Below are 136,473 nucleotides of genomic sequence, written 5' to 3'. Positions count from 1 at the left end.
AGCCCGAGCGGCTGGACCAATGGGAGCGCGGTGTTCCTGGGCCCCCCGCCTCCAGGGTGGAGCGAGGCCGCGCAGGCGCGCGGCGTGGCCGGGCGGGCCGGCTGGCTGGGAAGATGGCGGCGGGAGCCCTGGCTGCCGCCGCGGAGCGGGCCCGGGGCGTTGGGAGTGCGCCGATCGGGGCCGGGGCCGGGCCATGAGCGCGCCGCCCTCGCGTCCCCGAGCCGCGGAGCCCGCCCGCGCCCCTCGCCATGGCGCGGCTCGCGGACTACTTCGTGCTGGTGGCGTTCGGGCCGCACCCGCGCGGTGAGTGCCGGGGACCGGCGAGGGTCGGTCGGGGCGAGCGGGCCGAAGCCGCCGGGCCAGCGTCACGGTCGTCTGGGGCTCCTGCCGCGCCACGTCCCGCTCCGGGGTCCGAGGCGGGCTGGGCTGTGAGACAGGGCAGGCCGCGCCTGCTCGCCGCACTCAGGGCAGAACCGCGTCAGGCGCACCCCAGGGTCGCTGGGGAGGTGGGAGGGCCGGGGCGGTCGGCCTCCTGGCTCTCCGTTGGGTGGGACGGGCTCACCGCTTTGGCCGACTGCCGGGTGGTTCTGCCTCCAGGGACGCGAAGCTCGCCTCTGACCCCGGTGCCTCCGGTCTCACGCGCAGGCCCGACGGCGGTGGGCCAGGTCCAGTAGGTTCCGTGGGTGCAGAAGAGGGCGCGGGGTTCAGAGCTCCTTCACGGAGAGGTGGCGTTTGAGCTGGGGCTGGAGGCTTTCAGGAGGAAATGTGGGGGGAGAGAGAAGGGTATTCCTGGCAGAGGGCCTACCGTCCAACGCTGGGGGCGGAGGGATCAGTGTGGCCACCCGGAGGACCGTGTCTGGGGTCAGCGCCCGTGTCCAAGGGCCCTTCTGGCCAGGGGGTGGGAGAAAACAGCCTGACAATGACATCAGCAACCGCCCTGGAGACAGCGGCCTGGTGAGCGAGCTGGGTGCCAGGCCCCGCACAGCCCTTTGTGCGCCGGAGCGCACTCCTCCTCCCAGCAGCCCACCGAGGCTCCCTCTGCGTCGCGGTCCACAGCGCAGGCTCAGAGCAGAGAGACCGAGTACCTGGTCTGAGCCCCACGAGAGGGGACGGCGCACCGAGGCTGACCCTGACCCCGGCCCTGCTGTGGGCCCTGTGTGCCTGTGCCGCCAGGGGTAGGGGGATGGCTGTGTGGTCAGGCTGGGTGACCCCTGAGCCTGAAGTCTGCCCTGCTTCCTGTCAGCCCAGCTGTCACTGTCACCACCCAGGACCCAGACTCTCTCCCCTCTGCCTGCTGGGCCCTGCACACTGCAGACCCTCCTCAGGGCCCTCTGCTGGGGACTTGCCCCTCCTCTGACCCCCACCCGGGCACACTCATGAGCGTGCCTGTCCCTCCAGAGGCGGAGTTCTTGTGGCAAGGACCAGTCTGCTCGCTACTGTCAGTGTCGCTCAGGCCCACAGGAGGGAACAAGGCCGGCTGCCAGGCTGCCCCCGTGTGAGGGCCCTGGGCTGGGTGCGCAGAGCAGGCTTGGAGGCTGATGATGCTGAGGGTGGTGTGGGGAGGGCCTGCGGAGGCAGAGGCTGGTGGGAGGCATGTTGACATGGGGCAGCAGGGGTGGGGGGTGGAGGGCAAGTGGGAGGGAGGCGAGAGGAGGCGTGGGTGGGCTCCATGGCAGGCTGGCTGTGACTGTGTGTGTTCATGCGGTGCACCCCAGGTGTGGGTGCCCTTTGGGCAGAACAGTGTCCACTGACCAGGAGTGGCGGGAAGGAGCACTGCTTTCCGCAGCTGGCCAGCCCCCAGCCTGAGGGCCTCTCTTGGCGGCCTCGTCCATCCCAGTGAGGAACAAGCCCACAGGCTGGGGCCCTGGCTGTAGGGCCAAGGGCAGAGCCAGCCGGTGGGGGAAGCCCGAAGCAGAGGAGTACTGCGTTAGTGGTCTCTGCTTTGCCACCTGATAGCCTGTGGCCCCGGGACAGTCCTTCGGCTCCCTGCTCCTCGGTGCCCTCATCTGGAGGTGGGACAAGTCACACAGACTCCCCCCCCCCGCCCCCCCAGCTGCCACAAGCGCCAGGTGGACACATGCGAAGCTATTTGCGCAGGAGGCTCTGGGCAGTGGAGGCGTCTCATCAATGGCCAACAGTGGGTGTGCAGACACCCCTAGGCTCAGACAGAAGGGCTGCCTCTGCAGGAGGCGGAGACCCGGGCAGGCCTAGCGTCTCAGGCAGCAGTGTGGTGTCTTTGGGGTTGGTGGAGGGGGTCTGGGGAGTGGTGGGTGACTTGTCCTTGGCCTGGACCTGGACATCCTGTCAGAGCAGCTGGATGCAGGGCCTGGGTGCTGAGTCCCGGAGCCTTGCCAGAGGAAGCATCCTGGTTCCTGGGTCACCCCCTGGCAGACCTCTCCAGGCAGAAGGGGAGGAGGGAGGGAGGGAGGGTGTTGGGTGGGGTCCCTTCTTTCATCCAAGAGGGTGCAGCCCTCTCCCCTGTGAGTGGGGGCACCTCCTTCACAAGAACACGGGCACCCTGGACCTGGCCTGGAAACATCTCAGGGGCCAGACAGACCACCTCCGTCCAGCTCCTGGCCTGGGAAGGCCTGACAGGGGTCAGCTGATTTAACACCGTGTGGCCAGTGCTGGGGTGTCTTTGGGAGTTGGAGATGTACTTGACCTGACCAGGTGATGAGTGAGTGTCTGCTAGGGAGCAGGAGCCGGACCCCTCCTGGTGCTGGGGGCACTCCCCTCACCCCAGCACATGAGAGGAAGACCCACCTCCCACCCCACATCCTGGCCTCTCTCAGTCCTGACTGCGCTGAGCTGGCCGCGTTCCTCTGCCCCATCACTCTCCCCACCCATGTTCCTGCCCTCCCTCTGGAGCAGGTTGGGGCTGTTTGGGGTGGCCTCAGTTGGTTCCCAGCCCCCACCTTGGGAGCAGCAGGGTCCAAGGGCTTGGGTCAGAGCTGGTCTGGTCTGACTGGGGGAGGCTGGGGAGCACCCCTGGCGAGGCTGCAGCCCCTGTGCGTGTGGCTGCGGTGGGGGAGGGAGCGGCAGTAGGCTCTAGCCTACCTTCTCTCTCTCTGCCCTGGCGAGCGCACCCTCCTCTGCCTCTGCCCACAGTGCTGCTGGCCCAGGCGGCCCCCAAGGCACTGGAGCCTGGCACCGGTGACGGGCGCTGCCAGCAGATGACAGAACGCACGCTCTGTGTTCCCCTGCCCCTCACGGGGCCTGCAGCCCACAGGGGACTGGCTGTGGGGATGTGGCTGCAACAGGAAGCTCTGGTCCCTGTCTGTGCCTCAGGGGACCTTAGTGCTCTTCCTCCTGGGCCCCCCAAAGAGGCCTGCTCTGTGGCCCAAGGCTGTGCTGGTCCTTGTGGGACAGCAGCGGCAGCAGCACAGGTCCCTCCACAGCCACAAGGGCTCCAGGGGGAGGGGGCCCTGGAGACGTGGCAGAACCCACCCCTGCCCCAGGATGCAGGCCCACAGCCAGGCCGCAGCCTGCTCCCCACGCGCAGAGCCGAGGTGTGGGCTGGGCTCTCAGAGAAGGGGCGGGAGTGGGCTCCTTCCAGTTCCAGAGAGGGCCTGCCGAGCCGGGGCGCCCCCAGGGCTCTGGAAGCTGCCCTGCAAGGCTGCCTGGGGAACCTGTTTGCTCATGGAGAGTGAGTGGGAGGACGGCTGCGTGGTCAGCTGTGCGGGTCCAGCAGGCTCTGAGGAGGCCGTGGCCTGTGCTGGGCACAGGCAGAGCCCCCACCTGGCCCAGGCGGCCAGCAGGTGCCCCAGGAATCACAGAGGGGTGCGCTGCAGGGAGGGGCCCGGGGCTCCCTGCAGGCCCCAGGCCTGCGCTGCACAGACAGCTGCCTAGAGGAGGGATGCTCTTTGGGCTGGACCTGAAGGTCAAGTCTGAGGTCCTCATGGCCCAGAGAGAAGCCTGGTAGGGGGATGCCCACTCGCCCTGCCCAGCCACTGACCCCCACAGGAAGCTGGGACACCTCAGGGAAAGTCTCCAGTTTTTTCTTTGGAGAGTGCAGCCTGCAAAGTGGGAGCTGATATTTCACATGATGAGTGGGGCGAGGTGTGGGGAGGGAAGCTGTGGACAGTGGCCATCTATTCTGTCCGCTTCCCTGGGGGGGGGGGGGCCGCGGAGAGCAGCCTTGTGAAGGCCACGGCCCACGGGCCTGGGGAGGAGGCCGCGAGGCAGACGCGGCTGTCCCCGTCTGCACGCACCGCTCTTCCTTCCTCTGCCTGCTGCCTCGTGGCAAGAGCTGGGTGAGCCCTGGGTGCCAGCCAGACCTGGGCCCAGCCGGTGGTTTGGGGCCCCACACAAGTCAGTCCCTGGGGGGGGGGGGGGGGGGCGGAGCCATGTCTCCTAGTGAGCCAGCCTGGGCCTGGCAAACATGGCCCTTGGGGGTGGGCTTGGAGGGACCCCAAGGGGCTTCGTCTTGGTGGGCTATGGACAGGTGTGTAGGTAGGTGTGGCACCGGCAGACACCTGTCCTTCTCCCCCACTTCTTGTCTGCCACCTCATCTCAGGGTGTCGGTGGGGGGAGGGGCAGGGAGCAGGAAGCTGAGGTTTTGTGAGTCACAGTCACGGCCTCTCACCCTTCTCCTGTCACCTCCAGCCAGGCAGGGACCTGCCTGCTGCTGACCTTGGTGGTGGTGCCTTCCGAGGGCGTTCTTTCTGCCACTCGGTGCCCTTCTCTCACCGGTCCACCCCTGCTCTCAGCTCAGCTCTCTGCTGCCTGGGCAGGGCCCTGTTGAAGCCAAGCAGAGGCAGGGTACCTGCAGGTCCTTCCGGTCGGGTGTGGGAGGTGAAGGTGGAGTTCACTGTGCCGCTCTGCTGGGGGGGAGTGGGGGTGGGGACAGGAGGGGAAGCACAGACTGGGGTCCGTTCTCCAAGAGCCCCAAGAAGCGAGCAGTTCCCCAATGTACCCGGTCCAGCCTCCTGGTTTGGCCTTTGGGAGTGAGCTAAGGCACGCCCAGGTGGTTCAGCCTTTCCTGGGAGTGGAGCCCTGGGCATGGGGTGGAGGGCGCAGATGAGATGGGGCTTAGTGGGCCCCAGGGGGACTCCCCAGTCACATGGGGAGCTAGCCGGCTGGGGAGGCTGTGTGCCCAGGGGCATGAGCAGGGACAGGGGCCTCCTGCCCAACTCCTCCCTGGCCCTGGTCTGTGGCCACAGCAGCCTGCACACCCCCTGCCCCTCAGCGCTTCTCGGAGCTGCTAGACCCCAGTGCTCCACAGGCACGCCTTCAGTGGGGGTCCTGTCTCTGAGGCAGTGGGGACATGCAGCATTTGGGGCTGTGGGCAGGGGATGTGTGTGAGACCCCGTACCTCTTGGGTGAGGCTGTGCTAGGGAGGGGGGCTGGGCACCTGTCAGGCCGGGGCATTGTGCGGCCTAGTACCTGAGCCGGGGGTTGGCTGTGGAACAGTCTGGAAGTACTGTTCTGTCGGAGGGGTGTGTGCTCTGCTGTCAGTCTGGTAGGTTCTAGCTGAGGGTGTCGATGTGGGGGGGCCAGGCCTAGGAGCAGGGAAGGACCCCAGTCCCACAGCCTGGCTTCTCTATGTGCCCTCTGGTGGCCTTGGGGTCTGTGGCTGCCTAGTGGCCTCTCACGGGACTGTTTTTCGGGAAATCACAGGTCTGGGAGCTGAGGCTGATCTGGTGCCAGTTAGGAGGGGCGTGGGGGACATTCCCCCTGGGGCTTCGAGGTCGTCCTCTGAGACCCTCGAGGCTCCTGTCTAAGTGGGCTGTGGGGAGCGGCAGGGCCTCTGACCACCTGCCCCTGTCCTCAGGGAGTGGGGAAGGCCAGGGCCAGATCCTGCAGCGCTTTCCGGAGAAGGACTGGGAGGACAACCCCTTCCCCCAGGGCATCGAGCTGGTGAGTGGGGTGCTGAGCCTGGGCTGCGGGGGGGCCAGGCCAGAGTCCTGCCTCCGCCCTGCAGGACTTCAAGGAACCCCCTGGGGCCAGGGAGCAGGGGCGCTGGCCTAGCTGACAGGGGACTGGGTGCCCCTATCACATCACCCCCCCTCACGGCAGGGACCGCGTCCTGTGCCACAGGGTCCTCACCCCACACAGGTGTTGCTCCCTGCTGTGGCGGGGGGTGGGGGGGTGGGCCAAGGGCAGGAGGCAAGGTGTGCCCAGGGTGGTCGCGGGGGAGGGCTGCCTGCTGTGCTGGCACCCGGTGCCCAGGCCATGGCTGGTGCGCACGCTGCATGGCAGGGCACAGAGGGGGCTGACCCCTGACCCTGGCCCCCCCCAGTTCTGTCAGCCCAGCGGGTGGCAGCTGTGTCCTGAGAGGAACCCACCGACCTTCTTTGTTGCTGTCCTCACTGACATCAACTCCGAGCGGCACTACTGTGCCTGTCTGACCTTCTGGGAGCCGGCGGAGCCCACGCAGGTCAGCACAGGGCCCGCGGTGTGGCTGAGCCCCTGGGTGTGTCTCCTTGTCTGCGGCTGGTCCTGGTGCCCGGCCCCGTGGAGCCCAGAGTTCCCGCAGGCGACACGTGTGTCCTCCCCCTGGGGTGTGCCTGAGAGCCGAGCGAACAGGCTTCTGTCCACAGGGGGCCGTGGGCACCGAGGGCTCTGCCCTGCGGGAAGAGGAGGCAGATGAGGGAGGCTCTGGGCACCTCTCGCCTACAGCGTCCGGCCCACCCGGCCCGCTGTTCGCTCCCAAGACTCTGGTGCTGGTGTCTCGGCTGGACCACGCGGACGTGTTCAGGGTGAGGCAGGAGGCCAGGGCGTGGGGCAGGACGGGGGTCCCCCGCCAGCTGCTGCCATTCCTGTCTGCGGTCCTTGCAGAACAGCCTGGGTCTCATCTACGCCATCCATGTGGAGGGCCTGAATGTGGGCCTGGAGAGCGTGGTCGGGAACCTGCTCACCTGCGTCATCCCCCTGGCGGGGGGCTCACAGGTGGGTCTTGGGGGCAGCTGCTGGCTGTGGGGGTGGGTCTGGTAGGCACCCTGAGTCCGGCCTGGGCTGAGCACGGCCCCATGCTTTGGACACGTGTGTCTCGGTGCTGCCATCAGCTGTCACCTCCTGGGCCCGGCCCGCTCGCCTTTGTGTGCTGCGTCTCGCCTGGCTCTGCCTGGCCCCTTTGGTGTCTCTGTCCTCTCGCCCGTCTCTGGTCATCGGTGTCGGCCTCTTTGTCTGTGCCCCTCTGTGCGGTGTGTCTAACTGTGTCTCTCTGCCCGTCTGTCCTGTGCAGCTGGACTCTGTTGAGGACGGAGTGGTACGGATTCTTTGTTCCTTCTGCCCACCCAGGCCCGTCCCCGCCCCAGGTCAGAGGCCCTGTGCTCTCTCTGCAGCACGGCTCAGGCCAGCAGAGGCCGGCGTGGCCTTGCCCTCCTGCCGTGCCTCTGTCCTGGCCAGTCCCACCTCGGGCCCTGTCGGTCCACCGGGCCTGAGGCTGCGGGGCTCTGGGCTGACGGGGGGTCTGGTCAGAGCCACTGAGCAGCGTTCTCTCTCTCCCACAGAGAACCATCTCTCTGGGGGCAGGTGACCGGCAGGTCATCCAGACCCCGCTCACGGAGTCCCTGCCCGTCAGCCGCTGCAGCGTGGCCCTGCTCTTCCGCCAGCTAGGTGAGCTCGGCCGTCCTGCCCTGCTGGGCCTCCCGTTCCTCCCCTGGCCTGGCAGTCAGAGGCTGAGGGGCCCCCATGGTGCGTGGGGTGGGGTGGGCCTGCAAGCCTGTCCTCTCCCTCCAGGCATCACCAATGTGCTGTCTTTGTTCTGTGCTGCCCTCACCGAGCACAAGGTGCTCTTCCTGTCCCGGAGCTACCAGCGCCTCTCAGACGCCTGCCGGGGACTCCTGGCGCTGCTGTTTCCTCTCCGATACAGGTGCCCACCCCCTGCCCTCTGCCCTGGTCCCTTTGCCCGGCCCCCTCTCTGTGGGGCCCACCACGCTGAGCCCTGGCCTGTTGCAGCTTCACCTACGTGCCCATCCTGCCGGCCCAGCTGCTGGAGGTCCTCAGCACACCCACGCCATTCATCATTGGTGTCAACGCGGCCTTCCAGGCAGAGACCCAAGAGCTGGTGAGGGTCTGTTTGTGTCTGCCTGACGCCCGGGACCTGCCAACCAGCCTGCGGGTCCCTGACCACGTGCTGCCTTTGGCCCACAGCTGGATGTGATTGTGGCTGATCTGGACGGAGGGACAGTGACCGTCCCTGAGTGTGTGCACGTCCCCCCGCTGCCGGAGCCGCTACAGAGTCAGACACACAGCGTCCTAAGCATGGTGAGGCGGGGCTGAGCCTTGGGGGACTGCGGCAGGGCCACGCAGAGCCCCGCACTGCCCTGCAGCTGACCACGCCCCTCCCTGCCGTTGCAGGTCCTGGACCCAGAGCTGGAGCTGGCGGACCTCGCCTTTCCGCCCCCCACAGCATCCACCTCCTCCCTGAAGATGCAGGTGGGGGTCACTGCAGCTCCCATCAGGGGCCTGGCCCTCCCTGTGCCCGCTCCTTAGGTCTGCTGCTGCTGATGGCCGGCGGTCCCAGGGCCGTGGGGCGTTGAGCTCCAAGGGTCCTGTGCAGGCGTGGCGTTCGCACTGTCTCAGGAGCATCCCTGGGCTCTGTGTGGAGGAAGGCTGGAGGGAAAGGAGGGTCTGAGGCGCCTGGGGAGGCCTGGGTGGGGCCAGCATGGGGTGTGGGTTCAGGGGGCGGAGCCCGGGGTGTGTGGAGGGTGAGGGCATTCACCGGCATTCATCACCGGCATCCCCTGGGCCCCAGGACAAGGAGTTGCGGGCCGTCTTTCTGCGGCTCTTCGCTCAGCTCCTGCAGGGCTACCGCTGGTGTCTGCACATGGTCCGCATCCACCCAGAGCCAGTCATCCGCTTTCACAAGGTGGGCGCTGGGGTGGGGCACAGCAGGGACGGGTGGGAGCCAGTGCCTGGGGGCTGACCTCCCCGTGCACCCCAGGCAGCCTTCCTGGGCCAGCGCGGGCTGGTGGAGGACGACTTCCTGATGAAGGTGCTGGAGGGCATGGCCTTCGCTGGCTTCGTGTCTGAGCGCGGGGTCCCCTACCGCCCTACGGACCTGTTCGATGAGGTGCGTCCTGGCCCCAGCTGGGAGGAGCCCCGCCCCCTGTTCCTGGCCAGTGGCTGACCCTGCCTCCTCCCCCAGCTGGTGGCCCACGAGGTGACACGGATGCGGGCGGATGAGAGCCACCCCCAGCGAGTCCTGCGTCATGTCAAGGAACTGGCGGAGCAGCTCTATAAGAACGTAGGGTGGTGGCCCGGGGTTGGGCTGGCCCAGGGAGGTCACGGTGCTGCCCTGGCCCTGGGCTGCTCACCCGCGCCTGCTGGTGTCCCCCCAGGAGAACCCATACCCCGCGGTGGCCATGCACAAAGTACAGAGGCCAGGAGAAGCCAGCCACCTGCGGCGGGCACCCCGGCCATTTCCCCGGCTGGACGAGGGCATGGTGCAATGGATTGTGGACCAGGCCACCGCCAAGATGCAGGGCGCACCCCCTGCTGTGAAGGCCGAGAGGAGGACCACCGTGCCCTCGGGACCCCCCATGAGTATGTGACGGGGCGGGGGTCCTGAGTGCAGCCCAGGGTGGGGGTGAGGTCGGAGGTGAGTGCATTCTCTCCCCCAGCCGCCATCCTGGAACGGAGCAGCGGGCTGTACTGCAACAGCGCCCGCCGGCTGGAGGTGGTTCGGAACTGCATCTCCTACGTGTTCGAGGGGAAGATGCTGGAGGCCAAGAAGGTGAGAGCTCCTGGGCCCCTCGTTCACCTGCCAGGGGCGGCCTTCAGGGTCATCGGTGTTTAGATGTGAGGCCCTTTGGGGTGTCCTTCCTGGTGAAGTTCGTTGGGGTGGCGTCGGTTAACGGCCGTGTCAGGCTCCAGCATGCGTGTCTCTGACACGCCCTGCGTGGGGGTTGCCCTGTGTGCCCAATGCCCCCGTCAGGCCCCTCCCATCAGCTCACATTCGGCTCCTGGCCCCCCCCCCCACACACACACACCCCATAAAGTTGTCTGTTGTTTGGCTTCTTCACCTCTTGTGAAGAGTGTTGGCCACACATGTTGTTTTTTAAAGAACTGAAGGGAAAGGGAAGCACCTACTGCCCTGCCCTCTGCAGCGCCCACGAACCGACAGCCGGTCGGAGCCCCCCCGAGCCCCACAGCTGTTCTCCAGCCCCTTCCGAGGGGCTGCGGGTCCCCACGTGTTGGGCCACAAACAGTAGGTTTCTGCTTGGACACTGAGGCCCCAGCTGGACTTGGGAGCGCTGGTGCTTGGGCCGCAGGCCTCCCTGCAGAGCTGTCCGTGCACTGGCTGTGCACACATTGGGGTGTCCTCCACACTCCCCCCAATACCGGGCCCCGCCTGGAGCGCTTCTGTGAGGGGCCCTCAGGCGTCTGGGCATACCCGGCCTGGACGCCTCCAGGTGTCCTGTGCTCAGAACCTGGGCTCTAGCCCCAGGTGGGCCCTGCTCCCTCCTCCGTGACTCTGCCAGGGCCCCCCCATGCATCCCTTGTGCCCCCGGGCACTGGTGATGGTCCTGTGTAGGCTCATGCCCTCAGCCCTGTGCCCCCCATTCCAGCTGCTCCCAGCTGTGCTGAGGGCCCTGAAGGGGCGTGCCGCCCGCCGCTGCCTGGTCCAGGAGCTACACCTGCATGTGCAGCAGAACCGGGCCGTCCTGGACCACCAGCAGTTCGACTTTGTCGTCCGCATGATGAACTGCTGCCTGCAGGTGAGGTGGAGGGCAGGGGCCCGCAGTGTGTCCAGCAGCACCAGTGGGTGGAGGCGGCCCTGTCTGTGGGTGGGGGTCCACTGGGCAGAACCCTTGTTGGGGGCGGGGGTGGGGTGTCCTGCCCGGCTCCTCTGAAGAGCCCTGGGCAACCTTGGGGAAGGTTCTGGAACTGTGGGGGGAGGGTTCTGACAGCGCCCGGCGCCCGCAGGACTGCACCTCCCTGGATGAGCACGGCATCGCGGCTGCGCTGCTACCCTTGGTCACAGCCTTCTGCCGGGTGAGTGCTGGGTGGCCCTGTGGGTCCCGGTCCCCGTCCCCTCCCCGTCCCCCGGCCCGGCCCCCACTGACAGCCACCTGCCTCTGCAGAAGCTGAGCCCGGGGGTGACGCAGTTCGCATACAGCTGTGTGCAGGAGCATGTGGTGTGGAGCACGCCCCAGTTCTGGGAGTCCATGTTCTACGGGGACGTGCAGGCCCACATCCGGGCCCTCTACCTGGAGCCGGCCGAGGACTGGGGCCCCTCCCAGGTGTGTGGGGACCCCCAGGCCCCAGGGGTGGGGGCAGGTCTCTTGCTGGCTCACCCTCAGCACTTTGGCAGGTCGGGGAGGCGCCAGCTCAGGACGAGCGCTCTGCCCTGGATGTGGCGTCTGAGCAGCGGCGTCTGTGGCCGACGCTGAGCCGGGAGAAGCAGCAGGAGCTGGTGCAGAAGGAGGAGAGCACGGTGTTCAGCCAGGCCATCCACTATGCCAACCGCATGAGCTACCTGCTGCTACCCCTGGACTCCAGCAAGAGCCGCCTGCTGCGCGAGCGCGCGGGGCTGGGCGACCCCGAGAGCGCCAGCAACAGCCTGGTCACCAGCAGGTGGGCGGGACTCCCAGGGCTGGGAGGGCCGGGGCTCGGGTGGGTGGGGCCTGTGCCCACTGCCCACGGTGCCCCTCCTGGCCCAGCATGGCAGGCAGCGTGGCGGAGAGCTACGACACAGAAAGCGGCTTCGAGGATGCGGAGACCTGTGACGTGGCCGGGGCTGTGGTCCGCTTCATCAACCGCTTCGTGGACAAGGTCTGCACAGAGAGTGGGGTCACCAGCGAGCACCTCAAGGGGCTGCATGTCATGGTGCCAGGTACACGGGTTCTGGGTGTGGAGATGCTCCCTGTGGTGGTGGGGGCGGGGCCCAGGGGTGAGGACTGCTGTCTGCCAGACATCGTCCAGATGCACATCGAGACCCTGGAGGCCGTGCACCGGGAGAGCAAGAGGCTGCCCCCCATCCAGAAGGTGCGTGGGGGCCCGGCAGGGCGGTGGTGCCAGGGTCTGGGCTGCGTCCTGAGGGGCTGCTCCCGTGTCTCCTGACCAGCCGAAACTTCTGCGGCCACGCCTGCTGCCCGGTGAGGAGTGTGTGCTGGACGGCCTGCGTGTCTACCTGCTCCCCGATGGGCGTGAGGAGGGCTCAGGGGGCAGCGGGGGTGGCCCTGCGCTGCTGCCGGCAGAGGGTGCCGTCTTCCTCACCACCTACCGGGTCATCTTCACGGGGATGCCCACCGACCCCCTGGGTAAGCAAGCCTTTGGACACTGTTCTGCCCCGGCCCCACACCAGGTGTCTGGGGGGAGTAGGAGTTTCCTTGCCTCTCCTTCCCCCTCGGGCTGCAGGGTCTCTGTGGGGCATAGGTCACTGATTCTCCTCCACCTGCCGGGGCCCCTTAGCTCTGGGACCCTGAGACTGGGACTGTCCCCTCTTGTTCCCCTGACTCTGTGCCGGACCCATTCTCAGTGGGGGAGCAGGTGGTGGTCCGCTCCTTCCCGGTGGCGGCACTGACCAAGGAGAAGCGCATCAGCGTGCAGACCCCCGTGGACCAGCTCCTGCAGGATGGGTTGCAGCTGCGCTCCTGCACATTCCAGGTGGGCCGGCGGGTGGGCGGGGCCAGATGGGGCGGGGAGAGCCCGCCTCAGGCGCTCCTAGACCCCCTGTGGGACTCTGCCCAGAGCGGGGACTCACACAGAAGAGGGACCAGGACAAAAGCGCGTGTTGCTCGGCTGCAGGCCACGCTGGTGGGCGCAGCCCTCGGCCCGGCGTGTCCGCAGTGGGAGGAGAGGCAGGGCTGCCCTTCTCAGCCACAGTGGGCCTGCCCCTGCCCCAGGGCCTGTTGGCCGCAGGTCCTTACGAGGAAAGCTTGCCACCCTGTGGTCCCGGCCAGGCCGGCCACTCAGCCCTCTGAGGCCGCTGGTCTGACGCAGCTGCTGCGAATGGCCTTTGACGAGGAGGTGGGGTCCGACGGCGCTGAGCTCTTCCGCAAGCAGCTGCACCGGCTGAGGTTCCCGCCGGACATCAGGGGCACCTTTGCCTTCACCCTGGGCTCTGCGCACACGCCCGGCCGGCCGCCCCGGGCTGCCAAGGACAAGGCCCCCTCCCTCAGGTGTGGTGCGGGCCCCAGGGCCAGGGAGCCCACCCCTCCTAGAAGCGCCGCGTGCTTGTCCCTAAGCCCGTTCTCACTCTGATCCTGTGCACCCAGGACCCTCTCCCGGAACCTCGTGAAGAACGCCAAGAAGACCATTGGGCGGCAGTACGTCACTCGGAAGAAGTACAGCCCCCCCAGCTGGGAGCACCGGGGCCAGCCACCCCCTGAGGACCAGGAGGACGAGATCTCAGGTGGGGGAACGGGCAGCCTGGGTGGTCTCAGCAAAGACCCCATGTGCAGGGCGTAGCCCTGGCACTCTGTGGGTGACGCCTCGTGTGCCTGGCCTGCCCAGTGTCGGAGGAGCTGGAGCCCAGCACGCTGACCCCGACCTCAGCCCTGAAGCCCTCTGACCGCATGACCATGAGCAGCCTGGTGGAGCGGGCGTGCTGCAGGGACTACCAGCGCCTCGGCCTGGGCACGCTGAGCAGCAGCCTGAGCCGCGCCAAGTCGGAGCCCTTCCGCATCTCTCCTGTCAACCGGATGTACGCCATCTGCCGTAGGTGAGTGCTGGCGCGGGGCCCCCCGCTGCCATTCCTGTGGCCTCTGGTCACAGCGCTGGGAGCGCCCTTGGCCTGTGGGTGCAGGAGGGTGCCTCTGGCCCATCCCCTGCGAGCTGCCTCACGCCCCGCCCCCCCCCCACCCCCCGCAGCTACCCGGGACTGCTGATCGTGCCGCAGAGCGTCCAGGACAACGCCCTACAGCGTGTCTCCCGCTGCTACCGCCAGAGCCGCTTCCCCGTGGTCTGCTGGCGCAGCGGGCGCTCCAAGGCCGTGCTGCTGCGCTCGGGGGGCCTGCACGGCAAGGGCGTCGTCGGCCTCTTCAAGGCCCAGAACACGCCTTCTCCAGGTACCTTCCCTCGTCCTCTCGCGTGCCTGGCACCCATGCCCCCGCCCGCACCTGCCGCAGCTCTGCCTCCCCCCCAGGCCAGTCCCAGGCTGACTCCAGCAGCCTGGAGCAGGAAAAGTACCTGCAGGCCGTGGTCAGCTCCATGCCCCGCTACGCCGACATGTCCGGACGCAACACCCTCAGCGGCTTCTCCTCGGCCCACCTGGGCAGCCATGGTGAGGGGTGCTCCAGGGCAGGAGGACTTTGCGGGGTTGTGGTGACATTTATGGAGGGCAGGCCGGTGGGGTTGGGGCACAGTGTCTGGGGTGTGAGACGAGGGGAGGGCCCAGCATGGGACCAGGTGAGCGCCCCGAGCCCCTGCCCTGACCACCCCTCTCCCACCCACCGAGCTCCTCACCCTCCCTGTCGTCCCGGGATGCAGCCCACAGACCCGTCTGGTCTCTGTCCCTCCTTCATCCTCCCTCTCAGGCCCCCGCCCATCTGGCCCATCTGACCTCATCTGACCTGGCCCCTTAGGCCATGTCTGCACTGGTCTCCTCTCCCTGTCCCCACCATGGGCCCCTTAATGCCCAATGCACCCACTGTCCCCAGGTGGGGCTGTACTGTAGCCCTCTCCTTGCCTCTGTCCACACCTGGCCCTGCCTGTGAGCCTGTACCTCTCCCGATGGCTCCCGGTCCTGCACGGGGGGTCCCATCGTCCTGGTGTACAGAGAGGGCTCCAGGCCCGAGGTCCGGGTGAGGGCCCAGGGGCCGTCAGCTCACCCGCCCCGTGCCACAGGGATGCTGGGTGCTGGGCGATCCCAGAGCACATGCTGCTCTCCACGGTGGGGGCGAGGGGGGGTGCTGTAGAGGGTGGTCTGGCCTCCTGGGCCACAGGTGGAAACCTGCTGGGGAAGTGAGCCAGGTGGTTGCTGGGTGTGGGGAGGGTCTCAGACAGGAGAACGGTGCACAGGGCCTCACTCTGTGATGAGGGACAAGGGGCCTCCTCCGGGGTCTCACTCCAAGGCAGTTCTTCCCACCTGATCCCATCTGACCCCCACCTCCCAGTCCCTGCTCCCAGATCCTCATGGATGCCTGGGCTCTGTGCAGCTCACCCTGTTGGCCTGTCACATGCTGGGGCTCCTGGAGGGTTGTCCTCACACTGGTGACCCCAGCCATCATCCAGCCCCCACTGGTCCCCGGGGCCTGGCGGGCTCCAGCAGTGCTGAGAGCCTTGTCTCCACCCTGCAGGTGTCAGGTCAGGGGAGCCGCCCTCGCTGGCCCGGCTGCCACCCCCACTGGCCTGGCTGCCACCCCAACCCAGCCCCAGTGCACCCCTGCACCCCTCAGCCTGTTGCTCCGCCGACAGGGTGACAGTGTCCACCCGGGGCTTTGGTGGGGGTGACTGTTGGCTCTACACCTTCAGCTGGCCTGGCCATTGTGGCTCACGCAGGTGCCACACCCAGGCCCCGCCCCCTGAGGCAGATGCCATGCACAGGTCACTTCTCGGTTAGGCCTTCCTACCTAGTCCCCTGGGTCCTGCCCTCATGCTTACCCACAATTGTCTCTGCAGTTGACTTGCTGGGGTGACAGGGCCCTGGGGGCTGCTGGCTTCACCTGCAGGCCAAGCCCTCTAGAAGCCCAATGATGCCGAGTCTTCCCACTGCCCACCCTGGGCCCCGCATCTGCGGGCCTCCCTGCTGCCAGCACCCTCAGCCTGGCCCAGGCCCCATACACCTTCCTATGGCGGAGGGGCTCCAGAGCTCATGGGGGCCTCGCTGTCCTGGTGAGCCTGGAGGGCCCCACACGCCCCACGCCTGCCCCATGCACGGCGCTCACTCTGCTGTCGCAACCACTTCTCGGGGCCCCATGCTGCCGTCTGTCTCACCCTGGGCCATGGTCCCTCGTGGGTTCAGCCTCCTGGGACAGCCAGGCTGACGGCTGCCCTGCTAGGGGCCCAGACCTCGCTCCCCCGCTCCTCCGCCAGGAGTGTCACTCTCCAATTCAGTGGCTTCAGTTTTCTAGATGTCGGAGTCCCCTTGCAGTGTGATCTGTGGTTCCGCTGTCTCGCTCCATCCACCCCACTAGAGGTTCTGAGTGGTGCCCACCCTGAAGGGCCTTCTGTCCCCTGTACCCGTCCCTCTTGTCACCTGGACGTCTCTTGACTGTCCACAGAGCTCAGTGGTGCCACCTCCCGCCATCCCCCAAGCTCAGCGGCACACAGGTCCCAGCCCAGGCTCTGCCTGCGTCACAGGGACACGCTGGCTGTGTCCTTGTTGGGGGTGGCCTTGCCTCCTGCCCCCAGGGTGGAGGGGCTGGTGCGGTGCTTGTCCGTGGAGACTGCTTTGGCGGGCAGGGGAGAGGCGTCCCTGCTGCCTCTCCACAGAGACAGGCCACTTCTCGCAACCACTTGTGAGAAGTCCTTGACCGCACCTCTCTCTCCGGTTGTGGGCTGGGAGCTCCCAGGACCTGGGCCTCCCCTGCCACTCTGCCTGGGTTGAAGCCACATGGGGCCATAGAGTCTGCGGGCCCAGGCCCGGGTCACAGAGGAGGTGTTTGCAGGAAAGCCCAGGGCTCCTGCTTCCTTTGAACCCTTCTACCCACCTCCAGCCCTCCACTTTATGGCCAGACCCCCAGGGGCCAAGATGGCATTAGTGCTGACCCCTGGGGGCCCCCGGGGCTTGGGGGGAACCCAGCCCTGCACCTGGCCCTTTGGGCCACAGGACCCCCATTCTGGGCACAAACGCGGGCCTGGGCTAGGCCTGAGCCTCCTCTCTGCTGTGCCTCCAGTGCCCAGCCCCCGAGCCAGGGTCACCACGCTGTCCAACCCCATGGCGGCCTCGGCCTCCAGACGGACTGCGCCCCGAGGTACCGTACTGGCCACGTGGGCTGGCTCCCCCACACCTGGCACAGATGCCCCCGTGTGACTGAGTCGTCGTGGGCACTAACGTCCCCCCACACCTGCACTAACGGTCCCCCACCACCCTGGGCACTAACTCCCTGACACCAAGTCCTGCCCCCCCCAACATGAATGCAGGCATAGCCTGGCCCCCAGGTAAGTGGTGCCTGGGCCTAGCTCGTGTGCTCACCTGTGGTCTCTGTGCAGGTAAATGGGGCAGTGTCCGGGCCGGCGGGCGCAGCGGTGGGCTCGGCGGTGACGTGGGCTCTCGGCTAGCAGGCAGGGACACGCTGGCACCCCCCCAGGCCAACGGGGCTCCCCCCGACCCGGGCTTTCTGCGGCCCCAGCGTGCAGCCCTCTACATCATTGGGGACAAGGCCCAGCTCAAGGTGACTGGGGGAGGGGCTCAGGGCCGGGCGGGCACCTGGGCCAGCACACAGCTCACCATCAGGCCTCCTCCAGGGTGTGCGGCCGGACCCCCTGCAGCAGTGGGAGCTGGTGCCCATCGAGGTGTTTGAAGCACGGCAGGTGAAGACCAGCTTCAAGAAGCTGCTAAAGGCGTGTGTCCCAGGCTGTCCCGCCACTGAGCCCAGCCCAGCCTCCTTCCTGCGCTCGCTGGAGGACTCAGAGTGGCTGACCCAGGTCTCTGCCTTTCCTCTCCCCGCCCCCACTGCAGCCGAGGGCCACGTGGGGTGGGTGTGATGCTTCCTCTCGCCTGTTGCTGTGGGGGCAGATGGGGTCTGGGCTCACTTACCACAGGATACTGTGGGCCCTGGGAGGGGTTGGTGGCCACTCCCCACCTGGCTCGGGGCCACTGCTGTCCTCTGGGGGTGGCTGAGCATCCCCAGGACAGGTGGCCCTGCAGTCCTGGGGGGCTTCGGAGGGCGGGAGGCAGCAGTGGTCAGTTTCCATCAGCACGGCACCCCCTCTCCAGCTGCCCCTGGGTCCAGTGCCCACGTGGCCATCACTCCTGTGGGACTGGTCAGGGCTGGGGCCTGAGGGCTGCTGGTTGGTCCTGCAGATACATAAGCTGCTGCAGGTGTCAGTGCTGGTGGTGGAGCTCCTGGACTCGGGCTCCTCCGTCCTGGTGAGCCTAGAGGACGGCTGGGACATCACCACCCAGGTGCGTAGCAGACCCTGGGCTGGGTGGGCCAGGGTGCCCTGGGAGCCCTCCTGAGAGCTGGTGGTGCTGGCAGGTGGTGTCCCTGGTGCAGCTGCTCTCGGACCCCTTCTACCGCACGCTGGACGGCTTCCGCCTGCTGGTCGAGAAGGAGTGGCTGTCCTTCGGCCACCGCTTCAGCCACCGTGGGGCCCACACGTTGGCCGGGCAGAGCAGCGGCTTCACGCCCGTGTTCCTGCAGTTCCTGGACTGCGTGCACCAGGTGAGCAGGTGGCGTGGCAGGAGGGCTGAGCCCGGGGGCCTGGTCAGACAGGCAGGCTTCTGACTCCTGACCCCGCACAGGTCCATCTACAGTTCCCCATGGAGTTTGAGTTCAGCCCTTTCTACCTCAAGTTTCTCGGCTACCACCACGTGTCCCGCCGCTTCCGGACTTTCCTGCTGGACTCGGATTACGAGCGCATTGAGCTGGGTAGGGTGCAGGTGGCAGTGGGGGACCGGTGCTCGCAGGCTGGTGGGCAGGGCTCACCGCTGACCCCTGCAGGACTGCTGTACGAGGAGAAGGGGGAGCGCAGGGGCCCGCAGCCCTGCAGGTCAGTGTGGGAGTACGTGGACAGGCTGAGCAAGCGGACGCCGGCGTTCTACAACTACATGTACGCGCCTGAGGACGCGGAGGTGAGCGGGGCGGGGCCAGGGTGGGCCAGCGGGCCCTCCCCAGCCCAGCCGCTCACGCCACTCCCGCCCCCAGGTCCTGCGGCCCTACAGCAACGTGTCCAACCTGAGGATATGGGACTTCTACACTGAGGAAGCGTTGTCGGAGGGCCCCCCCTACGACTGGGAACTGGCTCAGGGGCCGCCAGAGCCCCTGGAGGAGGAGCGGCCAGACGGGGGCGCCCCCCAGAGCAGGCGCCGCGTGGTGTGGCCCTGCTACGACAACCGCCCCCGGGTCCAGCCCGACGCCATCTCACGTCTGCTGGAGGTGCGTGTGGCCCGCGGACGCTGCATGCGCCCGTGTTTGCGTGTGCGCCTGGCAGACCAGTGGCCCTGCCCTTTGCCCACCTGCGAACTGACCGCCAGCCTGTGGCGGCCACGGCTCCCTGGGGCTGCTGTCAGGACCCGCAGGGTGCTCTGGGCAGGTGCACACCCCCACCACCTGTGAGATCAGCCCTGCGAGGGACACGGTTTTCTCAGGTCTGTGGTGGCTCCAGCCCCCGCTTCCTCACCCCAGGGACATGAGCAGTGGCACTTCCTGTCCACCTGCCTTGTGTCCCCTTCAGAGAGAAACGTGCCTGTGGGCCTAGAGGCTTGGGGTGGACTTTGGGCCTCTCCTCTTCGGAGGTCCTACCTCCTCTGCCTCAGGAGCCAGGATGCATTGGGGCGGACGCCCTGGGAAGTCGCCCTGTGAGCTGGGGAAGAGGCTGTGGTGAGACAGGGCAGCCGTCCGGCAGCCAGAACTCCCTGCCGTGGCTGAGCGGTCAGGCGGCCACAGGAGGGTTGGCACTGCCCCTGTGGACTGTGTGGCTGTGGGGGAGCACCTAAGCCTCTTGGAGCTTCTGTTTTCTTGTGGGGAAGAGTAGAGATGCTAATTCCTGCGTCCTGGCCTGAAGGCACTGTCAGTAGGAGCTTGGGGAAGCACAGGGTCGCAGTGCTGTGATGAGGCCACCCCCAAGTTCACAGAAGAGACTCAGGCAGCACTCAACGGCACGGGGTCTGGCGTGAACCGTGCCACCAACTTTTTTGTGACCAACACCGTGGGGCACGTTGCCCGGGCTCTGGTCTGTCTCTGCCCTGAAGATGAGTTTCTTGTGCTCCGAATGTGGTTGGGTCTCCTCATCTGTTCTGACGGTTTCCGTCTCTCAGTGGGATTTTTAGTCCCTTTACACTTAATGATTAACGTGGTCTGGTTAGAATCTAGCTTGTTTGTATTCTGTTTACTTACTTTTTGCTCCTTTCTTTTTCCCTAGCAGTTGAGAATTTTTTAGTGTTCCCTGTTCCCTGCTCCGTTAGGCTTTTGGGCTGTGCCTCTTCGCGTTGTTCCGCGTGGCTCTGAGAGACCACAGCCGTCTTCCCTTATCCGTCCACGGTCTCAGTTACCTGTGATCGACCACGGTCCAAAAATGTTAAATGAAAGATTCCGCGATGCCTCTTAAGTTTAAGTTGCACATTTTTCCGAGTCGTGCGATGAAATCTCGCACCACCGTGCTCCACCCAGCCTAGGCTGTGAACCCTCTCTGAGTCCAGCGTCTGCGCTGTAGGCGCCCCCACCTGTGAGCCAGCTCGCCGTCCTCTTGGCCATCAGACCGCCTGTCGAGGTGTCGCGGAGCTTGTGCAGTGCTCTGTGTCACCAAGTCACAGCCCGGAGCCGGTCACGGACCTTTCACCGCAGCGCAGTGTGCTTTGTTACAGGCCGTCCCTGGCAGCCCGTTCCTGTGCCCCGTTTATAAATTAAACCCCATCGCGGGCGTGAGTGAACAGGACACATAGCACAGCACGCGTGTTCAGTGCTGTTCACAGTTTCAGGCGTCTGCAGGGGGCTTGGGACGTGTCTCTGGAAAAGGGGGCGGCTGAACAGTCTCCGTCTGTCTTGAGTTTCGTGTGCCGCCTTCCAGACGGTGTCCCCCCACCGTCCTTGTCTCTGTCACAGTTCACGTCCACCGCTGATATAAACACGCACGTGTTGTGCTCACGTAGGGAACCTGGTTTTAACCAGATGAGGGAGCCCAGGGAGCAGCCTTCTGCCTTCACCGTTTCCAGTGGCCTTTCCGCTCTCAGCGTGGCTCGGACCTAGGACCTTTGCCCTCCGTGTGTCTCGTAGTGCAGGCCTGCCGGAGACCTGTCCTCGCTGCTGTTTACCTGAAGATGTCTGCAGTGCACCTTCGTTTAATAGAGGTGTTTTCTGGAGGTGCAGAAGTGCAGGTTGACAGCTCTTGACACTTGGTGTGGCTGTGACGGTTTCTCACTCGAAGTCGGTGCTCGTTCGCATGCTTGTCCACGGCGCAGAACGGCGCCCTTTTCCTCTTGCTGTGGCCGAGGTCTTCTCTGCGCCACGCCGTGGTTTCGGCGGTCTGACCCTCACCCGGCTTTTCTCTGTGTTCCTTCTCTGCGAGCTCTTTCAGTGTCTTCAATCTACGGCCATAGTTTTCCACTTGAGGCTACTCTCTCTTTTAGAAGTTTTTTCTGCACAATCCCCTGGGCCTTCATTGTCCCATAGGTCCCCCAGGCCATTTGCTCCCTCCTCTCTGCAGTTTGTTTTGGATGATTTCTATGAGCTTGTCATCAGCTTCCCTTCTCCCGCTTATGGTCATGTGCTCCTAAGCCTATCTAATGGGTTTTTCATTTTAGATGTTTTTCAGCTCCAGGATTTCCATTGGATTCTTTTTATAATAGTTACAGACTGTGGAGAGCCCCCCCCCCCCCGTGTTCAACCATTGTGTCCATCTTTTCCTTGAAGTCTTAAACTTACACATTGTAACTTCTCTACTTCCTGTATGGTAATTACAATACCGACTCATTTCTGGGTCTGTTTAACTTTTCCCCTAAGTGCGGAGCTCGTTTCCCTTTTTGCTGGTCTAGTAATTTTTTACAAGCCAGACGCTGTGGGCTCTACTTGCTGAGCATCAGGACTGAGCCGACTCCCTTTGGGGAGTCGGGAGTCAGGAGTTTCGAGTCACACACAGTCTTGCGGGCCGATAACGAACTCGTGTGTCAGCTGGGTCTTTTCTGGGGCATGTCTCGGCTTTGTTTGCGCAGCTGTAGAGATGGCACTCCTCTCAGCTCCTGGGGCCCCGCCCCACTCCAAAGGCACGGCCTGGCCAGAGTTTCCCCGGTGGGTTCGGTGTGTTTGGCCAGGAACCGCACTCTGCTGTCTGGTATCCCCTTGCTTCCCTGCAGTGAGGACCCTCCAGAATGTGGATTTGGCTTACAGCTTCTCAGTAGCTGCTCAGGCTGTGTCACATCTTGCCTGGCACGTGGCACTTTGATTTGGCCAAACGCTCAGGCGGCCTCAGTGCAGACCTTTCGAGCTGTGCCGGTCCCTCCACTCGGACGTTGCCCTGCAGGTCTGTGCGTGTGGCCACCCTGCAGTGCTCTGCTCGGGCTCTGCCTCCCCACGCTGTGGCCGTGGCCCTGAGGTCACCCTGCCTCAGGGTCTTGGTCACGGCTGTTCATGGTGAGCTAGTCAGGACTGCCCACAGTCATGGCCAAGGTGGAAGTCCAGCCGTTTTTGTGTCCACGTTGGCCAGCATTTCCATTGTCCCATTTTTGAAGACAGCGTGTCTTTTTTCTGGTAGGTTTGGGGATTTTTCTTTGGTATTTCAGCCATTTTTCTCTGATAACGCTGTTCGGGGTTTGTAGTCCTTTCAATTATGTTGTGTGATGCCTCCTGTTAGTCTGGTGAAACTTGCAACTGTTGTCCCCAAATGCTGGGTTTGTGCCCCCCCCCCATCCTGCCTCCTCCTGCCCTCGGGTACGCACGTAGACGGTTCCTCGCAGTCTGGGTGTCCGTGGTTTCCTTCCTTTTGTCTTTCCGTGTTCTGGGCTGCATGTCTTCTTCCAAGCGGTGTTCACTGCTTCTCCCCCAGGAGCTGCAGCGGCTGGAGGCAGAGCTGGGCCGGCCCCCTGAGCGCTGGAAGGACACCTGGGATCGGGTGAAGGCCGCGCAGCGCCTCGAAGGCCGGCTAGATGGACGTGTGAGTGGGAGTGTGTGTGGGAAGGGTGCTGGGAGGGCTTGCGGCCAGATCGAAGTGGAGCTGCCTGGCCAACACAGGCCCCATCTCCGGCCCCCAGGGCGCCCCCAGCTCCCTGCTGGTGTCCAGTGTGCCGCACCACCGCCGCTCGCTGGGTGTGTACCTGCAGGAGGGACCTGTGGGCTCCACCCTGAGCCTCAGCCTGGACAGCGACCAGAGCAGTGGCTCGACCACATCTGGCTCCCGCCAGGCCGCCCGCCGCAGCACCAGCACGCTGTACAGCCAGTTCCAGACCGCTGAGAGTGAAAACAGGTGCGAGGGCTGTCCGTGCGCTGCAGGCGCTGCTGCGTGGGCGGCTCTAGGATGGGAGGCCGGGGCCTCTGGGAGCTTCTGGTCGTTCTCAGGTGGCCTGAGCGTAAGCTCACAGTTGCTGGGGAGCAGTGGGTGGGCTTGGAAGGGCTTGGGGTGTAGAACCAGTGACCACAGCCAGGCTGTGGTGGCAGCAGACCAGGGGGACGGGCTGCGGGTACTGTGAGGGCAGGTAAGGTACCAGGTGAGGTTGAAGTAGGATCTCAGTGAGGCCAGGGCCTGGCAGGCTGCACCCCACCCCCAGGGCCTGCTGTGTGCTCCTCCTCGTCTACAGCATCTGACCTGCAGGTGGGGGCTGCCTCTCTGACACCCCGAGGCTCTGATGTGGGATCCCGTGTCTGTTGCGTGAAGGCTGTGGGGGGCCTTCTCCACTCCTTCTGGTTACATCCCTAGGGCTTCTTCAGGGCCCCCGCCCAGTGCCCCAGTCTTGGGTCAGTTTGGGGCCAGGGCCCGTGGTCTTGCTGCCCTGCTGGGCCTGTGTGGGGCAAAGGCAGGGGCTGGGGTTTGGGCTTGCTGGGCCCCGATGGCCAGCCCTGCCCTGCCTCTGCCGCAAACGCAGATCCTACGAGGGTACCCTCTACAAGAAAGGGGCCTTCATGAAACCCTGGAAGGCTCGCTGGTTCGTGCTGGACAAGACCAAGCACCAGGTAAGTGGTCAGTGGGCACAGGGTGGGCAGGGCTGGGGGACCCTGCCCTGACACCCCGTCCCCTCAGCTGCGCTACTACGACCACCGCGTGGACACGGAGTGCAAGGGCATCATCGACCTGGCAGAGGTGGAGGCTGTGGCGCCTGGCACACCCACCATGGGTGCCCCCAAGACCGTGGATGAGAAGGCCTTCTTTGATGTGAGCTGTGGCCGGGGGTGGGGGGGGGGGCGGTGGGGGGGGGCTCCACAGATGGAGCCATGGAGTCAGCCACCCGCCCTCCGCAGGTGAAGACGACACGTCGTGTTTACAACTTCTGTGCCCAGGACGTGCCGTCGGCCCAGCAGTGGGTGGACCAGATCCAGAGCTGCCTGTCAGATGCCTGAGCCTGGCCCTGCACAGCTGCTCTGCGTCCTTACAGACCACTAGGGTGGGCAGGGCCCCCCCGGCCATGTTTACAGCCCCCGCCCTCGACAGTATTGCGGCCCCGCTCCCAAACTCACGTGTACAGCCCCTGCCCACCCCGCCCGCCGGCCAGCTCTAACTTATTTCAGAGTCCTGGCTGAGCGCCGGCCGGGCGGCACCATGGTACAGCCCTCTCAGTGGGCCTGTAAATAGCCCAGCCCCGGCTGCGTGGTGGCCCCGGCCGGCCCGCAGGCAACCTGTTCCTACAACCAGAGTCTATAAAGAGAACTAACTATGTGCCACACGCCTGCGTCTCCTCGGCCCACCCGCCACCCATTGTCCGGGACCCAGGTCCACCGAGTGCCGAGTGCTGGTGGCTGGTCATCCACGGACGGCCCTGGGGGGTCCCTGCTGGGGTGGTCTTGGGGCCAGCGTAGCCTGAGACAAAGACTTCCCTTCCTGCCAGAGCAGTGCCCGGTGTGGTGAGGAGGGATAGTTTCCCGAAGGGGAGGTGGTGCTGGTGCCTCAGGTAGTTCCGGAGTCTGTGCAGAGGCCCGGCTGGGTGGGGGTGGCTGGAGGATGGGGTCGTGGAGACACGCTGGTCTCTGGTCAGATGGGATAGAGACACCGAGGAGGGTGGGCTGGGAATCAAGGTGCTTGAGGGGGTGGGGAAAGAAGGTTTGCATGTGGAGGGCGGGCACAGTCCTGTGCGGCAGGCGTGGCAGGCTGTTACCTGAGGCCTCTGTCCTAAGTAGTCTGTTCCACGTGCCCTCCCCCTCCCAGCATGTCTTGGGGATAATGGGCTCCTGCCCCACCACACCCAGGGCCTCGTGTAGGGTGGGCGGCACAGAGACAGCACCTGTCAAGTGGAAGGTAAGCAGCAGGTGTGGACACAGGTGCAGGTGGGGCCTCTGCCAGAGTGGGGGGTCCTCAGCTGGCCATGAGAAGGGCACCCAGGTTCCCTGTAGGTCCCGTGGACAGCAGTGGGACTGAGGTCCCCAAACCTGGGAAACCCACAAGTCTGGATCTGGGGATCATGGGGTTGTTGGGGGGGGGCGGCTAGGTAATGAGGCCAGAAGTCACCAAAGCAGGGGGTGCCTGGGGCAAGGTCCCCGAAGCACTAGGGCTTCCTGGGAGGCCCTCCCCTGGGGCCCTGAGTAGCCACACTCCCCCCTCCAGGCAGAGCACAGGAAGAGAAAGCTCATCATGTGCTCAGGGCAGCAGATGCCCCCGCCCCTGCTGGCCAGGTGCTTGCCGCTTAGCAATACACAGGTTTGTCGGTAAGAGTAACACAGCTTTATTGGGAGCTGGGGTTTCAGGTGCCCTGTCAGATCAGAATGTTAAAAATGAACATCACACAACCCTGCAGGCCTGCCAGGGTGATGGCCCTGCCCAGGACAGGTGCAGCCCCCGCCCGCTCCTGCACGCCCGCGGCCAGCTCCTACCAGGTGCCCAATCGCCCCAGAGCGCCTGGGCCGGCACACCCCTGCCAGGCCGAGAGGATTTTTTAAGGCAGTCAAATTTTGCATCCTGGCTCCAAGACCAGCTCCCATGGCCACTGGGCAGCTAACACCCTATGTGGCCAGCCCAGCTCTGGACAAACATTCGTCCCAAGACAGGGGGCCCCTTCACCGCAGCTGGATACAAAGTGCAAACACGGCTCTTTCTGCGTTGGTTAAAAAGTCAGTAAAAACCAGCTGGCAGCCTGTGGTGTCCGCCCGGCACGCCCTCAGTCCTCATGGCACCTCAGGGCCACGGCCCTGGCTCTGGCGGGCGGAGCGCACGCCTGAAGCCTTATTGCTGTGCGTGGGGTCTGGCAGGCAGGAGTGACGCAAGCTGGGCCGTCCAACTGGGTCCCACTGCCAGCTTTACCAATGCAGCATTTATTTTAAAATTAAATTAAATTAAAAAAGACAAATTGCATCACCAGGTAGGTTTTGATTAAGGGCGCCGTGGCTGGGTGGCAGCATCACACGGGGCCGTTGGAGGTGGCTCCTGTGGGTGGTGGTGCATCTACCTTCCTGCAGGAAGAGGGGCAGGGTTGGGGTACAAGGGTCCCTGTCCAGACCCCTTTCCCTGGCCCGACCTGCTCACCTGTCCTTTGTCACTGTCCCCAGAACGGCCACTGTAGAGATGGCTGGGCTGGCTGTGGCTGCAGTGATGACAGCCACCATGGGCCCTGGGGGGACTGTTGCGGTGGCTACCTCCGGAGGCACAGCCCCAGCCAGGGTAGAGGTGGCTTCAACAGGTGCAGGGGAGGTGGGACCTGGCAGCGTGCTGGTTGCCCTGTGTGGTAGGCATGGGCTCAGCTGCCTGGACTGTCCCGAGGTCCCCACGGCTGCAGGCATGCTCCCCATTGCTGTGAATGGCGTGGGCCCTGCCACCCTGACAGCCCTCACACGTGTCTGCCCAGATGCTCCCTCCCAGCCCAGGGCTCCGCAGCCTGGCTCACACCTGGCCAGTACTTGCTTCCCCTGAGTGTGCCAACTCCAGCTGCACAAGGACCCCTGGGAGCCTGTGAGGGCAGGGTCAAGGGAGGGTCCTCAGGGGCCTTGTGGTGGGGGCCGCGCCAGGCGCAGCCGGGCAACATAAGAAACAGACACACTGAAGCTTGCAGACCACTGGGCTCAGGAAGGCCAAGCCCACAGCGGCCAGAGTGGGCAGGATGAGACCCGTGGGGACCACCCCGTGGAATCAGGCTGTCTGCTTTCAGAATGACATAATGCACTTTTCAGAGAACAGTTGGTTTTTAAGAGATGAGAGATTAGGAAGAAGTTTAAGAATTGTATGATTCTTTAAGGAAACCCAGGGCGGGGTCTGAAGGGGACAGGCCGTGTCATCTGGGGTCCCAGGACCAAGCATGCTGTGAGCCAGAGCAGGACCCCACCAATGGGGTACACAGCTCCACAGTCACGTGGGGACCAGGGGTGGGGGACCCTGCCAGGGGCCAGCCTGCCCCACCTGTGGGGAAAACAGAGGGCCCGTCTCCCTCAGAGAACACCCCCTCCTGTGTCACCTATCTGCTCCCTGACCCCTCTTGGCGGGGTCAGGTCAGCAGGCCACCTGCCTCTCCTTCCCTAGTTTCCGGAACAGCCCCCTAAACTGTCCCCTCCCCGACCCAGCCCAGCCAGGGGACTCAATAAGTCCCAAAGGCTAGACTTGTTGAGTGTGGGAATGGAATATGTGGGGGCTGAGCTTGCAGAGAGGACACACCCCCATCAGGGTTCAGTGGCAAAGTCCTGACACCCCATCCTACTGTCCGAGTGTGATGGGCATTTCCCAGGTGCGGGTTTAGGTGTGCACGTGCCTGAGACTCAACACACACCAGACAGGACAGAAGCCAAGTCCCCTCCCCACCCCCTGCGGCCACCCCAAAGTCTGGAGTGGTGGCTGGGCTGGGCCAGGACTCCACAGGCCTGGCCATTCTCTCCAAGGTAGGCCTATGGGTGGGGCGGCCCCATTCCCAGGACCCTGGGGTGGGACATTCAGGCCCTCTGTGCTATCTCAACACCCATCGACTGGGGGCATCCCTCCCCACAGAGCTCCCTCCATGGGGTCAAAGGGCCATGAGGCAGCAGGTTCTGCCCGCTCCTGTGGAGACCAGGACCACATGCGCCTGCACCCACCCCGCCCTGCACACCTGGGGGCTGATGTGGGCACTGGGGGGGCCTCCCAGCCAGGACCCATGCTGACAGCCTGTGAGGCAACAGGCACCTTCTGCTTGTCCTCGTTGCAGCTGGAGGCCACCAGGGGGGCGTCCCTGGAGAGACACACACTCCAGGCACATGGGGCAGCAGGGCCAGCTGCAAGACAGGGCCAGACACACCGGTGAGGGTGGAGGGGCCCCAAGCGTGTGCGGCCATGCGAGAGCTTCAGCCTGAAAACCTGGCACTGCCCTCCCCTGTGGCTTCCCACTCCCACCCCTCTCTGCGTGGCCCCGACACACTGGGGTCTCTATGTCTGTCTGTTTGGGGCACAGGGCCAGGGGCTCTGGACAAGCCCCACAGATGACACCAAGGCGGCACAGCAGGCGTGCAATGGCACAAGGCAGGCGGCCAGCGGTCACATCAGCACAGATGAATGCAGGGCCCGACCTGCACTCCAGGGTGGCCCTAAGGCCTTGCCACCCCCATCCTGGGCAGGTGCCACCTCCTCCCACTGCCCCGCCCTCACAGCTGCTCTGACTCACGGGCTCTCTCTGGACCCTGGCTCAGGTCACCCTGGGCGTCGCCATGTCCTGTGCCCACCGGGGAGCTGCACCCGGGCCCCGACTCGGAGCTGTGGACGAAGCCGAGGCTAAGGCCGTGCCGGGGAGACACTGTCCCAGAGGCGGATGAGGCTGCTCCGGCCTGCCCTGCCTTCCTTACCAGCAGAAAGGCTGGAAGTCAGTGAACTTGGCCCAGCCTTTCTCCTCCAGGGCTGAGGTGCTGGGGGCGCTGGCTGCCCACACACTGGAACCCACATCCATCGCTACTCCTGGGGCTGGAGCAGTTGGACTCACCGGCTCGTCAAACGCTGTCCATGTGGAGCCTGCCAGGGCAAGATGCAACGGTCCAGGCCCTTGACCAGAAGGTCAGCCCCTCTTGCCCTCAGAACCCCCAGCCCGGAGGCAGCAAGGGAGGCCCCACGAGAAATGCCGTGTTCCCAATGGGCCCGGTGGCTGATGTGGCTGAGAGGGGCTGCTGAGGACCGAGCCACAGCATTTGCCACCAGCCCCGTGTCCCTGTGGTCAGTGGCATGGGGAAGCCACTGCCTGCAGGATCATGACCTCCCCTGACAGCTCAGTGGGTGTCAGGCCCTGGGGAGCACCCACCAGCCACAGGCAGGGCACTCTACCCTCTGTCACCCAGGCCCCCACCCAGCCTGAACTCGGCGCCCCAAGCGCACACCTTCTGAGCCACCTTCTGTGCCGGGACCATCATGGGCAGCGGCTGGAGGAGCCCTTGCCCGAGCCACATCCCCGTCGGTTTCCTTCCTGTCTTGGCCTCCACGGGCCAGGCTGGTCTCCGGGCAGCTCTCTGAGGCAGGAGGGGCCCCAAACCTGGAGGAGAAGCACAGTTAGGGCCATGGGGCCTCACAGCTGGGGCAGGGACGGGATGCACAAGCATCCAGAGGTTTCTCTGTTTCTTAAGGAGGCTCAGGAAAAATGGGTAGGCTGCACACCTGGCTCTGGCCATGACCCGGGCAGCACAGTGAGTCTCCTTGTCCTCCCAGATGTCATCGTCCTCATCATCGTCAAAGGGCTGGATGTGGTCACTGCAGCAGGCCTCAAACAGAGCTGCGCTGGGCTGCGAGACCCCACGTGTTCCACACGGCTCCAGGAGGCCCAGCCCAGTCTCCCAGGATGGGCCTCCAACTGGGAGGGACAGGGCTCCCAAGGAGCAGTCCCTCTCCCCCACTGCCCACCACCACCATGTCCCTGTCCCCCTCCAATGAACACCAAGCTGGGGACTCACACTGTCCTCATCAGCGTCAATGCTAAAGTTGATCTCTGCAATCCTGTCGAATGGAGCGCTGAAAGGACAATGCAGGCACTCAGCACCTGGGCGGGTAGCATCACCTCACGAGGGAACCTGCTGTGCGCGTGCCCATCAGAGTCAGGCTGGAGACTTGAAGGAGTCTGTGACCCAGAGCATGTGGTGGCCGAGCGCAAGGCCAGAGCTCCACGGCCAGTCCAGGAGTGTGGCTGTCAATGGGGTGGGGCCCCATCCTGTGCACACCTGCCTTCCCTCCAGCTCTGGAAGGAATACCTGGGTGGCTCTCACCTGGCTGCCGTGTCTGCTCTGAGGGTGTCTGGGGGCTGTGGGGGCACACTCCACCTCGCCTGCCCACGAGTCACACCTGGCTCTCAGCTGAGGAAATGAGGGGGTGGGGTGGCCTCTAGGGCCAGGCAAGGCTGAGCCACAGGCCTGGGACCTGGTTACCCTGAGCAGAACCCAACTCCGTCCTTCCAAAAGGGACTGAGAAGGGGGGTGGGAGGCACAAATTGGGGTCATAGTGCACAAGGCAGATAGCCTCAAGTGACGCGTAGTATGCTGGCCAGAGCTGGGCTAGCAAGGCGGCCAGCGAGTGTGTGGTCCTAGGGGCTCACTTGACACTGTCATCCTGGTCTGCAAACTCCTCGTCATTGAAGCCAAACTGGTCCACGAAGGCGGCTGTCATCTGCTGGACCTGGTACTCAGAGAAAGCCTGGGAGAGACGGCGTCGGGGGGCAGGCCTCAGATTCAGGCTCCTCCCCACGACTGACCACTCAGGCCGTGTGCTCACGTGAGTCACGTTCAAACAACCTATTTAACTTTTAATTGGCCCATATGTCCCCAAAGGTCCCATCAATATAAGTGGCTCTGGGGGAGAGTGAGCACCTTCCCTGTGGCCGTTTCCCACAGCGGTCTGGTGGTGCCACCCAGGGAGCCCTAGAGGCCTCAGCACTGCCAGGATTGTGGGGAGGGGCCCGGCCACACCCACCTGCTGAAGGGACAGCTCATTGGGGAACACGCCCTCCATGTCCTCATCCTCACTTGAGGGGTGGAGGTGGTGAGTGCTCACCTGCAGCAGCAGAGGGGTGGGTGTGAGTCTGTGCCCAGGGCCGGGGTCCAGCCTGCTGCCCAGGTGTAACCCACATGGGGTCTGGGCACGATTAGGCCTCCGAGGCCACACTAGGGCTCCAGACACAGGGGGCAGGACCAAGGGTTCCTCACTCAGACCGGCCCAGGCCTGAGGCCGGACACAGAGCAGAGGTTGCAGGACACATGGGGGCGCACCCGCACCCATATGCACACACCAGGCGAGCCTCCTCACCAGGTCCACGGCGTTCCTGCGGTTGGTCTCTGTCAGTGTCTCCTCCACGAAGCTCTCCCAGCGCCCGCGGCAATCCGCAGGGAGCCCTGTGAAGGAAGCACTGCCGGGTTCCGAGTGCCACTGTGGGGGATCCCAGAGGGCCCCTGGGGTGACAGCTGAGAGGGGTCGTGCAGGCACAGAGCCCGCCCTCAGCAGGTGTTGGAGACCTAAACTTACTTGGTACACAAGGGGTCCCGAGGGGCCCCAGCCACAGAGCAGTGGCACAGGCTTCTGTGACAAAGCAGCCGATGACCTGGCCTCAGCACAACCCATGGGCCTGTGTCTGTTTTTCTGGGGAGGTCAGAGCCTCAGAGAGATTCCCACCCCAGAAACACTGAGGGAAGATATAGCGAATAACTTCCCACGTGCCCATTGTCCCCCAAACTGGGCCTTCCTGGGCCTCAGCCCATATCATGGGCACCCAGGGACCTGGAAATCTGACCCCCATCCAGAGGCAACAGACTGAGAACACCCACCTGTCCCCAGAACTCCCCCGGCTTGCACTTGCTCTGTGGCTGGGGGCTACCTCACTGGGACCACCTGGAACCCTGCCCGGCTCTGCCCCTGAAGCCCAGTGCTGCAGACCCTGTGCCCAGGGTATGAGAAATGGGAAGGGGCAAGGTTGTGGCTCCCCAAGATGGGGGCCCTACGGCAGGATTTGGAGGAAGCCCCAAGAGCGGGTGGCAGGCCCCAGGTGAAGGTGCGGCCGGGCCAGGGCAGGGCTGCAAGAGTTCAGAGAGCAGCCTTTGAGGGCAGGACTTGGGCGGGTGTGAGCAGTGTGCTCGTGCATCTGGGAGCCGAGCCTCCACCGTGCAGACATCTGGGCCCCGGGGGCCCAGGCCCACCCACAGAGAGACCCCCATGGGAAGGCAGGCCGACTGTCCAGTACCCATGCAGCTGCCACTGGCTGGAGGGGGAGCAAGGCAGCCTTGGGCAGCCAGACCGGGAACAGGGCTCACCTCGGATGACCTCGCTGACTGGGGTCTGCATGGGGCCCCTCTCCAGGTTCCGCACCACCGCATTGGCGATCCGGGTGAGGTGGCCCATGTTCCCGCGCCTCATGCCACCGGCTGCCCTGAAAGTGAGGGTGGCATGTGGATGACTGCCGGTCTTAGGCCTCACCTGCCAGGCCTTCCTTGCAGCCTCACCTGTGGGACCCAGGGCACCTGCCCTACCTCCACTGGGCAGCAGCGGGGCTCAAAGCCCACGCTCCCCACCTGCCCTTGTGAGGCCCTCTCAGTCTCTGCTGCCTGGCGAGGCCGCCCAGCGGCCCCTCTTACACGGCTCCAGCCGCCCCCTCTTCCAGAACAATCCAGAGCCTAGTGCCCAGGGGATGCCTGGCCCAGCAGCAGCGGACACACAGGAAGACACAGACACCCCTGTGGCACACGCGGACGGAGCACACCTGGCGCTGGGGATCCAGAGGCCTCACACGGCCTCTCCAGCTCCACAAGTCACCTCCCTCACTGAGCTCTAGGCGGGGGCGGTGATCTCCCTGGCGTCTGTCCACCTTCCCCCCACACGGCCATGAACACGTGGCTGTATTCAGCTTCTCATCTGCCCCACACGTGACCCAACAGCAGGGCCAAGTCCCAGTGTCCTGACAACCAGGAAGAGCTGCAGCATGAAATGTTCACACATCCACAAACAGCCCTGAACCGGGGCGGACAGGGCCTGCCTTCAACCACGCACTCTCCCCAAAGACCCTGAGGATGCCCATTAGAGGAAGTCAAGGTGAGCAAGCAGGGTCGCCTGAGCTGGAGACCCGGACGAAGCAGAGGAGGGTCAGGAGAAAGTGGAAAGAGGGCACTGCCACAGGGGAAGCTGTGGGGGGTGGGGGGGCACAAATGCGCTCAGCGCAGGGCCTCACTGGGCACCACATGCACTGGGACCAAGGGAAGCTGCTGGCCCCTTCCGGCGTGCTGACATTAGAGAACAGACGCAAGCTGGCGGGCTCAGTAAGAGCCAGATGTGAAGGATGAAGCTGGCAGCAGCGGTCAGATCAGGGCAGGGGGTGGGGCTGCCCACACTGGACCCTGCAGGCCACCCTGGGGACCTGGGTGGTCAAGACTTTCAGGCAGGAGTATTACCACCTGAGTGTTTCAGAAAGAGAGGCCAGGTGGGGAGGGAGGAAGCAGGAAGTAGCCTGGACACTCCTGAGGGTTCAGGGGCTCAGTGAGAGAAATGGCTGGTGCTGGGATCTGGGGGCGGGGGAATCTGATACAACGCAAGATGCCCTGGGTGCACAGCCCTGGCCAGGTGACCCTGCCTGGCTCTGCCACTCAGCTCCCTGGCCTCCCCAGCAGTCCTAGCAGCTGTTTCCTTCAGTAGCAAGACCCCTTTCTGGGAAGCAAATCCTCCCTGGTGGCCCTGGGGCCCCACAGAACTGGTGGGCACCGTCCCACGAACACCCAGGGGTTCTCACTGTGTGTGGTCGTTGGCCTCCCAGGCGTCCAGGATCCTTTGGACCAGGCAGCACTTCTGGAACAGCTGGGGGCACAGGTGGACTGGTCAGGATCCGGGGGCTGCACGCTCCCCTCCACCCTCCCTGGACCAAGTGGGCTTAGCAGGCAAGCGAGCAGGTGGCCTGGAGGGGAGCATCATGTGGAGCACTCCCAGGTGAGCAGGAAAGAAGAGACTTGTCACGTCAAGGACACATGCACGTGGATGCAAAAGGTCCAAAACCCCAGGAAGGGTTCGCCCTTTCTTCGTGCTCTCCTCTCGCACAGGGGAGGGAGGGCAGCTCACCTGAGTCACGTGACAGTTAGAAAAGCAAGCGCGGGGGGGGGGGGGGGGGGGGCGCCTCGGATGGCCTGCCTCAGCGTCAGTGTCTACGTGGTCTGGGTGGGGCTGGGCACGAAGCAACACGAAAGACACTGGCTGGACTCACGTGGGTCACCATGGTGTTCTCGGGGTGGCCGGCAGCAGCCTGGGGGGTCTCCGAGCCCCCATTCCCAGTTGGAGGCTCCACCCTGCTCTCGGGCTCACAGGCTTCGGCCCTGTCCTCCCGGACAGCGTGGGAGAGAATAGCGGCGATGCATAGTTCCACTTGGAAGTGCAGAAAGTTATTCCAGGTATACTTGAAAAACAGATCCTGGGGAAACGGGGGACGGAAGACAGTCCTGGACGGGTTTTCTTCCAACAGCGGGACCACCGGGGTCAGCACACCGTCCCACACGCAGGGTGGCCGGGTGGCCGGGCAGGCGCTGTTCTGGGAGAACCCCTCCGGGAGCCTGGTCTCTGCTCTCACCGGAGTGGTGCCTGCGGGTCAGTCTGCTGCCTGCCCCTTAGAAGTTTAACTCGTTCTACCCACCCTCTCTGTCTCTCTCTCTATATACACACATTACTCACCTGAGGATATATTTATTGATTTTAGGGTGGGAGGAAGGGGGGGAAGGAGAGAGACAGAAACATCGATCAGTTGCTTCCTGTACACGCCTGACCGGGGACACAAGCCCAGTGGGGGACCAAATCCACACCCCTCTGGTGTATGAGATGACGCTCCAACCAACTGCCCCACCCAGCCAGGGAGAAGTGTGACTCATTTTTAGCCTCTCTCTTTATCAGTGTGTTTTTAAAAGGCTGTGTATTTCCTAATAAAATCCACTTTAGCTACATTTTACATATTCTCTTATATAGGACTTTTATTCTTCATGGTTTTATCTTAACCCATGGGTCACTGGAAGTGTTTAATTCTCAAACAAACAGGACAGACATGAAATCAGGAGATGCACTTCTAGACACTGTCCACAGGAACCTGGAGGGGCCCAAACCTAAGCTGCACCAGCTGACGCCCGACGAGGCTGAGTGAGGATGCGTCACCCCCCTCTCACAGCCTCTTCCAGGCAAGGGGGGTGGGGAGGTAGCAATGACAGCCCACCCCTGAGTCTTTGACCCCATAAGCCAGTAGGGAGACACTGGTGGGGAGAGGTGACGCAGGCCCACCTCTCTGTACACCCCCACGGCCACGCCACCTCATGCAGAACAGGGGCCACAGCATCCTGCGTCCCAGACTCTGCTGCCTACACAGAGGAAGCAGGAAAGGGGAGGGGGAGGGCACAGGAAGGGGGCTGCAGACTCCACTGTGGGTGAGTGTGGGCCCCTCCTTCACACCATGGACATGGCTGCAGGATGAAGGCAGAAAGCCCACCTGCCCATGTGACCTTGAGGAATCTTACAGGTGGTTTCATTGTCCAACAGTCAGGCCCACCTCCCAACATAGAAAAGCCCAGACCAGATGGCTTCACTGGTGAACTCTACCAAACATTTAAAGAAGACATAACGATGTCAACCCTTCCCAAGCTTCCCCAAAGCTTAAGTGGGGGGCCACTCCCTAACTCCTTCTACGAGGCCAGCACCACCCTGACGCCAAAGCCAGAGAGATATCACAAGAAAAGGAAACTACAGACCAATGCCCTTTTCTTCAAAATATATTGTATTGATTATGCTATTCCAGTTGTCCCATTTCCCCCCCTTCATTCCCCTCCACCCTGCACACCCCCTCCCTCCCACATTCCCCCCTTGTAGTTCATGTCTGTGGGTCGTACATATAAGCTCTTTGGCTTCTCCATTTCCTATACTATTCTTACCCTCCCCCTGTCTATTTTCTAGCTACCATTTATGCTACTTATTCTCTGTACCTTTCCCCCCTCTCTCCCCCTCCCACTCCCCTGTCGATAACCCTCCATGTGATCTCCACTTCTGTGGTTCTGTTCCTGTTCTAGTTGTTTGCTTAGTTTGCTTTGTTTTTGTTTTAGGTGTGGTTGTTAATAACTGTGAGTTTGCTGTCATTTTTACTGTTCATATTTTTTATCTTCTTTTTCTTAGGTAACTTCCTTTAACATTTCACATAATAAGGGCTTGTTGATGATGAACTTCTTTAACTTGACCTTATCTGAGAAGCACTTTATCTGCCCTTTCATTCTAAATGATAGCTTTGCTGGATAGAGCAATCTTGGATGTAGGTCCTTGCCTTTCATCACTTGGAATACTTCTTGCCAGTCCCTTCTTGCCTATAAGGTCTCTTTTGAGAAATCAGCTGACAGTCTTAGGGGAACTCCTTTGTAGGTAACTGTGCCCTTTTCTCTTGCTGCTTCTAAGATTCTCTCCTTCTCTTTAATCTTGGATAATGTAATTATGATGTGCCTTGGTGTGTTCCTCCTTGGGTCCAGCTTCTTTGGGACTCTCTGAGCTTCCTGGACTTCCTGGAAGTCGATTTCCTTTGCCAGATTAGGGAAGTTCTCCTTCATTATTCGTTCAAATGAGTTTTCAATTTTTTGTTTTTCCTCTTCTCTTCCTGGCACCCCTATGATTTGGATGTTGGAACGTTTAAAGATGTCCTGGAGGTTCCTAAGCCCCTCCTCATTTTTTTGAATTCTTGTTTCTTCATTCTGTTCTGGTTGGATGTTTCTTTCTTCCTCCTGCTCCAAACCGTTGAGTCCTGGTTTCCTTCCCATCACTGTAGGTTCCCTGTACGTTTTCCTCTATTTCACTTAGCATAGCCTTTCATTTTTCCCTCTAATTTGCAATCACACTCAACCAATTCTGTGAGCATCCTGATTACCAGTGTTGTGACCTGTGCATCTGATAGGCTGTCTGTTTGTCACTTAGTTGTATTTTTTCTGGAGCTTTGATCTGTTCTTTCATTTGGGCCAATTTTTTTTTGTCTCGAGAACCTGTTACATAGTAAAGGGGCGGAGCGTTAGGTGTTTACCAGGGCGGGGCAACCCACGTGGCTGCGTTGTGACACTATATGTAGGGGAAGGGTCCAAGAGGGTACAGTGCTGCTTGCTCTGCTCTCTGCTGGTTTTCAGTCACTTCCCCTGCTACCCACAGTCAAATTGGCCCATTCTGATGCTGATTCCCAGGTGGGTGGGTTTGTGTACTTCTAGGACCCCATGGATCTCTCCAATGAACTCTCCTGTGAGACGGGCAGTGTCTCCTGCCACCGCAACCCCCACAGGTGTTGTCGGAGGTTTTGAGGCTTCATTTCCCTGCACTGGAGCCCTGGATTGTGGGTCTCTCTTGCTCCCCAGTTGCTCCTCCTGGTTTATCCGCACTCGAATGTGGGACGGCCCACTCCTCCAGCTGCCTCCTCACCTGGTCCACCAGCTGCCACCTTGCCAAGAGTCCTCTCCACCCAGCTGCCCGTCTCCACCCCTCCCACAGTCTGGATGAATGTTTCTTCTTTAACTCCTTGATTGTCGGACTTCCATACAGTTGGATTTCCTGTCAGTTCTGGTTGTTTTTTGTCTTTAAATTTGTTGTTGTCCTTCTTTTGGTTGTGCGAGGAAGCACAGTGTGTCTACCTACACCTCCATTTTGGCCAGAAGTCCAGACCAATGCCCTTTATGAGCACTGATGCAAAATTCCTCAACAGAATACTAGCAAAACAAAGCCAGGAGCACGTTAAACAGATCACACACGATGGCTGAGTGGGACTCACTTCCGGAACGCAAGGACAGTTCACCATGACAATCAAACGGTCAATCAGGTTGACGTCCACTGACCAAAGGGCAACAACCATGTAATTATCTCAACTGACACTGAAAAGCATTTGACAAAAGTCAACACTTTTTAAAATAAAATGCTTAATAAACTAGGAGTAGAAGGAATCTTCCTCAAGGTTCCCGCGCACGAAGAAGGGCACCTATGACGAGCCCACAGATCAGGAGCCACTTCTGTTCAGCTCAGCACTGCACAGTGTAGCCAGAGCAATTAGGAAAGAAAGAAATAAAAGGTATCCAAACTGGAAGGAAGAAGTAAAATGATCTCTGTTCTCAGATGACATGTGCGCTTATATGCTCTTATGTGAAAAATTCTACAAATTTCACATAACTGTTAGCCCTAATAAACCAGTTCCAAGTACCAAATCAACACACAAAAAGCAGTTACATTTCTAGATACTAGTAATCAACAATCCAAAAAATTTAAGAAAATTCCATTTACAATAGCACCCAAAAGAATAAAATATTTAGGAATAAATTTATCCTAGGAGGTAAGACTTATACACTGAAAACTACAAGACAGTGCTAAAAGAAATTAAAGGCCTAAATGAATGGACAGATACCCATGTTCATGGACTGGAAGATTAATTGTCATGATGAAAATACCACCCAAAGTATCTGACCTACGGATGCGATACAATCTATCAAAATCCCACCCAGTGGTATTTTTTTGTAGAAATAGAAAAACCCATCATAAAGTTCATATGGAATCACAAGGGAGACAGACCTAAATGACACAAACTCTAGAGATTTCACTTACTTACTTTTAGAGAAGAAGGGAGAGACAAAGGGAGGGAGAGAAACATCATCAGATGCCCCAACCAGAACCCCCAACCAGAACCGCACCCGCAAACCAGACACATGCCCTGGCCAGGAATCAAACCAGTGACCCCTAGGTGTGCAGCGCGGTGCCCAACTGACTGAGCCACACCAGTCAGGGCCCAAAAGACAAAATCTTGAAAAAAAGAACAAAGTTGGACTCACACTCCCTGAGTTCAAAACTTGCTACAAAGCTGTGGTAATTGACAGAGTGGGGTCCTGGCATGAGGACAGACATATAGAAATGACCATTTCAGTGAAGAAAGGACAGTCTTTTCAACAAATGGGGCTGGGAAATAAAATGCTTAACGGGAAACTGGATATCCACATGCAGAAGAAGTTGGGCCCTTACCTTATGCTACATGTGGGGTCTGCCCAGAAGGTATCCAGCCTTGTACTCTGAAATAGACACATTTATAAAAGAAGATAGAAGATATGGGCCAGGTCCCCACTTCAGGGGTGCGAAAGGCAGTGATAGATGTATCTCTCATACATTCACGTTTCTCTGCCTCTCTTCCTCCCTCCTTTCTTGTCTTTCTAAAATCTTTTAAAAAATAATATACAAGGAACATTGTACATAGGACGACGCCTCAGACCCCTTCAAAGTAGGCACCTTGGGACCTCACGCAGTTCTCCCAGCATCTCTTCTATTATTCAAAACACTCTGCAAAATCCTTTGTTGGAATTGCCACCAGCGACCCCATCATATTTTCCTGATTCTCATCAGTGATCTGAAATCTCTTCCCTTTCAAGGGTGATTTCAGTTTTGGGAAAGGCCAGAAGTCTCAGGGCACCACATCTGGGCTGTAGCAAGGCTGAGTCACCTGGGTCGCCAATCTTCGTTGGTTGCAGCTCCTACCTGTTCAACACTCTCAGGTGCTCTGCTTGGTGCAGGCCTTTCAGAACGTGGATGACTTTCAACAGATTCTCAACCATCTTTGAAGCGTATGTACCACACTTTTATTTGCACTGAACTCATTGCATTGTCCCCAAAAGCCTTCTGAGTCATCCTAGGAGTTTCGATGGAGGAATAGTCAGGCTTAATGCAAAATCTGATGCAGATTTGTGGCTCTACTCACTCTGTTATTTTGAATGCGATGGCCACACAGTACATGTGCTTACTCAGTGGTGTCCACCGCTCACACTGGCTAGTACAGTGAAGTTGTCACTGTTCACGCATGTGCATCCCAGTCCACTTGCCATGGCTGCCAGGTTACACTGATGTCGCACAAATTGTTCTCGTTACATTAACAATGGCTGGACTTCTTCCGGACAGAACTCGCATACAAATTAACTCAAAATGGACTGAAGACCTGACAGAGCTAGAGTTATAAAACTCTTAAAGAAAATACAGGGGTAAGTTTCATGACGGTGGATTTGGCAATGATTTTTTGAATATGACACCAATGGATAAATTGGACTTCATTAAAATAAAAAACTTGTGAGTCAAAGGGCACACAAGAAAGAAAAGACAGGAAGAAAAGACAACCCACAGAGTAAGAGAAATTTGTATGTCTGACAAAACCTCGATCTAGAATATGTATGGAACTCCTACACCTCAAAAACAACCCAAAAATCAAACAACCTGACTCAAAAATGGGCAAAGGACTTAGACAATTGCCCCAAGCAGATACACAAATGGCCAAAAAAGCACATGAAAAGATACTCAACATCACTAATCATTAGGGAAATACAAATCCAAACCACCATGAGATACCTCTTCACAACTATTATGATGGCTATTATTAAAGAAAAATGAAAAACAAATTTTGGCAAGCATGTAGAGAAATTGGAACCTTCACACATTGCTGGTGGGAATGTAAAATGATGGTGCTGATGTGGAAAATGCTTGGTTCCTCAAAAGGCTGAACACAGAATTACTGTGTGGCCCATCAACCCCACTTTTGGGGAGGGACTCGGAAGAAGTGAACGCAGGGGCTTGAACAGGTACCGAGCACCCATGTTCACAGCAGCGCTGCTCACGACAGCCAGAGGGGGAAGCATCCCAAGCATCCCTCAGCTACTGAGTGGGTAAGCGAAGTGTGGTCTATCTGTACACTGGAAGACCATTCAGTCGTAGAAAGGAAGGGAACTCTGATACCCGCTGCCACATGGGCGAACCTTGAAGACATTATGCTCAGTGAAATGAGCAAGACACACAAGGTGTGCGGGGGTGGGGAGGAGGTGGCAGCAGCGCCTGCTCACCAGCAGTAAGCCCATGGTGTCGAGCCGGCAGAGCTCCTGGTTGATGCTGGGCGTGTTCGTGTGCAGCAATGCGGCCATGAGGCGGGCCCCGTGCAGACGGGCGTTCCCTAGGGGCTCCTCCAGCACGCCAATGGTGGTCAGGATTGCTTTTTTCTGCAAACACAGAAGCACCGCCCACTGGAGCCTTGCAGCCCAGTGCCACATGGCTGCTGCTCAAAGGGCCTGGGCTGCTGTTCCACAACGTGGCATGGCCTGGGGAGGAGGGCAATGTGGGCCTTCCCCAAGGCAGCACTGCCTGCCAGAGGAAATGACAGATCACAGAGTGTGGGAGGGGGTCCACCATGCCCAGAAGCCCAGGGCACTCTGGTCTCAGCCTGCCAGCCACAGGGTATGCACCTTGGCGTAGGAGCCATGAGTGCAAGCCGGGGCCAGCGCCCTTGGAAGACACTCGGGAGTGCTCTTGGGAGAGACCGATGACAGAGCCCACCTTGCCAGACCACAAATGGGTCTGTTCTGATTCCGCACATGCAGCATAATGCCATCTACCTTTTCATTAACAGAATGTTCCAGAATCCCTGCCTTTGTGAAGCTTACTTTCTTGTGGGGGAGGGAGACAATAAGTGAGTTCATAAATAAAACAGTATGCCAGATCTTGGTAGGTGCTAAGGAGAAGCACCAAGGAGAGGAAAGGACTGAGACTGGGGGAGGGGCTAAGTTGATTGAGCTGGGCAGGTAGGGGGGCAGGCTGGGGTGGTAGTGAGGGAGTGAGCCCCCCCTCAAGCTGCTGAGGTGAGCAAAGGGCCTCCACTGGGACCCTGACTCAGAGGCCAGGCCTCTGAGAAGCCAGTTCCTCGGAGACAAGGAACTAGGATTCTCAGATGACCCCTATTTCAGAAAGCAAGTCATCTAGGGGGCTGCATAATGTCCAACCCCCAGGTTCCCCCTAAGAACAGGCAGACATTCGGCAGATGTGGGTCTGAAGACAGGCTTCTGGCATCAGCCTGGTGGTTCCCAAGTCGGGGTCAGGGAGCAGCAGTGTTTGTGTTTACTAGTAGTGGGTAGACCGTGGGGTGCTCCCCTTGTGCGCCAGGTCCTGACCTTTGGTGGGTGGAGCAGGAGCTGATGGAAGTCCTTCAGCCGTGGCTCGATGCCGCGCAGGACACTGTCGCTGACGGGGCATAGCCTCTCCAGTCCCTGAGAAAAGGAGTCCACCAAGCCCTCTGTCCTGTGGATGAGAAAGCAGATGGAGACAGGGACATGCCCAGGCCTCTGTCACACTCCACGCATCATCTCCAGAGTGGCGTGGTGACTCGTACAGAGCGCAGAGAGGCACCCGAAGCCTTCAGAAAACGTTCCCAGGTGACACCCAAGAGCTCCAGCACTCAGCTGGCCCCTGACAAGCTAGTGGTGTCACACCACTGCTCCCTTCCTGCTTTGAAAACACCCACAGCTGCCTCCACCTCTGGGCTCAGAAACAGGAGATAGGACCGGCCCACCCTGTCATTCTGGCTGTTCCCAGCTGATTCCCCTGAGGCCCAGTTATGAAAGTAGTACCCAGCAGTCACAGGGGAAAGAGTCGGCTGGCCCTGGTATCTCTCACTGCCGTGCTGCCCCTTCCTCACTGCAAGCTGGGGCCTGGCCCGCAGCAGCCCCATGCCTGCAGGAGAGTCTGGGCTCCCGCAGTAACGAAGGTGCAAACCCAATGTTCTGGTTGCTTAACTGGAGAGAATGGTGACAGCGCTGCAATTTGCTTTTTAGGTAAAAACTGATAAATAGCCCTGCCTGGTGTGGCTCAGTGGTTGAGCACTAGCCTGCGAACCAAAGGGTCACTGGTTTGGTTCCCAGTCAGGGCACATGCCTGGATTGGGGGCCAGGTCCCCAGTAGGGGACACGGGAGAGGCAACCACACATTGATGTTTCTCTCCCTCTCTTTCTCCCTCCCTTCCCCTCTCTAAAGTATAAATAAAATCTTAAAAAAAAAAACCAAACCCAAACAAACAAAAAAATAATCTTACTACCAAAACTAAGCCAATTTGTCATGTTCTTGTTCTTTCTTTCTTTTTAAAAAAACGTAAGCTATCAGCGCTGGGCTACCCTGCAGTTGCCTCTGACGTAAGCACACACATCAGGACTGCGTGTGGGAAGTCCACCAGCCACACCTGCTCCGCAGACGCGTCTACAGACACCATGCAAACAGGTGACAGCCAACAACTGCAGGCTGAGGTGGGAATGTGATTGATGGCTGAGGTCGAACGGGACGTGGCCACAGCCGCAGATTTACCTTTTCAACAAGGACAGTCTATGTACAAGCTTAGGTGCACAGCTGAAGACCAGTTAAGAACAGCATGCCAGACGGCTCCTTCGAGCCCCTGGCACTGCTGCCCCTCCTGCCCCCCACAGCTGCTGCACAGTGGTCTCCCTAGGGAGAGGCGCTCACCCAGCCCGCCGCGCTTCCAACAAGGCCAGCAACACCTGAGTCCCGCTGACGAGGCAGCTCTCGGTCTGGTCTCCGTCAAACATGTTCCTCAGAAGCTGCTCCACACAGTCCTGCCTGTCGGACACACGTGGGTCACTGCCAGGCGCAGCAGACGCAGATAGAAAGGACGGTCTCCCCTCCTGGTGGAGGTACCCCTGCTGGCCTGGAGTTGCTGGCCCTGCCAGGAGGCCCCTCCCATGAGAAACAGGCCCATCACTGTAACTCTGGAAGCGGGGGATAGCATTTCACCACCAGCGCATCAGAGTCTGAGTCAGAGGAGGCGGCCACGTCTGCCATCTGCTGGTGTTCAGAGCGGGCTTGGAGCCATCCTCACGACTCAGGAGCACCCAGCACCACCCACGGGCCAGGCCCTGGCCAGCACTCACGACTCCAGCACTGCAAGGAGGGGGTCCGGCTCCGGGGCCTCTGGCAGCTGGCCGCCCTGCTCCCTGCCCAGCCGGACGATGTCACAGAGAGTCTGAGAAGCATTGGACTGCCTCTGAAAAGACAGGGACACGGCACTTCGTCGAGCCGGGAGGAGCTCAGCAGAGCCAGCCTGCCGAATGGGCAGAGCTCTGCTGCTCCATCTCGAAAAGCTGCAGGCTCTCTCTGCCAGCTCACTCCCGCGGTGCCTGCTCTGCATGCCCACCAAGGAGATGCGGGTCTGCCAGACTCCCAGCCGTACTGCAAGGCTGAGCTCAGAGGGGCTCTGTGCCTCACAGGAATGGCTGCACCCCCGGACCCCTGCTGAGCTGCTCTGCATGTGACCATGTCTTTCATTTTATTTACTTGTTATTTTATTGAGTTTAGAGACAGAGAAACATCAATTTGTTGTTTTACTTATTGACGCACTCATTGGTTGATTCTTGTATGTGTCCTGACCAGGGATCTGACCTGCAACCCTGGTATATCGGGACGACACTTGGCCAACCGAGCCACCTGGCCAGGGCCTGGTACTGTATGTATGTATGTATGTATGTATGTATGTATGTATGTATGTATTTACTTACTTATTTATTTGTTTATTTAAAGAGTTGGGTCTTTTACAGGGTTATGTAGTCCAGCCAACTGCTATTTATTTATTTAATTTATTTGTTATTCTCACCTGAGGATATGCTTACTGATTTTAGACAGAGGACAAGGGAGGAAGAAAGGGAGGGAGAGAAACATCCATAGGAGAGAGAAGCATCAGCTGGTTGCCTTTTGCATAGCCCCAGCTGCTGACCTGGGCCTGCAATGTAGGCTTGTGCCCGGACTAGGAATTGAACCTGGTTTGTGGTACAATACCCAACCCACTAAGCCACACCAGTTGGGGTCTGATACTGTATTTTAAAATAACAAGGAGCTACTAATATTCAGAATGAATCCTGGGGGCTCATGAAAACACAGACGTTGCTACAGAGAAGACAATGGATGCACCTTTCAGGGAAACTTGGAATCTGACTCAGCGCACTTGCCGACCAAGTGGGGTTTTCCTTGGGGCAGGTGAACACAGCCAGAAACTCAGCCAGCGCCTGGCAGGAAGCGTGCCATGCATGCAGCAGCCCCGCTGGGCTGAAAGAAGTGCTCGCACCACCATTTCAGCGAAAACGAAAGCAGCCAGGTTGGCTCTGTGGCCTGGCACCTGCCTGTCTGCCTGTGGATGGGCCAGGCAGCCCCCAACGCTCACACTCACGGGGGGCACTGGAGGCAAAGACACTCTCCCGTGGTGACAGGAGCAGAGAACAGAGTGGCCGGGAAGCAGCTACGGCTCAGACCTGAGTCGGCACCACTGCTGTCAAAACTGCTGAGGACAGCACGTGTTCCTTTGCTCGGGTGGAAAAAAGGCCTTAACAGGAAAGACCGCAAAGGCTCTTTCCTGGCAGAGGAAGGCTGGCAGAGGAAGCCCACTGCCCCCCAAAGCTGCTCCATGGGCAGCGGGGCTCCCTCCCAGCATTCTCCCCCTCTGCACCTGGCCCCTCGAACACGAACACAGCTGGAACTGGCTGCGCCCTGCAGGGAGCACACCACACCACAGTGAGGATGGTCCGTCCTGCTCTCTCTGAGAGAAGCCAGCACCAGGCTACGGGCTGCCCTGTGGAGAGGCCGTCCCCAGAGCATGGTGCTGAAGGTGGCCCCAGAAGCAAACCCCCCCTAGTTGAGTCCTGAGAGGCTATGTCCAGATCCCTGACCTACAGAGACTGAGATTAAAAATGCTCGTGCCCTGGCCGGGTGACGCAACAGGTTGGAGCGTCCTCCTGCACACTAAAAGGCTGCTGTTTCGATCCCCGGCCAGGGCGCAGACCCGGTTTGTGGGTTCAATCCCAGGTCAGGGCATGTATGGGAAGCAACTGATCAATGTTTCTCTCTCCCTGCCCCCTTCCCCTCACATTATAATCAATAAGCAAATTCTTGGGAGAGGATTAAAAAAAAACTTGTTGTTATGAGCAAGTAAGTTTTGGGGTAGTCTGTTACTTAGCCATACAAAACTAATACAATTCTGATGAAATTGTTTTTTATAATATGTATGCATTATTTTTTAGTAAAAAAAAATGTCTAGAAGTCAGTGCTTGATTAAAGAAAGGAAGAAAAGTGTGTCCCTGTCCTCATCCGAGGACAGGCTGACTTGCCCCTCAGACAGCAGCAGAGGGCGCTGTCCAACAGCCCAGGCAAGGGGCTCCTGCGATGGTGGGCTCAGCAGGTGCCTACTCACATCTTCATCCTCACCCGGATGGATCAGCTCCACCAGCCTCTGGATGATCTTCTCTTCATTAAGCCACTAAAAGGGGAAAAGAGGCCTGTCGATGACTCTGCTCACATCAAACTGCGTGGAAAAGAGTCCTTCCGTGCTGCCAAGATCCAGACACCAGGTTCCATGACAGGTTCTGCGCCCAGGGTGTATGCCCACCCAGAGCCAGAAAGAACAGCAGTGACCAAACTCTGGAGTGAACCAAAGTTTATGAAGGAGGGAACACTGTCTCTGTGTCCAAATGGAGCAGGCTCCTTAACATCTGCAAGCTCTGTCTTTAGGAAACCACTTGAGCACCAGGGGGTTCTCACAGTGCTGGTCTGGCTCAGCCTCTAGCCCCAGGGCATCGGGGCCTTTCCAGGATCAGGAGCAGAAGGACCCTGGTGAGGCTGCAGGTGCATCATGAGTACTGACATCCTAGACACTGCTGGAGGTCAAGGCCGAGGTGGGCCAGGAAGCCCTGGGTCGCAGCTGGCTCCCCGGGGCACCTCCTCATGCAAAAACGGGAGAAGCCACACTCAGGACTGTGCAGCGCAGGTCAGCACAGGCTGCCCATCAGCTTGAGGGGCCACTGAGGCTGCCACATGCGTCGGGGGCTGCTGGCCACTGTGACTGACTCTCAGTGGGAGGCTCTCCCAGGGATGCAGTTATTATTAGCCCAAGACTGAGCACTGCCACCTTCAGGACAACTGTCACCTGCTTCCAGGAGCTGGAAAATGGGCAAGGACCAACAGTTTATTTTAAAGTGCATGGCAAACAAAACCACCACACACCTGTGAACAGCTTTCCTGGGCTTCTCTGGCTTGAGAACGCCTTTTTCTGGGAAAACCCTCAAGGAGCCACAGGCAGCTCCTCACACAGTCAACACCGGACAGGACGGACGCGCTCATGCACTCCAGGACAAATGACAGCCACCGTGGTCCCTGCCTGGCGTCCCTGTCAGCTTGTGCTTCCCTCCCAGGTCCGGGCCCAGCGAGCTGAGCTGGGCTGGGCTGGGAGGGCAGTGAGGAAAGTCCTTTCTGCTGTCTCACAGAGCAGAGGTCAGAATGTCAGAGATGGAGCCACTCTGCCTTCTGCTTCTCAACAGACTAACGAGGACGAGAGAACAGGTGCCGAGTGCAGACCAGTCCTGAGTATAAGCCTTGCCAAGTGCTCTGATGACCCCAGAGAGAGGACACTGTGGGGTGGGGAGCTGGGAGCGCCAGGTGGGCTCACCGCCCACTCAGAGTCTGCAGATACACCAGACAGGGGTGAGGCTCCGTGGGCAGAGCCCACGCACTCACCCGTAGCACTTCCTGCCGGAGCCCGGCTGGCTCCACGCAGCTGACCAGGCGAAGCAGCAAGTCCATGAGAGCCGAGGTGCCGATGTGCTTCAGGACCAGGCTGATGAACTTGTCTTTCTTCTTCAGGAACACAATTACCTAAAGTCAAACACCCTGGTAAGCAATGGGGACAGACCCCAGCACCAGGAGATGCCCCCGAAGAAAGCCCATGAGAAAGATAAATTTTCAATGATGTTGCGCAGCAATGATGGGAAGACCTGAAGCAGCTGTGAGAGAGACCTCTGCCGGGACGGCAGAGAGACCCACACACAGGGCCCTCCTAGAGGCCAGGAAGGAGGGCGTCCTGGGCTGGCAGGTGTGCTTGCAGATGAGCCTTCGTGAGAACAGGACACAAGGAGCCCGAGCGACACCACGCAGGCTGCCATATACAGCAACCCCCCGGACACACTGGCTCAAGGTATCAACAGAAATGACAGGTGTGGACAGAGCTAAATCAGCAGATGATGGTCACCGGTGACAGCCCCTGGACCTGGGACACCAATCCAGAGAGCACAGAGCACACAAGACAGCCAGGCACCCACAGCCCCAGGAGAGGCCGAAGGGAACCAGGACAAAGGTTGGAGAAAGAAGAGGCACCAATGTTGGCCAGCTGGTGACCGATGCCAAGGAGGTGAAAACAGCTGAGTATGAAGCAAGAAGCCGCGGGGGAGCAGGCTCAGCAGCTGGCTGTTCAGGAGGTGGCTGCAGGTGAGTGTGCAGGTGGAGAAGGCAGCCAGGCAGAGTCCTCCTGGGCTGCGTGTCTGCACGTTCAGCTGCACTCAGCCCAGCCAGAGACGGAGCACCTGCACACCCAGGCCACTGTGCTGGGTGGACCCAGGGAGAAGAACCATCAGCTGGGGGGTGTTGGACACACTCACACTGAGCCGGGAGAAAGGGGGGGAGGAGGGGGAGGAGAAAGAGGGAGAGAGGTAAAAAGGAAAAGAGGTGGGAGGAAGGTTGTTTAAAATGAGAGAAAGATTATTAGGAATAAAACAAGGGACATCACTACAGATCCTACAGACACAAAAGCTATTATGCAAGGTTATTAGGGACTTTATGCCAATTTAGAAAAATAAGGAAGTTTCCTTGAAAAATATACTTACCTAAACTGACAGGAAGAAATAAAAAACCTGAGCAGCTCTGGAGTATCAAAAGACACAAAATCTGCTTTCTGTAAGAAAACTCCAGGCTCTAATAGCCTTAGTGAATGAACTCTACCAAACACTGAGAGAGGAAGAACCCCAACTTGAATACAGTCTTCCAGGGACACAAAATATGAGAATTGTGTCCCATGTCATTGTATACCAACATAAGACCTTCAACCTAAAAACCTGATTAGGGCATTATAAGAAAGGGAAATTATCAGCCAAGCTCGCTGATGACCACAGGTGCAAAAATGCAATACTATGAAAGAAAACAGCCCTGGCTGGTGTGACTCTGTGGATTGAGCACCAGCCTGGGAACCAAACAGTCTCTGGTTCAATTCCCAGTCAGGGCACATGCCTGTGTTGCAAGCCAGATCCCCAGTAGGGGGCTCAAGAGGCAACCACAATTGATGTTTCTCTCCCTCTCTTTCTCCCTCCCTTCCCCTCTGTCTAAAAGTAAATAAATAAAATCTTTTAAAAAATGGTAATAAATAAAACAAGGAAGCTCACTGCCTCCACTCCATTCAGCAGTGTACTGAAGGTCCCAGTCAATGCAGTCAGCCAAGAGAAAGAGACAAAAGGTCCAAGAATTATAAAGAGCAAAATAAAACCGTCATTAATCACAGATAGTATATTTTGTACATAGATAAAGAATATAAAGATAAATGACTAGAATAGCAGCTTTATCGATAACTGCCAGAAACTGAAGTCAGCCTAGACAAACGGGCTGCGGCACACACACGCCACAGGACACCACTGTGCGGTGCAGAGGGGGCGCTGGCCCTGGCTGGGCTCTGTGGTGCAGTGGGGCGTTGGCCCACAGACCGAAAGGCTGCAGGCTCCATCCCTTGTCGGGATGTGTTCGAGAAGGCAACCCATCGGTGTTCCTCTCTCACATCGATGTTTCCCTCCCTCCCTTCCCTTGCTCTCTAAAAGTAATGAAAAAATGTCCTCAGATGAGGATAAGATAATAAAAATAATTAAAATTAAAAAGGAATGTACTAATGTACCTCTGACATGCACAAGGGAATTATGCTGAAAAAGATAAAAAGCTAATCCCTAAAGGCCACATATTGTATGATTTAATTTAAATAACATTTTGAAATGACAAAATTTTAGAAATAGAAACAGGTCAGTGGTTGCTGGGCAGTGAGGAGTGAAGAGTCGGGGCCAGAAAAAGGTGGGAAAAGTTAAAAAGGGCAACCCAAAGGCCCCTGGGGATCTGGAGCTGTTCGGGTCTCGTCTTCGATGGTGGAGACACCAACCGACACAGGTAATAACACGTATAGAATTTAACACACACGCCATGACGACAAGGAGCACTAGCGAAACCTGAGTCACATCAGTGAAGTGCGCCCACGTCGCCATCCTGGGTTTGATATTCTACTGCTGCTTGAGAAATGTCACCACGGAAGGAAACCGGGCCAAGTACTCAAAGGGTCTCTTCCTATTATTTCATACAACTGCATGTAAATCTACAAATATCTCAATAAAAATCTTAATAAAAAAGATACTATCTAGAAAAACATGGGAGCACCAACTACCCGAGAGGAAACCTGAGGAACGGTGTGTGAGACTGCCAGCTGCCAGGGGTGTGTAACGCGTCACTGAGGGAGACCGGAGGGCCCTGACCGCGCCACTCCGTCACAGTAACAGAAGCAGACACAGACAATATGCAAATAAGCAGGCGTGGCTGTCTATCAGTAAAATTTCATTTACAAAAAAACAGATGACAGGCTGGTTTTGGCCTATGGGCCATAATTTGTCAATCTTAACCTATAGCCAATACAAGCCTTATCAAAATATCAGTAGGTTGTTTTTTCTGATTTTTGTTTGATTTTGGAGAGGGGCAGGGAAGAATGTGGACACTGACAAACTTATCCTAAAATCTGCTATTTCTAAACTAATGCAAAAGGCAAAAAATAATACAGACAATCTTGAAGAAAAAAAGTAAGAGGACTAGCTCTACTGAATATCAAGACCCATAAAGATTCAGCAGCTGAGAGAGCGCTCTGCTGGTGCAGCTCCAACCCGAACGGCGGTGCAGGGTAAGGGCAGAAGTGGACACGCACACACGCTATTGCCTGGCTGATGACAAGGGGGCGCCGTCAAGCAACTGAGAAAGACTTGCCTTATCAGTAGAGGGTGCTGGGTCAACTGGATATGCATTGTTTTTATTTTAGATTTTATTTATTTTTTAGAGAGGAGAAGGGAGTGAGGAAGAGAGGGAGAGAAACATCAATGTGTGGTTGCCTCTTGTGCACCCCCTACTGGGGACCTGGCCCACAACCCAGGCATGTGCCCCGAATGAGAATTGAACCAGCAAGCCTTTGGTTCACAGGCTGGTGCTCAATCCACTGAGCCACACCAGCTGGGGCACATGCCTGGTGGATTCCAGGTGGATTATAGATAGAAGTATGAAAGGTAAAATAATGAAGTTTCTAAAACAGGGGTGTCAAACTCATTTTCACCGGGGGCCACATCAGCCTCACAGTTGCCTTCAAAGGGCCGAATGTAATTTCAACTCCTTAACAGTTAAGAGTAGTTACATTTATACAGTCCTAAAATTATTTTGGCCCTTTGAAGGCACTGCGAGGCTGATGTGGCCCCCCGTGAAAATGAGTTTGACACCCCTGTTCTAAAAGTTAACACAGAAGAATATTGTCATGACTTTGAGGTAGACAAAGGGTTCTTTCTTTTAAGACTTCATTGATTTACTTATAGAGAGTAAAGGGAGAAAGAGAGGGAGAGAAACATCAATGTGTGAGAGATACATTGATCGATTGCCTCTCACATGCCCCCAACCAGGGACCTGGCCCGCAGCCCAGGCATGCACCCCAACCGGGCATCGGACCAGCAACCTTCCGGTTTGCAGGCCAACGTTCAATCCACTGAACCACACCAGACAAGGCATGGTTTCTTAACAGAAAAACAACAACAACAACAAAAAACCAACCATAAATAAAAAGATTTTTGAATTGGACTACATGAAAATCAGAACCTCTGCTCATTAAGAGAGTAAAGAAAATAAGAAAAGTGAGCTAAAGTGGGGGAGATGTTTGCAACACGAAAATCAACTAAACACTTGTATCCACAAAATATAGAGAATTCCTACAAATCAAAAAGAGAAGAGACAGCCTAACAGGAAATGGACAACAGACTTCACAAAAGAAATTACCCAAAGGCCAATGAATATAAGAAAAGCTACTCATCCTCAGTAGTCACCAGGGAGATGCAAATTAAAACCACAACACTGTATCACATAAACCCACCAGAACGGCTAAAACAAAAAGACTGACAGCACGGAAGGCGGGTGCGGAAGTGGAGTGACAGGAACCACTGTCCGCTGCTGCTGCTCAGCCACTTTCGCTTCATCTGTTCAAGACCACACGTGTGTCTGAGTTAGGAATGTATAATCACTAGCCACTCAAAACTTACAGACATACTAACCAACACTACAGATAAATCAAAATGAAAAAATTTAAATGGTCAAGTGACTCACAGGAGGCAGAAAAAAGAAAACAGAGAAATGAAAAGCAGTGGGAATAAACACAAAAACTACAAATAAAATGGGAGCTATAAGCCCCAACATATTAATAATTATATTAAATGTAAATGGCCTAAATATGCCAATTAAAGTCAGAGTGACAAGGTAGATAAAAACACGTGACCAACTGTTTTCTACAAGAAACTCACTTCTAATAGAACAACCCACACAGGAGACTGGGCACACAGGCTCACAGCAGCCTGGCCTGTGACAGAGGAAGCGTGAACAAGCACAGCGTCCTTCCGTGGGCGGGCGGTTAGACTGAAGGCGGTGCACCTGCCCTGCACAGCAGTGGAGAGGAGCCGGGCCTGTGACTGTGGAGAGAGACCTTTCCCTGCAGACACGCGTGCTGAGAAACTTATGTATAAAGTGGGATGACACCTGGGACGGCGGTAGGAAATAAGAGGTACAGAAGAAATCAGATTGCCTATGAACAGATACTTGTTAGCTGTGTGACAGAGACATGGGGCTTCACAAATCAGTCTCTGATTTGGGTTTGAAGTACTCTGCAATGAGGAGTCCAGAAAATGCCACAGGTCCTCCCCCTGACGGCCGCCTCTATGGAAACATGGAGGAATAATCACTCTGGTTGTGACAGTAGGGTCTATAAGAAATACTTATTCACCCCTCCTTCCAGTTTCTGGCTCACAGATCCTAAAACCCTTGGAATTTCCCAAGTGTAGAGTGATAAAGGTATCTCGTTATGCTAATGAGGTGACTTCTGGACCCCGCCCAAGGGTGGGGGCTGGTTACCAGCAGGAACCAACCATGTGGTTAGAGAGCTAGGACTTTCAGCTGACCCATCCCAACTATCCAGCCGGAAGAGGGGCTAGAGGCTGACTCATTCGCCAATGGCCCTCCACTCAGTCACTCACAGCTACGCAACGAAGCCTCCATAGAACCCGAAGGACCCATGGGGCCTTGTTTGGGAGCACTTCCAGGCACAACTGGGCCAGACCCCAACCTCCCTCATTAGGGACCTTACACCATGCATCTCCGCAACTGGCTGACAATTCGAACCCTTTAGAGCCTTTGTAATACATCTGTGATCCAGCAGGTAAGTGGGTTGAGTTCCCTAAGATGTTCCAGCAAATTAACTGAACCCCAGGAGAGGACTGCGGGAACCTGGTGGCCTCCAGAGTATTGCGGGAGGCTGTTTCCTGGATTTCTGTCTTGCTCAAATTCCACACAAAGGTATCGCATCTGTCAGCGGAGAACACATATTTTAAGGGTGCAGTTTATGTTATTGGACAAGGGAAGTGCTACAAGCAGCAGGAAACCCAGACAACATCTGAAAGCGGCAGAGGCACACCTACGATGATGGACACACACATGCAGGCGTGGGCCAGAGGGCTGGACCGGACGCTCTCTGGGGCCCAGGACAGCCCTCAGCTCTGGCACAGGCCCCACCCCAGGGGCACTGTTACTCCTGGGACTGTGACCCACTACTGAACCAGAAGCACCACTACTGCCACAACTCTCCCTTCACACTCCGCCCGTTTCCGAAAACGTCTGTAGGTCCCGGCAAAGCTAGGACTCACAGCCCCATGAAAGCAGACAGTCCACTGAAGATTCACAACAGGCCAACAGTTTCCTCACGTCAGCAACACCCTGCCTGGGGCTGCACCTCCGCGGGGCTCCAGGCACACACTCCATGCTGGTTCGCTCCCTGCCTGGCTACTGGATGATACCAAACAATTATGGTTAGTATTTTGGGAGGTATGATAATGTAATCTGCTTACTAACAAAGTCTTGCCTCCTTCTAGTTTACACAGTTACATTTAAGAGAAAAACATCTTCCATTCTAGAGACGCACACTGAAACGTTTACAGGAGTGACATGCCCACTGGGAACTGTTTGGAAATAACCCACCAGGGATGGTGGGCAGGGGGCACGAGACGAAAGACTGGCTCTAGGCTGGAGCCGGGCTGGGTGTCAGCATCGGCTCTTGCCCTGGCCCTGTTCAGTGCGTCTACAGAGTGGACGGCCCTGAGCACGTGTCAGCTAGGATGTGACACCGAGGCAACACAGACCCCAGGAAGACCACTGTCGGCAGAGTGAAACAAAGTCACTCACTGCATTCACAGAAGTTTTCTCCTACTTGCCTTGAAACAATAAGTGCCCTAGACAAAGACACCGCCATCCACACAGAGGGACAACAGACCTCAGAGGATGGACATCCTACAACCCTGCCACGACTCAGGCACGTCCCTGGACTGGTTGGCGACAGGACGAGCCATCCTAGCCCGGGTCCTGCACAGTTCCCAGGAATGGCAGGAAGTGCTACTATCCAGAGCCAGCAGCAGAAATACCTCCTGGGAAGCCACTTTCTTACTCAAATTCCAACTCACATATCAGCAGTCCGCACTGCCCCACTGAGTCCCACGACACGGCTGGGAACACTGTCCCCACAGCCTGCTGACGTGGCCGCACCGTGGCGGCTGACAGTGAGCTCTGTGGGCACTGCCAGGCCAGCCCGCAGACCACATGGGCCTGGCAGACTTTGTACCTGCTCCGTCTTTCTTGCGATGAGATTGCCAATGGTCTTGCTGAAAAAACTGGCAAGCAGGGGGTTGAGAGGTGGCTCTCGGCCCAGGAAGTCATACAGAAGGTCCAGCAGAGCCTCGTCGCCCCCCAGACGGTCGTTGATCTGCGGCACGTCGCACGTCAGCAGCTCGCAGGCCGTGTTCGGGTACCTGGAGGGCACAACGCCAGTGACTGGAAGTGAAATTAGACCTCTCCAACCCCGGGATACCACTTCGACAACCTGCCACCGTGGGAGCAGACCCACTGGTGAGAGCAAACACTGGCAGGCCTCAGAGCAGAACAGAAGCGCACTAAGCCTGTGACCAGCTGGTATTTCTGACTGCTAGGTCAGCGTTCCTGGCCCTTCGCACCCTGTACTCTCTCCGGGCCTGCCGGGCCTCTAACCACCTGTCAACCACCAGTCACTGAGGCCAGCTCCCCATCATTTCTGTCCTCCGTCTTCTCTCTGCGCTTCCTGTCCCTACGTATCAGAAAGCACAGGTCCAGCCCTGGCCAAGCAGCGCAGCTAGTTGGAGCATCATCCCATGCACCAAGGGGTGCTAGTTTGGTTCCCGGTTGGGCACCAGCCTGGGTTGCGGGTTCTATCCCTGGTCGGGACATGTGGGGAGGGGAGCAGGCTGATGTTTCTCTCCTGCATCAATGTTTCTCTTTGTCTCTCTCTCTCCCTTCCTCTCTAAAGTCAGTGCACATATCCTCAGGTGACAGATCAAAGAAAAAAAAAAGCACAGGCCGTTTGTCCCTAGACGGAAGCTTACCATGCAGTACTGGTGAGGAGGTATTATGCAGGCAAATTATCACTAAGTGACACCAACATCTGTAAGCAATGCACTATGACCAGCTACAAAATAACCCTCATCCCATTATAAGTGACCCCATGCCATCACTGGCTCCCTGCCTTCCTATAAGACACATGTGGGCTCGCTGCTGTGCCCGGGGACAGACTGCCTACCAAACATCCTGCCGTGTCCAGGTCAGAGCCCGTGACCACAGTGCCAGTCATAATGCCCAGTGCTGTGTCTGGGGGGACACGTGGGAACGCAGGGAGGCAGCCATGCCCAGAGAAGACAGGGACCTGGCGGGGGAGCGCCCTGTAGGCTGACTGGCACACACCTGGCACGACAAGGGACAAGCTGTTCAGCTGTAGGCACATGACCTCACCTCTCTGTGCCTGGGCTTCCTCCTTTGAACATGGAGGTGTGAGCACTCAGCTCCCTACAGGTTGTGTGTGAAGCTGAGGAGTGTCAAGGTTAGCCGGGCAGTGTCGAGATCAGCCACTACAATCTTCCTGCCTGTTAGCCACCAACACAGGCCTGAACACGGGCCTAAGCCCAGTGGTCGCTGTGGACCTGCTGGAGGGGCCCAGGTCTGAGACTCTGCAGGAAACAGCTGCTGAAGCATGGAGGGGCAGGGAGGGACTCCGTGTGGCTGTGAGCAGTGTTCCTCACTAGTCCAGAGACAGCGCCTCCTAGGGCACAGAAAGACAGGGCCATGTGTGCAGCGGGTGCGAGGGCCCTGCAGGTTCATGGAGGCCCAGCAGTGGGCAGTTAACAGGCAGGCCCCGGCTTAAGAGGAGCCCAGACAGAGGTGTGGCCAGTCCCAGGGAGAGGTGGCCAGTGCCTACCTCTGGGGACTGGGACAAGGATCAGACAAGGTGGCTCAGTACTACTGTGTAGTGAGCAGTGACAACCAGCACGGCGGAGAGCGCGTGGCCACCAGGAGCAGGAGGCCATGGAGAGCGTGCTCAGAGTGCAGGGCAGGAGGGCCAGGGCAGCAGCACTGCGGATGGGGCAAAGCCCCATGTCAGCAGGCAGAGAGGTGTCCGCCAGCCTTCAAGCAAGAGAAGATGTGCTGAGTGCAGGGCAGAGTTGGGCCCGGAGAGGAGCACCGCCGCTCCCTCCGGGAAGCCCTGCAGAGCCAATAGGAAGGCCCAGGCCTGTCTGCACGCACAGGCCCACGTGTGCACACTGCCCTGACTCCCTCGGGTTACGGCTAGGAAGAGGGACTGTGATTTTATCAGTATTTTTGTATGAGTTGTCAAAAAAGGGGACTGCTTTACTAGTCGGTAAAATTCACAACAAAGAGGAGAAATTCCAGTTAGACATGGCAGACCAAGCACACGGTCTGTCACCATTCCCTCTCAAAGTGACTCCAATGATGCAGAGAAAAAAGGCACGGAGGGGACATGATGCTGGCAATGCCTGGAGGATGGAAAGTGGTGGCCCAGAGAGGACAGCCGGACACCCAGGGAAGTCCCTGGGAGAGTGATAACCAAACACGAGGCCTGAGTGGGGGTGGGGGGACTCCCTGGAAGCTTTGGAGAGTGGGGACGCTCCCGCCCTCCCTCGCTGGGCGTGTGCTGGCACAGGCACAGGATTCAGAGGCTCCGTCGTCCCCGGGAGGAAGTGCACCAGAGCAGCTCCCAACTCATACTGCCAGGCACAGCTGAGGGGGTGACGGGACCCTGTCCAGAAGCAGGGCCCAGCCCAGACAACACTGGGGTGCCCCAGCCCCTCTTCTGGACTCAAGGTGCTGCTGGGTTGACCTCCCACAGGTAGGAGCTGGAAGGATTCTTCTCTGTAGAAACTGATGGGACAGAGACAAAAGTCAACCAGCTGTCACCTAACCAAGTGGCCGGCACCTGTCGCCCAGTGAAGCATAGTGAGCAAGCCCCATACAGACCCCAAACTGCACAGGCCTTAGTGGCTCTCTCAGCAGGAGCACAGGGCTGATCGAACCACCACCAGAGAACACGGCACATGGAGCAGAGACAGAGCGCGCAGACAGAAGGAAACTGCCCAAAACCACATACTGAGCGAGTAGCCATGAACAAGAACTGGAGGCTTGTGTTTAAAATACCTGAAAACAAGAAAGGCCTCTTGGGAATTAAAAATGATAGCAGAACGTTTTTTAAATCAAAGGACAGGAAGATAAAATTTGAAGAAAACAGCATGCATACAGGCGATCTAACACCTACATGATGTCCCAGATAAAACAGAGGGAAAACTGGGGGCGGGGGGGGGGGCAAATTGCCCCGGAAATAATACAAGAAGTTCTCTGTGCTGAAGGCCACAAACTTACAGCCCAGAAGGACCCATGGGGCACTGAGCACGATGAGTGAGAAACCCGACATCCGGCGCGTGCCTTAGCGTGCGCAGGTGAAGAGCGTACTGCTGAGCGGGCCTCTGTCCCCCGGCACGTTTGCTGACCTCCACGGCTCCCTCCCCTGCAGTCAGCAGCTCCTCCTGTTCAGTCTGCTTCGCTTGGCACCTGGTGCTCATTTCTCCCAGACACTCAGACTGGAAAACGCTCCTGGCTCACTGACACGGCCCCGGGACCCCTCTGCCTGATTCCGCTCTCTTCCGTCAGACCTGTCACCAATGCCCTCTAGACAGGGAGCCCACAGAGCCTGTCACCCAACAGGACACACCAGGGAGGGAGAGGGTGAAAGGGATGGCGGCTGGGAATGGTGGTGCTGAGGCCACACGCATCGACTAGGAGCATCCCACGCATGACGGCCTCTCTGTGACCTTCCACGGAGGTGCATCGCAGGGACCTCAGCCCTGACTCCTCCACAGACCAGTCCTCTGCCTCCCAAAGGAGCGACTGTCCCACCCCAGGCACTTCCTGCTGTCCTACTGGCCTGACTTGAGGGTCCAGCACAGTAGGTGTAAAGGGCAGAGGTGAAGACTTGAGGTGGTCTCTGGTCACAGCACAGGGTTTGGTATGCTAATGTTCCAACAAAGAGACATTATTTGTGAACAATGAAATGAAAATTCAGCGTCATTTTCACCTGTAACAACCATTTAAAAACAGACGTTCTTAGCTTGCAAGTCACACAAAAACAGGATGTGACCTGCAGGGTCTTGGTTTGCTGACCCTGTTCTAAGACCTCCCACCACTTGCTGTCCGGCTGCCTGTCTGTCCTGACACGCCCTCATCCCACGCCCTTGCCACAGCAGCCCCCCCTTCTGTCTTCTCGTGACAGACTAGTCAACTCTCGAGTGGGACAGCTTGGTCACTAACAACATGTTTCCATGAGCCCAGGACCCCAGAGTGAAGCATTTCCCACAGTCCCTGTCCATCCGTCCGTCTGTCAGGCTCACGCTGCAACTCCACCTGCAGCTCTGCCGTGGGGTCTGTCTTTGTCTTCCAGCATATTTTCCCTCCAAAGAGTCCAACGCACCGTATAACTTACTATAACCCAGACTGAAAAGTCACACCCCAGCCCCACAGGAGTGGTGCATGGCTTCTCCATCAGAAACACATACCCCACCCCACCCCCGCTGCCTCCCTTCAGCCCTGCCCAGCACATACTTGAAGCGGACCTTCTCCTCCATTTCCAGGGGTGGCTCCTGGGTGACGAGGCTCACCAGCTCCTCCATGCACTGCGGCCGGCACAGGAAGTCCAGCAGCTTCCGGTTCTGAGCTTTGCACTCCTGCAAAATGTCATCTTCATCCATCAGCTCCCGCAGTGTCACATCCTCTTTATCCAGCAGCTTGTCGACATGGGATGTGGTGTTCAAGTCAAACTTCCAGAACATGGTGACGGCCACCGAGCTGCAAGCAAGCCCAAGAGGGTCACTTCTCCCAGCAATTCTGCCGCAAAGTCCAGGAAGCCTGTCCCCAACATGGGCCTGCGCTGGAGGAGGCCCACACCCAGGAACCTCTGACCACACCTGTCTGGATCAGGCTCCCAGCTCAGCAGGGACATCCCAGCTCTGGTTCCCTGCTGGCTGACCCACCTTCTGTACTCTCCTTTGGCACTCCGGGGTGCTCTCACTCCCTGGCTCCCTTAGGAGGTGTGTCTCCCTCGTGTCAGACCTGAATGCCCCTCCACCCCAAGAAAGGTAATGACTCACAAGCCCTGCCCCCAGCATCTGGCCCCTGCTGAGTGAGCACTGGACACACCTGCCTGGTGTCTCTGTACCGTGTACACTTCCGGTTCTCTGTATGTGATGCTCTGGCAACTCAGAACTCCTTTCTGGCTGGGGACAGACAGTCCCTCCTGGGACTGGTCCATTCCTAGAGACAGCAAAGGGCCCAGCAGGGGCAGGCCCGTGACCCTCTGCACATGTCCATTCAGAGTGGTTCCTCCCCTATGCCCACCCCTTCCCCACCCCCCAGGCAATACTCCTGCCTTCACTCCAGGGCCAGGCCAGGCCATAAGGAACCACCCTGTGGCATAGTACCCGCTGGAACTGTTCACATTAGCCAGCCTGCCCTGCGCACAGACCCTGCCTCTTCCTCCATGGGACCCCATAAGGGCTGTGCCTAAGAACGCCAACAGCAGGCCTCTGCCCCGGACGGCCCTGGGGCTTCTGCCCCTGTCCTTGCATGAGGACTGGGCCTCCTTCTCTAGGACCTGTGCGTGCAGCACCTTTGTTTCCCTGAGACTCTCCTGTGTCTCCTCTCGTGGCTGCGTCTGGCTGACCATTTCCTAAAAGAACCCAGAACACCTCACAGAACGCAAGCTCAGCAAGTCACTCAAGTCAGCTTGTTTCGCTGGACCCTCTGCTCCTCCGCCACCCCTACTCGCCAGCCCCTCCTTTCACCATTCCCGCCTTACTGAATAACCCTGGGTCGTCCTTGAAACCACCACGTCCCTCACACACCACTGGGCAGCAAGACATTCTACCAACCCAGCCCCTCCCCCGAGTCCCACACGCCAGCCCAGGCCCCTGCTGGCCCTGCCGGGACAGTGCGGGGGGCCTCACCTGTCGGGCGGCGGCCCAGCTCCCCGTCGGACACAGAACGGGAAACACAAAGCCTGGGTCTCTCACAAAGGAAACCTGTGCTCAGAAGACCACAGATCTCGGCACTGCTATAAGAACCGTCACGTGCGAAGTCACGATAATAAGGCACGGGTCCTCCACGTTGGATTTAGAGCAGTAAACCTGCCCACGTGATGTGAACGAGCCCCACTTGTCCACATGTCCGTCGCCGTCCAGCCATCCCTCCGGCAGCCTCTTGTCCCTGCGGCACAGGTTCCCTTCTCCAAGCTGCCAACATCTTTATACTCCTCTCATCTCACGTCAAACCTGCCAGGGCCCCGACACCCTCCATGCACCAGGCTGCTTTACAGGGGCTGCCAGGCCCTGGCTGTCCCCAACCCCCACTGCTGCACCCACCCCGGCCACAAGGACACGGAACACCCCCCGCCCCCCCCCCCAGTCATCCTGCACTCGCTCTCGTGCTCCAACAAGCCCCCCTGACAGAATCCCACCTGCCCACCAGACAGAGCTGGAGTGCCTGCATGTGCTTCCCCATACTCAGAGGATGAACTCAGCCATATGGAAAGTGCATTCGTGGATTAAGAATTTCACCGAAAGACAGAAATGGTCAGACTAGACTTAAAAAAGCAAGAACTATATGCTGAGTATAAAAAGATCATTTTAAATACAAAGACACAGACTAAAACCTTTTTAAAAGATAGGAAGGATAGACACAGCATGCAAACGCTCCTCTTCTGCCCAGCCTGATGGAGGCGCCGTGCCGCCTCCACGCCCCTGGGTGCAGAGCCAGTGCTGCCCTCCCGCAATACGCGGGGGACGGTCCCCTTCCTCCACGTCCGAGTGCACACAGGACTGGCATCACTTCTTCCTAAAACGTTTGACAGATTTCACCAGGGTCTAAGGTTTTCTTTGGTGATGGTTCAAATTACGAATTCCACTTCTTTAACAGGTATTTTCTATCTCTACTTGCTTCCATTCTGGTAATTGGCATTGCTGAAGGATTCATCAAATGCAGTTTTTCATATGACCTTGTAACCTTTAATGTCAAGTCGTTCCTATAGCAACACCCCTTTCATTCTTATGTATTAGTAATGCCTATCCTCCTTTTTTTCTTCATCACTGAAACTAAAGTTTAATAATTGTATTGATCCTTTTTTAAATAAAGATTTTATTTATTTATTTTTAGAAAGATGGGAAGAGAGGGAGGGAAACATCCTTATGCAAGAAATACATTGATTGGTTGCCTCTCGCACGCCCCCTACTGGGGACCTGGCCTGCACCCAGGCTTGTGCCCTGACTGGGAATCAAACCAGCGACCTTTCGGTTCATAGGCGGGCACTCAATCCACTGAGCCACACCAACCAGGGCTTATTGGTCTTTTTTTAAGTAACCAGCTTTTGTCTTCGTTTTCTTCTCTATTAGTTGACCATTTTCTATTTCACTGGTTTCCTCTTTTGTCTCTGTAATTTCCTCTCTACTGCATACTCTGGGTTTAATTTGTTCTTCTCTTTCTAGCTTCTTAAGGTAGAAGCTTTTTAGGTCACTGACTTTTCAGACTTCTTTTCTATTATAAGCATGTAGAGCTAAAAGTTTCCTTCAGGTACTGCTTTAGCTGCATTTCACAGGTTTTGATATTTCTAATTTCCCTAGTTTTTCTTTGACTTCTAGGTTATTTAGAAGTATAATGCTTAGTTTTCTAATTATTTTGGGATTTTCCAACTGGTCTTCATGACTGATACTCTAACTTGTGTTGTGCTCAAAGAGCAGGCTGATGTGGCTTCTCTCCTCTAAACACACTGCTATTCAGTCTAGGCAGGGGTCAGTAGGCTTCTCCTGGGAAGAGCTAAGCAGTCAATATTTTCAGCTCTGTAGGTGGCATGGGGTCTCTGTTGCATGTCCTTTTCCTTCTTCTCCCTGACGACCCTTTAAAATACACAAGCCATTGCCAGTCTGCAAGCCACAAAAAGCCCAGCAGGGCTGGCCGGCATGGGCCATACGTAGTGTGTGACATGGCCCCTCCTGGGGATGTGGCACAGGCACAGGGACCAGGGCTCACATAACAGATAAAATCCACTGATTTTGTGGCTACATCTGTCAAAAGTTGAGAGGAGAACTGACATCTTCAACTTTAACGGCAGATTTATTTACCTCTCCTTTTGAGGTGAAAGTTTTCACTTCATGCATTTTGAATTTATTTTGTCACGTGGATAAATATTCAGGATTGTTATGTCTTCCTGATGATGCCCCGCATCACCCCTGGCAACACCAGCAACCCCGCCTGACTGCCGGGCAGACCCCACGTGCACACGCGCTCAAGGGCTGTGCAGCCCGGGGCCGAGAGACCCTCTCATCACCACTGTCCCAACCGCCTGTGCTCAGTGTCGTTCTCACCATATCTCAAGCCTTGTCACTGTTGTCTCATCATCACGGTGATCTGTGATCAGTGACCTTGGTTGACGTTACTACTGTAATTGCTTTGGGGAGCCACAAACTGCACCCACAGAAGACGATGAACTTGGGGGGTAAATGTTATGTGTTCTCACTGCCCCACTGACCAGCCGTCCCCCCGTCTCTCTCCCTCACCTCGGGCCTCCCCATCCCGAGACACAACAGGATTGAAACCGGGCCAACGAATGACCCCACCTCGGCCTCCAGTGGTCAAGTGAAAGGAAGGGTCACATGTTTCTCACTTTAAATCAAAAGCTAGGAACGATTGGTTCGGTGAGGAAGGCGTGTGGAAAGCCGAGATAAGACAAAAGCTGGGCCTCTTGCACCAAACGGTTAGCCAAGTCGTGAAAGCCAAGGAAAGGTTCTTGAAGGAAACTAAAAGTGCTACTCCAGTGACCGCACGTGTGATCAGAAAGAGAAACAGCCGTATTGCTGGCAGGGAGGAAGTTTTGGTGGTCTGGGCAGGTGATCAAGCCAGATATAACATTCCCTTGAGCCAGAGCCCACTCCAGAGCAAGGCCCCACTCTCCTCAATTCTGTGAAGGCGGAGAGGTGAGGAGACCGTGGGAGAAACGTCTGAAGCTGGTGGAGGCGGGCTGATGAGGCTCAAGGAGAGAAGCTGTCTCTGCAACCGGGCGAGGCAGCGAGGGCCGAGTGGAAGCCACAGCAGGTGTTCAGCAGGTCCACTGAGATGCTGATGAAGGCGGCTACGCTCCTTGCTCCTCAACCGACTTCTCAACAGCCTCGCACCGGAAGGAGTCACCGCCCAGGACTTTCAAAGCTGGAGCGGAGAAGTCCCCGCTGGCTTCACAGCATCAGGGACAGGCTGGCTCTCTTGCGAGGGGCTCGTGCAGCCGTGACTTTAACTTGAAGCCAGTGCTCGCTTACCACCCAAAAATCCTCGGGCTCTAGGAATGCGCTCATGCGCTCTGCCTGTGGGCCGCAGATGGACACCAGAGCCTGGGTGACAGCTCACCTGGGCACAGGACGATCTGCCGAATGACGGAAGCCCACGGTGCAGACCGCTGCTCGGAAGACAGGGCTCTTCCCACATCTTACGCTCACTGACCGTGCACCTGGTCACCCAAGAGCTCTCCGATGGAGATGGGCAAGATGAATGTTGTTTTCATGCCTTTCTGTAGCTCTTGCACCATGGACTCATTTTGACTTTCAAGTCTTATTATTTAAGAAATTTTAAAAAATAAAGAAAAGAAATACATTTTGTCTAAACCTTAGCTGCCGTAGTGATTCCTCTGATGGATCAGGGCAAAATCAGTTGAAAAGGACTCACCATTCGAGATGCCATTAAGAACATTAGTGATTCGTGGGAAGCGGTCAAAACGGTAACAACGGTTTGGAAGGAGGTGATTCTAACCCCCTGGGCTGGCTTTGCGGGGTCACGACTTCAGTGGGGAGTAACTCAGGATGCGGTGAGGACAGCAGGAGCGCTAGAGCTGGAAGCGGTGCCTGAAGATGGGACTGAGTCGCTCCGCTCTCATGCTCCTGACGGAACTGAAAGGATGAGGAGGTGCTTACGGGTGAGCAGAAAGTGGTTGCTCGAGATGGAATCTACTCCTGGTGGAGATGCTGTGACGACAGTGAACTGACATCAAAGGATTCAGAACATCGCACAAGTGCAGGTGACAGGGCAGCAGTGGGGTGTGAGGACTGGCTCCACGGAGAGCGAGGAAAAAAAAAGAGACATAAAAGAAAAAAGAAAAAGTCCTGGCTGGTGTGGCTCAGTGGACAGAGTGCCAGTCTGTGGACCGAAAGGTCACCGGTTCGATTCCCAGTTAGGTGGGCCAGGCCCCAGTTGGGCACGTGTGAGACGCAACCAATCGATGTTTCTCTTGCACATCGCTGTTTCTCTCCCTCTCTTTCTCCCTCCTTTCCCCTCTGTCTAAAAGTAAATAAATAAAATCTCTTTTTAAAAGTTCATCATTAAAGAAAAAGGAAAAGAAAGAATATACTAACCTCTATAATTACCTTAATTTCAGAAAATAATGACTTTGTAAATATAAAAAAAAAGGAAACCACGATTTTGGGATTAAGGATAAGGCCTCACTTTGAGAAAATATATTTTTAAGGAAAACTCACCTCATTATGCTTATTTTGTTCATGTCGCCAGTGTTACAGACCAGCACTTGAGAACCTCTGTCGGTTTACCACCACCCTGACGTGGGAAATAACACTAGGTTACTCTTCACCCTTTTTCAGACCATTAGCTCACTAGCTCCTATCTGTACGTTCTGTAACACCATTAAGTCAAAAATCTCTGTGAAACAATACTTCTGTTTCCATCAGCTACCTATGCATTTTAAGAAACACTGATTGCCATCTGTGGCATTCTTTGACAAGTTCACTGCCACGGCTCTCCTTTAGCTAGAGCTACCTTCCACGTACGTCAAAGGGGCTGCTCCCAGGCAATACTGCCTGCGTCTCTTCCAAACGCTCCTCACATCCCAGCACCCACTCGCTGCCCTGCAGAAATGTCCGCATCTTCTTAGCTGGCCTCCCCCGCAGGGAGGGCTCTCAGGCTCCTGCTCCCCTAGAGGACACTGAGCACCAGAAGGATTCCTGCCACACCTACAACACCCTCCACCCAGCAGTCTCTCTGGAATGCCAAGCAAAGTATCACCAACACCTTTCAGATGCCTATCCAACAGCCACCAAACAGAGCCTGAAGTTCTGCTTCTCTATTTAGGTTTTCCGGTTAGCAGGATCATCAGACAGAAGGCAGGTTCCAAAGAGAAATGCTGCCATATGGCCGCCAGCCCCAAACGGAGCCTTTCACAACAGAACACTCTGAGGTGCAGACTGTTGCTAAGAGAAATTAGAATCTGAAGGACTTACAATCAAAGTCCTGGATCTGCGGTGCAGTGTGACCTGAAGCCAGGAAATGACCTCTGGTACTTAGGTCTCCTCGCCTGTAAACTGGGAACACTGAGCATCCCTGTCTCGCAGAGCAGAGCTGCTGTGATACCCAGTTAAAGAGCAGAGAAGAGTGGCCCGCACATGTCATCTGCACAGAGCCTGACTGCAAGAGAGAGAAGGAAAGACACAAGGTCGCCCTGCAGCAGAGAACAGGCTCTGTGGGGGCTGGAGTGGCACACGCTGCTCCCAAGAGCTGAGGGTGCGCCTCTCCCAAGCCCACCTTCAGGGGCAGCTTAAATCAAACATGACAGAACTGTCTGCACTAGAAATCAATAAATGCTACAAACCAGGAGGCTCTCTGACTCTCCCAAAGAGCTGGTCGTCAAACTTTCACCCACACACCACTGGGATTCTACTTGGCCTGGAAAAAATGGAGATGGGAGTCCATGGAGAGCAGTGTCTGTACAATCAGCTGATCAACAAACGAGACCGTGTCAAAATGGGCGGGGGTGGGGGCGATGACAAAAAATGGCCTAATTGAAACAGATGAATGAAAATCCAAAATCAGAAGTGAAAAGAATAAATAACCACTGACAGAGAGGTGAATTAAAATGATTATACAGACAGTAGTTCACACAAGCCTATGCTCATGTGTTCAAAGCAAGCCTGAACCACCTGCAAACCCTGCCCACGCCCTGTGCAGAGGCCTGAGCTCAGCCTGCAGGGCCCCAGCACACACTGTGAGCTCCTTTAGGGCCAGGCTGCACCCCACAGCCCCTTTACATATGGGCCCATAGCTCCAGGCTGGACATGCAGCTGGCACCCTCTGTGGGCTCACCAAATCAACCAGTCAAACTTGCTACATGTTCCGAAAGGCTGGCTCTTCCTGAGATGGCCGTGGGGTGCAGTGGACAAGCAAGGCAAGGAGCCGAGCAGACAGGAACACAAGGCCAAGGTCACAGCTCCCATCTATGTGACTCGACAGGTGTGGGAGAGTCTACTTGAGCCCAGTTTTCACTGTCCCCTCAACAGCACAGAGGTTCACGTGGGTACTTGGCCGCCTCCTTTGCCCTCACTGTCCCCCCTCCCCTCGCAGCCAGCTCCAGTCAGGTGACTCAGCTCTGGGAAAGGGATGAGTGCAGAAGTTACGGTGGGACCTCGGGCCTTACTGGGTGTGAGCTCCTGGGACCCTCTGTCCCTTCTGCCCACTGGGAGATGGCGAGAGGTAGAGCAACCCTTCGGCCTCCACAACTGAGAGCCAGAGGTGGAGGCAGGCGGCCACACCAGACCAGACTGCTGCTGAGAGAGATACACAGCCCCACCTTGTTTAAGCCACTGCTCTTTGGGACCATTGGTTGCACATCTCAGTCTGCACCTTAATATAATTTGAGCAAATTTCTTAACCTCCCTGAGCGTTATCTGTTTCACCTAGGAAATGATCACATTTTCTTCAAAAGGTTACAGAGGAGTTACCAAGCATCACCCTGGCTGGTGTGGTTCAGTGGACTGAGCACCGGCCTGAGAACCAAAGGGTCGCTGGTTGGATCCCCAGCCAGGTCACATGCCTGGGTTGTGGGCCAGGACGCACAAGAGGCGACCACACACTGATGTTTCTCTCCCTCTCTTTCTCTCTCCCTCCCCTCCCTCTGAAAAGAAATACAATCTTTTAAAATTAAAACAAACAAACAAACAAAAAAAAACCCACTAGGCATCTAATGAGTGCTCAACCGATACTTGAACTTACTGAATGGATGAAAGAAGAATGTGACATCACTGACATGTACTATATGCTCAACGAGGGTTCATTCCCTCCCCTCTTAACATGAGTTTTAGTACGTGTCCATGTGGCTGCGCATCTTAAGCACAGCAAGAGGGGAGGAGGCTAAGAGGCCTGTGCAGGCCGCGTGCTGTGACTGCCTGCGTGAAGAGCCCTATGCTGGGCAGGCCTGGGCGTGGCGCGGCCCGGCGTTCCCTCCTGACCACCACTCACTTGCCATCAGCAGATGCCATCCCTTGGCTCAGACCTGTATGTTGGGGGAGACATGAGCCACACCAACAGCAGCAACAACACACAGACTAGACGAGAGTGGCCATCCTTTCCACACCAGCAGGGTGAGACCCCCTGGGGCTCGTGAGGAAAGGGCACGCAGTGAAAGAGGCCAGGACTGACCTGGGCGACTCTGGACTGCAGCGACGGTGCTAACACAAAGAACACCAGTATCCCGGGCTTTCAGAACGCTGCCTCAGCAAGGTCTTCCCCCCATAGAACACATTGGAATTCTTCAAAAAGGTCTTCAATTTTCAAGGACCCTTTCATTTTCACATAATTTTAAAGTCAGCTTACCAGCTCCACCCTCTGGAGCCCACACACACCTCTTGAGTTTTGGGATTGAAATTATGATGAATTTCTAGATCAGTTTTGGGAGAATTGGCACATATACAATATTAAGTTTTCCAATCCCAAACCAGGGTGTGTCTGTCTCTTTACTCAAGCCTTCTTTAATTTCTCTAAAAATTCACAGTGCTCTCCACGGAGGTTCCACATCTTTCGTTATGCTCACTCCTAGGCTCTTTTTATTCATAATGCTACTTGCTATACGTAAGACTTTTTAACTGCAATGTGTTTGTTGATGGCATATGATAATTAATATTTTTATAAGCTGATTCTGTACCCAGCAGCTTCCTATGTGATTACTGATTTTATTAGTTTATCATTAGTGTTTGGGGCTTTCTACACATACAATCACATCATCAATGAATAACAAGTTGTGTTTCTTCCATTCAGATTCTTTCATCTTCTTTTCCAGTTTTCTGATTCACTGGTTTGGCGGCCACCTGCACCATGGCCCTCAGCAGGAGTATCCAGAGCAAAGAGCCCTGTCTCCCACTTCCACAGGAAGCTCCCACTGTGCCACCAAGCATAAGGGCTGCTAAAAGTTTCTTTTGTCAAAACAAAGAAAGCTCCACTACTTTTCCCACTACTCTGCAAGTTGTATGCTGTTTCTACTCTACAGTGGCTCCTCAGAGGTTGTAGGTTGCACTTATTAAAATCTGCAGTGAATGGACGCCTCCCCCCCAACCCCCAGCTGTCGCAAAGCCCTTGGGGTACGTCTACCTCCACTTACTCCCCCTCCTCAACTCACATGCTACTGTCACGTCTCACACAACTCGACCTTGATTTTACTCCATAAGCCACTGCTCCTGTCATTATGAAAAACAACCTTCACTTCTATTTGCTTCTCATTCTCTCTTGAATCTCAGCTCTTCCACATGGGATCACTTCTTCTGCACTTTATTTACAAGTATCTTTAGTAAAGGACTGCCAATGACCAACTCTTCAGTTTTGTTCTCTTAAAAATGTCTTTATTTACTCCTTGTTCTTGAAAGACATTTCTGCCTGAGAAGAACCAAACAGAATGTCTAGAAATAAAGACTACAGTATAAGGGCTTAGTATCGAATCATTTACAGTGCAGAGGCCATCAGTGAGCCAGACAAGGGGAAGTCGCCTGGGGATGGAGCCTGAGGAGGAGGTGGGAGCACAGAGCAGATGGAGGGCGGCACGGGGAAACAGTAAGGACACGAGCCCACGGCTTCTCGTGTCCACGGCTGCACGGGAGGGAGAGGCAGTGGTCTCCCCGCCGGGCAGATGGCATTAATCGGCCTTCCTCCTGTGTGTCTTCAGATCGGTCTTTGTCTCTGGTGCTCTGCAGGGCTACTCTCTCCGGCTTAGCTGTAAATTATCTTCTTACTTACCCTGTTTATGGTTCATCTGTCTCTTGGAATCTGCAGGCTGGGTTTTTTCACCAATTCTTAAAAATCTTTAGCCTTTATCTTTTCAAATAATAAATCTGCCCCCATCCTCACATCTCCTCATAAAACACCAATTAGACACACCTCAGAGGCTCTCCCTCCACCCTCCATACCAGCTCCCCTCTGCTCTGTGTCTCCACCTCTTCTCCAGGCTCCAGGGGGACTTCCCGTTCTCTGGCTGACTGATTTCCTCTGAACTGTAAATGATTCGACATCAAACCCACATTCAGGGTGGGGCAAAAACGGGTTTACAGATGTTTGTATGGAAGATAATACAATAACTAATTAATAATAATACAAGAATAACCTGCTTTGCATACTCACAATTGTACGCCTACTTCTGCCCCACCTTCTATAGTATTCTTCATTTCTAGACAATTCTTTCTCAAATACTACACATCACCTTTCATGGCTTCCTGCAGACACTGTGTCTGTCTACTGGTTTTCACTCATGGTGCCTTACCTCCTTGCATGCTTGCTCGATTTTGTCTGTGTACTAGTCAATACCCTAAACAGTATCTGTATGGGCATTTTGCATCTTAGGATGACGGTAACTCCCTCCAGAGAGGTTTTGTCTGTAGGATGCCTAAAGGCATTCCGAAACCAGAAAACAAACTAAGTTAATGAACTACCAGGCAGCATAAACCTGGACTACACATCCTCACAAAGGCCAACCCAGAACCACAAGATTTTCTCTGCTTTCCCACCGTTTTCCTGCTACATTAGTAAGAAGATAACCAGGTGGGAGCAGGGATGGAGTGAGTTCACCCTAATTCTGAGGGTGCAGACAGACTTCGGTGCCCGTCTGGCACAGGGATGGTTTCCCTCCGGCTCTCACCAAGACGGGACTGCAGACCTCAGCTTCGGTTCATACCCTACGGCCTCCGAAGTCTAAGTCCTGCTTGGTCCAGACGATCGAATGCCCTCAGGGTGAAGTCAGATTCCATCCAATTGTGCTTAAAGTGACTTTCTGGGTTCTTACTTTTTGTTATATTTTGGTCTAGAACTTTCTTGCTATATTGTCAGTTCTTTAATTTCTTTTCTTTTCTTTTTGGAAGCCAACAATTTTAGTTGTTTTCCATAGGATAGGGCTGGAAGGATAGAGGGTGGTGCAAATAACCTAGCCTAACATTTATCAAAAACATAAGACATCGCTGTTTTTGTACACTGAAATTCATATTCTCTCATCACTTTAAAGTATCATTCCATTTTCAGTTGGCCTCCACTCCTGCTAAGGAGACATCAGCAGTCCACCTAACAGATGTGCCTTCGCAGGCGGTCTCTCAGCGCTCCCTGGAAGTCACTGTCTCTCGTGCTGCATGGCTCCATGAACGGCAGGTGTTTCTTACTGACAGTGCTTGGGACACAGTGTGCTTCCTGTCTGGGGTCCCAATGACACATTTCCCCACATTTTTCTTCTCTCCTCCACATTCTCTTCATCTCACTCTTCACCTCCCGTCTCTCAGGGCTGCACACTGTGCAACTTCCGACACACACTCCAGTCCACACTTGTCTTCAGCATGTTTATCTAATCCACATATAATGAGTTTTCGATTTCAATTCTTTTTTTCATTTCTGAAAGTTCTACTTGGATCATTGTGATACTTTGTTTTATATTACTAACTTTTATTCTTTATGTAATTCTTCCAACATTCCATCTATTATTATACCCGCTGCATCTGCTTATTCACTATCTGCAGGCTTCAGGGCATCTAAGTTTGCTAACTCTTCCTTGCCGGGGTGCGTGTGTTTTCTGACGGTGAGTCCAAGTGTGCGGACATGTCATCACAAGGGCCTACACGGCCTGTGTGCTCCCCTGAAGAGGGTCTGTGCTTCCTTCAGCAAGGAGCAAAGGAGTGTCGTCACGGTGCTCACTGCTCCTTTGTCTTTGTCTCTTTTGGCCTGCAAAGCAATATCTGAGTTTTTAATGCACTGAAGGATCACAAGAAACCATATTTACTGTCATTCGTCCAGCATCTAATTGGAGAGCAACGGGAGAGCTTTTCGGGAGCGCCCCATCTGCCGGCCGCACGAGTCTCTCCCTCCCTTTCTCACCTTCCACAAGGACAGTGTGTTGCGTGCGGCGCCGGGACAGTGTAAGGCTCTGGCTCACAGGTGCCTCATACACATGCGGGGCTGCACCCCTCTACACATACGCGGCAGTACCCACTACGCGCACGGCTGTGTCTCATGCGTCACTGTGCCCACTGGATCTGGGTCGCACTTCGGCTTGCAGAGGCCAAGTAATTTTCCCACAACCCAGTGTCTCAAAACCAGACTCAGAAGGATCAGAACACAACCAAAAGACAACAGACTGTCTGCACACTCCAAACTGAGTCTCTGCTCTCACCCGTCTTTGACCCCCCCCAGCACATTCGCACGAGTTACATGGCGACGCGCAGTCAAAAAGGAAGATCATCTTACCTTCTGTGGAAACTTCTTGTTCAAATTTCGTTTTCAGGCAAAATATAAACACATTTGGCGTTTTTTCTTGGAGTATATGCAACTTTAAGAAAAAAATTTTCATTCAGTAGATTTATAATCTCTTCACCTGAAAAAAAAAAGAGAAAAATGTTCTTTTAAAGTCTGCTATTGTAAAGGAAATTACCAAAATGGTGTGAAAAAGGAAAACAAAAGTCTGTGTCTCTACGGTATACAGACTGTCAGAACACTCCAGGATGAAGGGGCCGCAAATGCCCTTGCTGTTTCTCGTTCCAGAGCCTGGCACCGACACGGACACCCATCACCCCGTCTGGGTAGCTAGCTCAGTGGTTGGGCTGTCACGCGTGGACATCAAGGACATGGGGAGGATCTCTACGGAGCTGTCCTGTTTCGCAACTTTACACTATCACCTTAAGAAACACATATTCCTGTCCTGGCCAGGCAGCTCAATGGGTTGGAGCATCGTCCTGACATGTCAAGGCCATGGGTTCGATCCCTAGTCGGGGCACATACAGGAAGCAACCAATGCGTGCATGAATGAGTAGAACAACAAATCAATGTTTCTCTCTCTCTCTGTAAAATCAATAAACAAAAATTTTTTTCAAAAAAAGAAATGCACATTCCTGGCCCTAAGGTGACAGGTACTCCCTCACAACGTCTCCGAATACCATTTCCAAGTCAAGTGACCAGCACTGAGGGGTGAGCGACTGACTCCGAGGCCTAGTGCAAAAGCAGAACCGTGTGGAGCCTGGGACTACTCATCGTGCATCTGCAGGAAGTCATGGTTTTGCCTTTTGAAAATCAGGCCACGGCAACAGCAAGGGCTACTATTCTAGAATATGAGGCAATCATCAGAAGTAATATTTACATCATTTTGGATCCAATTAGAAGAAATCAAATGGAAAAAGATATTTTTGAAGCTACTGGGGAAATCTGAATATGGACCAGTATTAGATGATGTTAAGGAATTACCATGAATTCCCTTAGGTGAAAAATGACATGGTAGCCATATCTTCAAAAATAAAAACTGCCCTTATTAGAAAAAGTGAAATATTCATGATGAAGTGACATTATTTCCAGGATTTTCTTTTTAAACACTTCAAAAACAAGAACCTAACAAAAATTTAAGTGTCAGAGGGAAAGGGACAGATAAACAAGAAATGGCAAAAGGTCGGCCACTGCTGCAGCCGCGGGACAAGTGCGCTGGTGTCATTATAGTGTGTCCTCCACAGCTGTGTGCTTTTAAATGGAATGTACTGGGTTGATACTGGTTAGCAAAATCACACAGGTTTCAGGTGTATATTTGCGTGTTTTTAAATTTCATATAAAAATCAAACAAAAAAAGGCAATGAAAGTTGTGTTAGTAAGCCAGAAATGAGTCAACATTATCATCTTCTAAAACAGGTATAGCTTACATCTAACATTTCATAATTCAAATTATTAAGGTAAATAATTCAACAAAACTGGCTTTTCAGCACTTTATACAAAGTTTTCAAAATAAGAAAGTATTTCTAGCCCTGACTGGTGTGACTCAGCGAACTGAGTGCCAGCCTATGAACCAGAAGGTCGCCGGTTCAATTCCCAGTCAGGGCATGTGCCTGCATTGCGGGCCAGGTCCCCAGTTGAGGATGCGTGAGAGGTAATGGATCAATGCATCTCTTGCACATCAATGTTTCTCTCTCTCTTTCTCCCTCCCTTTCCCTCTCTCTAAAAATAAATAAATAAAATCTTTCTTTAAAAAGAAAAAAGAAAGCACAAATTTGACTTCAGCAGGAACTGGAGGACGAATGGGGACCTGTGCCCCAAACAGCTGGGACATCAGGAGGGACACGCAGCCAGGGAATGAGCGTACCTTCTCCGCAATGGGCACACATCCTGAGCACTGTCACCCGCCCCCCATACCCTCTCACTGCAGCGTACAAGCCTCCTGTCACCTCTGTCCTCCAGCCCAGACTCTACTGTCACCGATGGCAGGTCTGTCTGCTTACCATGCCCTCAGGATCTCATTCATAGCCCTGGGTTTTCCTATGAAGCCCTTCTCCCAAGCCCTGTCCTCATCCCCTTCCCTAAACACAAGAATGCCCTGATGGCCACCCAGGAAAAGGCCACCGCTGCCCTCCCTCCCGGACATCCCAACCAGAGAGGGGGTCAACATTCTCATAGGTCCCATGATTTTAAAGGCCGCTTTATAGCTTCATTCTAAAGCCTGTTTTTGGCCCTTTTGCTTCTGGCCAAGATCAGATAACAGGGAGCAGATTTACCTTCCCACCTGCAACAACTAACAAAAAAAGATAACAAAAGGGTAGAACATATGAAACAGTTTCCAAGACTCAGGACACCGGGCAATGAAGAGCAGTGGTCCCTGATAGAAGGGACACAGGAGGAGCCCTTTCCCTGCCCAGCTTTCTACCTGGACAGCAGTCCTGGGCCACAGCAGTGGAGCTCTGGAGTCCAACAGTGTCCTGAGGCCAAGGTGCCGCCTTCACAGGCAGAACACTGCAGAGCACAGAGCAGCACAGAGGGGCACAGGCTCCAGCCAGGTCCTGATCAGCACCCAGGTGTGAGGCAGACATCCCAGCTAGGGACAGGCAACACATAGCTCGAAAGAGTTAACAGGAATAATCCTCAGAGTTCACATGGAGCCAGGGACAGTCATACCCACAGTCACAGTGGAAAACTTCCTAATTCTCGGGGAATTGGACAAAGTACTCAGAAGACTTTGGGCAAATTAGCCCTAGACTAAACATTACTCTGGCCCCACCTAACAAAGCTTAAAAGTAAGACCCACCCGAATCAAACTGTCTCCAAGTAATTTAACCCCATCCCAGAACAAAGGTCAAGAATATTTATAGAAATACAAAAATACCCAGCATCCAACAACATAAATTCAGTGTCTTGACATCCAATCAGAAACTACCAGGTATGCGAGCAAGCAGGAAAGCTGGAACTATACTGAAGAGAAAAATCAATCAAAACAAACCCAGAAATGACACAGATGACAGAATTAGTAGACAAAGACATTTAAACAGTTGTTACTGTATTCCACATCTTCAAAAACCTGAAGTGAAGATTAGACATGTTAAATGCAGACGTGAAAGATACACAAAGACCCAAACAGAATCATAAAAATACGCAACCCAGAAGAAGGCAGAAAAAGAGGAAAAGGGAACAAAGAATACACTGAGCATTCCCTGTAAACCTCTACTCCAGGGCACCTTAAGCGGGACCACACACGAGATACAATTTCGGTGGTTTCCTCCTCCCGCCCCCGTCTCTAACCACACCAGCACTTAGCACTTCCTAAACGTCCTGAGTCTCTCACAGCCAGCACTGCACAAGGGCCCCTCTGCTTGGAACGCCCCTCCTCCCACCTCCCCTGCATGGCAAAGCCCTGCCTGCTCTTCAATCCGGACTTCAACCACTGCCACTCCTGCCGAGCTTTCCCGAGTCCTTCCTCGGCACTCACACGAGAGTCTGTTCACACCCCTTTCAGAGAATCACATAATAACCTGGTTTTAAATATTTTATTTATTTTAGCCCTAGCTGGTATAGTTCAGTGGACTGAGTGCTGGATGCCAACCACAGAGTCACTGGTTCGATTCCCAGGCAGGGCACATGCCTGGGTTGCAGGCCAGTTCCCCAGTGGGGTATGTGTGAGAGGCAACCACACATTGATGTTTCTCTCGCTTTCTGTCTTCCTTACCCTCTCTCTAAAAATAAGTAAATAAAATCTTCAAAACAATATTAAATAAATAAATAAATACATATTTTATTTATTTTAAATTATAAAAATTTTTTAGAATACAAAAAGGTGCACAGAGTAGAATGACAAATACCCATACACTGAAATTTAATAAATGTTAACAATTTTTCACACATGCCTCCTACTTAAAAAATTTTTTTAAGATTTTATTTATTTTTAGAGAAAGAGGAAGGAAGGGAGAAAGAGAGGGAGAGAAACATCAATATGAGAAAGAAACATAAATAGGCTGACTCCCTCACACACCCCGACCTGGGACTGAACCTGCAACCCCGGCATGTGTCCCTACAGGGAATCGAACCAGCGACCCCTTGCTCCCTTGCTTTATGGGATGACGCCAACGGAGCCACACCAGTTAGGGCAAAAAAAAAAAAAAAATCTAGTACATCGAGGAACCACAACCCATTCCGCTCCGCTCCTCCTCAAAGATAACCGTTAACTTGCGGTACCCATGCCTGACTGCGCTCTTTCACTACCACGTACCTGCAAGTAATGCCGTTTTACGAATGTACTGAAATACTTCTGTGACATATACATGGGCTCTCCAACTGTTTTAGCTCAACTTCGTACTTTAGAGAATTATCTATACTGGTACAGGTAGTTCTAATGCTTTTGTTTCAAACATGGCAGGCGCTATACCTTTATAGAAAAAGGTATTTTTTGCCCACATTCCTTTGGAGGCACTTTCAGGTTGCTTCTGATTTATCACCGTCACACCGGAGGCTGCCTGGACATTCTGAACACGCACGCTGCTGCGCAGTGAGCGTTCCCCAGCTTGTACTGTCCCAGGTGCGGAACCGCGGGCTCACAGGACGGACGCCTTCCGGGTCAGCAGACACCAGTCCATCGCCTCCAGAGTGCTTCACCACCTCCCTGCACCAGCCCCATGCAGCCCACAGGCAGGCAGTTCGCCACAACGCCAGGTCACAGGGGAAAACCAAGAGACTGGCCCAGGCCACAGGTTAATAAATGTCAGTTCTCAAACTTGAACCCAGGTTGGCTGACAGCAAAGTCCATGTTCTGTCCACATGACACCAAATTCTAGCCCAGTCGGTAAAGAAAAAAAGGAGGTGTCCAAGCAGGTGCAGAAGCAGTGAAACAGGGGAAAGAGACTGCATGAAGGCACTACCCAGGGCTGCACGGGCTCGAGGGGAAATGAAGGCCTGGGGAGAGAGATGCAGGTCTTCAGAATGGAGCAATGGTTTCTTTGTGGGTGACAAAATGTTCTGGAGTTAGTAGTGATGGCTACACAAACTTGTAACTATACTAAAAGCCACTGAATTGTACACTTTAAAAGGGTGTATTTCATGTGAATTATATCTTAATAAGAAAAAGTGGAACAGTCAGTGGGCTGACAGGTGGGAGTCAAATTCCTGAAGAGGCCCTCCAAAAGGTCTGACTGTGAAAAGCGGCCCAGAGGCCCCCAGGTGTGGAGAGAGAGAACGAGAGCCAGACCCCACAGAGCAGGGCCTCTCCAGCAGAGAAGACAGGTCCCTAAAGGCTCCCCAGGGGCCCCTGTGAGGGCAGTGGCCTGGCATGCTCACAGGCCCAGAGCATCCTATCTTCCAGCCCTGAGGACCAAATCACCCAGTTTCCTGTGCCCTGGGGTGTCCCTGGAGACGTCCCTGGAGATGGGGATAAACACACTGAGCTCCCAGGGTGGGTGCAAGGGCTGAGTGGGGCAAAGTTCAGGGAGTGCCGGGTGCTGTCGGCTCTCTCGTGGTGCTCTGGGGCTCGTGCAGTGGGAGGCGGGACATCTACGGAGCTGGTGTACCTGAGACCTCGGCTTCACAGCCCTGCCACGTACTGACCTGAGTTTCCTGAACTGTCTGTGTGTCAGCCTCCCCAAGTGTAAAACACGGATGACGGCACTGTGCACCTCAGGGGCCAATGTGAACAGGAATCGAGGTAACCTGTATAAAATGCTCAGCACAAGCTGGGCCAGCAGTGAGCGCCCAGCAAGTGCCCACGACTGTTACCATCGGGGCACAGGGGCCGCCAGCCAGAGCAGGCTTCCCTGAGGAAACCTGGCTTGAGCTTCCCTCACTTCAAATTCAGGACCACACACCTCCAGTGAACATTAAATACAGCCTGACAACCCCACTCTTGCTAGGAAGCTCGCTTCCCTCCTAAAACAGTTGTGACAAATTTCAGGGGAGCACAAAGTCGGTACAGCTCCTGGCATCTGCCCATCCCGTGGCTCCTGTGACCTGCTGTAACCACCAGATGCTGGCATGACGGGGACAGAGGGACAGCGGCAGGTTGAGCCTCCACATCAAGAAGCTTCACAGTTTCCACCCTCAGCCTCTTGGAATCCTGTGGCCAGTGTGCGAAGACCCATCCAGCCTCCCTAGGGTGACAAGACCCTGCAGAGAGGCCTGAATATCCAGCCAAGGCCCCCGTCATGTGTGGAAGCAGAGAGGAGTCATCCAGCTGAGCCCAACCCCGGCTGGGCTCAGCCCGCAGACTCACAATGGGAAATAAAGATCCTTGTTTAAGTCACTAATTATTGGGGTGGTCTGCTGCAATAGGTAACGAATGTAACAACCATTTTATTCCTTCTACTCTTTCCTCCACCCTCCAGCATCCTCACACCTGAATTCACACAAAAAGCAAAAGGTCCCTCCTGTTATGATGGAAAAGGATCCTCGCTCCCAAAGGCCAGCCCCTCCCCCCCTCTCTAGTCCCCACCCCTCCCCTTCCCCAGGCTGCTCCTCTGTGCTGCTCCCTCTGGCATCTCCAGTGCCTTCCTGTCTGTGTGCACGTGCACACGTGTGCACATGCTTGCACACACATGCACACACGCTGCTCCACAGACATTTCTCCAACCCCTCTTCACAGTAAAGCTTCCTCAAGGAACTGTCTCCTCTTACTGCCCCAATCCCTCTCCTCCTATCGGGCCTCTCGCCCCACCGTCCCCCAAACTGCTTCTGTCAGGGACGCCAGGAGCTACGTGGACTACCTCTGTGGACTACCTCTCATCCTCACCTCAGCCAACACCTCGCAGCCTGAGGTGGTGGAAGTCACGGCCTCTCTTAGGCCCCTGGACACCACCCCCTCCTGCAGAGCTACCCCCCATCAGCCTCCACTTCCTCTGCCAGTGGATGTGCCCCTCATTCAGTCCTGGCCTCTTCTCCCCCTCTGTCGGGCACACACAGTGCAGGGCTGACAAGTCCAAGCTGAGAGTTCTGGTGGAGCAGCTTGCTGATAATAATTATAAATCATGGACAAAGTACTAACAGGAGCTAAAATTGTAACAAGGCATTGCAGACCCACTGAAGACACGCAGAAACTGGGGGGACGGGCATTGTGGGCAGAAGGGAGCACGACTGTGAGCTCGGCAACAGGGGCGCCCCACGGCTCAGGGCTGCGCTGCGGCGCTGCTCTGGTCAGCGGGACAGACAGAGCCTCCACCGTCTCACTGTCTCCCGGCTGCAGGGAAGGAGATCAGAGGTCGGGGTGCAGAACAGCTGAAAACCAAAGGGAAAACTCCCCAAATCTGCATTTAAATTCCTCCCGAATCCTTGGCTGGCTCCTAACCACACACAGTGGGATGAGATGCCAAGAAACCAAACAGAAAAAAGTTGGAACTCGCAGAAACAGAGTAGAAAGTGGCAGCCGGGGTGGGGGGTGGGGAGGCTGGCAAGAGGCACACACACTCAGCTGGAGGTGAAGCTGGTCTGACACAGGGAGTGTGGCCCACGGCAGGCACTGTGCGGTACGACTGAAATTCGCTAAGAGGGCACAACTCAGATGTTCCCACAAAAAAGTAAGCATGTGAGGCGACAGATATGATCATTAGCTAGTGGGGAGAACCCTTTCACGATCTGTACATTTATGAAACTATGAGGTGCTTTAAATGTCTTACAATTCTACTGGTCAATTATACCTCAATAAAGCCGAGAAGGAAAGACAGACAGGGGAGAGACACACAGACAGACACACACCAAACCACCAAGCAGAAGGCAGCTGTTGTGAGGCAAAAGAGATGAGCCAAGATGCCAGCCACTGTCCAACAGTGAGAGATGGAGTGTGCAGTTCAAGTCCCTCCACGAGAAGGGTCTTCCACAGAACCCCTGGGAGGGCCACACCTTCCGAGTGGAGACCACGGTCCCCAGCGAAGGGCTGCACTCGGACACTCAGGCAGAAACAAGGCAGGCCCACCCCGGAAAAGCATCTGCAGGACCGAGGCGACCCCCCGTGATCTCACAGCTGTCCCCCACAGAACGCAGCCCTCCCTAAGAGAGGGGAAGCTCAAATGGGGTCTCCAGAACGTACTGTCCACGATGCCCATCACACAACACAGCCAAAAGGCACTACATGCGCAAAGAAGAAAAGTCGTGACCTGTGTGGTCAAGAGGGAAAAAATCTGCAGAACCCACAAATGACCATATGCTGGACCTGGCGGATGAGAACTTCAAAACAGCAATTAAATATTTGTTAAAGGATTTCGGGGGGAAAGGGCAGAAGGAATAAACAGATGGGAAATTAGGAGAGACTTGCAAATTTAAAAGAACCAAAAGGAAATGCTAGAACTAAAAATATAGTACCTTTAATTGGATGTCACTGGATGGAATTAATAACAGAATGAACACACAGAAGAAAAGCAATAAATTTACCAAATATACTCATGTAAACAGCAAGAGAAAATAATTTTTAAAATACTGCCATGCTCAGCACCTGTGGGACAATATCGAACAATCTAAAACAGACTGGAGTACCGAAGGGAAAGGAGAATAAGGCAATAGCCAAAAGTTTCCAAAGCTGATTAAATACATCAACTCAGAGAGCCAAGGGACTAAGTAAATCCCACGTAGGGTAAGTACCAAAACACCAAGCTTAGAAAACTACCATCAAACTGAAAAAGAAAAAAAATTAATCAAAATAGAGAACTTATTTACTTAATAAAAATAAATAAAATACCTTAAATACAGGAGGAAAAGGTATCAGGTGAATGATAAAATGACAGCTGACTTCTCACCAGAAACAACAGACACTCAAAGACAATGGAGTAACTTCTGTAAAAGGTGAAAGAAAAAACTGCCCACCTAGAATTCTGTACCCATCAAAAATATCCCTCAGTGCTACGGGTAAATAAAGACCTTTTCGGACAAACTAAAGCTGAGGGAATCTGTCCCCAGCAAACCCACAGCACAAGAAACACAGAAGGCAGGCCCTGGCAAGGTAGCTCAGGCAGTCACCCAGGTACACCGAAGTTGCGGAGTATGTGTGCTTTGTGCAAAGTACACAAAGCATGTGCCATGATCCCCAGTCACGGCACATACAAGAATCAACCAGTAAGTGCATAAATAAGCGGAAGAACAACAAATAGATGTCTCTCTCTCTCTCTCCAAAATAAATAAGTAACTTTTTTAAAAAAGAAAAATACTGAAGGAAGAGCTTCAGGCTGAGGACAAGGATCCCATCTAGAAATGTTATCTGCAAAAACAGTGAGGCATTTCCCAACTTCCTATGGGGCCAGTTATCCCGATACCAAAACCAATGATATCATCAGAAAAGAGAATCATGGGTGAGCAAGTATCTCTTATGAAATATAGACGCACAAATCCTTGACAAAATGCTAGCAAACCAAGGCCAGCCACACCCAGAAAGGGTTATTTATACACTATGCCAAAGAGGTTTTCCCTAAGAATACAAGGTTGCTTTGCCCCGACCAGTGTGGTTCAGCTGGTTGGGCTTCAGTCCCGCAAAGTGAAAGGTCGCTGGTTCGATTCCTGGTCAGGGCACACACCTGGGTTGCAGGTTTGGTCCCAGGTCAGGCCGTGTATGAGAGGCAACCAGTTGTTGTTTCTCTCTGACCCATTTTTCTCCCTCTCTTTCTCCCTCCCTTTCCCCCTCTCTAAAAATAAGTAAATAAAATATTTTTTTAAAGAACGCAAGGTTGCTATAAAACCTGAAAATCAATTAATATAAGGTAGCTTATCCACAGCATAACAGAGAGAAACGAAATGATTACCTCAATGAGGCACTGGACAAAATCCAACACCTCTCATGGTGGAAACACTCCCCACAATCGGACCAGACGCAACTTCCTCAGCCACTGAAGACTCACCACCACCGCTCCTAGTCAACACCGCGTCAGAGGCGCTAGCCAGTACAGCAGTGCGAGCAGAGAAACGAGAGGCACAGCAACTGGGAGGGGAAGCAAAACTGTCTTTACTTGTAGATGATATGACCGCGTCCACAGGAAACCCGGAGCACCACGCACACACACTGTAAGAGCTGGCGAGCGAGTTGTGCGAAGTTGCGGGGCACGTGATCTGCACACACAAACCAACTGTTTTTGTACATTACTAACAAGTAATTGAAGAGCAATATAAAATACTTTAAATAACATCAAAAATGCCACATATCTACAAATATACTGAATGAAAAGAGTATACTATCATACTGAAAACTATTAAAAAATGCTCAGAAAAATTAAAGATTTAAATAAATGAAGAGATATGCCATATGCACAGACCAGAAGACCTGACGTTAATTCAATTCTAAAATTGATCTATAGATTCAACGTAATCCCAAACAAACTCCCAAGAAAAATTTTTGTACAAACTGGAAAATGTATTCCAAAACTGGCAGAAGATGTTACAGAGAAATGAAGGTGAAGGTCTGGCCCTGGCCAGGTGGCTCAGAGGCTCAGGGCTGGAGCTCTGTCTGCACACGCCGAGTTGCAGGTCCCATCCCCGGTCAGTGCACACACAAGAAGCAACCAATGGGTGCGTGAATAAGTAGAACAACAAGTCAGTGTAAATCTCTCTCTCTCAAATAAATACACACAGTGAAATAAAGTGAAGGTCTTACACCTGATTTTAAGACTTACCATTAAGCTACAGTAATTCAGAGTGTGGTGTTGAAAATTACACCAATGGAGCGAAACAGAAGTCCAGAAATAAGCTTAAACACCTATCTTCACATAATTTATAACAAAGGTTCCAATGCAATTCAATGGAGAAGGAGAGTCTGTCAACGAACGATGCAAGAATGACTACATAACAAGTATGGAGAAAAGAAAGGGCCCTGACTCCCTCACCCCAAAACAATGCGAGATGCGCCGCTCAGAAAGCAGAGCAGTATGTGCTTGGGGGTGGAATGGCAGGAAAGGGCACGAGGAACCTCAAGGGGTGACAGACATGTACGCTATCTCTTTTAAAGACTTTATTTATTTATTTTTAGTGGGAGGGGAACGGAGAGAGAAAGAGAGGGAGAGAAACATCCACCAGTTGCCTCTCAGATACACCCCACACTGGGACCGAACCTGCAACCCAGGCACGTGCCCTGACTGGGAATCAAACCGGCGACCTTTTGCTTTTCAGGACAATGCCCAATCCACTGAGCCACACTGGTCAGGGCACATACCCACACTATCCTGACTGTGATGATTTCACACGTGTATACATGTATCAAAACTTACCACCTCTTACACTTCAAACATGTAGTTTATTGCACATTAATTGCGTCTCAACAAAGCTGTTAAAAAAAAAAGATGAACCATAAACCTAAATAAAAGAAAAGTATTGACAAATTTTTACTTCCTCCAAACTAAAACTTTCTGTTCATCAAAAGACACCGTTAAGAAACAAACAGGCAAACCATAAGTAGGAAAAAATATTCACCTCTCACTTTCTCTCCTCCTCCTCCTCCCTCACTGTGTATGTCTGCACATCACCATAAAGGTCTCAACTAGAATATATTTTTAAAACTCCTAAAAGTGAATAATAAAAAGACAAACAATTCAATAAAAAGTGGGCAAAAGACCTGGCACCTCACAAGAGATACACAAATGGCTAATAAGCACATGGAAAGCTTCTCGCCATTGTTATTCAGCAGAGAAACGCACACTAAAACCACAGTGAGGTACCACTGCCACCCGAACGGCTGAACTTAACCACGCTGACAACGTCAAGTGCCCCGCGGATGTAGAGAAGCCGGGACTCTCATGTATCACTGGCGGCAGTGTGAAGTGGTACCAGTTTTGAAAACTGTTGGGCAGTTTCTAAAAAACTTAAACACACATCTATACTATGACCCAGCAATCCCACCCCTAAATATTTACCCAAAAGAAATAACACATGTCCACAAAAGACGTGCATAAGAATTGTCAATGACTTTAGTCACGACAGCCAAAAAGTAAGTAAAAGCATCCCCAAAATCCATCAAAAGGAAAAGAGACAAGCAAATGATATTTTCTTCTTTTTAATTTTATAATTTTAATTTTTTGTTATTCAATTACAGTTGTGTGCCTTTTCTCCCCGCCCCCCACCTGCACCCTCCCCCTTGATTTGGTCCATGTGTCCTTTATAGTAGTTCCTGTAATCCCCTCTCCCCACTGTCCCCTCCCCACTCCCCCCCCGACCATTGTTAGATTGTTAACTTCAATGTCTCTGGTTATACTTTGCAAATGATATTTTCATACAAAGAAATACTGCTCAAATAAAAAGCACACTACAGATACAGGCATCAAAATCCACAAATCACAAAAACACTACACGGAGCAAAAAAAGACACAAAAGAGCGTATGCTTTATGACTCCATTTCCATGAAGTTCAAGAACCTGCAAAATTAGTCCATAATGATAAAGACCAGGAATATGGCTGCTTTGGGATTTTGAGCGGTCGTGGAACAGCCGAAAAGGAGCCCAGCGAAGCATTTGGGGGTGACTGGAACGTTCTATGTCTCCGCGTGAGTGATGGACACTTGCTGAAATTCTCCATGTTTACAGTCTTGAGACCCGTACCTCACACGGGGTGTGAAACCGCCGATTCTGTGAAGCGGTGGAGCGCGTTCGAAGGAGTAAAGACCGCACACCGGCACGTTCTGTGCCAACAAGAAGAGGGCGGCGGGCTGGGCAGGGGTGCCATGGCTTCCGAGAGGAGGCGGGTGGCTGCCTGAGAAAGAGGCTGCCTCCCTGACACGGACTCGGGGTTTCTGAATCGGGTGCTGCGCGCCCGCCGCTTACTCCCAGGGGCCCCAGGGATGGCGCCTTGTCGGGGCCCCGCGCTCTCACATGCACATCAACCGGAATAGCGAGAGTAACCGCATCACCACGTTGTGTTCGGAATGAAACGATCGCCGGGTTAGATGTCAAAAGGCGGAACTGAGCACTGGTTTTCAGTCCCCGGGGTCAAGTTCCACCCACTCATGTACCTACTTTACGTCAAAATGTTGTCTTACAGGGACACAAGGGTAATAGAGGCTAAAGCACCGGGCTTGTTTTTTTAAATAAAGCTTTATTGGAATACACGTGTGTGTGTGCACACACAGAAGTACCTGGTACCCAGTCGGCTATCATTATCCAAACACTAAAACAGTATTTCCCAAGTCAGAGCTCAGTTTCTTCTTCCGGGTTCTCGGGAGGCCTAAATAAGCCACAGAGAGCGCCCACCACAGCAGCGCACAGCGAACGGTCTGTTCTCACCCCGTGCGCACCGTTCGTGTGTGTGTGTGTGTGTGTGTGTGTGCGCACACACACGTGTGGAGTCAACAGCCATGCCCAGGGCTTCGCGCACCACCCTGCCCCGGGGATGCCTGCAGCCTGGCCGCCCTCTGGCGCCAGCTTCTCCCGCGAGAACCTTACCTCCGGGGCCCAGAGGACGCCCCCACCTGCCGCCCGCCTGCTCCGAGTCCACGCTTCCCCTCAGGTCGGCCAGCCCCCGCGGCTTTGCCCCCAAAGCCTCCCCAAGCCGACCGGCCAGGTGTACACCACGGCCACGGCCACTCCCAGCGCCCCTCGCCCCTGTCTCACGCGAGCCCCACGTCCCACGTCACGAGGACGGCGCTCCGAGATGCCAGCTCCCGCCCAGGGCCCCTCGGGACTCAGGCGCGCGACCCGCAGGGCACCGCCAGCGCTCCGAGGCCGGCTCCGCGCACCGCCTTCCCGGCCCGCCCGCCCCATCTGGGCCCCGCGGAGCCGCCCCCCGCCCTGCCCCCAGGCTTTTGCAGGCGCTGTCCCTGCTCCTCCCCCTGCAGAGCTGGGCTGGCGGGCGTTAGAGGAGCACAGCCGGGGGAGACCCAGAAGGAAGGGACACGGAGGAGACCGAACAGCCGGCAGAGTGAGAGACGGCCCGGGCCTGGGAGGCCGAGGGGAGGGGACAGGAGGCTGGGAGAGTGACAAGCTGGAGAAGGCCCCGGGGACCAGACGGGGTCCGGCAGCCAAACGGGGCCGGGCGCCGCGGTGGCCCGCGGACCCCTGGCGGGAGTGACGCGGTGGGAGCGGCTGGGGGGGGGCTGGGGGCGGCCGCAGCCCCCCGCGAGCGCTCGGAAGCGAGGGGGAGGGCTGTGCAGGTGGGTAGGACGCGAAGTGGCCGGAAGGGCGAGCGGGAGGCATCGCAGCGACAGCGGGGGGCCGGGAAGGGGCCGGCGGTTAGTGGCACCCGTGAAGGGAGGAGAGGGGTTGGGGGCGGCGGTGAGACGCGACACCGGGAGCGACCGCTGAGGGAGGGCGGGGGTCCCCGACTGGCTGCCCGGAGCGAGGACAGCGCCCCCCCACTGGCAGGGGTCAGGACGCCGACAAGCACGGTCCTGACGGGGGTCAAGGGTGGGGGCCGACAGGCAGCGGGGTGCTGACCGGGGGACACTGACGGGTGGACGCTGTGAGGTGGAGAGAGGTGGGGGACACTGACGGGGCGGACATGACGGGATGAACGCAGACGGCGTGTCACTGCAGGGGGTTCACTGACGGGACAGGGCGGTGGGCGCCCACATGGAGGCACAGACGGCCGGGTGCACTCCCGGGGCGCGGACGGGCGCGGGCGCTGAGGAGCCTGCGGGCGGCCGCACTCACCTGCCCCGTGGGCCGGGCGTCGCGGCGGCTCCTCGGAGGCCCGGTTGGAGGCCAGGGCGCTGGCGGAGGCGAAGCCCGAGCGGCCTGGAGCGGGCCGCACGCACATGGACCCGGTCCGGCGCGGCGCCTACTGACACGGCGCCCACGGACACTGCGCGGGCCTGCCTGCGCCTGGGGACCCGCTGGGGCCGCGAGCGGCGCTCCGGTCGCTCCAAAATGGCGGCTGCGGTGTCGGCCGCGCGCGCGTTGGGGGCGTGGCCTCGTGGGTCGTGCTCGCTCCCGCCAGGGATGGGGCGGGGCCAGCGGGTGGGTGGGGTGCGCGCACTTTGCTGACAGTGTCCGTCAGGTGGCAGAATGAGCGTAAGGGTGCAGACTGTGGCGGGTGTGAGGTGGCTGGAGAGCGGCTTTCTCTTTTTGCTTTTCCCTCTGAGGTATTGCTATATTTCTGTGCGAGCATAATTAACTTCTTATGGGACAAGGCATTTGCTGTAATAAGTTTTCTAAGGCAACGTCAGCAACAGAAAAACCCTTCCAAAGACTTACACACCTGAGGCAGGTGTGTCCCTGTTTTCTAGGGGCGCCTCCCGCTCTGGCTGAAATCCTCTCCCACTGGGGCATCTGGATGACCTCTGAACTTCTTGGGCACGTGGCCTGGACAAAGCCAGAGCAAGAGTGGATGTGGATCCCCCCTATCCTCGTCTACGGTTGTTTCCTAATTGGACTGGGAGCGCCTGAGCAGCAGCCACCAGGCTTACTGTTTTTCCCAGGTGTTTCACAGATTTAATTTCACAGTTTTGCACATTAAAATATGTGTCCACTTAACATTTGCTGGAATTGTGTAATTCAATTAAACTAATCCCTAAAATGAGAATTATTATTTCAGGTGTCAGCGTGAACCGTGGTAAAGTGCTGGAAAATGAAATTGAACGATTAAGGCGTATCTGCTACTTACCAGCAGTTACCAGCTCCCAAGCCACCTGCAGAGGCGGGCGTGGACTTGCTTCTGCTGAGCTTGGCCACCAGGGGGCGCAAGAGGGTTTGCTCCGGGCTTTGTTCTGGGGGCTGCAGGCACCGGCTGGAGCTGCCTGGCTTGCGGAGCAGACTCACGGGCAGAAACGGCCTGGGGAACCTGTACTGGTGATTTCCTGACCCGTGATTGATAAATTTCTGGAGTCTCAGCGAAAATACGGCTGAGAGTTAAGAACACCAGGGGGACCCAGTTGTATGACGCCACACCCTATGGCAAGATTTTCTTCCAGGAGCATGAGCAGGTTCCCACAGTAAATATCAGAGACAAATACCATTGTGTTTCCAGCAGGAGGAAGGGAAACGGAGTCATTCAAAAGATACCAGAGCACTCTAATCTTTTTTTGTTTCACTTAAAAAAATTATTGATTGATTTTAGAGTGAAGAATGGAAAGGAGAGAGAGAAGACACTGATTTGTTGTTCCACTTATTCATGCATTCATTTGTTGATTCTTGTATGTGCCCTGACCAGGGATTGAACCGTCAGCCTTGGAATATGGGGGCAACACTAACAACTGAGCGACCGGGCCAGGGTGAGCAGCGCACTAGGTTCTTAACAAGGAGAGCTCACTGGAGAAACTACCACACCAGAGCAAAACTGATGGGGGAAGGGAAATACCCAGCTCCTGCCCCTCCAGCCATCTGTCCCAGCCCAGGGGGAGTGGAAAACTGAGAGACTCCTGTGAAGGTGGCAGAGCAGAGACACAGACTTCACAAAAGACTGAGCCTAATCATAGGACCACACAGCAGTCCCCTCCCCACACCTCCCCACCATGTCACTAAGGCCTGCTGACGGCAGCTCCTTTCACCCGGCGCTGCGTCCAGCTGTCTAGAAAAAGTGACGAGGCATACCACAAGGCAAAACACACAGATGGAAGAGACAGAGCCAGCATCAGAACCAGATACAGCAGGATGTTGGAACTATCACATGGGAATTTAAAGCAACTATGACTAACATGCTCAGGGCTCTAATGGATAGAGTAGACAGCATGCAAGAATGCTTGAGTGACATGAGCAGAGACGGAAACCCTAAGAAAGAAGCTGGACGTAGGCGACACTGCAGCAGAAATAGAGAACGCCTCTGATGGGCTTATTAGCTGGCTGGAGACGGCTGAGGAAAGAACCTCTGAGCTAGAGGATCTGTCAACAGAATCCTCAAAAACAAGAGAAAAAGAGAACAAATATTGCAAAAAAACAAAACAAAAAACCCAGAGAGAATATCCAAGGAGGGTGGATATTCACTGCAAATGGTGTGACAAACACATAATGGGAACACCAGAAACAGAAGGAAGATAGGAAGAAACAGAAGAAATATTTGAAATAGTGCTACATTGTACTGAAGGTTCTAGCCTGTGCAATAATGTAACAAAACAAAGTCACACAGATTAGAAAGGAAGAAGCAAATTTGTCTTTATTCACAAATGACATGATTATCTATTTAGAAAATCCTAAGAAATGCACCAAAAAAATGTACTAAAAACAATATGCTAGTTTAATAAGGTCACAAGATACAGTATCAATACATGAACAACAGTTATATTTCTATATAAAAGCAACAAACAATCTGAAAATGAAATTAAGAAAAAAAAAATGGCCCTGGCAGCCTGTGAGCCAAAGGCTTGCTGGTTCAGTTTCCAGTCAGGGCACATGCCTGGGTTGCAGGCCAGGTCTCCAGTGGGGGGGCATGTGAGAGGCAACCACACATTGATGTTTCTCTCCTTCTCTTTTTCCCTTTCTTCCCCTCTCTAAAAATAAATAAAATCTACAAAAGAGAAGGAAAAAGTTCTGTACATAATTGCATCAAAGTGAATAAGAGACCTAGGAATACGTACAACAAAGGAGTGTGTACAAACAAGGGTTGATGCAGCAGGGTTATGGCTTAGCCTGAAAAACCCACCTGCCAGGTCAGCCCTCGGCTCACATCTGGGAGCCTGACTTCACGGTGGTTGCCACCAGTCCCAGAAATGACCAGAGTGCTTCATTATGGCCACTGTTTGTATAAACGGTGTGATTTATGCTCAACATCTGCTTTCTTTCTGGTGTCTGGACATTTGGCAGGCAGCAGGCAGACCACCTATCTGACCAGCCCTCTAGTGGGTTGAATGGTGGCAAAATCTACTCAAAACCCGTGAATGCAAGCATCCTAATATCCAACTATAGTGCAAGGCCATAGTCATCAAAACAGCATGGTACTGGCATAAACACAGGCACATAGCTCAATGGAACAGAACAGAGAGCCCAGAAATAAGCCCACGCCTTTATAGTCAATTAATATTAGACTGAGGAAGCAAGCACATCAATGTGCTAAAGACAGTTTATTCCGTAAATGGCATTGGGAAAATTGGACAGAGAGGTGCAGAAAAAAAATGAAACTAAACCACCTTCTTACACCACACACGAGAATAAATTCAAAATGGATTAAAGACTTAAATATTAGACTAGAAGCCGTAAAAATACTAGACGAAAACTTAGGCAGCAAAATCTGGGACACAGCTTGTAGCAACATTTTATCAGAGGTGTCTCCCTCGGGCATGAGAGACAAAAGAGAAAATAAACACGTGGGACTGCATCAGACTAGACGGTTTTTGCACAGCAAAGGTCAACAACAAAGTACAAAGACAACCCTCAGAGTGGGAGAACATATTCGCCAATACACTGACAAGGGGTTAATATCCAACATTTATAAAGAACTTATAAAACTCCACACCAAAACAAACAACCGAATTAGAAAATGGGCAAAGACCTGAATAGACACTTCTCCAAAAAGGACATACAGATGCCAATAGACATATGAAAAGATGCTCAACATCACTAATCACCAGAAAAGTGCAAATTAAAACCACAATGAGATAACATCTCACACCTGTCAGAATGGCCGTCAGCAATAAATCAACAAACAGCAAGTGCTGGGGAGGATGTAGAGAAAGGGGAACACTTTTGCACTCTTGGTGGAAATGCAGACTGGTGCAGCCACTGTGGGGAGCAGTATGGAAATACCTCAAAATATTAAAAATGCATCTGCCTTTCCACCCAGTGATCCCACTTCTGGGAATATATCCAAAGGGACCCACAACACTATTTCAGAAGAACAGAAGCACCCCTGTGTCCATAGCAGCGTTATTTACAATTGTTGAGCTATGGAAGCAGCCCGGTGTCCATCAGTAGATGAGTGGATAAAACAACTATGGGGCAGGAATTTACATAATGGAATACTACTCGGCCATAAAAAAGAAGAAAAATTTACCCTTTGCAATGGTACGGATGGATCTGGAGAATATTCTGCTAAGTGAAATAAGCCAGTCAGAGTAAGACATATACCATATGATTTCACTCATATGTGGAGTCTAATGAACAGACTGAACTAACAAGCAAAACAGAGACAGACTCACAGACAGAGAGCAGATGACAGCTAAGGGTAGGGGGCAGGGTAGGGGTGGAGGGAGGGAGCAAAAAGGAAAAAGGAGTCATGGACACAGACAACACTGTGGTGATCGCGGGGAGGGGGTATAAGGGGACTAAATGGTGATGGGAAAAATACGATAAAAATAGTTTTTGGAAAAAGGGGTCTTTGCAGATGTATTGAAGTTCTTGAGATAGAACATCCTGGGTCAGGTCCAATGACAAGTGTCCTAAGAAAAGGAGAGAAGACACAGAGGAGGGATGTGGAGACAGACAGAGAGACTGTCTCTGAGGAGTGATACAGTGAGGAGTGATACAGTGAGGAGTGATAACAGTGAGGAGTGATACAGAGAGAGGAGTGATACAGTGAGCAGCCACAGACCTCCAGGGGTGGTCAGCACAACCACAAGTCAGCAGAGGGGCCTGGAACGCAGTCTCCCTCAGAGCCTTGGGAAGGAGCCAACCTGCTGACCTCCAGAGTTCGGACTTCTGGCCTCTGGGACTGTGTGCGAATAAGTGGCTGTTGTTTTAAGCAACCTGTTTGAATCACTTTGTTACAGCACTTTTAGAAAAGAAACACGAGCTCCTGGTTGGAGACATTTCACACCCTTGTCCCAACTTGCCAGGACAGTTGAGCACCTCCTGTGTGACTCCACTGAGTGAGAGGATCCTGGGAGGGGGCGCCTGCTCTCCCCCAAACTCTGTCCCTGGAGCCTTCCCTTTTCGTTGACTCTACTTTGTAGACTTTTATTATAACGACTCATGGCCATGAGAATGTCCATCTGCCTAGTCCCTATGAGCCCTCCTAGCAACCCTGGGATGATGGGCTTGCAATTCCCATCCAATGAAAACGACAAAACATGGCTGGGAAAAATTAGAGGAGACCTAAAAAAAATAGAGACATGGCATGTTTATGAATTAGAAGACTCAGTATTGTTTGGATTACAATTGTCCCCAAACTGACCAATACATTCAATACAATATCTGGGAAAATTTCAGCAGGTCATCTTGTTTTGGTAGAAATGAACAAGCTGATACAAAATTTATATAGTGCCCTGGCTGGTGTGGCTCAGTGGATAGAGCACCAGCCTGCGAACCAAAGGGTCCCTGGTGTGATTCCCAGTCAGGGCACTTGCTTGGATTCAGGCCAGGCCCCCAGTGGCGGACGCTTGAACGGCAGCCGCACATGGATGTTTCTGTCCCTCTCTTTCTCTCTCCCTTACCCTCTCTCTCTAAAAATAAGTAAATCTTTTTAAAAATTATATAGAAATGCAAAGGATCAAGATACGCAAAACAATTTTGAAAAAGTTGGAGGACTTACACTTGATTTCAAAACATACTATACGGCTAGAACAATCCGGACGGTGTAGAATTGGCACAAAGACGGGCATGTAAGTCAATGGAACAGAACAGAGAAAAACCCTCACAAAGATGATGAATAGATATTTTTATTAAAGATTTTATTTATTTTTAGAGAGGGGAAGGGAGGGAGAGAGAAAGAGAGGGAGACAAACATCCACCTGTGGCTGCCTCTCCTGCAACCGCACATGGTCATTTTTTTAAAAACCCTTACAACTCTGATAAAATGACAACCCAACTAAAATAAGAAAAACATTTAAATAAACATTTCAGCAAAGAAGACGCTCTAAATGGCATATGAACACCTGAAAGACGTCCGATGCCAGGGATCATCAGGGAAACGCTAGACTAACCCACAGGAGACTCCCCCACACACCCCCTCGGAGACTAAGACCACAGGGATGGAACGACCGGACCGAGTTCTGGTGAGGATGTGCAGAGACCAGAAACCTCATCACGGCCGGTGGCAGCGTCAACTGGTACATGCCCTGTGGAAAACAGTCCACCGGTTCGTAAGAAGTTATACACGAGCCTACACTTCCATTCTTAGGTGTTCCCACGCAAAGCCTGGTGTAGAAACGTACGGAGCAACTTCACTCCCGAGAGGCAAACACTGGAAACATCCCAAATGTTCATCAGGTGGTGAGTAGATCAAGAAAGTGTCAGCGACCCAGACGATGGAATACTATTCATAAAAAGGAAGGACCTGCTGGTGGGGGCAACGACATGGACACACCGGACAGAAAAGGACCACACGTTGTGTGTGTTTCTTTTCTGCTGGAACTGAGACCAGTCACCACAAACTCAGTGGTTTAAGACAACACGCGTTTATTTTCCTACACCCCTGCAAGCCAGAGGCCGGGAGTGAGTCTTCGGTGGCTCCCGTCAAGTGTTAGGAGAGCGGGCTCCTCGGTGGGCTCCAGGGCACACTCTGTTTCTCTGTGGGTGCCGCTCCGGAGGAGAACGCATTCCTTGGCTCAGGCTCCCTGCCTCCCTCTTCAAAGCCAGCAGAGCGGTATCGTCACCGAACAGCAACTGGGGTCCCGCTGCCCGCCGCCACCCTCTGGGTAAAATTCCAGGGGCAGAGGTTGGGTGATAAAGGAAAGGAGTCTTTATTCAAAAGTTTCCCAAGTTTGGAATAACAGCTTTCCGCATGCATCAGTCACTGAAGCCTATCAATTGAGGTTAAAGTCTTTCTTTAGTCACAGCTTTAATCACTTAAACCCATTAATTAAAGCTTAACTTTTTAACACCCGAGTTCTCCTATCATTCCCCATTAGTTTCAATTATTTCTATAGGGTTAGTTTACACACTAAAACAACATAAGATACAAAAGCTACACAATTTCGGAAGAATGCCAGGCCTCTGCCTCAGAGCCTGTTCCCTCTACAACGCCCAGAGAATTCACCTGCCGAGCCCTGCCAGGACAGCCTGAACCTAGGCTGCACTCAGAGTTCCTTCCCATCCAAAATCCACCCAAATTACCCTCTGCTGGGAAACGCATGCCCCCCCCGCCCCGCCCACACCGGAGGAAGAAGAGCCCGAACCGCAGAGAGCCCTTCTTTCATTTCAAATCTTCTTCCCATAATACCATGCGCTCTGGAAGCGGTCAGCTCCTCAGCCAATCTGGTCCCAGGCTATTTACTGTTGCCTTGGCAACCTCCTCCTTCAGCGCCTCCCTGCTTCTCCCCGGTGATCTGATCAGACCTCTCTGTATCTGTAGCTTCCAATTTCTCTATGATTTTGTCACCTGGCCTTCTCCGACTCTCATCCTTCTGCACCCTTAACGTCCGGCCTTCTGGGCTAATCCAGGATAACCTCCCTATCTCGAGGTGCTTAATCACACTGGGCAAAATCCCCTTTCCCTCACGTAAAGCAACACAGATTTACAGGTTCCAGGGATTAGAATGTGAATACCTTTGGGGTAATTATTCAGCCTCCTACATGGTACTTTCCAGTTATATAAAAATGTTGAGAAAAGGCAAAGTAGAGACAGCTCACAGGTCAGTAAATCCCAGGACTGCCAGGGTGAGCAGGGATGGACATGAAGAGGCACAAAGGATCATGGAGATTGCTATAATTCACTGATTTTAAGAGGCACACTTTTCTCACAATTTAACACCTGAAATCAGAATACGCCTTACAACTGAAGGTATGAAATATGTACAGGAAGAAAAAGCTCAACACCATTATCAGGGAAATTCAAATGAAAACTGTAATTAGAGATCACTGCCCACCCACTGGACTGGCTAAAACTAAGGAGATTGGCAACAACAAATGTTAACAAGGGCGTGGAGGAAACAGAATTACATTGTTGTCGGTGGGAATAAAAAAAATGTATGGTTGCCTTAAGGAAGTCTGTCAGTTTCTTTAAAAGGCTAAATATATTTCTTTATGACTATTGCTGTGACTCAGCAATTCAGTTCCTAGGTACTCCCCCAAGAGACATAAAATGGTACCTCCACACAGTCTGTACAGGAACCTTCACGGCCGTTCTGTGTCTCACGGACAGAAACCCGGCGGAGCCCAGTGTCCGCCGCGGGAATGCGAGTAAAGAAACTGCGGCCTGTTCGCAGCGGTGAGAAGGGATGACCTCACGCAACACACCCCGAAATGGGTCTCGAAAACAGTAGGTGAGCAGGAGACCCAGTACAACAGACGACCTCCTGTGCGGTTCCATTTGTATGAAGTTCCACAACAAGGTAAGCTGTGGTGCAAAGAATCGGAACCGTGGGGTGTGGGTGGGGAGACTGAGTGAAAGGAGGCACGAGGGAGCTTTCCGGGGTGATGCTAACGTTCCACATCCTGCCGGTGCTTTGGGTGAACGGCTGCGTCCGTGTAAGACTCACGCAGTTCACCCTGGCCCGGCGGCTCCTTGGCTAGAGCATCGTCCCCGTGTGCCAAGGTGGCGGGTTGGATCCCCAGTCAGGGCAATGATTGCGTAAATAAGTGTGACAACGAAGTGATGACTCTCTCTCTCTCTAAAGATCAATAAACAAACATTAAAAAAAAGACTCCTTCATTTCATGGTCATGGTAGCTCGCCTGCCAGGTGAGTATTCATATATTTCAGAGAAAAAAAGAAAAACAAAACATAGATTCACGCGTTTCACCATGTTTTATCCGCCCCCCAAAAAGAAACAAACAAAACTAAAAATAGTGGCAGTTAAGCGCACATCGTCTGAAGTACTAAGGGCGAGAGCACTGATATCTGCAACCGGCTTTGAAGTTAATCGGTTAATTTAAAAATGAGTCAGCCTGGCTGGTGTTGCTCAGAGGACCAGCGCCGGCCTGCAAACCGCCGGTTCGGTTCCCAGTGAGGGCACAGGCCTGGGGTGCGGGCCAGGTCCCCGGTGGGGGGTGCGTGAGAAGCCACCACACACTGATGTTTCTCTCCCTCTCTTTCTCCCTCCCTTCCCCTCTCTCTAAAAAATAGTATATTTAAAAATAAGATGATTGGATGCATAGGACAGATGTAGAGATAAAATATAAAATTGATATAACAAAGCATTAACTATTAATGTGGTTCTAGGTAGTAGGTGAATGGATAGCTGCTCTGCTTTCTTTTCTGCATGTTCGAACATTTCATAAGACTCTTGAAAACACTTGATTGCTCATCTCTGTGTAACTGGTAGCAGTTTCTCTACCTTGATGATTTATAAAATAATGGTATCTTAAGTTCAATGACACATGGACATTATAAAGGATAATAATTTTGTGGTTCCCCAAACAATCCAAGTCCTTCATTTCCCAGGCTCCCTTGCAGTTAGGTTGGGACCACGTGACTAGTTTTGGTCCGTGGGCTTCTAAGTAGAAGTGACGGATACGTCACGTGTAGGCCCAGGAAATTACCAGCTAGAAGGCCTGGTTATCTCTCTCCCACTGCCCGTGCCCGCGGGAGGTCCTGTGCTAGTGAAGCCGAAGCACCTGACTCTCCCATGGTCACGAACGGGGTTGTCACTGCAGCCTAGCCCTGCCCGCCTAACGTTGGAGGGTGGGGTGGGGGGGATCAGAGAAGGCTTTCACTACCCCGCCCCCCCCTGAAAACTAGACTATGTGGCATGTCAGTTAAGTTACTGTCTCAGCTCCAAACTCTCCCTTATTTGCTCCGCGGTGGCACCGGTGGAGCCTCGCTTCTCCGGCGCGGAAACGGCAGAGGCTGCTCGCCGCGTTTCCCAGCCGCGTCCCGGCTGGCTTCAGCGGTCGCGCTGGGGACCGCGAACCAGGCAGCCCGACGGGCACAGACATACTCCGGGTCGCGGCCCAGGCGGCCAGACGGCAGGTGAGGGAGCGGTCGCACGCACCGAGGGCCAGGCCACGCGAGACCAAGGCGACCCGCGGGCGGCAGCGAACCGAGGCCTGTGCCCGCTCTGCAGGACCCGCGCCTATGGGCGGCCCCAGGGAGTAGACGCGGCGGAGACTGGTGCAATGGGAAGTCGGGAAGGATAGGACTCGGTGGTGAAGGACCCGCAGGACCCGTGATCGCGGCCGCGACCCCCGCTGACGCGACTGCCGGATCCCACCCGGCCCGGCCGCAAGTCCCGCCTCCGCGCTCTGGGCCGCTCTGGCCCGCGCGGGCCCTTCTCGCTGGTGGGCTCGGCGCCTCGTCTTTGTACTGTGCTTCTCCCGCCGTCAGGGGCGGGCGAGACCCCGGGCGGGCAGCTCTAGCCCGCGACGGCCGCTCGACTGCTCCGCTGCGTGGTCGTTAGGTGAGCGGAGGCCACCACCTCCTGGCCGTTTCCCCGGCAACGCCTCCGGGCCGTTCCCCCGGCAACGTGCTGCCGGCTGCTGCAGTCTCTGCCATGGACTCGCTGTCTAGCGCGGGGCCCCGCCGGCCTCGCGACCGCCTCGGGGTGCGGTCCTCCGGGGCGCGGGCTGCGGCACCGCCCTGGGCGCGCTTCTCGGCTTGGCTGGAGTGCGTGTGCGTGGTCACCTTCGACCTGGAGCTGGGACAGGCGCTGGAGGTGAGCGGGGGCAGGGGGCGGGTCGTCGCGCGCCCGCCCGTCCTCCAGCCCTCTGCGCGTGGGGGGAAGTTGGGGAGATACCTGGGTGGCCTGCCTCTCCTCCGGAACCCTGCGCCTGTCCCCTCCTGAAAGGGGCACTCTCCCGCAAAGGGACCAATGGCAGACTTCCCATTGGGATGGAGGAGGTAGGGGCCCTGCACTTTGGATACCCTTGACCTTTTGTCAAGGAAAATCTGTCTCATTTCCCCCTTCCCCACGTTAGCTGCGGCATGTTGTCCCCTTCGTTGCTGCAGCCAGAATCCCAGGGGTCACCCTGGACTTTTCCCCTCCCCCCACTCCACCTCTGGTCCGTGGACAAGGCTGACAGTTCCGCGGGCCACGGATCGTTCCCTCCGCTCCCTCCTTTAAGGCCGTCCTGCTGGAAGCCTTCGGCGCCTCTTGGTTTACTTAGACCCAGATCCCGACCCGTGTGGGTGCCCTTCCAGCCATACTGGCCGACTTTCTCTTCACCAGCTGCACCCAGCTGGGGGCCTGGGGCGCTCCCACCCCTAGGGGCAACTTCTCTCCCTCCCGGTGTAGATGACAGCGTGGCGGGCTCAGGGAGGGAGGCCTTCCGCAGGGCCGTCAGGAGGGTGGTCTCTACGCCCTGAAAGTGGGGGAGGAGGCCTCAGCACTGTCCGGGACTTCCTGAGCACTGTGCAGGCAGGCCCGCTGGGCCTGCAGCTGGCCAAGCCGAGGCTGCACAGCCATCCTGGGAGGCCGATGGGGGTGGGAGTTGTTTTGTTTTGAGGCCTTGCTGAACTCCACAAGCCCAAGTCTTTGAGACAGAAGGGACTGCCTCTTAATGAGGACTCAGGTCCCAGCCCTGCAGAGACCCATCCACCACCCCCCTCCCCACCAGGCGTGCAGTATTGCTGCAGCCCCCCTGATGAGAGGGCCTGAGCAGAGAGTTGAGCTGAGCTACCCCATGTCGCGGAGCCCACATTCTTACTGTTGCCCATACTGTTCTCCACAAAATGACGAGAGAAGGCCCTGGCTGAGTATCTCAGTGGGTTGAGCGCCGGCCTAGGGCCGACCTGCAAACCAAAGGGTCGGGGGTTAGATTCCCCGTCCGGGCACATGGCTGTGTTGTGGGGCCAGGTCCCCAGTAGGGGGCGCATATGAGACAACCATATATTGGTATTTCCCTCTCTCCCTCCTTTCCCTTCTCTAAAAATAAATAAAATCTCTGTAACAAGATAAAATTAAATTAATAATTTTTTTTAATCACAAGAGAAGTTAAGAGATTGTTTTGTTTCCTTGAGACATTCTTATGTATGATTTTCTAGAATGTAGCCGTCTGGAAAGCTAATTCTAAGCAAGTAGCCTTCACGGCTAGGGGCTCTGTGTGCGGGTGGGCTTCCGAGCTGTTGATGAGGCTGCACAGTCCAGGGAGGGGACGTTGGGAACCCAGCGCCCCTCGGAATCACCAGGTCTGTGCAGAGGCCCATCCGTGGATCCATTGGGCAGCGCGGCTCACAGCACTCCCCAGGCTTGCCTTGCCTTCCTTCCTCCCCCGGAAATCCTGCCGAAGATCAAGGGTCGTTTCTGCTGAGCCTACACCTTTCAGGGAGCACCTGCCCTGGGCTCACTTATGCACAGCTAGGCCTTGCTGAGCGCTGCAAAGGCCCGGACACTGTGAATGGTGCTGGGACACGGACGGAAGACCCAGGGACTGCCGTCCAGAAGCTCCATGAACAGAAGCAGCTCCGAGGAAGGAATGAGGTGTGTCCAATCTTGGCGGATGGGAAAGAGGCAGCTGGGCCGTGGAGAGCAAGCTATTTCCGGTAACCCCCGCCCACAAAAAACCAGCCAAAGCAAAGGCAAGGAGCTGTCGTTCACCTGTTCTGTGAGTCAAGGCCCTGTGGTGCTGATGCTGGACGTGGGGACATAGAGCAGATGAGAGGACGTGCCCTGCTCTCCAGGAGGTCCTGCGCTGTGCCGACACAGGGTGAGGGGTGCAGGACCCCCACTACCCAGCGGTGTGCGGGGTCCCACACGCAGGGCTGCACTAAGCCTGCGGGCGGGTCAGCTGAGAGAAGGGCCTGGCTCCACCGTCTGTGCTCTCGGAAACTCTCCTCTCGGGGTCTCAGCCAACCTGGGAAGCCTGTGGAGTGAACTGCGCCCCGAGGTCCCAAAGGCCCCTTTTCCACCACGGTGCTGATGTGGCTCTGGACCCCTTACAGCCTTCATGTCACTGAGGACCCCAAAGAGCTCTTTGTGAGGTCACATCGACCATGTTTACTAGCAATTAAGAACAAAAACGTTTAATATTTATTAATCCATTGTAAGAAACAGATACCCCATGTGTTAATATAAATATTAATATTTTCATGAAAACAACCATATTTTGCAAAATATAATTTGTGAGCATCATATGACAGTTTTATAAGCTTTTCAACATCTGGCCAAATAGAAAGCAGCTGGATCCTCACCTCAGCTCCTGCAGCCAGTGCCCCACGACGGTCTGTCTCTTCCGCAGGGACGACCCAGTGCCGGCTCAGGAGGGCCCGCCTGGGGCTGGGCGCTCTCACCATGCAGCACAGCCTCCATCTCCGCCTCTCTCGGAGGGTCCACGGCATTTCTCCCCTCACTGAGGCATGGGCCAGCTGGGCCAGCCCCCCTCGGCCTCTGCTTCCAGGACAGGATACACCAGCCCCTGAACGTGGGTTCCCCACCCCTGTTCTAATGGGGTTCCTGGCGTGGACATGGAGCCTGAAGGTCCAGGTGGCCTGTTCAGAGGCCACGAGCCTCCTGGGGATGTCAGACCGGATTCAGACTGCGGACCTCAGCGTAGAGGGTGCACCACAGCTTCGCTGCCCACCGGGCCCCCACGTCTCCCAGGCCCTGCTGGACTGGACACGGAGCCTGTCCCGTGGCCCCTCTCACTTGTGGAGCTGTCCCCAGGCCTGCCTCTGTGGCATCCTCAGCCCCCTTCCTCCTGGGTGCCTCCTTAACTGACATCTCCTGGGGTTTCCACGTGACGCCCCTTTCTGTCGTGCCTCCCGGATGCGCTGTCACCCTGTGCAGGTGCACATTGGGGGATGTCTGCTCCCTGCCAGGGGCTGGGGGACAAGAGTGCCCTGGGCGCAGTGCCCTTCCTCAGACAGGAGCAGGAGAGACCACAGGCGCAAGCAAGCCCAGAGCAAATGCAGGCGAGGCGTGACGTCACTGCCACAGCGGGAGATCCAGGGCACAGCGCCTCACCCCGTCCAGGGGCGCGGGCACACCCAGTTAGAAGCCAGGTTTCAGCCAAAACCGGACTCCTCCTCAGCACAGGACTTGGGCAGATGCAGGGAGCTGGGGGCTCGGGGTGCTGGCCCTGGGCACCCGGCCCACATAGGCTGCCAGCCCAGCTACTTCCTGGAGTGGGGTCCAGGGTTTCCGCACACAGGCCAGGGCCGCCCTGGAGCCGAGGGCACAGCAGCCCCCAGTCTGGGCGAGCAACCTCAAGGGCAAGGGGGGCAGAAAGGGAGTTTGGGAGCTCACCCAGGTGTTTGCCGGCCAAGGCAAGGAGGGTCTGGAGCGGCCTGGTGCTGGGAGGGGTCTGGAGAGGTTGGGGGAGCCTGGGGCACCAAAGGCAGAGGAGGGCAGCAGGGTCTTCCCAGTGACGAAGTGCTCTAGGGATGTGCTCTGGGGTGGGGGGGAGTGGGCAGGGTGGAGAGGAATACACCCACAGCCCAGCCCCACAGCCAGCTGCCTGGCTGCTGAGTGCTCTGTGTCCCCACAGCTGGTGTACCCCAGTGACTTCCGGCTCACCGATAAGGAGGTGGGTCCTGCCGGCCCTTGGGGAACAGACATCACCCGGGAGGAAGCCAGCCCTCACTGGGTTTCGTGTGTTTCAGAAAAGCAGCATCTGCTACCTGTCCTTTCCCGACTCCCACTCCGGTAGGCTGCTCCAACTCTCCCCCACTCTGGGGCGGGGCGGGGGGGTGGGGGGGGAGAGGAAGAAGGTGGGGAGGTGAGGCTGTCCCTGAGCCCGGTGGCCCAGGCTGGGCACATGGCGGGGGCTGCCTCCTTCCCCAGGCTGCCTCGGAGACACACAGTTCAGCTTCCGAATCCGTCAGTGTGGAGGGCAGAGGAGCCCCCGGCCCACAGACAATGGGTGCTATGACAGGGAAGCCCCCGCGACACTGCAGGTGAGCATGGCCACCTCTCCAGCCTGCTCTGGCCTCTACCCCCAGACCAGGGACAGGCTGGTGTGGCGGTCCTTTACAGGAGCCTGGGCCCCGCATGGCAGGAGAGGCACTGGCCAGCTCCAGCCTCTGTGGGGTGGGCCAGCTCACCTGGAGACTCCCCAGGGTCCCTGGCACTCTTCCTATACACCACGCATGCAGCAGGGTGTGGCTTGGTGTGCAGAGGCCTGCGGGCGCCATCAGAAGCTCCTGGCCCCGGGCCACTCCCCACTGTGCCTGAGGAGGTGCTCCCTGTAGAGGTGATGCCCACTTTCTGAGCCCAGGACACCCAGGCCTGAGCCCACCACCCCACAACCGGGTAGGGTCTGTGGGTGGAGCAGCCTCTGCAGAGCAGGCAGTCTGGGAGGCAGGGGTGGGGCATGGTGCAGGGAGAATGGGCGCAGCCTGGCTGACCACTTCTTCCAGAGGGAGTCGGCGCACTACTTTGGCTACGTGTACTTTCGGCAGGTGAAGGACAGCTCCGTGAAGAGGGGCTACTTCCAGAAGGTGAGCCACCTGGTCCCTCTGAGGTAGCACCTCTGAGAGGAGGGGCTGGTGGCCATGGAGGGGCTGAGGGGCTGGGATCCCAAGCCTCCAGGAGCACCCCTCCTGCAACCACTTGGTGCCAGGGGAGCACACTGCCCTGGGCCACACGAGCCACCTGACTTGGCAACGGGCAGGTGGTAGGGCTGCCCCAGCACCCAGCTCTCGCTGCGGTGCCTCCGGGGCGTGGGCCCCGCTGCCCCTTCCTTGCCCAGCTCAGCACCCATGACCTTTGTGTCTCAGGCCCTGGACACCCCTGCTTCTCACTGCTGGCTGGAGGGGTCTGGTTCCCCTTTCAGGGTTAGGACAACTTCAGCCTTGAACTCAGACCCTCAAAGCAAAAGCTGCCTGACCGCTCGCTGGGAGGCCATCCCAGATGTCCTGGCCACGAGCACTGCCCTCGGACAGCCTGGCTCCAGCTCCCCCCCCCCAGTGTCCCTGGGGCTCCCTCCTATCTGGGGCCCTGAGGTCTGCGTGGGGCCATCCTGGGCACAGTTGTCCTATGGAGTTGGGTGGACTCTGGATGAGCCAGGCCTCAGGGGTCCCTGCAGACTCCTGAGGGGTTAGGTGACATCTCACTGGCCCCACGGGCCCTGCAGTCTCTGGTGCTGGTGTCCCGCCTGCCCTTCATCCGGCTGTTCCAGGCACTGCTGAGCCTGGTCGCCCCTGAGTACTTTGACAAGCTGGCACCCTGCCTGGAAGCAGGTAAGTGGCCGCCAGGCGCCACTGGAGAAGTCTCATCATTGGCTGTAGAGCCCAGTGGCTTTGGCAGGCAGGCTCCTAACACCAACCACCTGCGCCCATAGTGTGTGACGAGATCGACCAGTGGCCGGCCCCCGTGCCTGGGCAGACCCTGAACCTCCCTGTTGTGGGAGTCGTCCTGCAGGTGAGGGTTGGCCTGCTGGGGCAGGAGGCTCCAAGGGCACAGCAGTGCCCACTCATGACTGGCAGCTGCTCCCTCCATCCCCAGGTGCACATCCCATCCAGGGCAGACAAGCCGGAGTCCAGTTCCCTGAAGCAGTGTGGCCAAGAGGTGGGGCCCCCTCCTGGGCGAGTGGCACTGCACCTGCATCAACCCTGCCACCTGTCCAGGCCTCCCCACCTACCCACTGGGGGCCTGGTAGGGTGGCCAGACACCAGCCAAAGCCAGGGGCTTATGTCTGGGTGCAGGGCTGGGAATGGCCCCTCCTGTGCCGTGGGGGTGGGGATGGGGAGCTGTAGGGACAGGGGCTGCCATCCCTAGTGCTCTTCTGGGGTGAAGGGTGTTGCTTGGGGCTTGTAGAGTGGCAACCTCACCCTCAGCCTGATGCCACCACCCCTGCTTGCAGAGCCTGCTGCCGGCGCCACTGGTCCTCACCAGTGTCCACGAGCTGGACCTGTTCAGGTGAGCCCTGTTGGCTGCTGCTTGCTGCCTAAGTAGACCCTGAGTGAGCCCACAAGGCTCAGGCCTGGGCAGGGTTGGGGCCCCGGGGACATCGCTCACCAGGAATTCACCCTGGGCCAGTTCTGTCACATAAAAGTCTAGAAGAGGAACCCGGAGCCTGGTGTCTGCACTGAGGGGAAATGGGCGCAGTGGGTGGGGAGGTGTCGGCAGGCAGCTGTGGGGAGGGAAGGGCTGTGTTGGGAGGCACTCACTGCCTGAGGCCGCCCCTCTGTGGGCGAACCTTTGAGGGAGCCAGGTCGGGCCCCGCAGGAGCCAGGGCTGCCGGCTCAGGCTGGGTGCAGGGCCAGGCCAACATGGGTGGACTGTCAGTGTCAGTTGACCCTGCGCACCCTTCGCATCTCCAAGCCCTGTTCCCATTAGGGCGGTGCATTCACCCGTGCCTGGGGAGGACCCTCCACCCTGCCCAGCCTCCCTGAACTCCCCAACCTCCCCTGCCCCGCCCAGGTGCCTGCAGCCTGTGCTCACCCACCTGCAGACGCTGTGGGAGCTCATGCTCCTCGGGGAGCCCCTGGTGGTGCTGGCACCCTCGCCGGCTGTGTCCTCGGAGATGGTGCTGGCCTTGACCAGGTAGGCCGCCCGGTGGGAAGAGCATCATCAGGGGCAGGGGGCCCGCCCTGTTGAGCTCACTGGCCTGCCGCGCCCACCCCCGCAGCTGCCTGCAGCCCCTCAGGTTCTGCTGTGACTATCGCCCCTACTTCACCATCCATGACAGCGAGTTCAAGGAGTTCACCACGCGCACGCAGGCCCCGTAAGTGTGTGTCCTCTCTGCCCCTCCTCCACCGGCTGCCAACTGAGCCGCCACTGCCTGTTCTCTCTCTCCTCTCTCTAGACCCAACGTGGTCCTGGGAGTCACAAACCCTTTCTTTATCAAAACACTCCAGCACTGGCCCCACATCCTCCGCGTTGGGGAGCCCAAGATGTCAGGTGAGGCTGGCTGGGCCCCTGCTCCTGGGTCCTGGGTCCTGGGTCTCGAGTCCTGGGGATGCAGGGCGGGAGGCCGGGCGGGCTCAGGCGCACCCAGCGAGGGGCTCGGGTCGGAGCCTCCCCCCAGCACTGAGGCCAGACTCCCAGTGTTTCCTGTTTTGCAGGGGGTCTTCCTAAACAGGTCAAACTGAAAAAGCCCTCGAGGTTGAAGACCCTCGACACCAAACCAGGTGTGTGCCTCTCCTACCCTCTGGCTAGAGCCTCTCTAGGACCCAGGCAAGGGCTCTGCATCCTGGGGGGTGGGGAGCCAGGATCCTGTGCTGGAAGTAGCGAAGAGGGCAGGGCTGTGGTGGTATGGAAGGGGCCCCCAGGACCGCAGCCCAGCCCTCCCACCAGGCTTGTACACCGAGTACACCGCGCACCTGCGCCGTGACAAAGCCCTGCTCAAGCGGCTGCTCAAGGGCCTGCAGAAGAAGCGGCCGGCAGGGGTGCTGACGGCACTGCTGAGGAGGCACCTCCTGGAGCTCACGCAGAGCTTTATCATTCCGCTGGTGAGGCCCAGGGCGGGGGCGGGGGCGCTGGGGCTGAGACCCCTGGGCTGAGGCCCCAGGCTCACTCCCGTCCCCGCCCCAGGAGCACTACATGGCCAGCCTCATGCCCCTGCAGAAGAGCATCACACCCTGGAAGGTGGGTGTCCAGGTCCAGGTGGCAGTGGGGGAGGGGCCAGGAGGGTGAGCTACTGTCCCAATTCTAGAGGAGGGAAGGTCTGGGAGGGAAGACTGGGTGGACTCCAGGCCATCCCCACACTGACCAGACCTCCCTTACAGGGCAGAGAAGTGGGGCAGCACTGAGGGGCTCGAGGCCCTCCTCTCTGGGATCTGTCCCCAGCAGGGTGGCGGCCCAGGAGCATGCCTTGGAAATGTCCTCGGGGAGGGCCCTGGCTCAGGCACAGGGCCTGTGAGGCTGCACCTGCCTGGGCACCAGGGCTCACCTGGCTGCTGTCTCAGACCCCTCCCCAGATCCGCCCCTTCCACCAGGATGACTTCCTGTGCAGCCTGGAGCATGCTGGGCCCCAGCTCACCTGCATCCTCAAGGGTGACTGGTTGGGCCTCTACAGGTGGGTGGACACCAGTGGGGGACCTGAGGCTCCTGCTGCTGTGGGTGCAGGGTGCCCATGCCCACCCATGGCACACGGTGTCAGTCCCACCTGCAGCCACTGCCTCTCATCACCCACAGGAGGTTTTTCAAGTCCCCCCACTTTGATGGCTGGTACCGGCAGCGGCGCAAAGAGATGGCCCGAAAACTGGAGGCCCTGCACCTGGAGACCATTTGTGAGGCGGTAAGGAGGGCTGCAGCTGAGGGGGACTGGGGCTGGGGGGGCCTTTGTAATGGGCGGCCCTATCTTTTCATGGCAGAACGTCGAGACCTGGATGCAGGGCAAGTCTGAGGTGGAGGTTGTGGACCTGGTCCTGAAGCTGCGGGAGAAACTGGTGAGAGGCTCCCATCCTGCCCAGCCTGGGCCGGGGCACTTGGAGGCCACCTGCCCCTGACCGGCACCACCTCTGCAGGTGCGGGCACGGGGCCACCAGCTCCCTGTGAAGGAGGAGACGCTGCAGAGGGCCCGGCTGTACATCGAGACTGTCGTCGGCTCCCTGCCCAAGGACCTGCAGGCCGTCCTGGGCCCACCCTAGGACAGGGCCGAAGGGGCCTCTGTGCCCCTGGGGGCCTGACTGGCCCGGTGAGGGGCAGCCCCCCGCCAAGCATGAGCTCCCCCATCCGGGCTCCCTGCCACTTCCTGGCCTTGGCCCCCTGCCCAGCGCCACCTTGTTCCAGCAGTAAAGGTGGCATTTGGAACCACAGCCTAGCTCTGACTGATGGCGGATCCTGTGTTGGCCAGAGCCTCGCCTCCCCCTGAGCCCCACCTGCCTTCTGCAGGGCTGCAGGCTGGGGGGTGGGGGGGCGGGGCTGGCTATGAGCCCTTGCTGTTCTGGGCCTGAGGCCACCGCCCCCTCCAGGCACCCATCTGCCCCAGCCCAGCAGGGCCCCAGACGTTGCATTTGATGTGTCCTTGAGCCCCATCAGTTTGCCCAGCTCAGGAGAGGGAGAGGCAGCTGACAAGCAGACTGCTCTCCTCACACAGCCCACCCACCGCTCTCCTGCAGCTGGGGGTGCACGCTGGCAATCCGGGCTTGGGAGGGTATGGAGCTCGGCCATGTGCTTCCTGGGGAGGCCACCAGGGGGCAGTTTGGGGTGCGGCCGTGGGGTCCCCCATCCTCCAGGGCATTGTCCTAGGTCCCATCCATTCCTGGAGCACCCCACTGGGAACCATCTCTGTTCCGTCTGCCCCTCGTGGCACTCGAGGCCACCCTGCCCCTGCAGCCAGGGCCCTCCACAGCCGCGGCAGCCTCTGGCCCTGCGCTCTGAGAGGTGACCCACTGCCCAGCCCGGCCCCTCACTGCGGCAGCGTGGTCAGGGCTCAGCACTGGGCGGCGGCCAGTGGAAGGGTGGCTGTGAGTCACGGACCCAGGGCTGTGGGCCTCCAGGTCTGCCTCGCAGCCCCCCACCCTCAGACCCCTCACCGGAGGGGCTCGCTCGGCCACGTGCTGGAGCGGGTGCTGCCAGAGTGAGGGGGCATGGGTCCGGCGGGGGTTCCGAAGCTTCTGAAGCCCCACCCCGTCCAGGCCTCAGAGTAGAGCGCTCCCTGCCACCTCCGCTCCCAGCGGGGAAGGTTTCACAGCCTCCTGCACTGCTTGCCTGGCCCTGCCCTCACCCCACAGAGCACAGCAGAGGCAGCAAACCCATTTTTGCAGGAAGAACAAGCTGGAGGCCCTGTAGTGAGAGGTTCCGTGTTGGCCCAGAAGGCCACTCTGAGCGGCCTGCTCCGGCTGTCTAGTCTGGAGGGGTGGCCTTCCCACTGAGGATGCAGACCCCACACAGTCTGCAAGGACACCAGGACTGTCCTTAGGACTGGTGGGCTCTCTGACCTCCACAAGAAAGGGCTAAGGGGACCGTGAGGCCCTACCATTAGCTGCCCTCGCTCAGCTAATCCTGACCTCTAACCCCTAACCCCCAAACCTAACTCCACTGTCTGGAGTCAGTGCCAGTCCTGGGCCCCGGCCCCTCACTGTAACCCACTGGGCAGGGGGCGGGGGGCGGCTACTAAGGGAAGAGGAAGGGGTAGCTGTGTCAGAAGATGTAGACTGGCCCCCAGCTGGGCCCCCGAGGACAGAAGGGCCTGGACGGGCAGAAGCCAGGTGGCCCCCGGGGAGTGCAGTGCCTGCGGTGGCCTCCTGAGGCTGGAGGGCCTGGGTGGGGGTGGGGCGGAGATGCAGGCCGCTGCCCTGGGGACAGGAAGGACAGTTCACCCCCAAGCTTCCTGCACTCTATTTAAAGATTCCTTTAGTCTGGGATACTGGCCTTCCCACATGTTTGGTATTAAAATGTCCTGTGACCACAATGCTTGTCTTAACTTCCTTTTTTGATAAAAAGTTGGCATCCCTGTCAGATACTGGAAATGTTGGGGTGCCATCTGGTGGGTGCTGGGTGGGTTGGTGTGGATGTGGTTCGGGGCTGAAAGTGGGTGGTCTGGCCTGGCTGGCTGGCTGGGGCAGGAGGGAAGCAGTGGCACCGTCCAATCCCAAATGCTTCCTCTGGGGGACAGGTCCGGGACAAGGCGCACACAGGAAGGAGATGCCTGAGGGTGGGGAGGGGACAGAAGGAAGCAGGCTGTCTGCAAAGGGGACAAGTCTGGGTGGAGGGCAGGTCCCCAAGGAGGGGAGGGGGTGTCCAGTGTGGGGTGGGGTTAGGGTTTGGGGAACGGTGCTGATCTTCCTCGGATCCCCAGCTGCTGCCACTTGTCCTGCCCTGTCTTGAGGCCATCAGTGAGAAGCCAGCAGGAGCACGCAGGGTCACCACCTTTTCTCAAGTCCAGAAGGCCCCAGGCCAGAAGCAGGGCCAAATCAAGTACAGAGCTGACAGCCCTGGGGCTCACCACCTTCCTCCCGGCACTGAAAGACCCGCCGGTGGGTCCCGGGCCGTCCCCGGGGACCAATGCGGGGGGGGGGCAGCTGGGAGCAGCAGGTTCGTCTGTCAGGAGACTCCCAGGCGCTGCCTCCCTAGGAGTGTGGGGTGCTGAGGCCCCCGAGAACGGTTAAGGCCTGGTAGCCTCCATCCGGGAAAAGGCAGGGGTGTGGCTGGCCTACTCCTAGGCGGAGGGTTGGGGTACTCGGAGAGAACCGCGAGGGCACCGGGTCCCCGCTCTGGCCCGGCTCGCTCCCACAGCGCCGAGGCCGGGGCTCCCCTGTGACCCGGGGGGCACCCGGCGTGTGGGTCGGCCGACGGGCGCTCGCTGCCTGACGCAAACCTGGGCCCGAACCGGCCCGAACCTGCCTGGTGCTGCGACGCCGCACTGGGGTCTGCGACGCGAGGGGCGCACGGGGAGCAACCAGCCCACCCCTCCTTCCCCCGCCCTCGCCCCGCCCGCCACCGTTGGGGGCGGGGCCGCTGCTCCCGCGCGCTCCGGCCCCTCCTCGGCCACACAAAGGCCCGTCTCCATGGCAGCCGCGCGGGCCGGAGCGCAGCGCCGATCGCGGCCCGGGCGCCATCGAGCCTTGGCGGAGGACGTGCAGGTACCGAGATCCCGGTTCAGGGCCCGCGGGGCGGACGCGCTGGTCTGGGGGCTTCGCCATTAGCGCTGCTCCGCCCGGCCTGCTGGGCTCGGGGAGCTGGGACGCCGGGCAGCTGCTACTCCGCCGAGGGTAACTCGGGCCTTGGCCCCTTCCATGTGCCCATAGGGCTGGGACGGGCCGCTCCCGACCCACGGTCTTCCAGGGCGAGGGATGCGGTACCGGGGGGAGCGGGTCTGGCTCAGCCTAGGGTCCCCCGGGACCCCTCCCGCCGCCTGTGTCTCTCCAGAGCGTCTTGCTCCCGCTCTGATTCCCCAGTCTTCCTCCCCGCCCATGCCCCCCTCTCTCCCGCCGCCGAGATCCGAGATCCTTGCCCAGGGCAGAGATCGCCCCTGTTGTGCCAGAACTCACGCACCCATCCACCCAGCCGCGGTTTCAGGGTGGCCAAGCCCGGCTTTTCCTAGGGGCTGGACCTGTCGGCAGGCCGGGCAGTCCCCATGCTCCCTGGGACTCCCTGTGATGAGGGCTTGGGCCGGGCCTGTCCAGGCTGGAAAGTGGTGCAGGGCTCCCGGTTGGGACTAGGGGCGCCCCGGCCCTGGGCCTGCGTCTTCCCAGGGCCTGGTTGGACAGTTCCTGTTGTGTGTTGTTGGTGTGGTGCGTGGGTGGACGCCCTGCGACCCAGGAAGAACTGGGCAGCCCAGTGCTTGGGCCGTGCACCTCTATATGCCTCTGGAAGGAAGCTCTCTTGGGTAGGCCCTTCCCACCCCTCTGTGCTCTGGTTGCACGGCCGGTTTGGGGGATCCCTTGACTCAGGAGCCCCAGAGTTTCCTGCCAGAGCCCCCTCTTCCTAGCAACTTGGAAAAGGAGTGAAGGGGTCCCTCTGGGCCCACCATGGCTCCTGGTGGGGCTCAGGACTGGGGGCGAGGCTGGGCCTGAAAGCTGGTGGAATGTTCTGGGGCTTGTGGGTCTCTCTGGGGAGGTAGGTCCCCTCTCCTGCACTCCCAGAGGTGGGGGGGGTCTCGGACTGCCCCCGTGCCCAGAGGTTACCCCAGTTTGGAGGAGGAGCCTTTAGGAGGTCTGAGAGTTGGACCGAGGGCGGGACGTCCCAGGAGGGTAGGTCGGCACAGGCCCGGCCGGCCTGCTGGGTATTTTTGTGGAGTGACAGCTTCGAGGGATTCCCAGAGAAGACTGAGCGCAAGCAGGTGGGCTCAGACAGTTTGAGCCTCCCACCTCCTCCCACCGTAGTTATTGGGGGCCCAGTCTTAGGATGGGGGGGCGCCTGAGGTCTGACCAGGGGTTCCTCGCCCCAGAAGGGGAGGGAAGTTACTGAGAAAAACAGGGTTTGGAATTCGAGTCACCCTCCCCCACCGGCCGACTGCCAAGAAGGAATTATTTTGGATTATCCAGCCGTGTCCAGCCACCCAAGGGGGGAGGCTGCAGCCTGGGAGAGAGGGACCCACTTCCGGGGCCATGGGGTGAGAGCCTCAGGAGGAAGAGGCAGCGAGTCTGGGCAGCTCCCCCCTTCCCCCCAGGCCCTTCAGAGGCTGCTCAGACCGGTCAGAGGCGGGGCGGGGTGGGAGGGGAGGGGATGCGTCACCCTCCAGTTGGAGAAAGCCCAAGGTTGGCCCCAGTGGGCCTGTGGAGCCAGCCTGGGGGAGACTGGGGGACAGAAGGAGCCCTGGGTCCTATCCAAGGGGCCAGCGGGAGGACCCCTCCATCCGCAGAGGCCCCGGAACCATGGCCTTGAGCTGGGCTCAGGGCCACACCTGTGGTCGGTTACTCACACCCTGTGCTTCCCAGAGATGACAGGGAGCAGGTAGGGGTGTGACTGAGGCTGCTTGGGGTGGGGCACTGGGGTCTCCCATGGGCACTGAAGCTCAGGCCACCTACCTGCCCCTGACTGACCCGCTGACTGGCAGCTAACATGCACAGCCTCCCTCCAAGCTGCTCTGACCGCCCAGCTCTCGCCCCTTGTACAGTCCCACTGTGGGGCCTCTCAGCCAGTCCCACAGCCGAGGGTACCGAGACCATTCTGAGTCTCTGCCGGCTGGGCTCCCTGGGTCCCAGTAGCCCTGTAGGGACCCCTTGGAAGAGTCGGAGCCAGCAGCTGGGCCGAGTGCAGGAAGCCCAGGGGCCTGGCCCCAGCCCAGCCAGTGGAGCAGAAGAGATGGGATTGGAAGGCACTGGGGTGGGCTGGCAGCCTGGCGAGGGTCCGTATGGCACAGGCCCCCTCTCCCAGCAGCCGTCCTAGGACCTAGGCCATTCTGGAGGCATCTTGGGGTCCTGTTCGCTACCACGTGCCCGATCCTGGGGCCCCAGCCAGTGGTCCCCAGGGATGTGGGTGTGGCAGGGGGTGCCCTGATGAGGGGAGGCCGAGGGGCCAGGCCCTGTACCAGCAGGGCTGTCTTCCTGCGGGCAGGAAGTTCTTATTTGTGTCCTGCCTCAGTCCTTCTCTCTGCAGCACCAGGCCCCTGGCCTCCCGGGCTGGGAATGAGCCTGTCTTCCCTGTTGAGCCGCCTTGGACTAGCGCCAGGAAAGCTGGGGGGCCCTTTGTGGGGGACAGGGGGAGAGGGGAGCTGTCCTCCAGGCTTGGCCCATCAAAGCCAGAGCGTCTCCCAGCCTCAACTGCCTCTGTGAGGTGGAGGCAGGTTCAGGGCGAGCAGGTTGAGTCACTTTTGGGGGGTGGGGGCTGGGCAGAGTCCCTCTCCCTGAGGCTAATGACTGTTTGTATTTGGGGTGGGGCCTCCAACTAATTGTCTTTGGTCTCAAACCCAGGGCAGCGGAAGGTGGGACCAGTGGCTTGTCTTTGGCTTTGGGGGGAGGCGAGGGTGGCACCTCTTCTTCCCTTTTCTCTCCAGTTCTTCCCCTTGGAGGTTTCACATCCCGAGACAGACTCCTGCTTCTTCCCCCCCCCCCCGCCCCTCCCCCCATGTTGAGGCAAGAACCCGGCCACATCCTGGGCTCCCCTCCGTCCCACACTTCACCAGGTCTCTGCTGCACCTGAAGGGCTGGGCTGGTGGCCTCTGCGGTCCTGCCCCAGGGCCCACCCGAATGTGGCTGGCGTTACTCTGCTCTTCACCAGCCCCATGGCCTTGGCCAGGCTTGATGGCCAGGCAGCTCAGAGGACACCTGCAAGTCTGCCCGGGCCCAGTTGTTACCCTACAGGCTGGCCTTGACCTGGAGCTGGGATTTCTGTCTACCCTCCCTGTCACCCTCTCAGCCACCCTTTCCACACAGAGATGGCCCACTGACCACTGCCCTCTCCCAACCCCCCACCATGGCCTCTGCCCACCTCAGTGCCTGGAGCCCAGTGGGCTGGGCTGGGCTGGGGTCAGGGGGTCAGGGCCCAGCTTGGCGCCTACGCCCTCTCCTCCCCTGAGATTGTGTGGCTTCTGAAAGCTGGCAGTTCCCCATCTGGGTGCCAGATGGGTCCTGGCCCAGGTGGGGCAAGGGCCTTGGAGACAGGGGTGGGGGCAGGGGGGCCTTTGGGGAGTAGTCTGGGTTCTGACCCCAGCCCTGCCATCAGCCCTGCCCTGGACCTTTCACTTCTGGGTGTGGAGGCTGGACTCCGGGGTGCCACCCCCAGTCCCCCCAGCAGTTCCCATGGGAACTCTGGGCCGAGAGGAACGGGGGCGAGTCAGATCTCTGCCCCGGCTGGGCCCCTCCTCAGGAAGAGTAAGAAAGGGGAAAAGGGTTTGATGTCAGCCTTGCGGGAGGCACCTGTGTCAACAGCAGTCCGGGCGGGCATGCTGCTGGCCGGCTGGCCTTCCACTCTGGCCTCAGGGCTGGGGCCTTGCTGGGGGCACCTCCTCCAGGCACCCTGCTGGGCTGCCCATGGCTGAGGCTGTTCCAGAGGCCACAGCAGGAGCACTCTGGCCATGTGGGTGACCGTGGGCAGGGGTGACTGGCTTGGTGCCCACCTGGGGCTGGGGCTGTGCTCACCTGGGTCTTTGAGTGCTGGGGAAGCGGTGCTGGGTGGGGCCTGGGAACAGCCCTGAGAGTCCAGGGATCTTGACCCTGTCTTGGGGTGCCAGGGGCCTGTGTCAGTGGTGGGGCAGAGGCCACGGGATGGGGTGACCTGGGCAGTGCAGGCCCAGCTCGGGGAGGTGGGCATGAGGCTCCAGCCCTTTTGGGTTCCAGTTCCCCACCCCACCCCAGGGTGTTTTCAGAATCGGGACCCAGGACACTTAGAGGTGAGGCTGGGAGGGAAGGGGAGAAGGGGAGCTCAGGAGGGGAGAACAGTGTTCAATCCAGCCAGGGGGCTGGTGGCGGGGGAGGGGGGCCTGTGGGGGGAGGGGCCCCAGCTTGCCCCCCCCTGCTCCCCACAGGGGCTCCCCAGCCTGGCCAGGGGACCTAGGGGACATGGCCTTCCAACCCCATCTTGGCATCTGGCCTGATTTAGGGGGCTGCCCTCAGGCACCTCAGGACCCTGGAGAGGATGTCAGGATTGGGGATGGGTGGCCCAGGAGCAGGAATTGGGGAAGACCCAGGCAGGTCTGTCTCCCAGGCCCAGCAGGTACTTCCTGGGGGTGGCCTCTGGCCACACCCCTGTGTGTGGCAGCTCCTTGCTCAGCTGAGTGACCCACTGAATGGGGAAAGGGGAGGGCCTGACTCCCGGGAGCTGGGGCTCCTTCCTGGGTGCACCATGGGAAGGCGGGGTGCCTACCTCCTCCCACGTAATCCAGGGCTCTCTTCCCTCATCACAACCCACAGTGGGCCCACCTCCCTTTGAGCTGGGGTGTTTCCTCACTGGGAAATCCTAGTCTCTGCCCTCCCAAGGTGTGGGTCCCTGACCACTGTCCCACCAGCCAGGCCTCCAGACCTTGCCCAGCACCCCAAGCACCATGCACCTGACCAGGTCCCCAGCCTCCTCCCAACAGGAGACTGGCACTGTCCTCTGCGCTTCTCCCTCTGTCCCCACCTTTCCCACACATGGTTCCTCCCTCCAGCCAGCTCCCAGCACAGTTCTGACAGGTGGGGCCCCTGGGCACCTGGGCTGACCCAGTGCGGGGGCTGCACAAACCCCTCCCACCCACAGCCTCCCGCAGCCCAGGTGCCTGGGTCTGAGGTGCTTCCCTTGGCTCTCTGCCCTGGGGACAGTCTCGGGGTGTGGGCAGGGCCCCCATTGCCATCACAGACCTGTGTGCCTGTACATGTGTGGTCACGAGGACGTGAGTGGGGGCTGGCATGCCAGTCTGGCACAGTGCCCCAGGCTAATTGTGGGGTTCGGCTGTGATGGAGGAGGCGGGGCCGGGGTGACCGCCCGAGGCGCTGACAGCCTGACGGGGAGATTATAGGCCTCGTTTGCTCCTCACTTGCTTGCGCCCTTAACCGTCAGCCCCTCACGCCCACCCCCGCCTCCTGCACAAGGCCTAGGAAGGGGGCTTTGGGTGGGGGCTGGTTCTGGGCCAGCTGCAGCCACTGGAGCCTCAGGCTGCCTGGCAAGCAACATCCAGCCAGCTGGGAGGTGAGCCTGCAAAGGAGTGGACCAGTGTGGGCCTCTCAGACGTGGGGTGGGGTCAGCAGGCAGGGAGGCAGACCCCCTTGGTCTATGCCTGTTGTTGACCCTCAAATGCCCACAGGACTGCCCCCAGACTCATTCCCAGCTGGCGTGTGGGGGTAGGGCACTCAGCTGGGCACACAGGTGCCTCGCCCCTTCTGTGGCTGGGCAGCTGTCTGGACTGCCTCTTCCCCAGTGGTGGCCCGAGGGGACCTTGGTTCCTGCTGTGGATGCCCTGCAGTGCCTGCCCGGGCCCCAGCCCAGACCTGGCCCCTTCTAACCTCTCACTCCCTCTTCCTGTCCCTATCAAACAGGACTACCCGGGAGGTTATCTCGAGGTCATGTGCACACCTGCCTCAGGGCCAGCCCCGTCCCTTTCATCCTTTCCTTGTGCAGCTCGGGTTTGAGCTGCTGCCACCATGTGCCGGGCCCCACAGGGGCTCCTGGACACCAGAGGGCGGCACTCCTTTCCCTGTCCAGGGCACAGCGCCTTGGGTGGCACGCAGGAAGTTCTGAGGAAGCTTTGGGCTGAGCGGCTGGGATGGGTCACCAGGCCCCAGTTTGGTGTTCCTCGTGCTCATGGGGAAGTCCTGGGGAAGGGCCACACAGAGGAGGGACATGGGGTGGGGCTGGAGTGGGGGCACCAAGGAGGGGGCCCACACTGTGTCCGGGCGGGACATGATGGTGGCAGGGGCGGTTAGGAGAGAGCTGGGCCTCCAGCATGGTTGGGGGGCGACGTCAGAGCCTGCAGAACCCACTTGGTCCTGAGGAGGAAGGTCTGCGGTGGTGGGCGGGGCCCACGGGGTTATTCTTGAGTGACAGATCAATGTACTGAAACCTTGTTCCAGGCTTTTCTAAGCCACCTTGCCACGAACGTAGGCAGCGAGTGATGGGGACAGGAGGGCGGCCCAGTGGCTAGCAGTGCAGGTCCCAGTCTGCGTGGTCACAGTCCCGTGGCAGCAGTAGTCACAGAGAGGAGGAGGCCCAGCAGGTGCCCTCTGGAGACACCTGAGGGCCCGATCTCTATGCAAATGTCCTTGTTGGGGGGACCTCAGGCCTGGCAGGGGTGGGGCCGGAGGAGCTGGGGTCTCTGGGCACATTCCTCTTGGCCTCCGGCCTTGGGCCTGGGACCTTCTCACCGCCACCCGCCTGGGGCGACTTCATGCTGGGACCCAGAGCCTGGACTGCAGGGGAAGCTGACCAGCCCTCCCCAGCCCAGGCTGGGGTGGAGGGAGCAACCGGCCCCAGAAGCCAGGGCTGGTGGGAGGGGGCGGTGACACCCTACACCTGGGAGGGGTCCTGTGGGAGGCTCTGGTGGCACTGGCGCGAGGCACAGGCTAGACGTCAGTGTCCCTGGAGCCCCGCCCAGCCCCACCCGGCTCCTAGGTGGTGGTTCAGGGAGACCTTGGCCTTCCTTGGGGTGAGTCGGGTCGCGCACGCAGCCCTGGGTTGTGGGTCCCGCAGGCGGCGGTGGGGCCAAAGTCGTGCGTGATTGGCCAGCAGCGGAGGGCCGAGCCCCGGGGCTGACCCTGGGGCCTGGGGCGGAGCCGAAAGGCCTACGGCAGGTAATGGCTGTCGGGCGCTCGGCGTTGCCAGACTCCAGGTGAGCGCGGTGCGGGGCCGGTGCCCTGCGCCCACGTGGCCACCGCGCCGTCAGTCTTAGTGGAGGTCCGGCGCGTCCCGGGTCGCAGGTGAGGCTCGCGCGGTGGCCACGTGCCCCCCTCCGAGTGTGCGGCCGGGTGGGGGCGGCGCCCGGAGAGCCACCGCGGCCCCGGGTCGCTCCCCGGGGAGTCTGGTGGCGCCGGCGCCGGGAGTGGTTCTGCTGCCCGGCCTGTAGGGAAGGGACGCGCAAGACCGGCCTCCCTGGTGGGGGAGGCTCCCGGCGCTGAACTGAGACCCCGGCCACGACCGCACCGGCTCGGATAACCCCCCTCCGCACCCCGCCCCTCAGTCCGGCGCTGGTTTGGAAAACAGCCGAGGCCCGAGGTGCTGGCTCTGGGCTGTTTTGTCTCCTCTGATTTGTTTTGCGCTCCCGGCTAATTGCAGATTTGCATTTTCGTCGCGGGAACGGAGGCCCAGTCCCCAAGCTGCCAGCTGCTCGGTGGGGGAGGGGCGGCTCCCGCTTCGCTGTGGGCCCTGCCGCCGAGGCCAGGTGGCCCCGGGCCAGCCCGGTGAGGACCGGGCTCTACCCTCGCTGTCATTCTTCGCTCCCTGGCCCCTCCCACACTCGCAGGTCTTTAATGACCGCCACAGAGCTAGGCACGCCCCCAACGCACCGCAGAGTGGGGGGTGCTGCATCTACCCTTACCTGCGCCTGCCCCTACCTGGCCCAGCCTTTGCCTGTCTGCGGGTCCTGAGTCCACGCTGTGGTCTCCGGCTGCCCCTGCTGGAGCCCTCCTTCCCTGGGCCGGCCACTCCCATTGTTTTGATTTTAATGGTCAGAAATTGCTCCATCTGTGTTTGCTTGAACAAAGTGGTGTTGGAAGAGCCCCCAGCTGTAGCCTGCACCCCAGAGGCCTCCTCCTGGTGCAGGGAGACCTGGGGATGGGGGTGGAGGACAGCCTCCAGCCCTGGACCCTGGTCTGGAGTGAGGACCCTGCCCTCCTTCCGCTAGGCACCTCCGTGTAGCCTCACCTGTTGGGGTGGGGGCAGAACCCCTGCACCAAGGGCCTGGCCGCTGCTGGTTAGAGAAAGATGGGACCTGAGGAGGGGGCCACAGCGTAACCCACGGGCTCGGGGCTCCTACTGCTCCCCCCGGGTTCAGGGCTGTGGAAAGGCCCCCCTCCTGTGCCCTGGCTGGGGGCCGAGACGCCACTGTGTGGGTGAAGTTTGGGGACCAGCTGCAGGGGGCTCTTGGCTCCCTCTTCTGCGTGTCACTCCTACCGGTTCGTGGGGCTCAGACTCACGAGGGCTGGATCTGGAGTTTAGACCGTGCTCAGGGAGGGCTGGTCCATGAGGACCAGAGACCCTGAAGGACAAGTGACAGTCTGCAGGGCCCACAGGGTGAGAGTCTCAGGGCTCTGGGGCTTGTGTGGGAGTCTCCCGGGGGCACAGCAAAGGCAGTGACATGTCAACACCCACACCTCCTCCACTGCAGGCACCGCCACACACGGGGCCCTTACGCCGCGGGGCAGCTCACCGAGGCCGTGCTGTTACCAACCCCGGTTGCACGCAGGGAGGCGGAGCAGAGTGTAGCCTTGTAGAGAGTCCGTGAACTCCGGTAGAAAAGGACAGCTGGGGTTTGAACCCAGTAGCCTGGCTACTCTGAGGCCCCTGCGTGCAGCCAGGGCTGGGGGAGGGGGGTGACCCTTCTGAGAGCTGGAGACAAAGGCTGGCTCCTGGTGGAGGAGGGAGAAGGTGGGAGAGCTGGGGGCCGGAGCTGGGTGGCTGAGAGCCAGGCACCCTGAGTTAGGACAGCCCCAGGATTTAGGGCTGAGGAGGGAGAAGGGTCCAGGTCCCTTCTGTGGGAAGTGTGGACTGGAGGAGCTCAGGGTTGGAGGGCTGAGCAGTGGGCCCAGCCTGGCCCGGTCCCTGGTGGGGGGAGGTGGGCGTGTGCGGGCTCAGGAAGATGTCCTTTGGAAGAGACCAGCCTCCCTTGGCCTTGCCTGCTGCAGACACACCACCAGGGTCTAGGCCAGTGGAGGACTGGGGACAAGTTCAGGGGCTGGAGGAGGCTGAGGGAAGAGCGGGCCCAGGGGAACTGGGAGGCCGACCTAACCGCCCCTTTAAAGTGCCGTGTGTGCACGCCCTGTGCCTTTGGTGCGCTGTGGGCCAGACCTAGCGAGCCAGGCCTCCACCTGCTGTCTCCGCAGCCCCAGGCCAGGCAGGCCCCAGCTTCCTGTCCTGACACCCTGCGGTTTGGCCCCTGATTGCCTGCGGAGTGGCCTCTGCTCCTTTCACAAAGGCTGCCTTGAGTAGGACACCTCTCAGCCTCCACTCCACTCTGGGGGTCTCTCCTGGGTCCCTCTGTCCAGGTTAACCCTTTCCTGCTCAGCCAGGGGCTGAGGAAACCGAAGAGATGTCCTGCCACAGGGAAGTGCTGCTGTTGCTGCCCTCCTTGTCCCCTCTGGCCCCCCTGGACCCGCCCTAGGTCTGGTCCTGCTCCCCAGGGTGTGGGTGGAGGGTGGCCATGTTGGGGAGCGTGCTGTGTAGGCCGGTAGGGGCTGGGCCTGGTGGAGGAGGTGGCACCACACTGGGGTTAGGGGCTGAGGCTGGACGTGGGGGTCTGCGACAGGCAAGGGGGAACTGGGCCTGGGAGGTAGAGTAGAGCTGGAGGGGATGGGGGCACAATCATGATTATGCACTTCTCTTTTTACTTAGTCAAGTATGCATGAATAGATTATAAAAATTTTCAAAAAGCGGCAAATGAAGATACTTTGCTGTCTTAGCCCCTCCTCCCTGCCCCTGGGCTTCACCACTATTTTCTGTTTGGAGGAAGGGAGCTTCTAGAACAGCTCAGCAATTAACCCCCTGTGTACCCACATAGACACCTGTGGACATGCCTAGAATCCTGGGCTACAGCCATCCTGGGTGCTGTTGCAGGGTGGGGGGCGGTCAACATGGACTACCCACCCGCGTCGGGTCTATGGTTTTTCCGGGTCCTCACTCGCTCGGATGCTGGGTGGTTGCCAGACTTTCAGTGTAATAAACCATGCTGAGAAGTATCCTTGGACGGGTCTTCCCTGTGGGTATACTTGGGTGTTTATCCAGGAGAGGATACAATAGCAAGCATTGCCCAGTGCTACAGTGTAACAAGCTCTCCTGAGGCTTTTCCTGAATGAATCATTTAGTCCTTACAAACCCCTGGGGGAGCTCACTGTGGATGTCTCCATTTCACAGATGGGGAATGAGGCACAGAGAAGTTAAATAATTTGCCCAAGATCACACAGCTAGTAAGTAGAGTTGCAGGGGTCATGGGTGTGCACTTTTTTAAAAAAGCCATTTTATTTTAATTTGAGTGATATATGTACCTTTTAAAAGGCGGAAAGTGACAATAGACTTGTAATAATAGCAAGTGGTTCCTTCCCCTTTTTCTGCCTTTTTTGAGCAGAGGAGAGAAGGGAGTGTCAGGCTTGCCTTCTGGAGTTGGGGTATATGCACCCCAGTGGGGTGCTGGTCTAGGGGCATGGAGTAGGCAGAGGAGGTTGGGGGTCTCCTGCTGTAGGATGGCAGAGGCCAGTGGGGTCCTCTGGCTGCTCCCCATCCCCGACATGGAGCAGAGGAGACAGGTGGAAGCAGGCCAGGCTTGTGGTGAGACCGCTGTCTCTCCTTTGCTTCCTAGAGGATTTTGATGCCAGAGGGGAGCAGAGCCTGAGCTGGACCGCTGGAGCGTGGTGAGTGGGGTCTGGGCCCCACTTGGGGAAGGCAGTGGGAGCTATAGCCTCGCAGGGCGGCTGAAGGTGCCTTTCCCTGGCTGTGTGGTGTTGGGGCACTGGTCCTGCCAGGACCCGTGTGGGCATGCCTGCTCCAACCCAAGGGCCATGCCCATGGGGGCCGCTGCCAGGCCCCCAGTTCCCTGAGCTAGGTTTCGCTTGGGTGGAGGGTTCTGCAGGGAGACTGGGAGGTGATTGGGTGCTGGAGTACTGGGTTCTGGAACAGCAGGGCCGGGAATTTGGACTTGGTGGGAAGGGGCGCCTGTCCAGACGCTTTCTGGGCCAGCAGCGGGCTGGAGTCGGTGTGACTTCTTGGAAGTGCACCTCCGGACTTCAGCCAGGAAGGCCCTCTGACGCCCCTGAGGAAATCCCCGCTGCCGGGTAAGCAGGGGTCCTGCCACCTTCAAAACAGGAAGTGCCCGTTCCAGGAACTCCAGAGGCAGGAAGCTTAGCTGGCAGGTCACCCTTTGCTCCTGGGCCTGGCCAGGCAGGTCACCTGAAGCTTTGTTTGTTCAGGAAGTGGAGAGCTGCTGCCTCTGGAGAGGGACCCCAGTGCAAGTCCCTCCTGCCAGCCTGAGTGGCCTGGGCTCACCCAGCAGGGGGGTTGGAGACAACACCCTCTGCCCCGCTGCCTGAAGCCCAAAGGGTCGGTGGGGCAGGGAGCCTGGCTTTGCCCCAGCCTGCTGCCTGGGGGGTGGGGGGTGGAGGGGAGGGGCTGGGCAGCAGCTTGGCCTCTGGGTCAGCTCCTTGGCCACACAGGAGGTACACACTGGGGCCTCGGGGCAGAGGAGCAGGCTGGGCCCGTCGGGTGGACTGTTAACCAGAGAAAGCCCTCAGCGTTCTCTTCAGGCATTGGGACTGCGGTGGTGTGGGCTAGCAAGGCTGGGGGTGGTCCCAGGTCGGAGCCGAGAACTTTTCCAGAAGGTGGGTGTCCCTATGTTCCCCCACTTGGTTGGCTCTGGGTTCACATTCTGGTGGGCGCTTCAGACCAGCAGAGGGACCTGGGTCCATTTGGGACCATCCAGACTGCTCAGGGTGGCCTGGCTTATGGCTGGTCTGGCTCCGCCCCACCCCCTGCCCCGCCCCTACCGCCTGAGCTCCCTCCCAGGCCGGGAGAACATTCCATTCATTCCCGGCTCCCTTGGCCAGAACCGCAGCCAGCAGCCAAGCGGGCAGGGTCGCCGCTGTGACTGGGGCACTCGGGTGAGTGGGGCCCGGCGGGGAGGGCCAGCCTAGTCTAAAGGCCGAGGGGCCTGGCGGCACCACCTTGCCAGAGTGGACTTTGGACCCAGGCAAGCACGTGTGGGAGGCAGGCCCTTTCCTTCCTGGGAGGGCCCATGGAGTGACTGCCAGCTGGTGCCCCCGAGCCCAGGGCCACTCCCGGTCGCCTGGTTCTGGGCAGAGTCTGAGTCACAGGCTTCCTAGCTCCAGTCTGGGGAATCTCCCCAACTGCGCCATCCTCTCTCCTGGACAGGCAGCCAAGCTCAGAGAGGGTCCCCCCCGAAGGACTGACCATCTTGCTTTACAGCCCTGTGGGGCTTGTGACATCGTCCTGACTCTGAGCAAAGCCACCGTCTCCTCCCTACCTGGGCTCCTCTGATTGCCTTCCTTTGGGCCCCCTTCACCTCTACCTGCCCAGCCTCTGCCTGCAGGCAGTCAGGGGCTCCTTCCCAGGTCCCTGGCGTGTCCCCTCCTGGGCCACCCTCCTGCTAGCTAGGGTGCGTCTCCTCTCCCAGGCTCCTCTCCCAGTGATGGGGCAGGCACTGAACTCCCTGGGGCAGGGTGGGGCTCCGTGCAGAGGCGGGAGCTGCCCAGCTGAGGGGGCTTCCTAGTGGCCCAAGGGAAGAAGCAAATTGGCTGGCTGTGAGAGTCGCAGGGTGCGTTCCGGTAACCACAGCTTCGCTCAAAGCCAGTGCCCCAGGGAAACTTCCCGGCCGCAGAGCGCTCCTATCTGCTTCCTTGGAGGCGATGGATGGATGCAGGCAGGGGGGCGGCACTGTCAAAGGGCAGTAGAAGAGCGATTGTTTCTGGATGGAAGGAGTGAGCCCAGGGCGTGCTGTCTGAGGTGGCCACAAGGGGTGCACTAGATACCCTGGAGGTGCAGGCTGGGCCGTGCTAGCCCCTCCTTACCCTCCATCGACCTCATGGCGTATGCGGGGTGGCCCTAGGTGTCAGGCCTGGCATCCCTGGGCTCTTTCTCACGCAAGGAGAGGGTAGCCTGTGGGGGCAGCAGGCGGCGCTGGTGCGGGGGTTCTGGCCAGGACAGATGGGGTCCTGAGGATGAGGGCATACAGGACTGACCCCAGGTGGAAGAGGCCAGGGGCAGGGTGGCCCTGCCTGAGTTGGGAAGAGAGACCCTTAGATGCTCTGGGACCCCTTGTGGGGCCTGGGATCCATCCTCCAATCCGGGGGCCTCTGCCCAGCCTGGGCCTCAGCAGTTCATCCCTCACACACGGACAAGTGTGGGGACCTGGGGACCTGTAGGGGGATGGTGCTCAGGCAGACACCTGCACACAGACAGGGCTTGCCTGCCCTGCAGGTGGTGCACCCACCACAGACTGCGGGGTCTTTGGGGTCTTTGGTCTCAGACTTCCTGGATTCAGCTGTTCCCAGCAGACCCTGGCTGTGTCATTGGGGGGAAGGGGGTGGGGGGCAGGGCTGGGCCGTGGCCGAGTGGCTCTGGTGGGCATGTTGAAAAAGCATGAGCCTAAGCTCCCTTTAGGCTGCAGCTTTGGTTTGCTCTGTGCTTCCTGCCAGGTGGCACCGTGTGCCGAGAGTCAGGTGTAGGTCAGGTGTGTGGTCTCTCTGTTTGCATGTCCATGGCTGTTGGTCAGCCTGGCCCTCTGATAGGGCTTATGTTTTGGGGATGGTACCCCTCAGACCACCTGGAGCTCTTAGGGGTCATGGGGCGTGGGGATGTGCCTGGGAGACTTCTGGAGTAGCTGCTCGGTTGCCTTGGAGGTGGAGGCCAGGGCACAGTCCTCCGGGGTGGCCACGGCTGCGCCTGCAGCATGCAGCTGCAGGGGCCAGGCCCCAGTCACAGGGTAGACTCCCAGGTGGGCTTCTTGTGAAGGGCTGGGGGATGGTCTCCTTGGGGATGAGAGGGGTGTGTCTGGCCACACGTGGGAGGTAGGGAAGGGACTGGGCACTCAGGGTGCACTGGGCAGCCTTGCGCCTCCCCGGCCTGCATTCTGGTCATGCAGGTGGGGTCCGGAAGGGGGGGCATCTGGGGTGACCCGTGATGGGGGTCCTGCCAGTCTGGGCCGCCCTGACCCTCCCCTCTTCCCACAGGGTGCCGGGGGTGATGGCACTGCAGCTCTGGGCCCTGACCCTCCTGGGCCTTGCGGGCTCGAGCGCGGGACTACAGCCCCCCCGGAAGCAGGACTTCTTCCGCAGCGAGACCGACCTGAACCACCTGGCCGTGGATGAGGCGTCGGGCATGGTGTACCTGGGGGCCGTGAATGCGCTCTACCAGCTGAGTGCTGACCTGCAGCTGGAGCAGCAGGCGGCCACAGGCCCAGCCCTGGACAACAAAAAGTGCACCCCGCCCATCGAGCACAGCCAGTGCCACGAGGCCGTGCTGACCGACAATACCAACCAGCTGCTGCTGCTGGACCCGCCGGGGAAGCGCCTCATCGAGTGTGGCAGCCTCTTCAAGGGCATCTGTGCCCTGCGCTCCCTCGGCAACATCTCCGAGCGCCTCTTCTACGAGGACGGCAGCGGCGAGAGGTCCTTCGTGGCCAGCAACGACGAGAGCGTGGCCACGGTGGGGCTGGTGAGTGCCCCCCAGCCTGGCCGCGAGCGCCTGCTGTTCGTGGGCAAAGGCAACGGGCCGTATGACAACGGCGTCATCGTGAGCACCCGCCTGCTGGACCGGGCTGGGGGCCGGGAGGCGTTCGAGGCCTACAGTGACCAGGCCACCTACAAAGCTGGGTACATGTCCAGCAACACCCAGCAGTTCGTGGCCGCCTTCGAGGACGGCCTCTACGTCTTCTTCGTCTTCAACCAGCACGACAAGCACCCGCCGCAGAACCGCACGCTGGTGGCACGCATGTGCAAGGACGACTCCTCCTACTACTCCTACCTGGAGATGGACCTGCAGTGCCTCGACCCCGGGGACGGGGACGGCCCGGCCGCCGCCTTCAGCACCTGCCTGGCGGCCTCTGTGGCCACGTCGGGCGCCGGCAGGGTGCTCTACGCCGTCTTCACCAGAGACGAGCAGAAAGGCGGGGGGCCTCGTGCGGGCCTCTGCCTCTTCCCTCTGGCCGAGGTCAATGCCAAGATGCAGGCCAACCGCAACGCCTGCTACACGGGCCCCTCGAAGGCCGGCCACGACGCCTTCTACAAGCCCTTCCACGGCGACATCCAGTGTGGCGGCCACGGTGCGGTACGTGGCCTCAGCTGTCCCCTGTGCGCGCGGGCCTGCGCGTTGCTGCTGCCTGCTGGCGCGTCCCAGCCCTTGCCGGCGCGTGAGGGCCGAGTGAGGGGCGCAGGTGGGCGGTGTCTCTGTCGTCAGGTCGGCGCCTGCCGGGCCCTTTTCTTGGGACGTGTGTGGGGCCAGAGAGTGCTGGGAGCCCTGGTGGGGAGAGGCCTTGGCAGGTGGGGGTGTCTGTGCCCACTCTTTACGCCACGGTCCGCAGGACGCCAGCCAGAGCTTCCTGTGTGGCTCGGAGCACCTGCCCTACCCGCTGGGCAGCCGAGAGGGCCTCACGGCCACTGCCGTGCTGCAGCGCAGAGGCCTGAACCTGACGGCCGTGACGGTGACCACTGAGGATGGCCACACCATTGCCTTCCTGGGCACCTCGGATGGCCAAGTCCTCAAAGTGAGGCCTGGAGCGGGGGTGGGGGGGCTGGAGGGGCTGCCTTCTTGTGAACGCCACCCTCACGCTGCCGCCCTCGCGCCGTGGCCCTCGCGCCACAGGTGTACCTGGCCCCAGATGGCAGCTTCGTGGAGTACGGCTCCATCCCCGTGGAGATCAACAAGAGGATCAAGCAGGACCTGGTGCTGTCCGCAGACCAGGCCAGTCTGTACGCCATGACCCAGGACAAGGTGGGCCTCGGGGCCCTGGAGGAGTGGCCTGGTGGCCGGGCCACTGTGGTCAGCCTAGAGGGGTGCAGACAAAGACCAGGAGGGGCCGACCCTCCTCTCCTTGGGGTCCTGGCAGCGTCTCCATCCCTGTTTCTAGAACCTCCACTGTCTGAGCTGTGTCCCTGGTCCCTCCTCAGACCCACCCTGGTGGGAGCGATGGGTTGGTCCTCTGAGTGGGCATCCCCAAAGGTGGGCAGGGCAGCGGGCCCCTCGCAGCCCTGTGAGCTTGACCAGTGGGGACAGCCTATCAGGGGGCTGCTGTAGGAGCCCTTCAGGCCAGCCTCAGGAGGACTACGGCACCCAAAGGCCCCTCCCAGGGAGTGGGGTCAGAGGGCCTGGGCTGGCGGGTGGCGGGACCCTGGACACCGTGGCTTCCTGGGACCCAGCACCATTGTTCCTGGGTAGAGGCTGTCACTGGGCCAGGGCCACACGGAGCCTAGCACACAGGCGCTGCCTGCAGCCCTCGTTGGCTTTTAATAAAGGCTCAAAGATGCAGGTGGGGTCAAGCCAGTGGCCCCAGGGAAAATCTGGGGCCCGAGGGTGTCCCGGTGGCCGCGGTCCTGCTCACTGCCCTGCTGTCCCCAGGCGTTCCGGCTTCCCGTGCAGGAGTGTCTGAGCTACGAAAACTGCACGCAGTGCCTCGGCTCCCAGGACCCCTACTGCGGCTGGTGCATCGTGGAGGGCCAGTGAGCGCCTGGGCTGGGGTCTCGGCCCACCCTGGGAACGCGGGGTGGCCCACCCCGTGGTGGACAGGTGCCCGGGCTGAGGCTTCCCCTGCCCCTGCAGGTGCACCAGGAGGGCCGAGTGCTCGCGGGCTAACGAGAGTGGACACTGGCTGTGGAGCCGCGGGGAGTCCTGCGTGACCGTCACTGGGGCCCGCCCACAGAACATGAGCCGGTGGGCCCAGGGGGAGGTGCGTGGCCGGCAGTGGCGGGGCGTAGGGAAGAGTAGGGCTGTGGCCCCAGCTCTTAGGACGGGCGGGAGACCCCCACAGCACCTCGCTCCTGGCCTGGGCTCCAGGTGCTGAGCCTGAGGCCGGGGAGGCCCCAGCTCCTGTGTGTCCAGGGCACCCTGTGCCCTGTCCTGGGAAGGTGGGGGTGATGGGGTCAGGTCTGGTGTCCCCTCCGGGTGTCAGCCCATACACGAGCAGGGCTCTGCTGGAGAACTCGTCAGGACTGGTCCTCTGGTTGGGGGGTTCTCCTCACTGACGGCCCAGCCCTGGTCTCCCCACCCCCTAAGGCTGGGCAGAGGGGTCCGGACTGTGTGGCATGAGCTGCATGGCCTCCCCCAGGTACAGCTGACAGTCAGTCCTCTCCCGGCCCTTGGGGAGGAGGACAAGCTGCTCTGCCGCTTCGGTGACTCTCCTCCTCACCCTGCCCTCGTGAAGGGCGACGTCGTCACCTGCAACTCAACGAGCACCGTTCCCAGCACGCCCCCCGGCCAGGGTGAGGCCCTGTCCTCCACAATAGGCGCTTCCTCCTTCCTCTACCTGGGGGGGTCGCTTGCCCCACCCACTAACCCCTCCTGTGACCCGGTCCCCAGGCACGCAGGGTGAGGTGGAGGGAGGGGCAGAGGCCCACGGGCGGTCGGGGTTCTGGGTGCCCAGAGCTGCTGGGCCTGTGTGCCCTCACCCCACCCCTCCCTCGGGCCTCCTGAGCCCTTCCATGGGCTTCTGTCAAATCTCCTCAGTGCTGTCCTGTTGTCCCCGGCCCACCCCACCCCCCACACCCCCCTCCCCCGGTGGCCAGGCTGTGAAAGTGGGCCAGGGCAGGTGCCAAGCCTTTGTCCCCTGAGCCTTCCGGGCAGGTGATGGGAGTCTGCTGGGGCAGGCGGGAGCCATGCAGTGACGTGCAGGCACCTGGCAGGCGCTCTGCCCCAGACACCGAGGAACCCTGCGGGGACAGAGAGTCTGAAGACGCAGAGCCCTGGGGACCAACACCTGAGCCACCATCTGAGGGCAGGTGGCAGGCCTGTGGGGCCGGGTGCACGTCAGTGGGCCCCTCCCACACCAGGGCCCTGCACTGTCTGGCTCAAACTCTGTGTGGTGGCCTGTTGGGCGCTGTGACCGGACGAGGAGTCAGGCTGGCAGAGGCCCAGCTCCAGGCCCTCCCCCCACTGCCACCACGCCCGAGATGCTCTGTGGCTCCTGCCTGACACCTTCCCCGTCTGCCACCTGCAGACCACGTGGCTGTGGACATCCAGCTCCTCTTCCAGCACAGCGGCGTCTTCCTCACCTCCCACCAGTACCCCTTCTACGACTGCCGCGAGGCCATGAGCCTGGCGGAGAACCTGCCGTGAGTGTCCCCCCCCCCCAGCCCCCGGCTTCCCCTGCCCCTGCCCCTGCCTCAGTCCCCACACTCCCTGCCGCCCTCGCCCCCAGGTGCATCTCCTGTGCCAGTAGCCGCTGGACCTGCCAGTGGGACCTGCGCTCCCACCAGTGTCAGGAGGCCTCAAGCAACCCTGAGGATGGCATCGTGCGTGCTCACATGGTGAGAGGTGACGGGCGCCGAGGGGGAGTGTGGCCTCTCGGCCAAGGCCCACTGGCACCTGACTGGCCTCACTCTGCAGGAGGACAGCTGCCCCCAGTTCTTGGACCCCAGCCCACTGGTCATCCCCATGAACCACGAGACGGAGGTGGCCTTCCAGGGCAAGAACCTGGACACAGTGCAGGTGGGGCTTCCTCAGCGCCCCCCCACAAGCCGGTGCCCAGAGCTCTCGGGCCTTCCTCCCACCCCCACCCCCCGGCCCCGGCACAGGGCTCAGCCCCTGAAGTCCTTGCTCATCGAACACAGTGCTGGGGGCAGAAGGAGGCGGAGAGGTCCGGGGCCTCGTGGGGGCTCTCTGACAAGCCTTGAGAACTCGCAGAGAGGAGGCGGGCCAGGTGGTTGAGGGGCTGGGCAGTGAGTGCCACTTAGCGAGCGAGCACCACGTTGCTCAGTCCTGGACTGTGGTGGGCTGTGTCCAGGAGTGGCAAAGTGGTCCATGGGGTGGGAGTGCCTAAGCTGGCCCAGGGGCTGTGGGGCATGGACAGGGCATCAGGAGTGGGCGGTGGGGCGGGAAGGGCTGGCCTGTTCCGGGTGTCCTCACTGCCTGGCCTTGTAGGGCTCCCTGCTTGTGGGCAGTGACTTGCTCAAGTTTGAGGTGCCGGTGAGCACGCGGGAGAAAGGAACCTTCTTCTTTCGGACCCCGAAGGTACGGCTCCCAGGGTGGGCAGAGCAGGCTGCTGGGCCCCTAGGGCGGGCCCTGAGGGCAGCTCAGTGACCTCCGGGGAAGAGGAAGCAGGGGTGGCTGGCAGATGTCCGTGTCCCCGTCTTGTGGAAGCAGAATGATCCCTGGTGTCTCCGAGGCTCTAACCCCTCCCCCGCTGCCCCTCGGCTAGGAGGGGACCACATGGTCGCCCTCCGGCACCCGGTGGCAGCAGAGTGCAGTGTGTCCCTGCGTGTCCCCCCAGCTCTCTCATGATGGGAATGAAACGCTGCCCCTGCACCTGTACGTCAAGTGCGACGACGACAAGAAGAACATCGACAGCAAGCTCCAAGGTGGGCAGGGAGGGCGGCAGAACTGGGCGGCGTGTGGAGGCTGGGCAGGGAGGGGGCGGCCCTGCTGACCCTCGGCTTCCCCTTCCACAGTGACTCTCTACAACTGCTCCTTCGGCCGCAGCGACTGCAGCCTGTGCCTGGCCGCCGACCCCGCCTACAAGTGCGTGTGGTGCGGCGGGCGGAGCGGATGTGTGTACGAGGCCCTGTGCAGCAGCGCCACCTCCGAGTGCCCGCCGCCTGTCATCGCCAGGGTGGGCCCGGGGGCCTGCCCAGTGGGGAGGGGAGGGCCCCGGCCCGGCCCGGCCCAGCTGTTGGGTCAGCCGGGCTCTGTCGATTTCAGATCCAGCCGGAGACAGGCCCCCTGGGCGGTGGCATCCGTGTCACCATCCTCGGGTCGAATCTGGGGGTCAGAGCGGATGACGTCAAGAGGGTCACTGTGGCTGGCCGGAACTGTGCCTTTGATCCAGAACGGTACTCTGTGTCCACCCGGTGAGTGGACAGCTTGTGGCCTGGGCTCCATTGGTCGGGTCAGTGCCCACCCTGGGGGCCAGGAGCAGGCTCTGAGAGCCCCCCCCCCCCCGCTGCCCTCCAGGATCGTGTGTGCCGTTGAGGCTGCAGGGGTGCCCCTCACAGGGGGCGTTGAGGTGGACATCAACGGGAAGCTTGGCCACTCACCACCCCACGTCCAGTTCACCTACCAGGCGAGTACTTGGCACCCGAGGACCGGGCGGGTCTTGCAGGGACGGATGTGGGCAGCTGTGCCCTTGCCGCCTTCTGACGACTGTCAAGGTCAGCGGTGGGGCTGCCGCCCCAGCACTGACACCGGTGCCCCCACCTCTCCCCTAGGAGCCTCGGCCCCTCAGCGTGGAGCCCAAGCAGGGGCCTCAGGCGGGCGGCACCACGCTGACCATCAATGGCACCCACCTGGACACAGGCTCTGAGGAAGACGTGCGGGTGACCATCAGTAACGTCCCTTGTAACGTGTGGGTGTCACCTGCAGGCCAGTGCAGCTCTGGTCTGCCCTGGTCCCTGGGAGAGAGGGGGGCAGGGCCACCATCCCGGCCCACCGGCCCTGACTTAGTCTGGGGCTGGGGTTGGTCCCACGGTGGGGGTGACACTGACCGACCGGCACCTGGCACCTCTAGGACGCGGTTTGGGGCGCAGCTCCAGTGCGTCACCGGCCCCCAGGCGACTCTGGGGGAGCTGCCCCTGAAGATCTACTACGGGGGCTCCGAGGTGCCCAGCGCCGGAATCACCTTTGCCTACCGCGAGAACCCAGTGCTGTGGGCCTTTGAGCCCCTGCGCAGCTTCGTCAGGTGTGCCCCACACCCTGCCCTCGCCCCCTTGGAAGCCTCTGGGAACCCCCACTGCTCTCTCAGGTCAGCTCCCTGTTAGCAAACCTGGCAGGCAGGCCCGTCACGTGTGCTCTGAGCACGCCCCACCCTAGGGCAGGTGCACGCTCACGGAGACCTGCGTGTGCACCCAAAGCCGGAAGAGTTGGGTCGGGGACTCCAACCCCACCCTCCCAAGCCCACCATGTGGCCTGCGTGGGGGCGGGGCAGGGTGTGGGGCCTCGAGCTCACGCAGGCACCCCCACCCCACCCACCCCAGCGGCGGCCGCAGCATCAACGTGACAGGGCAGGGCTTCAGCCTGATCCAGAAGTTCTCCATGGTGGTCCTCGTCGAGCCCCTGCAGTCCTGGCGGCACCAGCGGGAGGCCAGGCCCCTGGAACCCACCATGGTCAGTGCTGCTGCGGGCGGCGGGCTCAGCGCCAGCGCTGGTCGCAGGGGACGGGCGGGGGAGGGAAGGGGCCTGTGCCAGTGGCCTGACGGCCTGACCTCGACCCGCAGGTGGTGGGCACGGACTACAAGTTCTGCAATGACTCCAGGGTTGTGTTCCTGTCCCCGGCCGTCCCCGAGGAGCCCGAGGCCTACAACCTCACGGTGCTCATTCAGATGGATGGGCACCGCGTCCTGCTTAGGACCGAGGCTGGGGCCTTTGAGTATGTGGCCGATCCCACCTTCAAGAACTTCACGGGGGGCGTCAAGAAGCAGGTCAACAAACTCATCCACGCCCAGGTGAGGGCCGGCTGCAGTCCCGGGGTCCGGGTCCTGAGCGGCCGCAGGTGGGGAGGCCACTCAGGGTCTGGACTGAGCTGGTCCAGGTGGACCTGAGTCCTTCCTGGTCGCCGTGACCCCACCCCGCCCCCACAGGGCACCAACCTGAACAAGGCCATGACTCTGCACGAGGCCGAGGCCTTCGTGGGCGCCGAGCGCTGCATCATGAAGACGCTGACGGAGACCGACCTGTACTGCGAGCCGCCGGAAGTGCAGCCGCCTCCCAAACGGCGGCAGAAGCGAGACACCACACACAACCTGCCCGAGTTCATCGTACGTGTGCGCCCCGACCGTGTGCACCCCGACCGGGCCTGAGGGCAGGCTGGGGGGGGAGCGCCAGGCTGTGCCTTGTGGCGCTGGGCTCACTCGCCTCAGCCACCCCGTGCTGACCTCTCCTCTCCACGCAGGTGAAGTTTGGCTCCCGGGAGTGGGTGCTGGGTCGCGTGGAGTATGACAGCCGTGCGAGTGAAGTGTCTCTCGGTGTCATCCTGCCGCTGGTCATACTGCCCATGGGTGTCCTCATCGCCCTGTTTGTCTACTGCTACTGGTAAGCCAGTCCCGCAGTCTCGGCCCCGCCCCCACAGTCTCGGCCACGCCCCTACTCTGCCCTCTGGTCACACCCCCGGCCCAGCTCTGGGGGGTGGGGTGCCGGCTGGGTGTCAGGAGCCTCCCTGTGCATAGGAGGAAGAGCCAGCAGGCAGAGCGCGAGTACGAGAAGATCAAGTCCCAGCTAGAGGGCCTGGAGGAGAGCGTGCGTGACCGCTGCAAAAAGGAGTTCACGGGTGCGGCCGCGGGGCACACGGGGCGGGGGGGTGCCCGGACCGGGGCCTGGGAAGCGGCAGCAGAGGGCGAGGCGTCAGTGGCGCTGTCCCCGCAGACCTGATGATTGAGATGGAGGACCAGACGAGCGACGTGCACGAGGCGGGCATCCCCGTGCTGGACTACAAGACGTACACCGACCGCGTCTTCTTCCTGCCCTCCAAGGACGGCGACAAGGACGTGATGATCACGGGCAAGCTGGACATCCCCGAGTCCCGGCGGCCCGTGGTGGAGCAGGCCCTCTATCAGTTTTCCAACCTGCTCAACAGCAAGTCCTTCCTCATCAATGTGAGTGGGCGGGGTGGGTGGCCAGGGCAGGAGGGTGGGCGGGCTGGGACCCGCAGGTGTGACCGGCCACCCCCACAGTTCATCCACACCCTGGAGAACCAGCGGGAGTTCTCAGCCCGCGCCAAGGTCTACTTTGCGTCTCTGCTGACGGTGGCTCTGCATGGGAAGCTGGAGTACTACACCGACATCATGCGCACGCTCTTCCTGGAGCTCATGGAGCAGTACGTGGTGGCCAAGAACCCCAAGCTGATGCTGCGCAGGTGTGTGGGGGCAGGGTGCGGAGGCAGAGCGCCTGGCGTGCTGGCAGGGGCGGCCAGGGTCCCCTCTGGTCACTGACTGCTCCCCCTCAGCATCTTCAGCCCCCTGTGGGACGCGGCAACATGCCTGACACAAGGGGGCTGGGCACTTGCTCACTGGCAGCTGGACGTGGGCATCCTGTCGGGGGCCCGGCCGGGGAGGCTGGTGTGGGAGCTCAAGGGGCACTGCGGGGCCCCTCAGTGCCGGGCCTGTCTGCACCTCCAGGTCTGAGACAGTGGTGGAGAGGATGCTGTCCAATTGGATGTCTATTTGCCTGTACCAGTACCTCAAGGTGGGCTCTACCTGGCTGGCGGCGGGTGGGGCTGTGGGGGAGGTATTACCCAAAGCCAGCGGCCAGGAAGCACTTCTGGGGGGCATGGTCAGCCCCCCACTGGAGGCTGAGCAGCCCATGTTGCTCCAGGACAGCGCTGGTGAGCCTCTGTACAAGCTCTTCAAGGCCATCAAGCACCAGGTCGAGAAGGGCCCTGTGGACGCTGTGCAGAAAAAGGCCAAGTACACCCTCAACGACACAGGGCTGCTGGGGGACGACGTGGAGTACGCACCCCTGGTGAGCCCCGCTGCCTGGCTCAGTGCTGTGGGCCAGGCTCCAGGCCAGCGCTGGCGGGAGGCCCTAAGCACAGTGGCCCCGACCTGCTGCCCGCGTGGGTGGGGCCGGGCTCACCGAGGGTGTCTGCTGGCACCTGCTGTGCGCTGCGAGGGCGTGCCCTCTGCGCCTCCGTCCCGACCCGCTAAGGCAGGGCCGCAGGGGAGGCGAGGCGAGGCGAGGCGAGGCGAGACTGGGCTGGCCAGGGTGTGTGTGGGGAGCTCCAGGCCGGCCTGCTGGTCCTTCATCCCACGTCCCCCTGCAGACGGTGAACGTGATCGTCCAGGATGAAGGGGTGGACGCCATCCCTGTCAAGGTCCTCAACTGCGACACCATCTCCCAGGTCAAGGAGAAGATCATTGACCAGGTGTACCGCACGCAGCCTTGCTCTCGCTGGCCCAAGGCGGACAGTGTGGTTCTTGGTGAGCACGGGCCCCGTGTGCCCACTCCTCATGCTGGTCGGGTGGGCGGAGTGGGGGGCAGCAGGGGGAGCCCTGCCAGGCGCTCTGTGGCCGGGTCCCAGGAGCTCGGCCGTGTCGCCCTGCAGAGTGGCGCCCTGGGTCCACCGCCCAGATCCTGTCTGACCTGGACCTGACGTCCCAGCGGGAGGGCCGGTGGAGGCGAATCAACACTCTCATGCACTACAACGTGAGTGCAGTGGCCCCGGGCCAGTTCCCTGCGGGCTGTGGGCTGCGGGCTGCGGGCTGCGGGGCGAGGCCGGGCCTCACAGCCTGGCCGTGTTCCCCAGGTCCGGGACGGAGCCACACTCATCCTGTCCAAGGCGGGGGTCTCCCAGCAGCCTGAGGACAGCCAGCAGGACCTGCCCGGGGAGCGTGAGTCCCTTCCTCTTGCCTGTTGTGTCTGGCCCCTCAGCGTGGACTAGTGTCCACCTCAAGGTGCCATCTGGGGACTGATGCTCCGGTGCCGACCCTCAGCGCACCCTCCCACAGGCCACGCTCTCCTGGAGGACGAGAACCGCGTGTGGCACCTGGTGCGGCCAGCGGACGAGGTGGAGGAGGGCAAGTCCAAGCGCGGCAGCATGAAGGAGAAGGAGCGCACCAAGGCCATCACGGAGATCTACCTGACCCGCCTGCTCTCGGTCAAGGTGGGCAGGGGGCGGCGGATGGACGGGCGGCAGCGGCGGGCAACGGGCAGAGCGCTGAGCCCCCTCCCCCCGCAGGGCACACTGCAGCAGTTCGTGGACAACTTCTTCCACAGCGTGCTGGCCCCCGGCCTGGCCGTGCCGCCCGCCGTCAAGTACTTCTTCGACTTCCTGGATGAGCAGGCGGAGAAGCATGACATCAAGGACGAGGACACCATCCACATCTGGAAGACCAACAGGTGGGGGTCCCTCTGCCCTGCCGCCCGCCCGCCCCGTGGTCCCAGTGGCCCCTCACCCGCTGTCCCTCTGCCTCAGTTTACCACTCCGGTTCTGGGTGAACATCCTCAAGAACCCCCACTTCATCTTTGACGTGCACGTCCACGAGGTGGTGGACGCCTCGCTGTCCGTCATCGCACAGACCTTCATGGACGCCTGCACGCGCACGGAGCACAAGCTGAGCCGCGTGAGTGGCCCCGCGGCGGCCTGGCGGGGGCAGGAGGGCCCGCAGGGGGCGGAGCCCACGGGAGAGCAGGGGCCGTGCTGGCATGTGCCGGGAGTTTTGTCTGGGGTGTGGATTTGCGCATTCGGAGCCGGAGCTCAGAAGGCAGGTGCAGGGTAAACGGGGTGAGGGGGACAGAGCCCGGGGATGGCCTCTGGCGGCCAGGGACCCCTGTCCCTTTCTCCCTCCGTGGGGACCCTTCCCTTACACCCTCAGAGAAATTGAGTTTTACTACAAAAGGAAAACTGATGTCAGCATGGGACACAGGTCACGTCTATCTGGGTGGGGTCCTGCCCTGCTATTCCTGAGAGGCGGAGCCCTGCTCCATCAGGGTTCGAGGGCAGGGACACCTGCCAGCCCACCCTGGCCTGGGCGTGACTTGGCTCTGACCCCACAGGACTCACCCAGCAACAAGCTGCTCTATGCCAAGGAGATCTCCACCTACAAGAAGATGGTGGAGGAGTGAGTGACCCCACCCCCACCCCCTCCCGGTGGGGCCCTGGGAGGTGCACCCTGTTGGGCAGCTTTGGGTCCTGACTCTGGGACCCATTGCACCCGCCCTTTCCCACAGCTACTACAAGGGGATCCGGCAGATGGTGCAAGTCAGCGACCAGGACATGAACACACACTTGGCCGAGATTTCCCGGGTAAGGGGGGCCCTCCCTTGGGCAGCAGACGGCACTGCAGGGTGAGGGGTGTCGTGCCCCCAGGAGACGGGCAGGGGGTGAAGCCAGTTGGGCCGATGTCTGTGGAGAGGTCAGCTCCAAGCCAGCCGTATCTGCCACGCAGCGGCGTGGATGGGGCGCTGCATCGGTTCGCGGCTGCCCTGTGCATCTGAGTGCTGTGGGGCTGTGGCCCTCTGTCTGCCGGTGCCACCTGTCGTGGCCCAGTGCTTGCTCTACTGGGGGCAGCTTCCTGCCCTCCCTTGCCCTGGGTCACACTGCCCCTTCCACAGGCACACACGGACTCCCTGAACACCCTCGTGGCCCTGCACCAGCTCTACCAGTACACACAGAAGTACTATGACGAGGTAGGCGGTGCCGTCCTCCCAGGGTGGCCATGCCGGGCAGCCCCTCCCTCCCGGAGCCTGACACGAGCCACCCTCAGGTCATCAACGCCCTGGAGGAGGACCCTGCTGCCCAGAAGATGCAGCTGGCCTTCCGCCTGCAGCAGATCGCTGCTGCGCTCGAGAACAAGGTCACAGACCTCTGACCTCCAGGCTCCGCCACACGGTCTCTGTCGGGGCACAGGTGCGTGATGCCCGACGCTGGCACCGAGTGGCCCTGGGGAACCAGACCTGGGTGGTGGGCTCCCGGGTGGTGTCGGGTACCCCCTGGTGGTGGAACCAGACGCTGGCAGGGGAGGAGCCCCCCGGGGCATGTGAGAGTGGGGGTGTGGGCGCGGAGGGGACCCCGCCTCAGTGTCGGCAGCCACAGGGCGTCTCTCTCCCCTGAGCAGCAGTGCCCGGCGCCCTCCAGCACCAGCTCCTCCTGAAGAACCAGCACGGGCGCTGTCTCTGCGTGGAGTCCCCTGAGCTACTCGCAAATGTGCCTTTAGCCCCCGGCGCCACCTGCGTCGCTGCCTCAGCCTCCTGTCGGGCCTCAGCCCCACTTCCCGAGCACCAGCAGCCGCCTCAGACGTGTGGGTTTAGCCTCTTTGGGGGGGGGGGCTGAGTGCCTGCAGCCCCCAGGCCCTCAATCCCAGACTGCCCGCCCCCCCCCCGCCCCCCCCACCGGAGGGGAGGAGAAAAGCGGTACGGTGCCTTCCTGACCTCACCTGGCCCGCCCTGCGGGGCGACCCTGCCCTGGGCAGACTGTGCTGCGGGCCTCACCTCCAAGGTCAAGCTGGATGTCAGACGTCGAGGCCCAGGCGGCCAGAGGGGACCCAGCAGACTGGAGGGCCTGGCCTCAGCCTGTCAGACAGGCTGTCCTGGAGGCTCTGCCCTGTCTGGGGGGCCGGCGGCTCAGCTAGGTCTCCCCCACCCTTTTTGTAAATCGTGTTCATTGTAAATCAAATACAGCTGTGTTTTTCATTCTGCTGGTTGGCTGGTTTCCTCCCGGGCCTGTCCCGCTCACGGCCCCAGACGCTGTTCGCTCACGGCCCCAGACGCTGTTCGGCCCTCAGGCCCGGGAATGCACCCTCAGGTGGGCTGGTGTGCTTCACCCCCCCTACTCCACCAGTTCCTCTGGGCACAGAGGCCACCATCCCCACAGCCACAAGCTGAGTGGGGTCCACCCATACACTAGTAAGCCCCTAGTGTATGCAGAACCCACTGGGCCCTGCGTCCCCCTGCTTGAGGCTGTGGGGCCACTGGGGTGGGGCTCTGTCTCATGAACTTCCCGAGGATGACTCAGGACCTAAGTAGGGCTCGAGGGCCCTGGACCTGAGAGCAGGTGGCACCTTGCTGGTGCTGGAGGTAGGGGCTTGTCTGGGAATCTGGTGAGGGGGAAGGAGCATTGCTCCCAACCCCTGGGTCCCATGTGGGGCAGGAGGTGTGCAATGTGTCACCCTGTGGCCACCAGGCACACGTGTGGGTCCTCACATACACCATCAGTGTGTATCGGGGTCGGTTTTTTTAAGACTTAATTTATTCTTCAGAGACAGAAGAAGGGAAGGAGGGAGAGAGAAACATGGATCAGTTACCTCTCTTGGCCTCCAAACTGGGGGCCTGGCCCACAACCCAGGCATG

General features: G+C 58.3%; 4 protein-coding genes across 24 annotated transcripts; 3 read left to right on the top strand and 1 right to left on the bottom strand.

Annotated features, from left to right (window-relative positions):
- Positions 1-80: 80 nt before the first annotated feature.
- Positions 81-24,362, top strand: SBF1 (SET binding factor 1). 2 transcript variants are annotated; one of them, XM_053919847.2, is made up of 41 exons: positions 81-303; positions 5,774-5,859; positions 6,242-6,379; positions 6,543-6,701; positions 6,781-6,891; positions 7,455-7,560; positions 7,684-7,816; positions 7,903-8,011; positions 8,098-8,211; positions 8,305-8,382; positions 8,702-8,815; positions 8,891-9,019; positions 9,095-9,193; positions 9,288-9,492; positions 9,570-9,682; positions 10,518-10,667; positions 10,876-10,944; positions 11,034-11,192; positions 11,264-11,526; positions 11,613-11,785; positions 11,864-11,937; positions 12,017-12,212; positions 12,431-12,558; positions 12,895-13,073; positions 13,170-13,306; positions 13,408-13,615; positions 13,765-13,961; positions 14,039-14,176; positions 16,731-16,808; positions 17,047-17,228; positions 17,302-17,481; positions 17,861-17,962; positions 18,036-18,221; positions 18,302-18,428; positions 18,501-18,631; positions 18,705-18,935; positions 22,537-22,644; positions 22,742-22,953; positions 23,570-23,657; positions 23,725-23,856; positions 23,943-24,362. In XM_053919847.2, the coding sequence occupies exons 1-41, from the start codon at positions 249-251 to the stop codon at positions 24,039-24,041; spliced, it is 5,676 nt and encodes a 1,891-aa protein (XP_053775822.1). In that variant the 5' UTR covers positions 81-248; the 3' UTR covers positions 24,042-24,362. The 2 variants fall into 2 exon arrangements, with proteins under 2 accessions (XP_053775822.1, XP_053775823.1); XM_053919848.2 differs by lacking the exon at positions 16,731-16,808.
- Positions 24,363-26,007: 1,645 nt separating this feature from the next.
- PPP6R2 (protein phosphatase 6 regulatory subunit 2) lies at positions 26,008-86,297 on the bottom strand. Of its 5 annotated transcripts, none has more exons than XM_053919849.2 (25): positions 86,061-86,297; positions 71,482-71,608; positions 64,470-64,545; positions 58,507-58,749; positions 54,155-54,341; positions 46,915-47,052; positions 45,596-45,661; positions 43,290-43,402; positions 42,865-42,978; positions 41,526-41,652; positions 40,428-40,580; positions 33,788-33,991; positions 33,323-33,387; positions 31,857-31,972; positions 30,859-30,944; positions 30,526-30,606; positions 30,152-30,249; positions 29,517-29,574; positions 29,224-29,348; positions 28,950-29,101; positions 28,428-28,590; positions 28,250-28,338; positions 27,701-27,863; positions 26,155-26,346; positions 26,008-26,081 (listed from the first exon to the last, which is right to left on the bottom strand). In XM_053919849.2, the coding sequence occupies exons 3-25, from the start codon at positions 64,490-64,492 to the stop codon at positions 26,030-26,032; spliced, it is 2,808 nt and encodes a 935-aa protein (XP_053775824.1). In that variant the 5' UTR covers positions 64,493-64,545; positions 71,482-71,608; positions 86,061-86,297; the 3' UTR covers positions 26,008-26,029. The 5 variants fall into 5 exon arrangements, with proteins under 5 accessions (XP_053775824.1, XP_053775826.1, XP_053775825.1 ...); XM_053919851.2 differs by lacking the exon at positions 64,470-64,545 and adding an exon at positions 59,101-59,214; XM_053919850.2 differs by lacking the exon at positions 64,470-64,545.
- A 10,228-nt stretch (positions 86,298-96,525) lies between these two features.
- On the top strand, positions 96,526-107,381 carry DENND6B (DENN domain containing 6B). Of its 4 annotated transcripts, XM_053919845.1 has the most exons (20): positions 96,713-96,807; positions 99,329-99,876; positions 100,577-100,615; positions 100,692-100,734; positions 100,873-100,985; positions 101,448-101,528; positions 102,164-102,269; positions 102,371-102,450; positions 102,535-102,597; positions 102,893-102,948; positions 103,453-103,575; positions 103,661-103,756; positions 103,838-103,932; positions 104,097-104,162; positions 104,329-104,483; positions 104,566-104,619; positions 104,940-105,049; positions 105,169-105,271; positions 105,348-105,422; positions 105,501-107,381. In XM_053919845.1, exons 2-20 carry the CDS (start codon positions 99,856-99,858, stop codon positions 105,621-105,623), a joined length of 1,602 nt encoding a protein of 533 aa, XP_053775820.1. In that variant the 5' UTR covers positions 96,713-96,807; positions 99,329-99,855; the 3' UTR covers positions 105,624-107,381. The 4 variants fall into 4 exon arrangements, with proteins under 4 accessions (XP_053775819.1, XP_053775818.1, XP_053775821.1 ...); XM_053919844.1 differs by lacking the exon at positions 99,329-99,876 and having other exon boundaries at positions 96,526-96,807; positions 104,970-105,049; XM_053919843.1 differs by lacking the exon at positions 99,329-99,876 and having other exon boundaries at positions 96,526-96,807.
- Positions 107,382-108,414: 1,033 nt separating this feature from the next.
- PLXNB2 (plexin B2) lies at positions 108,415-135,821 on the top strand. Of its 13 annotated transcripts, none has more exons than XM_053919832.2 (39): positions 108,485-108,560; positions 118,897-118,949; positions 119,339-119,390; positions 122,721-123,816; positions 124,070-124,252; positions 124,351-124,479; positions 125,104-125,204; positions 125,305-125,431; positions 125,810-125,963; positions 126,698-126,812; positions 126,899-127,007; positions 127,087-127,188; positions 127,621-127,710; positions 127,970-128,057; positions 128,148-128,308; positions 128,398-128,546; positions 128,650-128,758; positions 128,904-129,040; positions 129,203-129,373; positions 129,669-129,798; positions 129,909-130,136; positions 130,272-130,448; positions 130,583-130,722; positions 130,857-130,957; positions 131,053-131,282; positions 131,361-131,542; positions 131,805-131,871; positions 132,001-132,147; positions 132,449-132,605; positions 132,731-132,831; positions 132,932-133,016; positions 133,134-133,288; positions 133,364-133,524; positions 133,601-133,748; positions 134,182-134,246; positions 134,356-134,431; positions 134,740-134,814; positions 134,892-135,034; positions 135,243-135,821. In XM_053919832.2, the coding sequence occupies exons 4-38, from the start codon at positions 122,734-122,736 to the stop codon at positions 134,994-134,996; spliced, it is 5,538 nt and encodes a 1,845-aa protein (XP_053775807.1). In that variant the 5' UTR covers positions 108,485-108,560; positions 118,897-118,949; positions 119,339-119,390; positions 122,721-122,733; the 3' UTR covers positions 134,997-135,034; positions 135,243-135,821. The 13 variants fall into 13 exon arrangements, with proteins under 13 accessions (XP_053775815.1, XP_053775806.1, XP_053775807.1 ...); XM_053919834.1 differs by lacking the exon at positions 108,485-108,560 and adding an exon at positions 110,176-110,373; XM_053919833.2 differs by lacking the exon at positions 108,485-108,560 and adding an exon at positions 115,638-115,660.
- The last annotated feature ends 652 nt before the right edge of the window (positions 135,822-136,473 follow it).

This window comes from Desmodus rotundus, chromosome 3 (assembly GCF_022682495.2).
Source record: "Desmodus rotundus isolate HL8 chromosome 3, HLdesRot8A.1, whole genome shotgun sequence".
Classification (NCBI taxonomy): Eukaryota; Metazoa; Chordata; class Mammalia; order Chiroptera; family Phyllostomidae; genus Desmodus; species Desmodus rotundus.
The sequence above is the reverse complement of the archived record's forward strand: the minus strand, read 5'-3'. Positions and strand labels throughout refer to the sequence as shown.

Coding starts and splice junctions, on each gene's coding strand:
- PPP6R2 (XM_053919849.2), bottom strand. CDS start 64,492: ATGAACAAAATAAGCATAATGAG. Junction 54,342..58,506: donor GAGGAGAAGGTCCGCTTCAA/GTATGTGCTGGG, acceptor TGTGCCCTCCAG/GTACCCGAACACGGCCTGCG. Junction 26,347..27,700: donor GTGCCCACATCAGCCCCCAG/GTGTGCAGGGCG, acceptor CCTACCACACAG/GGCAACCAGCACGCTGCCAG.
- PLXNB2 (XM_053919830.1), top strand. Junction 130,958..131,052: donor CTGCAAAAAGGAGTTCACGG/GTGCGGCCGCGG, acceptor CTGTCCCCGCAG/ACCTGATGATTGAGATGGAG. Junction 132,606..132,730: donor GGCGGACAGTGTGGTTCTTG/GTGAGCACGGGC, acceptor GTCGCCCTGCAG/AGTGGCGCCCTGGGTCCACC.
- DENND6B (XM_053919843.1), top strand. CDS start 96,646: ATGGACTCGCTGTCTAGCGCGGGGCCCCGCCGGCCTCGCGACCGCCTC. Junction 101,529..102,163: donor AGAGGGGCTACTTCCAGAAG/GTGAGCCACCTG, acceptor CGGGCCCTGCAG/TCTCTGGTGCTGGTGTCCCG. Junction 104,163..104,328: donor GACCCTCGACACCAAACCAG/GTGTGTGCCTCT, acceptor CCCTCCCACCAG/GCTTGTACACCGAGTACACC.
- SBF1 (XM_053919847.2), top strand. CDS start 249: ATGGCGCGGCTCGCGGACTACTTCGTGCTGGTGGCGTTCGGGCCGCAC. Junction 10,945..11,033: donor TGGTCACAGCCTTCTGCCGG/GTGAGTGCTGGG, acceptor CTGCCTCTGCAG/AAGCTGAGCCCGGGGGTGAC. Junction 23,857..23,942: donor ATGAGAAGGCCTTCTTTGAT/GTGAGCTGTGGC, acceptor CGCCCTCCGCAG/GTGAAGACGACACGTCGTGT.